Source organism: Schistocerca piceifrons, chromosome 3 (assembly GCF_021461385.2).
Source record: "Schistocerca piceifrons isolate TAMUIC-IGC-003096 chromosome 3, iqSchPice1.1, whole genome shotgun sequence".
NCBI classification, from domain to species: domain Eukaryota; kingdom Metazoa; phylum Arthropoda; class Insecta; order Orthoptera; family Acrididae; genus Schistocerca; species Schistocerca piceifrons.
The window spans coordinates 517686152-517830330 of NC_060140.1; the positions used below are offsets into that span (position 1 = coordinate 517686152).

Consider the following 144179-nt stretch of genomic DNA (forward strand, 5'->3'; position numbering starts at 1 on the left):
CACGCAACGCGCAACGGACGCTGGCGGATGAGTACATTCTTACGCTATGGGGAACAGTCGCCTAAGCTCCCATGGGACCTATGATCAGAGCTGGTTTTAGGTCCGAGTGACATAAGCCGCTGCTTTGATCACCAAGTTGAGAGGGCTACGAGAAATACCACAACTGTAATATTTCTACACAGGACGTATCACTATCAGTAGCGGCCGCTTGTAAAATGCAGGATTTGTATACTGTGCATATCGCAATTACCAGCGAAAATTGACACGGGTGAAAAGCGGGGAGAGGCGGGAGAGGGGGGCCGAGGGGAGAGGGGGGGTTCAAATGGTTCAAATGGCTCTGAGCACTATGCGACTTAACTTCTGAGGTCATCAGTCGCCTAGAACTTAGAACTAATTAAACCTACCTAACCTAAGGACATCACACACATCCATGCCTGAGGCAGGATTCGAACCTCCGACCGTAGCGGTCACGCGGTTCCAGACTGAAGCGCCTAGAACCGCACGGCCACACCGGCAGGCCGGAGGGGGGGAGGGGGGGGGGAGCAAATGATAAGTCACTTGTGTGGAATAATGTTCTCGAACCGACCCTGCCTATGAGAGTAGCTCAAGGCACCATGAGAGCTGTGGGCTGTGTGGACTTCATTGCAGACCACCTGCATCCCATCACGCTTCATGTCTCCCTCGAGGGCATGGCATGTTCCAGCAGGATAATTGTCGGTGACACACGACCACACTTTCGCTAGTGTCTCGAGGACTTTGATGATGAACTAACGTTGATGTCTTCGCCATCAGATTCGTCAATCTGAACCTGATGGAACTCAATGGGACGCTGTCTGGCGCCAAATCCATGCAACAAACTACAAGTTCGTAATTTAATGGGATTTCGTGACCTGTGCAGAGACGTCTGAGACCACATAATTCCGAAAACTTAGTATTATCTTCATCGTTAGTTATTGGACGTCGACTGATGGAGCCCCCTTCTACACTTCTCTATTCACCAGAGTTTTCAGCTAGACGCTGCTCCTGTATGTTTAATAATTTCATGTAGCTTCATTTCATTAATTACAGCGGAGAATTCTTTTGCCTGCTTAGATGTCCTTCCCAACTCAATTTCATTTTCATTACTGTCATAATCGGGTGTTCATACAATATTGTTTCCAGATCCATTTGTTTGTTTTCATGTCTATCGCAATATTTTGTAACATGCACCTTAGCATTTCTTGTTGAGCAGTCCACAGTTTTGCAATGGTTTTCGAATTAAGAGTCATTATCTGAACGCAGTTCACAATTTACACAGTCCAATCACATTAATGTGACCACCGCCTATGTTCGTCGACAACGTACAATAACCACTCTCAGATGGCAAGTGGCAGCATTAGCAGCGGAAGGTATATGAAGCGAGTCGCGAGGATGCGGACATCAATGCAGTCGTTGCCGTAAAGCTGAACGGAGCGATTTATCTGACGTCCAAAAGGGCATGTTTATTGGCTTTCGAGCCAAGGGTGGAAGCATTTCTGAAAAACTGTTCGCATGCATCCGTGGTTAAAGAATACTGCGCATGGCTAAATGACGCTATCAAAAAACGGCGCCGAGGCAACTGTGGTGAAGCACGGGCCAGAGATGACAGTCGCGAATGACGGCTACGGATAGGTGTACAGGCGAATAGACGTGCAACTGCTGAACAACTGACCGCCCGGATAAACCAAGGGGCTACCAGCAGTGTCTTCTGAACGATCACTCAGCAAATGTTGCTGCGCCGGCCGAAGTGGCCGAGCAGTTCTAGGCGCTACAGTCTGGAACCGCGCGACCGCTACGGTCGCAGGTTCGAATCCTGCCTCGGGCATGGATGTGTGTTATGTCCTTAGATTAGTTAGGTTTAAATAGTTCTAAGTTCTAGGCGACTGAAGAACACAACAGTTAAGTCCCATAGTGCTCAGAGCCATTTTTTGAAATGTTGCTGCATATGGACCTCCACATCAGGCGCCTAGTTCATGTACCCATGCTGACTGATGTCCATCGGCGTCGAAGGCTGGCATTTGTACGTCAATACCGCAACTGGACGTCCACTGAGCGGCGACAGGTGGCTTTTTCAGATGAGTCATGTTTTGTGCTCCAGAGGACCCATGACTATTGGCGTGTACGGTTTGAAACGGCTGAAACCAAACAAGCTGCAACAATAGTCGGTAGGGTCCCAGTCCGGAGGAGGAAGCATTATGGTCTGGCGAATGTTTCGTGGCATTCTCTGGATAGTCTCGTTCTGAAAGGCAAAATAGAGCAGCACAAGCATTCATCTATCCTTGCGGGCCATGTTCAAGCGAAAGATGGTTCATGAGACTTTTGAGAGGTCATGGTAGTAACAGAGGGCCTGTTCGCTTATTACGGTATCAGGTGAATAGTTAGCGTAGAGCAAACACAGACATTATACAGACAGTAGTACTTACATGCAGACAAACGTCTGCTGTTTCATAATCAGTCTCCACAGCTGTTATTTCATCCGCGATTGAAACCGTCTATTGTGACCGGATGATGATCCATGAATCCAAAAACTGATTTGGGAACACATAAATTGTTGCAAAGAATGAAGAACGTGCTACAAAAGCCTATGCATTGCACCCATAGGTATCACGAGACAAGATTACATTAATTACAGTGCACATAAAGCCATTTAAACAATCATTATTTCACCACTTCCAACGTGAAGCCAACGGGAAGAAGCCCTAATAACTGTAACAATGGAAAGTTCCTCGTGCCATGCACTTCAGAGTGGTTTTCCGAGTATGGATGTAGATGTAGAATGGAGGAAAGAGATATTTTTTGTAAGTTAAATTTGAATCTGGATTTATAGCCTCAAATTATGCTCTCTTGTTTTGTTTTTCAGTGATGTACCTTTATTTTCCTGAAACGTCACTCGTTGTCATTAGTTACTTTCAGTAACAAAGTGCATGCATTTCCTGCAATTCACATGAGTCATTTTCTTTTCTTCACATTTCTCTCTCCTTCCCTCCAAGTAAATCGATTGATAGTTAAACGTCAGCTGAAGTGATATTATCCCCTAATATATGTGAAACAGCGCAGCACTCGTGAATTATTTCTCTGCCGTAAGGCAGAAACGAGAAATATGTCATCAAACATTGACGTTAGTTCTGTAATTGAACGCGCTGGTTTGCCCCCATCCCGTGTAAATCGCTAGGCTCATTGGCATGGGCTCCGTTGCCTCTCATTTGAGCTGCATTCGTGGTGTTTAAATAGCAACTAAGAAGAAATCTGGTCCCCTGGCAGACTTCCTGCAGTGACTCACAGCTAACAGCTACCGAGAGTCGCTGCAGACTGTGTCCGTGTTTCAGTTTTGTCTGCTATAATTTCGGATAGCATACGCCAGGTCACTTCCTTATTACTGTAATTTTTTCCCCTTTATGCCATGACCGAATGGTAAGAGCTGACTGTCTGCGATCCGCCCTATCGCATAGTAAGCAGAGAGTAGGATGTAGAGTGTTTTTCAGTTCCGGCCTTTATCTTACGATTACGAAAAATAACCCTAAAACATTGTTCTGAATCGGGGATTGGAACTGAATTTAATTTACTTGTAGAACAATACTAACAATATTTGCAGCCACACTTCCTCAAGTGAGCACGGGTGTGTAATGTGCAACAGGAAACGTTCTGTGTAGTGAAATGTGTGACAGATTTTCTGTTGCAAACATGTATATGTGCAGCCCATTAAATTTCGGGCATGCAGCCGAACAAATAAAATTTCTTCCATTGCCTCCCCTTTTAGGACGTTGACGTTCGCCGTAAAGTTGACGACACATTAGGACATCCCGTATATCGTAAACCTACATATACAAAGCTACATCTACATGCCAGTAGCTGCCACAACCCTTTACAGACTATAGGTGTCCGTAAGACCTTAGTGCATAGGGCACACTGTATATCGGATAAAGATAATTTGCAAGATGAGCTCACATACCTCAGCAGCATTTTTAAAGCGAACGGATTTTCTCCACAACAAATTTGTAGAGCATTCAATGTAAAACTTAGACTGCAGGTGTGTGATGTGTAAGAAGATAGTAATTCTTTCAGATCAAGTGCATTTTTGCCCTATGTGAGTGATCTTCCCTTGAAGATAGGCCGCATTCTCGAAAACAACTGTGTTAAGGTGATCTTCCGGCCTCCCTCGAAGATTGCAGCTTTCTCGGCTCTGTAAAGAACGATTTATTGCTTCGTAAGGCGGGTGTGTATCAGATTCCTTGCGGAAATTGTGAGAAGTCATACATAGGTCAAACAACACGCACCTATCATGAGTGGAACATCGAATATACACACACTTATCACAGCCAGACAAGTCAGCTGTGGCCGAACACGTTATTGATACAGGGAATTCCATGAACTACAGTGATGTGAAGATTCTAATACCCTGCTCTTCCTTTTGGGATTCTGTCTTCAAGGAAGCTATAGAAAGGAGTTTAGCTAATAATTTAATAAATACAGATAATTGTTTTAATTTGGACAAAGCATGGAATCCGGCTCTTGGGACAATTAAACTGCAGAGAAGTCGTCATGGTGTCATCGCCGTCCGGACCCCCTCAAAAACATATGTTTTTCATATTAGGTGCAATGTGCTGCCAAACTCTCCCACGTACTCCATATCAGCGACCTCAGTTGTTGTTAGACATAGTGAGAGCTGTTAGACATAGTGAGAGAGCAGAATGGGGCGCTCCGCGGAACTCACGGACTTCGAACGTGGTCAGATGATTGGGTGTCACTTGTGTCATACGTCTATACGCGAGATTTCCACACACCTAAACATCCCTGGTTCCACTGTATCTGAAGTGGAAACATGAAGCGACACATACAGCACGAAAGCATGGAGGCCGACCTCGCCTGTTGACTTGGATTCAAATGGCTCTGAGCACTATGGGACTCAACTTCTGAGGTCATTAGTCCCCTAGAACTTAGAACTAGTTAAACCTAACTAACCTAAGGACATCACACACATCCATGCCCGAGGCAGGATTCGAACCTGCGACCGTAGCGGTCTTGCGGTTCCAGACTGCAGCGCCTAGAACGGGACCGCCGACAGTTGAAGAGGGTCGTAATAGGCAGACATCTATCCAGACCATCACACAGGAATTCCAAACAGCATCAGGATCCACTGCAAGTATTATGAAAGTTAGGCGGGAGGTGAGAAAAGTTGGATATCATGGTCGAGCGGCTGCTCATAAGCCACACATCACACCGGTAAATGCCAAACGGCGCATCGCTTGGTGTAAGGAACTAAACATTGGACGATTGAACAATGGATAAACGTTGTGTGGAGTGATGAATTACGGTATACAATGTGGCGAACCGATGGCAGGGTGTGGGTATGGCGAATGCCCGGTGAACCTCATCTGCCAGCGTGTGTAGTGCCAACAGTAAAATTCGGTAGTCGTGTTTTTCATAGAGGGACTTGCACCCCTTGTTGTTTTGCGTGTCACTGTCACAGCACAGGCCCACATTGATCTTTTAAGTACCTTCTTGTTTCCCACCGTTGAAGAGAAATTCGGAGATCGCGACTGCATCTTTTAACACGATCGAGCACCTGTTCATAATGCATGGCCTGTGGCGGTGTGGTTACACGAAAATAGCATCCCTGTAATGGACTGGCCTGCATGGAGTCCTGACCTGAATCCTACAGAACATCTCTGGAATGATTTGGAACGCCTACTTCGTTCCAGGCCTCACCGACCGACATCTATACCTCTCCTCAGTGAAGCACTCCGTGAAGAATGGGCTGCCATTCCCCAAAAAACCTTCAAGCACCTGACCGAACGTTTGCCTGCGATGGAAGCTGTCATCAAGGCAAAGGGTATTACCGATGGAGGGCGCCACGACATTGTAAGTCATTTTCAGCCAGTTGTCCGAATACATTTGATCACACAGTGTACATCGATAAGTGAATTGAATGCCTGTACGACTTCGCCACAGGCGTAGCGTGTGTAAGCATCTCTTTGAGCCGACCAGCGTCTGTAACTCGCTGCACCTACTGCCGCAGCGGAGAATATAACGCCTTGCTTGCCACCTTGACGTCAACCTTGCAATCTATTCTGTGGATGACCATACGACACACTACCGAACTATCAATGCAAGAAATTTAATGAATTATTCATTATGCCGCGAAAAGTTGAAAATTCACAAGTGAGACATATCTGGTACAAACGAAATAAATACGCAGTTGCAGAACACAAATTTGCGTTTATCTACGGAGTATAATCTTGAACAATGTATCTCAGTCAAAAACATGAATGCTCAGTGTGCGTGCGCGTAACTGTTAGTGTATGTGGCAGTAAAAGCGAATGACTTGCTCGACATGTACAGCTGTCTATCAGTCATAGGTTCACCACTGAAGGAATTCCATTTTCATTTTTTTCCCTCTCTTTTTCCACCCTCCACCCCGGACGATAGCTCGAACTGCTTAAGAGACCGGACCTGTAGAAGAGTTCGGTTATTTTCAGAGAAAGGCAAGCAGATAGTGAGGCAGAGAGTGGTCCGAATTTGGAGCAATGGAATGTCATTCTTTTGGGCATTTATCATTATCTGCCACAAAATATGGATGAGACTGATCGAAATCCGACCAGTATTGTAGAACCTAATTCTTATCAGCCAAATGCTAGGCGTAGTGTCAGCACTGCTGGTAGCATACCAATTCATAATATTTGGGAGGAGACTTCCATTTTCAGAAAACCAGCCGTAAATCCAAGAATGAATAATAATTATCCACTTGCTTAATAGTTTCTGTATCTCAGTGGTTAAGTGCCAGGCTACATGCAATGGAAACGTTTTTTGTTTCCGTACGTGTCTGCAACTGATAGAATGAATACGGAACAAATTAACACTCTCTATCCGCAACTAACATGCGGATTGGTTCTCCCACTGAAGCTACAATAATGTAGTGGCATTAACGTGCGCTATCCGACCACAAGTAACCAGACAAATAATAGTAGTTATTATACACGATGCGTCGACCCTTCACATTTATGATGGCTCCAACTTCTCTCAGGACACTTTCAGTGAGGTTTCTGAACGTCTGTTGAGAAATGACAGCCTATTCTACCTCAAGAGCCGAAGCCAGAGAAGGTAGTGATGTTGGACGCTGGGTCTAACTCATCCTAATGATGTTCCATTGCGTTCAGGTCGGGATTCTGGGCAGGATAGTCTGTTTCAGGAATGTTACTGGAGCCAAACACTGGCTCACACATGCTGCTTTATGATAGAGAGCACTGTCATAATTATACAACAATCATCATCTACGAACTGTTCTTCTACTGTACAGCATACATAATGCTGCAAAATGTGTTCACATTCTTCCGCATTTAGCATTTTCATATGCGCAATAAAGGGACCACACCCTAAATACAAAAAAACACCCTCATGCCGTAACCACACCTCCACCGTACTTCACTCTTGGCACTACACATGATGGCGGAATTCCTTCTCCATGCATTCACCAAACCCAAACCACTCGTTTCTAGTGATACACTGCCCAGTTGCGTCGCTCTTTACACCACCTCCAGCGTCATTTAGCATTGACTACAGAAATGCGTGCTTTTGAGGAGCTGGTCAACCACTGTATCCCATTGATTTTAACTCCCTACGCACAGCCATTGTGCTATCTGAACTTCTAGTAGCACTCTGCAACTCGCGAAAGATTCCTTCCGTTGATTTCATTCGTTGTTTTGCAACCGTCCTCCGCTATGTTCGACGATCTTGGTCCGTCAGGCATGAGGACTGCCAGGACTTGGTTTAGCTGCGATTATTTCCTCGCTTTTCCACTTCACAATCACACCAGCAACAGTCGATTTGGGTAGCTTTAGAAGGGTTGAAATGTCCCTGATGTACTCAGTCCAGTCACATTAATGTGACCACCTGTCAAAAACCTGAATAACCAAGTTTTGACCGCGCACCGCTACAGTCGCAGGTTCGAAACCTGCCTCAGGTCCTTAGTTTAGTTAGGTTTAAGTAGTTCTAAGTTCTAGGGGACTGATGACCTTAGATGTTAAGTCCCGTAGTGCTCAGAGCCATCTGAACCAAGTTTTGCAGCGCGGATGTGCAGGAAGACAGTGAGGTTCTGACAGGTACCGACTGCCGTATGGAGCCATGCTGACTCCAATGCCTTGGCCAGCTACGCTAGGTTTTATGGTTGAGGATCCATGACGCGAACAGCCCGATCGACGTGGTCACACGGATTCACAACTGGGCTTAAATCCGGGGCGTTTGGTGACCGGAGGAGTACGATACACTCATCCTGGTGCTCTTCAAACCACGCACGTACACTTCAAGCTGTGTGTCACATTGCATTGTCCTGCAGTTGATCCCATCATGGCAAGGAAAAACGACTGCTTGTAGGGGTGGATATGGCCACCGAGGATAGGTGCATACATCTGTTGACCCAACGTGCCTGCCTGAATGAAGAGATCACCCACGAAAAGCCACGAAAACATTCGCCAGACTGTAACGCTCCTTCCTGCAGCCTGGATCCTACCGACTATTGTTGTAGGGCCATACACACCAATGTAACATGGAACATGATTTATCTAAAAGGGCCATCTTTCGCCACTCAGTGGACTTCCAGTTGTGGTACTGGCATGGGTGCTCGAACCAGGCGCTTGCTGCAGTGGTCCATCGCAGCAACATTCGCTGAACGGTCGTTGAGGAGACTGTTGGTAGCTCCTCGGTGCATCTGGCTGGTCTGCTGCACAACAGTTGCACGTCTATTCGTCTGTACATATCTCCGCAGCTGTCGTTCACCCCTGTTACATATTGCCCGTGATGCAACACAGTTGCCTCGGAGTCAGTTTTGGGTAGCACCATTCTGCCACGTTTCGTATACTTTAACCACGACTTCACACGAACAGTTTACAAACATAGACGTAGCTTTCATTCTTGGCCCGAAAGCCAATGATAATTTCCTTTTGGACGTCTGATAAATAGCTCCGTTTGCCCACGGCGACAATGCCTGCATTGTTTCCCGCGTCCCGCCGACACGCTTTATATGCCTTCTACTGCTAGTGCCACCTGCCATCTGTGAGCGGCTATTGCTCGTTGATGTCGAACATTGGCAGTGATCACATTAATGTGACTGGACCGTGTTTGAGGGCCAATCAAATGAAAATCGAATATCCGACACAACGGAACCATGGGATGGTTCCAACTAAAAGTAATCACCAGAGGCGTTAAGACATTTATCCCACTCGGAGACGAGACGATCAATTCCTGTTTCGTAGAACGAGTTTGGGCATTGACGGATCCACAGCCGTACTCAGTATTGCACTGTCTCATTCGACTGAAACTGATCTCCACGCACGTCTTTCTTTAGGTCGCCAAAGATGTAAAAATCATATGGTGAAGTGGGCAGCGTTTCCCAACAACATTGCCGAAGTGTAGCCTTCGTCCGATGGGCAGAGTGGGGAGAGGGAGGGGGGGGGGGGGCGTTATAGTGCAACAAGATGATGCTGCCCGACAGCATTCCTGGGAGTACTGACTTCAAGGCGCATCGCAGTTTCCGCATTTTCATAGCGCTACGCATTTATGGTGCTTCCTCGCTCGATGAACTCGACGAGCAGAAGAAGCGCAAGAGTGAGTGTGGTTCTGGATCCGTTAGTAGCCGATTGCGTTCCACAAAGCAGGAATTGATCATCTCGTCTCCCAATGTGATTAACGTCTTAACGCATTTTGAATTACTTTTGAATGTAACCATTCCATAGTCCCGTTGTGTCGGGTGTTCATTTTCATTTGACTGCCCCATTTGACTGACATCCAATGACTAGTCCACGTTCGAAGTGGCTGGGCTCTCCTGACCGACCCAATCTGCTGTTACTGCTTCTCTAATAACAATGCAATACTCCCCGCCTTTCTTTATACTGGCTTTCCGTGACATTAATGGTCAGTTCCGCATTACACAGGGGAGTCCGGATGCTTTTGATCAGATAGTGTGTACAGTTTTGCAGGAACAGATATTTGCCACAAATTTCAATGTCTGTTGTCAGCGTTAAGTGTTTTACTAGCCCTTGATTTATAATTGTCTGTAGGGAGTTTTGTGTGATGGTGAGAGTAAGTTTAACTAGTAGCGGAGCACTGTATCTCGTTATTGCTCAGTGTCTATTTTATTATGAGCTCGTCGGACAAAATGTAAAGGGCGATCAAAGAGTTTTCGTTTCAGGGCGTTGCTGCAGTGTGTACGCAGCGTACCGTAACTCCGATACGGTTAAGCAGCTATTTGAAGGCACGGCATTTATGTGTCATTCGTGACTTTCCGACCTGCGTTCGGTAAATGAGGAAACATAAACTATGGCGACGTTATTACCAAGTGCGTCCAAACAGGACCAACGTGCTGTTACTCTTTCCTTGGCTGCTGAAGGACAAACATCGGTAGACATCCATCAGAGAATGAAGAATGTGTGTGGGGCAGCATGTCTGTCACAAACGATCGTTGTGGAATGGTGCGACATGGGTCGCTGCTGCTTCATGATAACGCACGTTCCCATATGGCAGCAAATGTCGTAACACAGAAGTTACACCATCTCAAATGGGACACAGTCGAGACCTACAGCCCCTTCTTTCCACACTCTTTCAATCCCTTAAGAAAGGCCTTGAAGGGTTTATCACGCCTTTAGCGTCTTAAGAAAGGCCTTGAAGGGTCGCGATTCCTGTCGGAACAGGATGTTCAGCACGTAGTTAAGGACTTCTTCACGCAGACGGACACTGTGTTTTACCAAAAGGCTGTCTTCAACCTGTTGCGTCGGTGGATGATTGCCACAATGCTCATGGCTATTTTGCCTGGTTGGATACCGATTCTGGCCTTCGAACCGAAACTTTTTGATTGCTCCTTATAAATGATGAAGCGATTGAGTGCACCGACGACTCAACGGGGCGTTTATCCCGCAATGTGTGGACTGCGTAGTTGATGTCGGAGAAGGTCGTTGATGTTTCGAGGCTGTTTTCCGTGGCTTCATTCATTCAGATTCCTGTGAATATGAATCGGGAATACTATTTCAGTATTCCCAGTAACCAATTGTTGCCCTTTCATTGATATCATCATCATCTACTTTCACATCTATACTCTGCAAACCACTGTGAAGTGGTTGTACCAGTTATAATGGTTTTTCCCGTTTCACTCACCTACGGAGCGCGGGAAGAATGATTGTTTAAATTCCTGCTGCAATTAACCTTGTCCTCACGAGCGATATGTAGGATGTGGTAGCATATTCCTATAGTCATCATTTACAGACGGCTCTTGAAACTTTGTAACTACGATTTCTCGGGATAGTTTACGTCCGTGTTCAAGTGTTTGCCAGTTCAGTTCTTTCAGCACATCTCTAACACTCTCCTATGGATCAATGTGACCATTTGCGCTACTCTTCTGTGTATGCCTTCAATATCCCCTGTCAGTCCTATTTGGCACGGGTCCCACAAGCTTTATCAGTATTCTTGGATGGGTCGCAAGAGGTTTTTTTTTTTTTTTTGCTGTACAGGATCTAATCATCAATGAGTGGCTTCGACGTGATACGAATTACCTAAAGAAACTCGTGGACTCTTATTCCTTGCCGAACTGAGTTCGTTCTCAAAGCTACAGACGGTGTTACACAGCACTGTGTGATGTCTCTTGGGAGTGTCTAACTTTCGTCCGGTTTGCCTACATTCGAACTGTCACGAGCCTTCAAATGTAAGCTACCGATAGAAATACACCAGTTGAAGCGCGTCTTATAATATGTCATATCACAAAATATACATCTAATATCAGATCCTAATTGTAATTCGCTGACAGGATGCATTAGGCGAAATAAATAACCTCTGTATTTCATTCGTTGTTTTTGAGAAATCAACGATATATTATGAACATGCTGCAAATTCTGCCTCTTGCTACTACCAGACTGATTCTATTTCATTATGTTATACTTTCCTGGTAGATTTATCAGCAAATAGTGCGCACATTGTTTGAAGGCAAAACGTCCGACTGCTTATCGCCTCGTGTCGTTTAAGTATTTTATTCACCGCAAGTCGTATCTGCAGATCTATTCTTACCAAGTGCGAATTAATATTCATTACCACTTCTACGAGGAAGTCAGTATAGTATTTTCACGGCCACGACCTTCGAATAAGAATGACGCTCAATAGCCACCAGGACCTCCTACATGAAAAGGTCATGATGTGCAATAGCTTTAGCATTTAAATGACGGTGATTCAGTACGGTAGAAAATTTGGTCTTATCTCGATTTGTGTACTGTTACTAGCGACATCGTGCCATCGCATTCGTAGCGTGCCTTTCATGAGGCAAACCTTTATTCATGCATTGCATATTTTTATCAAAATTAATAATTTCTCTCACTTTTGTCTGGCAGAAATAAAAGACTTCAATTTTAAATCATGACCAGTAACACAGACAATAAAATGTAAAAAAGTTAGTATTTGAAAATGTCGAAAAGAAAAACGCCATATTATTAATACACCACTGGCCATTAAAATTGCTGCACCACGAAGATGAGGTGCTACAGACGACAAATTTAATCCACAGGAAGAAGATGCTGTGATATGCAAATGATTAGTTTTTCAGAGCATTCACACAAGGTTGGCGCCGGTGGCGACACCTACAACATGCTGACATGAGGAAAGTTTCCAACCGATTTCTCATACACAAACAGCAGTTGACCGGCGTTGCCTGGTGAAACGTTGTTGTGATGCCTCGTGTAAGGAGGAGAAATACGTACCATCACGTTTCCGACTTTGATAAAGGTCGGATTGTAGCCTATCGCGATTGCGGTTTGTCGTATCGCGACATTGCTGCTCGCGTTGGTCGAGATCCAATGACTGTTAGCAGAATATGGAATCGGTGGGATCAGGAGGGTAATACGGAACGCCGTGCTGGATCGAAACGGCCTCGTGTCACTAGCAGTCGAGATGATAGGCATCTTATCCGCATGGCTGTAACGGATCGTGCAGCCACGTCTCGATCCCTGAGTCAACAGATGGGGACGTTTGCAAGACAACAACCATCTGCACGAACAGCTCGACGATGTTTGCAGCAGCATGGATTATTAGCTCGGAGACCATGGCTGGGGTTACCCTTGACGCTGCATCATAGACAGGAGCGCCTGTGATGGTATACACAACGACGAATCTGGGTGCATGAATGGAAAACGTCAATTTTTCGGATGAATCCAGGTTCAGTTTACAGCATCATGATGGTCACATCCGTGTTTGGCGACATGGCGGTGCACGCACATTGGAAGCGTGTATTCGTCATCGCCATACTAGCGTGTCACCCGACATGATGGTATGGGGTGCCATTTGTTACACGTCTCGGACACCTCTTGTTCGCATTGACGGCACTTTGAACAGTGGACGTTACGTTCAGATGTGTTACGATTCGTGGCTCTACCCTTCATTCTATCCCTGCGAAACCCTACATTTCAGCAGGATAATGCACGACCGCATGATGCAGGTCCTGTATGGGCCTTTCTGGATACAGAAAATGTTCGACTGCTGCCCTGGCCAGCACTTTCTCCAGATCTCTCACCAACTGAAAACGTTTGGTCAATGGTGGCCGAGCAACTGGCTCGTCGCAATACGCCAGTCACTACTCTTGATGAACTGTGGTATCGTGTTGAAGCTTCATGGACAGCTGAACCTTTACACGCCATCAATGGCCAGGCGTATCAAGGCCGTCATTATGGCCAGAGGTGGTTGTTCTGGGTACTGATTTCTCAGGATCTATGCCCCCAAATTTCGTGAAAATGTAATCACATGTCAGTTCTAATACATTTGTCCAATGAATACCAGTTTATCATCTGCATTTTTTCTTGGCGTAGCAATTTTAATGGCCAGTAGTGTAGTACTTGAAAAAAAATGTAATTGCTGGCAAATTACGACATCAGTGTTACAGGCATATGAAACGGTGACAATAGTAACAATATTTTAAAAATAATTTGCATTTACGAACGAAACAAAGTCGAACAGTTTCTCTGACCCTTCAGATTTTTTTCCAGTAGGGGATAATTATCCCAGCATCCCCGTTTTATAGCGCGGGTAGTGAGACAAGGAACATGAATCCATATCAGTATGGCAGCCCTCACTTAATTGAAATCCATGTAGGCTTTTGTCTTTCGTGTGCTTCGCCTATAACGACGCTACGGAGTTAAGCCATACGTATTTTATAATAGACATCGCAAGTCAAAGAAGACCGCAACGCAGCTCTGCCATGTGAAAGTCTACAGGTCATATAAAGGCAGCGCGGCAGGTTCGTGCTCGGTCAATGCGCTCAAGAAGCTGTGAGACAGTAACCGGTCTCGTACGCGCCGACGGCTGACAATAGCGGGGGCTACTTTGCAACGCGGTAGGGGAGAGAACGGCCACATCCGCAGCTACCCTGCACGCAGCCGGGCTTTAGGGTGTGGCTGCATCCGGTTCCCCCAGCTCCCGGCAGCGCAGGCCTGTTCCGGAAACTTATGCAGCTCTCCAGGGCACAACGGTAAACAGTCCCACAACGGCGACTGGGGGGAATCGGATACGTTAAAAACCTACTCCTACCATCAAGTAGAAATACATTATCTTCAGCAGGACAAGATATATGGTCGAATGAAACTTTCTCACTAATTCAAGTATGGTACTATACTACTGCCTGGCAGATTAAAACTATGAAGACAGTAGGGAGTCGTGCCTGTAGAGCTCAGTCGGTGCGTAAGTTGAAACATTATTGAATTAACTGGGGCAGAGTTGATCAATACAGAGGTGCTGGAGAGAAGCGGGAGGAAAGTCCACAGGACTCCTTTCGGTGTCCGTTGCTTTTCTTAAAGTACGAGAACGAGCTGAAAAGTAGTGCTTCCGAATTTTTATGTGAAACTCTTAAAGATTTGTACATAAAACCGATGTTATTAACATTCTACAACTTTAACCTTCATGTGTCATATTTATTTCTCAACATATCACCTGGCGGCAAACACATTTGTTCTAACGAGAGACCAGTTCGCTGATACAGTCACAATATAGTATTTGACTTTGCTGATAGAGCCACTGTCTCACCTCTGCTTTGACCACTTCAGCACAATCTAAGTGAATTTCTCGAAGGTGTTAAAAAACACCTTCGAGAAATTTACTTAGATTGCACTGAAGTGGTCAAAGCAGAGGTGAGGCAGTGGCTCCATCAGCAAAGTCAAACTTTTGAAAACAGATGAAAATTGGATTGGGCCGTTTCAGGACTGTATGGAGGAGACAGCAAAGGACCTGGAAGAGCAGCTGAACGGAATGGACAGTGTCTTGAAAGGAGGATATAAACTGAACATCAACAAAAGCAAAATGAGAATAATGGAATGTAGTCGAATTAAATCTGGTGATGCCGTGGGAATTAGATTAGGAAATGAGACACTTAAAGTAGTAAGGGAGTTTTGCTATTTGGGGAGCAAAATAACTGATGATGGTCGAAGTAAAGAAGATATAAAATGTAGACTGGCAATGGCAAGGAAAGCGTTTCTGAAGAAGAGAAATTTGTTAACATCCAGTATAGATTTAAGTGTCAGGAAGTCGTTTCTAAAAGTATTTGTATGGAGTGTAGCCATGTATGGAAGTGAAACATGAACGATAAATAGTTTAGACAAGAAGAGAATAGAAGCTTTTGAAATGTGGTGCTACGGAAGAATGCTGAAGATTAGATGGGTAGATCACATAACTAATGAGGAGGTATTGGATAGAATTAGAGAGAAGAGAAATTTGTGGCACAGCTTCAATAGAAGAAGGGATAGTTTGGTAGGGCATATTCTGAGGCATCAAGGGATCACCAATTTAGTATGGGAGGGCAGCGTGGAGGGTAAAAATCGTAGAGGGAGACCAATAGATGAATACACTAAACAGATTCAGAAGGATGTAGGTTGCAGTAGGTACTGGGAGATGAAGAATCTTGCACAGGATAGAGTAGCATGGAGAGCTGCATCAAATCAGTCTCTGGACTGAAGACCACAACAACATGGAGGATGAACGATGAGAGTGAACCCAAGTGTCGCATTGTTGCAGATGTCGCAGCGCTCGTGTGTCTTCTGGCATTGTCATGCTGAAAGAGAGGGTTCTCCATGTTGGATGAACTCTTCGAATTTGGAACTCGATTACAGTAAGCTGTTTTTCACGCACCGACGTAGTTACGTTACACACCACCCTGTTACAGTCTACAGTTCGGAGCCCTCTAGCGACAGAGGGCTGCAGATATGTAGACTGGAAAATAACGATGTACAAGGTTAATTATGTTTCTTTTATTTAAAAAGTTTTAAGAGTTTTCACATAAAAATTTCGAAGGCATTATTTTTCAGCACGCCTTCATCCATCAGTGAGCTAGCACTAAACATGACAGGCGATTCAAAATATTTTTTTTTTTGCTATTTGAAGACGACGTGAGTGTGAATGTGAAGAACGTGAAATGTAATGTAAATGAGTTAGCAAACAGCGCAGTGGATAACGTTAGGTTATGGCTTACAGGAAACTGGAAGCAAATCAGTCCAAATGGTTCAAATGGCCCTAAGCACTATGGAACTTAACATCTGAGGTCATCAGTCCCCTAGACGTAGAACTACTTAAACCTAACTAACCTAAAGACATCACACACATCCATGACCGCGGCAGGATTCGAACCTGCGATGGTAGCAGCAGCGCGGTTCCGGACTGAAGCGCCTAGAACCGCTCGGTCACAACGGCCGGCAGCAAATCTGTCTTCAATCTCAAGTTGTATGAGTACCACAATGATTTGCTAAACGTGACTCTATTGCAGATACTATGTCCTTGGTTTCTTCTAGCGTTGGAACTGACTGTCCAAATCAGTTATAAGAGGGAAAATAGTTGCCAGAGATGAAAGAAGGAACAAGGGACAGAACAGAAATCCTAGAACCGACTGGGGACCAAAATTTGATCTCTGAATTTTTACTCTGGCACTTAACCACTCTGGCACTTACGCACTTCGCTACAGAGTCACACAAGAAACAGAGTGACGCTTCATTGCAACAAAAGACGGTGGAGACAGTTTCTGACATGGAACAGCTGTAGAAGCGAAATACTGTTGAGATGTTGTTCAAAAATGGCTCTGAGCACTATACGACTTAACTTCTGAGGTCATCAGTCGCCTAGAACTTAGAACTAAATAAACCTAACTAACCTAAGGACATCACACGTATCCATGCCCGAGGCAGGATTCGAACCTGCGACCGTAGCGGTCGCTCGGCTCCAGACTGCAGCACCTAGAACCGCCCGGCCACTCCGACCGGCTTGAGATGCGGTGATCACATAATCAATGGCATAGAAAATTTAAACCAGTAAACCCCCACCCTCGACTCCTTAAAGAATCGAGTTCCCACAAAACGTCGTATATCCCGAATTATATACATTTTCATCAGTCATTTTTAAGAACGATTTGTTGTAAGCCGCTGAGGTGTTTAGGCGAACATTTTTATAGAATTTTTTTTGTAATTCAAGATTCTGTGTGTGATATGATATGCTCTTTAAAAAAGTATTAAATGATAGATATAATAATGAGAAGAAGTATCGCAACAAATCATTCTTAAAGTTGGTGCGTCACCCAAAACCACAATCTTCATACAGTAAACATACTTCTAAATATACTGTGACAATGAGAAATATGGAGAAAACTACAAACAAGAGACAAACGAAAGTGATAAACCATTTTACATTGTTTGTTAATAATTATTTTATATAACGCTCATTCACTAAGCTTCTGAGATTCCACAAGGTACTGAGAATTATTTACGCAGACCACACCAACGCTCATCATTGAAGTTTCCTGAACAGATTTATATATTATTTTAATCACACTGGAAAAGAGTAGAAACGATACTACGAAGTTGAATCGTCCAAGAATTGACTGATACTCTCTCTCTCTCAAATTCATGAACAAAATCCCACTACTAAACACAGCCGAACACGTACGCTTACCGAAAACATTTCCACGTGTTCGCCGCTGGTCGGCTGCCGCTCTATGTTTGTAGGTGGACAATGATGCATTTCCAACCTACGCTCACTTGGAAAATTTTGCTCGATTCCACTTCTGCTACCTTGCTCACCCCTTATAACCGGGTTGACTTTCTCCAACTCGTATATTCAAAGCCAGAAAAAGCAATTAATTCGAAAATATGATGTATCCGCAGTTAACACGCTTCACTCGTACCTGTTTTGGAAAGAACCCGTTCGAGACAAAAAAAAAGGAACGCTAACTGAGAAAACTTGCTGCAGTTGGCGCGTACAGTGCCCGAAGCAGTATTTGTGAGCACGTGCGGGAATTTCGACAGTTTGGTTTCTTTTGAGAAGAGCCAGAAGAGAGGCGAGCATCGGTTTCGTGAGCGCCTGCACGAGGACGGAGCCCTCAGCCTCGCCTCGCGCGCGAGGCCGGTGGCGCGGCGACGCCGTCCTCTCACCAAAATTCTTCGCCCTCGCCAGCTTTCCAACCCCCTAACTGCTTACCACTAATCTCCGCCACTGAGGTGCAGCGACTTATCGCGTATTCAGTGGGTTCGAGTCTCCAGCTTATTTCTCCAGACAAATATGGAACTTCCCGCTTCTGGAATTTGAGAGGTACTCGTATTTCCGCTCTCCAGTGATTATCGATATTTTTCTTTTGGTCCTCTGCTGCGTACCTTTTTCTTCTTTGCATTTTCGTCCAATTTTACAGAACGAAAGTACAGGGTGCGGCGGAGAAACGGGCCGATTCGGATTTAGCGAAACAGGCCGAGGATTATATTGTAAAACATTTTCAAATACAGCAACGAAAGCTTGGTGTATTGCCATTTCATGCATTGTTCATGTTTCAAGAATGATGTGTTGTAGGCAACCACCGTAGTTACGTTGTCACTGAGATAACCTGCGTTGTAAATCGTTCATTATATGTTCAAGCATATGTATAGGAATATTTCTGATTCCTGCACCAACTATGTATTCCAGTTCCGCAATTGTGTGTAGTTGTCTAGCACACACCCTGTATTTCAGGGACCCACAAAGGAAATAATCACAGCTCGGTTAAGTCGAGAGATCCGGGTGTCCATAAAATGTCGCTTTTCCTTGAAATTATGTGGTTACCAAACAGACACTCTGCACACTGCTGCCACTGAAATTTGAACACAAAGAGACGTAGCACCATATTGGTGAAATCGATACTCATTTGCAGGAAATTGTTAAAGTTCACATGCGAGGAATGTGTCAACCACGGCAGCAGACTGCTGAGATGCGACCGTGGTTGCTCGTTCGTTTTAAACCTCAAAAAAGGAAGGGCCGGCCGGCCGGGGTGGCCGAGCGGTTCTAGGCGCTACAGTCTGGCTCTGAGAACTATGGGACTTAACATCTGAGGTCATCAGTCCCCTAGAACTTAGAACTACTTAAACCTAACTAACCTAAGGACATCACACACATCCATGCCCGAGGCAGGATTCGAACCTGCGACCGTAGCGGTCGCGTGGTTCCAGACTGAAGCGCCTAGAACCGCTCGGCCACACCGGCCAGCGGCCAATAACACCATTCCACCTATAGAGACTCTTTAAAACAGCCCGTCTTTCTGCCATACCCTGTATTTGCAACACTCTTTCTTAGTGAAACCAAATTGATATGCTAAAAAGTATTCCCCGCTCTGTACAGGGTGTTTCAATAAAAGCATATAAAACTGAAGATAGAAATAGGGGCTGCAACACATAGCAGTTTGACAGGGATAATGTTGTCTGTCAGGTCAACGGGATACACGTATAGACATGCTTAACAAGAATAAAGTGTCCCGAGTTGTTGTTCGTTGACAGTAAATTTGTACAATAGATTAGCTGGCTAAAAGTCTTGAGAAAGTGTGAGACATTGAACGGTCGTTGGCTTCTGTAGTCTAAGCGATGCATTTGCCTCCTGAAAGTCCTGATAGAAATGGGTTCTTGGCGCCCCACATTCAAATCAGTGTTGATCTGGTTCACAGTAGACCGCAGATGGACCCTATGCGACCCACCTTGAATTTTTGTGTAAACTCCGATATAATGTAGGTTGATTCTTATAAAGAAGAAGACACCAACCAGCCACTATTAATAAATGGTTCAAATGGCTCTGAGCAATATGGGACGTAACATATGAGATCATAGGTCCCCTAGAACTTAGAACTACTTAAACCTAACTAACGTAAGGACATCACATACGTCCATGCCCGAGGCAGGATTCGAACCTGCGACCCTAGCAGTCGCGTGGTTCCGGACTGAAGCACCTAGAACCGCTCGGCCACCGCGGCCGGCCACTATTAATACTTCTATTTTTTTAAGTAAATAGCGCCGTAACCGGTTTCGAACCGGCAAGTTCATCATCAGACGCTTTACATAATCGTCATTTTTCGATTCTGTCTTCTGTACACAGCCACTGCCTCACTATGACAGTTTTACGCAAAATAGCAATCTCCGATATGCTGTGACTTCATCTTGTACCGATTATCATGTTCCCAAGTTCAAAATTCCAGGAACTACCACACCCATCGTATTCTCCCAACTTGGATCTTTAAATTCTGTAGGCCATCCTCGAACCACTTTTTTGGAATCTGTCGCACCAACACAGGGCAACTGCTCGTAGTTCCTAGAAGTCTGTGAAATGACGTCCGTACAGAAGTGTTTTCATAGGCCCAGACAGGTGGTAATCATAAGTTGGCAAGTTAAGAGAATACGGTAGATGTGATAGTACCTGGAACCCCATTTCAGCAATGGCAGCCGTGGTTTTCTGACTCATATGGGAACGAGCGTTGCCGTGTTGCAAGAACCGTTCTTCGTGACGGTGCACGAACTCCACACACTGCCACCGATCGTCTATGAATATCTGCATTGTTTACACCCTCCTTCCACAGAAACCTCGACATCCAGCGCTGTCCTCGACCACACTCCACGTTGTCCGCTCACGCAACGACAGCAGTTGAGAAATTGGGCTGTACTATGCAGGCCTTTCTAGAGGTTGTCCTGCCACCTACGGTTACATCGAAGTACTAACGGTCTTGCCATGTGATGAGGCGTAGCATGGAGCAACATGGATGATGGGAAAAAATAAAATGTAAACGCCACAGGCCTGTGTCCTTGGCACGGTGTACGTTTCGACAGCCGTTCGCCGGCATGACTGCATAAGCGGTCACGACATCGATCTGCTGTGGCAAGTAATGTGATTCATCTGACCAGGCGACAAGTTTCCGGAGATCTACGGAACAATCTCGACGCATCCGTACCCACGGCAATAGTAACTGAGCATGTCGTAGGTCAACATGGGAGCATGTACGGGTCGTACATTGCGGAGACCCATGTCCAACAATGTGCGCTGAACGGTGTGCCCGGAACACATGTGCCTGCACGACCACTGTGCTCTGTGATCATACATGGTGACAATTATTGAACTATATGAAAGTTCTGAACGATTTGCGTAAGGACTTCGAACTGCACGGTGGACTGCGGAGCATGATGGAGTTAGTATGGTTTGCTTTAGCGACGAAGCCCACTTTCATTTGGATGGGTTCGTCAATAAACAAAATTGGCGTCAATAAAAAAAAATTGACGTATTTGGGTGACTGAGAATCCGTATTTCGCAATCGAGAAGTCTCTTCACCCTCAACAGGTGTCTGCGTGGTGTGTAATGTCCAGTGACGAAATAATCAGTGCGATAATCCTTGATGGCAAAGTGACTACCGAACGGTCCGTGAAGATTTTGGAAGATGATTTCATCCCCATTATCCAAAGTATGATTTCGACAAGATGTGGTACATGAAAGACAGAGCTCGACCCCAGCGAAGCAGGAGGGTCTTTCATGTCCTGGAGGAGCACTCTGGGGACCGCATTCTGGCTCTGGGGTACCCAGAGGCTACTGGCATGGGCCTCGATTAGCCGCCATATTCTCCGGATCTGAACACATGTGACTCCTTTTTGTGGGGCTATATTAAAGACGAGGTGTACAGCAATAACCCCAAAACCATTTCTGAGCTGAAAATAGCCATTCAGGAGGATATCGACGGCATCGATGTTCCGACACTTCAGCGGGTCATGCAGTATTTCGCTATTCGTCGGCGCCACATCACCGCCAAAGATGACAGACATACCGAATATGTCATAACCTAAAGCTGAATATCTGCAGTGACGTTTACATGTTGAATAAAGTGTGTGCACGCCGTGCTTTGTACCTAATTGACTTTTTTCATATAGTTAAATAATTGTCACCATGTATCTGTCACAGACCGCCACTTATCCTGCTTTACAGAGGGGACAAGCCTCCAACCTCCATATTTGTTTATTGGGGGCAGAGGTCCAGTTGTCACATTCTGGTGGTTTCACCGTCCCTCAACCACTTTCCATAGTTGCCCACGACAGTAACACGCGAACACCCGACAAGCTTCACCTTTCCGAGTGTTCCCAGGCGGCGGGCCATAACAATCTGCCCTTCGTGAAAGTCGCATATTTTGCAGTGAACACACAGTGCGTAGTGGGGCGATAACTCTGTTGTAGAAATAATTCCAAAGCCAAGATCGCTTAAATACTAAAGGTGTCATCATCGGATCTGAATGTAGGTTAACATTTATAAACCATTTGGATATAACGATACATGAGGCAGACCAGCTGATATAAAATCATTGTCACAAAAAATAAAAATGCTCTCATGGTCATTCTTTTCCATAAAATATGTAAAACCGAAGTCACAAGATAAAACTATTTGGTACATGACCGCTGCTCGACTAACAACGGTCGGCATCAGTGTAATGCAGATCCGATGATGGCACCTTTAGTGCGTTGGAACCGGTTATCCAGTAAACATATTTAAGCGATCTTGGCTTTTTAATTATTTCTACAAAGTCGCATATGTCAGAGTAATTCCCCATTGCGGCCCGCATCGTCGATAGAATGATTCCCCATTCGTCTCTGATCCGCTTGCATACTTTCCTTGATGAATCACGTGCCTGCAACGCCACGAGGCGCCAAACAATCTCGTAGTGGGCGGTGGTCATAATGTTTTGGCTCATCAGTGTATGTAGATGTAGATTTCGGACATCTGCAGGGAAACGGGTAGTATCATGATCATCTTGGGACGAACATGCAACGGTAAGGGAAAGTACGGGTGCCATTCATACGTCAGGTCAGATTAGACTGTCTTTTACAAGCCAGGATATTCGCTGAGGATTGTACTTGGTGTGTGTCTATTTGCAGTGTTCGAGTTACAGCAGTTCACCCATACCTGTTCTATCGTTCCAAATGCCATCACGGATGAACATGACCACGGCCGTGAAGAGCGTGAAGCCTAGCCCATGAGACTGATCCGTCTCTTTTAGCAGAAACTATTGATACAATTCGACCCGCTTTGCAAAAACCATATCACTCAATGCAAGAACGGGTGTAGTGGGTGTAACAGCTCCGTGTTAAGGGCTTGCCACACGCTACTTCCTACAAAGTTCACTGCGCGTTCTATACTACGATTCGACATGCTCCCCACGTTCACCCCAAAGACGTGGTTATTGCTGTCCCTTGACGAACTGGTCCTTCTGTAGCGATACAGCAGAAAGGGCGTTGATGTGTATCGCCGTACAGTTCAGGTGGATGTCTTCCAGGTCTGCGAAACTGTACCGGTACTATGTATTTGAAATACAAAGCCCATGTGCTTCTGCAAATTCCGCCGGACGCTGACTCTTTTTTTTCCGACAAGGTCCATGATCACATTCTGATAGCGATGTCTATCGCATCATGCATATAATCATTGCGCAATTAAAATCCGAAACGTATAAGTGCTCCTCCAACAGCTTTGGAAATGTTATGTGACAATGTCAGCCAAATTTACGTGATCATGGATTTAATCGCTATATGCTTCACAGAAAACTGAGAACATTTACAAAACCAACAAGAATATAACAAAATTAAAGAAACATACAAAAGACTCATAAGAGAGAGTACAATGAATATAATATTACAGTGAAAGATTCTAAACTACTGCGCAGAATAAAAGGAGTGCGACATAAGGAACCATTACACTTAGGCTTTGAATGTCTGAGGGTTTCTTACTCAGATTTCTCAGTTGTGGAGCAAATATGTTGAAAATGGAAACTGCAGACTTGTGCCCACCCCTCTCTATAACGTTGAAAGAAGTGTCACTCTAAAGAAAATCGTATTTTCCTATAGCGCTCGCTGAGTGAATGCTGCAGTTCACTTTGAGTGCGTCCATATTACTAATCGAAAACCCCATGAGTCAGTGCACTTACTGGGAAAGCAGCGATAGAATTCCGAGACTCATGAACTGACATTGCAGCTCGTTGTGACTGCGACTTTCTGAGCTAAGAATATTCTTTGTGAATACAGTGAATTTCCACAAGATGTAATCAGTAAGATAGACTTAAGTATGGGTAGAGCATCTAAAAGAATATGGGAAACAACGGGTAGTGCAAGGGGGAAGACAGAAAGCAAGAGGGTTAAGAATTATGGAAGGGTTGTCGGAAATGTGGAACAGTGGAAAGAGAAGAAAAACTAGAGAAGCAAAGACACACCGATCAGTGTGCCAAAGACAAACGACAGAGAAGGGTCGAGAGCCACCAGTGGTGCACACAAGAGAAGAGGATTATGAAAATCGCGGAAGAAAAGCTAGCAAGAAGGAGAGATAGGATGAAGAGATTCTGGAAGAAGAAGAAAATACAATCTTTGACGGGCGTACCAGTTGTCCTACAGAAAAAATTGAGTATATTGGAAGTATTTAAAGCAAACAACCTTCCACGTTTCAGCGTCAGATACATTGGAGATCGTTCTTACAGTAAAGTAGTCAGCGTTCTAGAACGGCTTTCGCTTAAATAAAAATTTGAGTTTCTATATTTCATACATTTACTGAACGAATGTAGATTTGAAATGCTGTTATAACCTACTCTTTGAGAGCCATAACTTATGTTAAAGCTTTAACACAATAAGTCAAGAATTACAGTTAGAAACTGTGTCTTGCAGCGCGACTCACGGCGTGCAGATTATCCACACTATTTTCATCCACTATTTGAGAAAAAGAGCACTTAGCGACTTCCAACAGCTTTACATGTAATTTCAGATCTTTACGAATTTTTTAATCGCTGAAACCACACACAAAATGATGAAAGGAAAAATGTTTATCGCTTACTACAAAAAAAAATGGCTCTGAGCACTATGGGACTTAACTACTGTGGTCATCAGTTCCCTTAGAACTACTTAAACCTAGCTAACCCAAGGACATCACAGACATCCATGCCCGAGGCAGGATTCGAACCTGCGACCATAGCGGTCGCGCGGTCCCAGACTGTAGCGCCTAGAACCGCTCGGCCACTACGGCCGGCTATCGCTTACTACATTTTCTCTGTTCACGTAATAGAACTGCAGCGAGAGGCATGATGTTTGAATTTATTACTTCTTCATTGCTAACTATATTAACTTTATTCTTCACACATTTTGCAGACACTATCCACATATAACACTGAATGTCGAGCATTTGCTGTAAAAAGTGAAATTTGAAACAAAAGAGCGTTTAAAATTTAATTTATGATTTCTTTTTCACCATTGTCTTAGTTCACACTTATTGATCTACTGGATTCAGTACATAAAAGTTCATTGACGCGCGCTCTCTGTACATTAACAAAACTTAAAATATGTGGCCTGTAGATTTCTTTATAAATAACATTGCGTCTCACAATTCCACATGTCGGCTATCTTACTGTGATGTTGTTTCTACGGTGAACCAACAGCTTATTGTCACAACAAGTTAATGGTAATACAATACTTGTAGTACAGTTGATTTAATAGTCAATCTATACCCAGTAACATCAAATCCTCGTCTAACGTAACCAGCCATGTATAGGAATTTAAAGTTTGCTTAGATGTGACCAGCTGAAAACCATTATCTTCAGCTAATTAATTTAGTAGCTGCGCTCTTTAGCATAACAGGTACATATCAACAGTTCTGACATACAAAATGGATGAAGTATGTATTTTTCAAATTGCAAGAGACATTTAGCCGACTTTCTGTCGTTCCAGGGAACACCATGAGAAGGGAGTCTTTTTCGTCCCCCATTAAATTTATTTACAACATTTACGTTATTTACAAAATTGACCCTCTTCAAGGAGTACCACCTTAACGTTGGTGGGGAGGTTTTGTGTGTATCAGTGATCCATTGAGCTATGCTGGCGGGAGCTGTGCTCGCAGTAGGGTCACCCATGCTAGTCTGGTCAGTTGGTGAGATTCCAGACAAAGAGTAGTCCACCCAGGGGGCTTCTGTCTTGGGACATTCTTCCATTACTTCCACTTACTTGTGTCAGGCTTCTTCTGTTTTCTTTCCTATCGGCCTCTCTTGACCAACTCTTACTGTGTGTGAAATCTTAAATGTGTGAAATCTTATGGGACTTAACCGCTAAGCTCATCAGTCCCTAAGCTTACACACTAATTAACCTAAATTACTTCAAGGACTCGAACCTCCGCCGGGATCAGCCGCACAGTCCATGACTGTAGCGCCCTAGATCGCTCGGCTAATCCCGCTTGTGTGCACCGCTGGTGGCTCTCTACCCTTCTCTGTCCCGCGCGGCAACTCTTACTCTTTCGACCACAATGGTATTAGGTTTCGAGGCCTGAGGGTGTCTTTCATTTCTCTTTTCTATTCTCCAACAATCAAAGGTTGGCAAAGGACCCTGGAGGCTGCTAAGGCTGCCGACACTTGTTTGCAGAAACAAAACTCTGGGAAATGTCCACTGAAAACTGAGAAATCAATCAGAACTAAGGATTTCAGTGCAGCTCTGCCAACAAACCCTACTCCCTCACCCTAGGAGGTGTGAGTCGTGAGACCCCTAGACAATTTATGACACACAGTGGATACAGGCTACAAAGCCAATGGGAGAGGATGAAAGACGAACTTATTTCCTCTTTATATAACCGGAACATATCAGCTAAGGGAGATAACCCCGAAAGAAAATCCTGGTCCTAGAAGGGGGTTGAGCAGATGGCTGGTAACCAACTCTCAGGAAACACAGACTACTCCCAGTACCCAAACGAGCCTCGGAAACAGGGTGGTCTCAAAGGTAAATGACAAGGCTATGAAAAAGGACAAACGAAAATGGATAAATGGACACATCAAAGTAGCAACCTGGAATGTGAGAGGATTCCAAACAGAGGTAGAATTAGTAAATATACCAAGCGACATGAATATCGATGCTGTAGCACACAGAAACTAAAAAGAATTTAAGAGGAAATAAATATGTAGGGGAGTACATTATATTCTATGGTGGTGTTGAACAACATAAAAGAGCAAGTAAATGTGTAACACTACTCCTGCATAAAAAAATGGGAAAAAGACATTCAAGAGTGTACATATGTAAATGAAAGAATACTTATAAAAATGGTTCAAATGGCTCTGAGCACTATGGGACTTAACTGCTGAGGTCATCAGTCCCCTAGAGCTAAGAACTATTTAAACCTAACTAACCTAAGGACATCACACACATCCATGCCCGAGGCAGGATTCGAACCTGCGACCGTAGCGGTCGCGCAGCTCCAGACTGTAGCGCCTAGAACCGTTCGGCCACTCCGGCCGGCAGAATACTTACAGTCAGGCTGAAACTGATAAGGGTTAACGCCACCTTTATAAGTGTATATGTACCTGAAGAAGGGAAAAAAAGATGAGTCTGAAAGCTTCTATGAAGAACTACAGAAGACTGAGTAGATACAGTGCTACTGATCAGATTATTATGATGGGTGATTTCAATGCCAGAATAGGGAATACCCGGGCAACAAACGTCATAGGTCCGTTTGGAGAACCGATATGTAATCAAAATCGAAAATTTCTAAGAGATTTTGCCACCTACAACAATTTAAAAATCACAAATTCACTTTTTGAGAAAAAGGATATACACAAATATACTTGGGCCAGCAGAGGTCATAGATCAATAACTGACTACATCTTAGTAAATGATAAGCTAGCGGGCCAAGTAAGGGATACAAGAGTTTACAGAGGACAAGATATAGGATCAGATCATTTCTTACTAATCTCCAGAACAGATCTTTTTACAAAATGGAAGAAAATAACTAAATAAGTAACAAATCGACAAGATCAAAGCGTTTTTCTTGAAGAGGACAGTATCAGACAAGTGTACCAAAGGAGATCAAATGAAGAACTAGCAAACTTACAAAATAAAGACAATAAAGAAGAAGAATGGCAAACTCTGAAGAATACTGTATGCAGAGTAGCAGCAAAAGCTCTTGGTAAATAGAGAAGAATACGGTCAAGAAAAAGCCTAAAAATTTGGAATGAGGATATAATGAAAGCTGTCAAAGAAAAACAGGATGCATATATAAAACACTTAAGTTACCCCACTATTGAGAACAAACAACACTATAAGGAGAAAAGAAATAACGCTAAATGCGTAGTAAAGAAAGCACATCAAGAACACTGGGATAGGTTTATTTCTAATATCGAACATGATATCCACGGAAGACAACAAATGGCATATAAGTTTTCAAAAACCTTAAACACAACAGAAAGAGGAAAGATACAAGTAAATAGTATTGAAGAAGAACAGTGGATAAATCATTACAGCAAACTGTGGTATGATCATGCAGCACAAGAAACTGAAATCGAACAACTAGATGAGAAAGGATTAGATGAAATACAGTCTGACGAATTAACATCTGCACTAACATTACTCAAGAACAGAAAAGTAACAGGAAAAGATGGCATTAATGCTGAATTATTAAAATGTGGAGGAATGATGCTACACCAACGACTGCTACATCTCTTCAACGAATGTTGGAAAAAGAAGAGTATTCCCAAAGACTGGAAAACAGCTAGAGTTATATCAATTTTTAAAAAAGCAGATAAAAGCCTATGCAGTAATTACAGAGGAATAAGTTTACTGACTCAGCATACAAGGTGCATGCTAAGATTTTAAATACAAGACCTAAATACATAGCAGAAGCAGTTCTGCATGAGGAACAAATGGGTTTTAGGGAAGGACGCTCCATAATAGATGCAGTTTTTATTCTGCAGCAAATAATAGAAAAACAGAGAGAGTATAATAAAGAAACACACATTGCTTTTATTGAGTTTAAAAAAGCGTTTGACAGTGTCAATAGACAGAAACTTTGAGAAACAATGACGAAACGCGGATAGCCAAAGCATCTAGTAAATGCGATAAAAAGTTTATATCAAGACACAAATGTCACTCTAGATCTCAATGGTGAAACAAGTAATGAGGTACCAACTAGCAAAGGGGTACGACAAGGCTGTTGTATCTCCCCAACTTTGTTCAACATCTGCATTAATGAAATAATACATATATGGAAATCAGAATTTGAGAAAGGCATCTAAATAGGAACATTCTTTTAAATAATTTACTATATGTTGAGGATGCAGTGATCCTAGCAGATCCTTCAGAAAGGAATCTACTTGCTAAAACAAACAAGTGCAAAATTTGACATGGAAATTTCAAAAGAAAAAACTAAGACAATGGCCTTCATGGGGAAAGAACCAATCAGAACCAAAATAGTGATAGATCAGAAGATTTTAGAGCAAGTAAACCATTTCAGTTACCTCGGATGTGAAATGACATATGGCTACAGCAGAGACATCGAAATTAAGCTTAGAAAATTCAGTTGGGTATGTGGAACAATCAACAGGAACCTAAAAAACAAAACCAGGAAAGACACTCAAATTAAATTTTACAAAGCTGTTGCAGTTCCCACACTGCTCTATGGAAGTGAGACATGGGTGATCACCAAGAAGCAAAAAAACCGGATTCAGGCACAAGAAATGAAATTCCTTAGAGGTGTTAAAGGTTGCACAAGAGAAGACAGGCTAAGAAATCAAGATATTAGTGAAGAACTGCAAATATTTAGTCTCAGTGACAAAATTCGAGATTACAGAAGAAAATGGAATGAACGTCTACAAAGAATGGAGAGTGAGATACTTCCCTTAAAGGGAAGAAATTATAAATGCAATGGAAGAAGAGACAGAGGAAGACCGCGACAGAGATGGGTACCGTAACAGACAATCCCTGCCTAATACCTGAAGAGAAGATGAAGACAAAATTGACAATTAGTACGACGTACATCAAAGTCTTTGCAATATATACATAATTTCCAGTGATTGCGACATTCTCTCTATCGCTGTAATTTCTGCGCGTAGGCCACTCAAGTTAGAAACGATTTTATGTTACCGTCAATTTTGAGTGATTTTAAAGCCTTAGCAATAATCTCGTCAGTTTTAATTGCTGACTTCTTTCTTCTTTTCCCATGGATATTTAAAATTAATCGATCAAACTCTGCGTCTTCTCGAAAACTTTTTACTAATGAATAATCGTTTGGATGAAATTTTGATATTAATGTATTTATAGACAAACGGGGTTGTCCTGTTCGACGATTTACAAGCGACGAAAAATTGTCTTTGCAACACTGGAGGTCCATGATAGACATTGTTGTCCTCACAAACTCGAATTCCTGTGTAATCTCCGACATGCATCTTGCACAAGTTATTATCGTACCACGTTCAAGGTGGTTAACTCGTGACATGCTGCAACTTTTAGCACACAAATGTTTGTAATAGTCTGCTCAGATATCACATACACGTTTGCGTCATATTCTGCATTTAGCCGTAATATTCGGGCTTCGTACACAGCGCACTTTCCAGTGGGACATACAGCTCTTCCCGTGATGCTAGGTGACCCAGTTTATCATAAATTACACCAAGATTTACTAAAATTCGTCACCGAGAAATTTAACTGAAGAGGACTTAATGCTGAAGACCTCGGTAAGGAAGACAGGAAGAAATTGACCCTCATAAATATAGCCGTACATTTTTACGTAGCAACATCAGAATAACTGAATCGAAGCGGAATTAGCTCCAACTTGTAAGCACAAGTCTGTACTAAGCTCACTGATCTCTTCGCATGTTACGTTCTTTCTCCAAGTGTCCTTCTACCGGCAAGGTCAGATCTGCAACTCTCGAAGACATGTCAAGCACAAGCATTTGTTCCAAATTTTCTTGCTTATCATACTTTCATACTAACAGTGGAGCATCTAAATTGTTGAATCTTTCGTGGTCACTTGTTGACGTATTGGCGTTTGATTTTGTCTTGAGATCTTCGGCTGACATTTGTTTAATGATTTTTGTGACGTTTCGCCACCACGATTGGCTGTCATTTTAAAAGGTTCCCCCTCCACTGCTGATGGTGGCCTCGAGTCGAGCCCGCGGCCGGACATTGTACGAGAGTCATTCCAAAAGACATCCAGAACATTTTTTTCTTCAAAAATCCAACTTATGTTCTACGTCTTTGCTATCCATGAACAAACACTTTTCCGTTTATATCCAAATTTAATTCAGCCTATTTCCCTAAGTCGTACTGTAGGAGCACCCAATCAAGACGGCTGAATAACACGACGTTCGTCTGAAGCAACGTACTGTTATAGAGCTCATGTGTTGTGAGAACGAGACAGTGACGAACATTCACAAGAGATTGAAGAAAGCGTATGTGGATGATGCTGTTGATCGCAGTACAGTTAGTTGTTGGGCAAGAAAATTATCTGGTGAAAGTGGCCACGTCAATACTCGGGGCTCTCAGCACAGCGGCAGACCGAGAACTGCACAGGCTCCTCACAACGTGCAGCTTATTTACAACCTGATTTAGGCTGACAAACGCATAAAAAAGTTAAAGCCGTCTGGCATGAATGCTTGGGAGACTCAGAAGGAGGATAACGATTTTCGAGATTTCCCATATTCTGGTCACCCGTCGCTGCAAAAGACATAAGTTTGATAGCACTGTTAGAAATGGAACAGATTCGTCTGCCAGCTGATGCAATAGTTCTGCCGTAATTTCCTCTGGTCAAGGTGCTTTTTTTTCTTCTTTAACTTTATTATTCCGAACCTCACTTTTTCTTGGGCAAATGGAATCACAATTCTAGTATTCACATGTTGCTCTAATAATTCAGAGCGAAGACATTGATGGTGCTCTGCGTCATCCACAGTCGAATCGTCCTACAGCAGTATTCTCACAACGAACCCCTTCAGTGCGAGGTCGCAAGTTCAATCTTTAGTAAGGCTCATTTGAAAGTGTTGTGTTAACAATTATGACAGGAACAATACTAGCGGCTAATGACTCACAATATGCATCAGGGGGACGACAGAAAATGAGCGTCCGAGAGGTGTTGACATCAACTGTCTATGAGATGTATGTATTGCACTTCACGATATAGACATTGTCGACATTCAAGAAATTTTCGAAACAAAGGATTAATTTGTACCATGAACACCGAATGAAAAATGGCACGGCACAGTAATCGCAAAGGTTCGCACCATCGAGATTGAGGGCAAACTCCTTGGCAGTTACAAACCGTGCAGGACGTTCAGTTAGGTATCCACTCTTAAAGAATGCATAAATAATCATACTGGGTGATAAGAACTGGGTGAATGTGATGGCTTGCAAACAAATACTAATCAGCCTGTCATGGGGCTTATCGTGAAACCGGCTGTCCTTTAATGCGTAGCTGCAGACAGCATGATAATATGTTTTATAGGCACGGATTAAAACAAACATACAGATGCTGAATTTGTCCAGCGGTTCCAGGTGGTATGAGCTGCAAAGTCACATACTTTTCAGGAGGGATAGTTTGCTCTTAAGCAGTATGATTTTATACGCAGATCAGGAATCAAGCAAACTCAAGTTATTTTGACCAGCTGTCGGCCAAAAGCAGTGCTCATACCATAGTTGTATTTCTCTTGCGTCTGTTTTCCCACTCTTGCTTACTGTGTCGCAAATATTCCCTACTGCCCTCGCAAGATGACGCACACGAGAAAGAATCGTAGGGGGCGGAGCAGTTCCATTTCTCGCACCACAGTAAATAACCTTCTAGTCAACTTACCGTCCAGATTAAGTCAGCATATTTGTACGAATGCGTTAAGGCAGTGTCACTTGATCTACATACAACTCTCTCGGTACATCTAATTACCACTGTTCCTTTCGTATGCACTTCCACTTCAAACCTGAATAGTGCGCGTTGAAAACAAAGTCTTTACTGAACGGCGGCATACCTTTGTTTAAATCAGCTACAAATTTTCGGGGCCGATTACACAATTTGAAATTGCGTTATCTTACGTCTTCCAATTCTGTAGCATTGTTTGAAGTTATGCAAGCATCCACTGCTTCCACTGAAATCACTGTAATCTATTTCGTGCGACATTTGATGAATATAATGTATTAGGTCCCTGTTATATGCACATCCTGTAAATTATATCGAGCACCCTTGAAACGCGCGAACACCAGGTTTTCTAACAAGTGCGCCTTGTCTTCCCTTGAATATTCGTAGTTTTTCTTGTTGACTACACGGACATATTGTTGCGGACTTATTCGAAATCTGTTCATAATTCCTTCTTTTTTATTAAGCTGCAGATGATCTTCCATGTACTTAATGATATTTAGTACCCGCTCCTTAGACAACTATTGTTCTTTATTATGTTCCACTGGAGACGGGTTTTGTGGCTCCTTGTCCTACGAGGAGGCTGAAATCCGTAGCACGTCCACTTGTTAGGCACCTACCGTGATCACTGTACTCCTCATGTACTTGCACATTGTCCGCACGGTGGAGCGTATACAACTGCACACATTCCACTGACTCATCTTGCAGAAACGCTAATATTTCATCTGCCACCTCTTTCTCGCTCTGCGAAATTCCTTGGGTTCCTTTCAACTTCGGTAACTATTATTGTAGATATAATGCAATGGTTGCTTTGTTTATTGCTGCCATCGCTCTGCTTCGTTTCAACGCCACTAAGATTGTAGCACTGTACTGAGCTACTCGTCAACTAAACAGTTCACCGATGTTCTGCAGCCTAATGCTGTGCTCACTTTTGGGTATCTCCAGTCCCGGCCCCCGTTGCCATTAGCAGCCAATATTGTGTTTACATGGTAGATAATACACTGATCAGCCAGATCATAATGACCACCTCCCTAATAGCCTGTATGTCGTTCTTTGGCACAGATAACAGCGGCGACGCGTCGTGGCAGCATGGAACAATGAGTCCTTGGTAGGTCGCTGGAGGGAATTGGCACCATACGCAAGTCACCTAATTCCCGTTAATTCCGGGGAGCAGGAGGGGGGGTGGGGGCGACGAGCTCTGACACCACGTTCAGTCACATCCCAGAGTGTTCGATCGGGATCAGATCTGGCGAGTTGGGGGACCAGCACATCAATTGGAATTCGCCACTGTGTCCTCGAACCAATCCATCACAATCCTGGAATTGTGACACAGTGCATTATCTTGTTGAAAAACGCCACTGCCGTCGGGAAACATGATCGTCATGAAGGGGTGTACGTGATCTGCAACCAATGTACGATACTCCTTGGCCGTCATGGTGCCCCGCACGAGCGCCACGGGACCCATGAATGCCCACGTGAATGTTCCCCAGAGCATAAGGGAGCCGCCGCCCCAGCCTGCCTCCTTCCAACACTGCTGGTGTCTAGGAGCTGTTCCTGTGGAAGATGACGGATTCACGCCATCCCATCGGCATGAAGATGAACGTATCGGAATTCATCACACCACGCAACGCTCTGCCACTGCGCCAACGTCCAGAGCCGATGGTCGCGTTCCCATTTCAGTCGTAGTTGACGATGCCGAGGTGTTAACATTGGCACATGCACGGGTCGCCAGCTGCGAGGGCACATCGTTTGGGGTGTTCGGTGCACTGTGCGTTCAGAAACACTTTTACTCTGCCCAGCATTAAAGTCTATGTTAGTTCCGCCACAGTTCGCCGCCTGTCCCGTTTTACCAGTCTGCCCATTCTGCGGCGTCCGTCATTTGTAATGAGGGGCGGCCGCCCAACCCCACGACGTCTGAACATGGTTTCACCTTGGTTTGTTGAAGACACTCACCACAGCATTCCTCAAACGCCTGACAAGTAGTGCAGTTTCGGAAATGCTCATGTCGATCCTCCGAACCGTCACGATCTGCCCTAAGTCAAACTCAGATATATGGCGGGCCTCCCCTATTCTACATTAAATCTCTGTAGCAGGAAAATACAGCCAACTTGCCAATGGCCGCCATTTTGGGCCCACTGCGCTGCTGGTGATACATCGACTTTTGCAGCATATTTAGCCCTGCATATTAAAGAAGTGCACTCAACCGTCTAATGCACCGCTAAAACTGATCAGTGGCTTCACACGGAACATGTCGGACATTTAGCAACAAAAAAAACCTCAACAAATATAAGATAAATTAGTCGAAAAGCATTTGCTGTGGCGAACATGAAACACAGTTTTTTCCTTTCTATCTTTTATTAACAGCGAAAGCAGATGTCGCAGTTCTTGTTGCGGTATCGAGTTTGAACACCTTTTTTCGTAATTAGCGTTAAACTTATCCTATCCAATAGTCAGCAGGACAAAAGGGAATCAATATTAGTTCGCAAGTGCAAGGAAAAATCCATCGCTAATTCAAAGCTCTATATCGACTTACTTAAGTCCGGAACCGCGCTGCTGCTACGGTCGCAGGTTTGAATCCTGCCTCGGGCATGGATGTATGTGATGTCCTTAGGTTAGTTAGGTGTAGTTCTAAGTGTAGGGGACAGATGACCTCAGATGTTAAGTCCCATAGTGCTTAGAGCCATTTTGTTGCTACTCGGTACTATGAAAATCGCCCAATGTATCTTTTGTTACACGAAATAAAGCATTGGATTCAAATATATATGCGCGGTACCTTACTAAATACAACTGATTACGCATGCTTTATATTTTTGTCAGATCTACCCCATAAAAATTTTTTCTGAAGATTATTCTGTCACATTGAGAGAATGATTACGAAAGTACAAGAGAATACAATATTTTTAAAATGTATTCGAATAAAACTAGGCCTGCGATCAAAAATAGGCTGTAGGAAATAGTAACAACTGTATTACTATTAATACAATTAGCGGCCATCTTGCAACAGTAACAAAAGTCTCTTGGTGACGTTTATAGTGAATGAAAGGTCTTAGGTTCGGTTCGTTTTTTGTACACTATATTTCGTGGAACAAAGTACAATTTATTGTTGTGAGTGTCGTACATATAAGATTAAACCATACTGTACAGTCAATCAGATCGAACTTTTAACCAGTCATGATAACTTTGTAAGGTACCACTCACTATTTTTCGTTATGTGTTAGCAGTGGCAGTTTTATCTCGAAGATTTCTATTTTGCAGTTAAATTACCATTAAACCATCCTATTAATTCTTCTCATTTTTTTCTGTTCGAATGGATTGGAAACTACGTAACAGAAACGTAAAAAGGAGACAAACACAAAAGCCAGAAATGAATAACATTTACTCATCGTTAAGTCGAGTTTCTGCGACCTTTCTCATTGCGATCAATATTCTCCTCCTTGTTGCAGCTCTCCCTTCGGAAGGAATTTTGTTCAGTTTTCCTCCTTTTTCGCCTCTAAACGAACAGCCGAAAGCACAGCACTGATGCATTATTCTATTTAAAACTTCGAAGATAAACAACAGTTCACGCTTGGGCCCACGATGACTGCTAATGTCACGTGATGCGGTTTCAGCCAATCCTGAACTGCGGACGGCGGCAAACGCAGGGGAAAAGGATGGCCATACTTTCCTTTATACAGAGCTTTAATTTACGGACAGCACGCTGAGTGATGCTACAAATACCACTCGTGTGTCTGACCAGCAGTCATTACTCGCCAGGTGATGCTGCTATCAAATTGGTTCAAATGGCTCTAAGCACTATGGGACTTAACATCTGAGGTCATCAGTCCCCTAGACTTAGAACTAATAAAACCTAACTAACCTTGAAACGTCACAGCTGAACAGAACTGAATGTACTCAGACATTTCACTCTTTACTTATTCTGGTCAACACTAAACTGACACACAATATTTTTAGCGCAACGCAATCTGACTTTCAATAATCTCTACAAAAGAATGGCCCTGTCTAACAATAATCTGTACCTTTCATGAATCACTTACCTCACAAAAATCTTCGTTACTCGAACTACTGCAATACAGCGAGCGCAAATACTGCCAGCTAAATAAAAGATTCTAACTACTGAAGGCACTAACTACTGATAGGCATACTTAGCAAATGAAAGATTTTGATAGAGAACAAACAATGTATTTACCCAGTCTTACAAATTTACTGTCTCTGATGAACACAAGTCCAGACCATCCGCTCTCAAAACTCCGCCATCTCTCTCCCCACATCCACCACTGCTGGCGGCTCACCTCTAACTGCGCCACGCTATGCGCTGTACACATCCAACTGCCCGACACTGCAATAACAAATATTCCAACAATGCCAACGAGCCACAGACTGTACACAGCACAGCCAGTGATTTTCATACAGAGCGCTACGTGACGTTACCAACATAAAAACCTAAACAGCCAACTTACAACCTAAGGACATCACACACATCCAAGCCCGAGGCAGGATTCAAACCTGCGACCGTAGCAGCAGCGCGGTTCCGGACTGAAGCGCCTAGAAGCGCTCGGCCACAGCGGCCGGCGATGCTGCTATCGCCTGGACGGGTTAACACCGATAGGACGACGGTGGTCATAACGTTCTGGCTGATCAGTGAGTGTGGGGCGTTGATACTGTATACATTATCGGCCTTTTGCGACCTCGTACCCAAAAGGTTTCCTTGTGAGACACTTTGATCTTCTTGGTCGGTTTACAAATAGTCTTTACACCGCGTTTGCAGAATATACGGCCGATTCTGTCCGTCACTATGGAGATGCATGGGTGATAGGCCGCACCCCATATTTTTCTCCGACGTGTGATTTCTGCGACTGTTAGGTTTCGTGACACATCTGACGCAACAGACAGAGCACCTGTTGCTCTGCAGAATGCGAAAATGTGACATCAGAAGAAGAAATGTCGGCCTACCACCAGCCGCCAGTGCGACTCCAGTCCGCCACCAGCAGTAGAGGGTGGATCTCTGTCCATGACAGCTACTAGTGCTAGCGAAGCTTAAAAAAATCGTTAATTAAACGTCAGTGAAGTGTCTATTCCTTTTTTTGTTTTTTCAAAACGTTATACTTCATATTTTTCTTTAAGGAACACTGTTTTGAAAGCGGAACACAATGCCACGTCGATGAAGACAGGTAAGCGTTGCATCAAGATTTTCTTATTTGCTACACTTCTGCTTGAGGAACGGAGGATAATCTTATTTTTGTCGAGAGGACTTAGTACAGTTTCCATGGAACATGACGTACGAGGAACATGACGTATCAGGAAAAGATTCCAAGGCGAAATTAAGCGAGAAATTGTTGGTCTACGATCGTACGTACAGAAAGGGAGAATGTCGATCTCTGAGAAAAGAAGCAGCATAAGAAGAAGAAGGAAAACAGTGCGTAAATATTAGACAACAAAAATCAGTACTCAGATCTTCAGCAACATATTGCTCCTTTCACTTCTTCTAATGATTTGGTAATGTGGAAAATGAGGAATAGCACCAGAGTTCTGAGTCTGTGTTAAATTGTAGCTATCGCTGTAATTTACTAAGTAAATTAACTGGAAGTTTGGAGGAAGGCAAGGGTGACGGAAGAAGGACACCGCCACCACGACTAAGAGCTTCGACCACCACACGTGATCCTGGGACACCTATGTGTCATCTCCTGAGGATCCTATTTATTTCTGTCAAGTATAACACAAAGCCGATGATCGTTTATCTATTGTAGGCCTAAAATATATATAATGTGCATTTTATTTGTTTTGTTTAGATTGAGCACCCGAAAATTACGTTGTTAGTGAAAATGCATTTTTAATGATCGATTTTTTCGGTTTTTTTTCGTTTTGACAGTATGTCATTTGTAAAGTAGTCATGAAGAAAAAGTGTGCAATTTTAAATACTTTTCGTGGGTATTGGTTATGTACTTTACTGTACTTACATTTTCCTGTTGCGTATCTCTGGTGGATATCTCTTTCTACTGCTCTTCTCACTTCTACTTCACACGTTTTTTCCACGAAACGTGATTTCGGCAGACACCTTCTACATGCTCATTAAGAGGTGCTACGTTACTGTCGCTGCTCACTTGTTCATCGTTTGGCTTATTTTTAGTGTGGCGCTAATATTTCATGTTTCGTGAGAACTACAGTGGTGCCTTTGCTGGGGCAAAACTTAAATGAGGTGATATATATACAATATATATATATATATATATATATATATATATATATATGTGTGTGTGTGTGTGTGTGTGTGTGTGTGTGTGTGTCCGTTCAATGAGAGAGAGAGAGAGAGAGAGAGGTGGCTGAGGTATTCAGAGTATCTCGTTTTGGAATTTCTGCATCTTTGGCTTATGTAGACAGTTTTGCACCAACTACAGGTTAACTAGAGATTTCAGCTTTAGAGAATCTAACAGTGGAAGTGTTCTTAGTGTTTAGATTTTTTATACTTTGTTGTTTGTACGGGATGATATTTGTATATCTTTTTCTCTTCAGGGTGTTACCCACACTGTGGAATATTTGTTGCTGTATATCAGTATGTGCCAAGTTGTGCTCTTTGCAAGGTGTTCCTGGGTCCCTGTGTTTGTCAAGTGTCTGTGTTCCTGGTTCTTTGTTGAAGCTGGTGGCTTTTTTATTTTGCTGTTCAGTTTGTTATTTGTGTGTTGTACCTATTCTCTCTGGCTATACAGGGAGTTCTGTTGAGCCTGTGTAGCAAGTTTCTGAAAGTTGAGAGTTTGTGTGCCTGGAGATCGTCGAGCATTGTGGATGGAGTTTTAAAAAAAATGCAGGAGTCACTCGTGAGTTTCAATGTTCTACCAGCAGTCCAATGACTGTGCGTAGGGAGTTAGAAAGAATGGAGTGCAGTGGTCGAGCAGCTGCTCATAAGCCATATATTTCTGTACTCGGTGCTTGAGGTGGTGTAAAGAGCGAAGTCATTGAACAGTGGATGACTGGAAATGACTGATTCGGAGTGATGAATCACACTATACTTCGCGGCAAACCGATGGAAGTGTTGGATTTCGTAAATGCATCGAGAACGTTTCCTGGCACTATGTGTAGTGCCAACACTGAGGTACGGAGGGCGTGATGTTACGCTATACGTTTGTTTCTTTTGGTTAGTGTGTAGTCGCCTTATTGCGCTTAAGAAAACGCTAAATGCGAAAGGATGTGTACACATCTTACAGTACTGTGTACTGTGTGCAGTAGAGGAACATTTCGGAGACGATGATAATTTGTGTCGGCGTGACAATACAGCCTGCCGTTGGGCTGCATCAGAGCTTCTTTAACGTGACTCGAAGCTAAAAGGATATGATGACAACAATGACTTGACGTCGTCAGGTTTACTAGTTTTAGGCAGTAACCACACCGATACCAATGGCCGTCATACATACTAATCATATATCTCCAATTGCAGACCCTGCCGCGAGCGTTAAAAGCTCACTGCACATGTAACACGAAACAACAACCCACAGCAATAAACCTGTCATTTTCTCTTAACTTTTTGATGAATACAAACTACCCCCAGTGCAATACGTTAGGGAAGATAAGGACATGAGTCTGCTTATTAGGAAGTCCAAATGGCTCTTGACCACACTAGAAACTACGTAAAATAGTCAACTCCGCAAGCGCAGCACATTTGCACGAATGAGGTTATGTGGCATGACATATTTTCTTGCATAATATGTAGAATATGTAGAAAAGAGTACGTTTTCTTTCATTTTAATCAGATGCCTTCAGTAATTGTGAGCTAACATGCTACAGCACTCCGTAAAAATCGAGCTAACATTATGTCATTTCTCTTCGAATGCGACACGCTCTCTCCGGGTAGCTAGACGACAGTGCCGACTGCTGAAATGATAGAAGCCGCCCTGTGGGAAAAGGAGGGACGCAGCTGTTTTCGACTGCGGACACTCTAATGTGGCGTCAGCCCTGCCTACACTAAGAGTACTACGTTGCTCACAACACTAGCTCAGTATTTTCCTTTGAAAGTGAGTGAAAAGTATTGTGTAAGCAACGGGATGAACTCTGGAGATGACCAGTTGGTCTAAGAAAGAGAAAGTGAGAGTTAAAGAGTTAGGTATACCTACTCCAAATTTAAATATAATAAGACGAGGGCGTGGATCAGGCTCACCAACTTGGCTCATACTGTGTGAGAAGAACCAGACAGGTGCCCTTTCAAGTTCGTACAATATTTCACCTAAGTGGGCTGTAGGAACAGATAAAACGGTCTCTAAAGATTTACGGGTATGGTATGAGGGGTTTTTGAGCAATACCTGATGTATCTGTGCAATGGTGCAGTGGTCAAGTTCACTGGTTGACAATTCGTCGGCCACGGTTCGATTCTCAGTGCTATCATCTTTCTTTTTTTTCTTCATTTTATTATATTCCTTGCAATATAAAACTATTAATTATAAAATTTAAATATATTTAAACAGTTCTATTTATGTACGCAAAATTCATATATTCAATTCAGTTACGGTTACTGTCAATAGGCTCTTTGGGGTGGTAAAATAAGCAAGTATACGTCGAAATTTCGCATGAAAGTGAACGAAAAGAGTTGGCTCTGCCGATATGATGTTCACAACGCCCTTTTTTGCTTTTCGTGTTTGTTAGTCAGCAACAGTGATAGCTGGGGCACAGGAGAGTGAAAGATCTAGAACATATTAATGCATTAATTGAAAAGATAGCGGAAATCATAAATATATAAGCAACATAGTTGATCTTAGTGCATTAGGTGAGGCTAATATCGCAATAGTACTAAGTCGCGCCTATCGTAACGACATACTGAAACACAAGCTGCTTATTTTTTGTAATACTATAGTCCATTGACAAAATTTTGCACGAGCCGGCACTGATTTTAATAACCTAAAGTGTATGGCCAGAGAGGGGTAGCTGCCTTACCCATCCCTTCTTTTCCCTTAGACAGATGCTTCAATTCAATGTCACTTTGAGGAAAGGCAGAACGTTTGACACAAATAAATTAGTAGCACGTGTATACCGAGTCATCTGTCGTGAAATTTCAAGATTATTCTGTCACTGTTCTCTTTGCAAATGAAATGTCATATGCGCTCGCTTCTGAATCTTCCAATAACGTCACGCTTTTTTTCAAGTTTTTCGTTCCCTTCTCATACCAGCAAGGTGGGCCATTGTAGAATTTATTTCTTCCCAGCCAAATATCCCATTAGGCTGGGAATGAGGCAAAGGGAACTCTGGAAAAGTGCCTAACGGAATTCCAACTCGGAATATTTGAGAGAGAATTTTAAGTCCCAGCATTCGCCAGATAGCCAAGAAAAACTTACTGGAGACCGTAGGCGGACATGGGGTATTGTAACAATTTTCATTTATTTCTCGGACAATGCTGCCCAGTGTCCCAGTTGTACCTTCAATTCTCGACGTGTTTTTCCCGTGTGTCTGTCAGTGTCAACCACTAATAAGAATGTGAATACGGAGAGTATTTTCATGTATTTGAACGTAATTTGCCCGCCAGCAAAATAACGTGTGCAAATATTATTCAGTCCTGTTTATTTTATACATAAGAATGACTATTAATCGTGTTTTGCAAATGATTTCTATTAAAGATTTTACCCAGTCATGTTTCATCTAATTGCATCAGACATCCATAAAGGTCTAAAAAGAAATAAAAGATATAATTGTTTGATTACGAATAAATCGGTCCTCACTCGTACAAGTTTGATCGTACCAGTCAGTTACTTTCATTTATTTATTTACTTAATCTGATATCATTAGGGCTATCAACACATCTCTTACATCTAACCAGGGTTTCACACATACAGGACCTTTGTTACATCATAATTATGTTAGAAATAACAATTTTAATGTAACATACAGTATTAAATTGTTTTGAATGTCTATAAAGGCGAAGTGGGTAAATAATACTATGAACTAATTAAGTTAACACTCACAGCATAGGCGCAGCCAGAATTTGATTTCTGGGGGAAGTGGGAGGGTTTCAACAAGTGACATCGTGTGTACTTATGTAAATAAAATTCAGCTAATAAATTAACACGTTCCTCATTAGGCAGAATCAGTCAGTAAAATTCTCTTGTCGATGATATGTCCATAAAGATGTGTTTTTGTATGGCAATAAGCGTTGTTTCGAGGTGTCACTGAACATTCGCGTTTTTCCAACTAGCAGTGTTGTTTCAAACAGTAACCAATTAGTGAGTACAGAAACACCACAATGACCGTCGTGAAGAGAGGAGAAGTACATGGAAAAGAAATTCCGTGTTTCTCAGTGCTGACAACACATGCACGGTTTCCAGTTTGTAAGCCCATCGATCGTCTGCTATGGTAGAAGTAAGGAAATAAGTTTAGTGTTTTATGTCTCGATGATAGCTAAAGTCATTAGTGAAGGAACTTTGCTCTGACTTTTTATTATCGTAGGGGAATTTCTGGGGGGAAGGCGGCGTTCTTCTCGACGAACACTATTGAGAAAATTTGGTGAACCGGCATTTGTAGCTGACTGCAGAACGATTCTACTGCAGCCAACTGATATTTCGCGTTAGGGCCACGAAGATAAGATAAATTAGGGCTCATACGGAGGCATACAGATAATCGTTCTTCCATCAACCGTTTTGCGAATGGAACATGAAAGGGAAGGACTAGTGGTGGGACAGGGTACCCTCCGCCACGCACCGTACGGTAGCTTGCGGAGTAGATGTGCAGATAACAGATGTAGAAGGAAGCAGCCAAGGCCTTTTCAAGGAACCATCCCGACATTCGCCTAGCATGAATTGGGAAACCACAAAAAACACAAATCTGGGTGGCCGGCTCTGGGGTTAACAAGGAAGGCTCTTCTGAATGCGGGTCTAGTGTGTCAGTGCTGTGGTAGGAGTGACGAAAATTATAAGATTTCCTGAACTCGCAGAATAGGTACGGTTATGATCAAATGTGATACTTATTAAGGGTAATTAATATTAAATTAAGGGTATTGTAACAATGTTAGATCGCTAAGGCAATGGCCGGTTACTGACGAAGGTTACCGACAATACAAATGTTATACGAAATAGTGTGCGGCTGCTAGTAGGAGAAGAAAATTACAAGTCTTCCATTGAAAAATTAGTGGAATTCTGGAAACTACTATAATCACTCAAGTCGGCCTATGAAATTAATAATCTGAGTTTTCCTCGATTTCCGAGTGGAACTTTAGTCGTGATGAAAAGAAAACAGAGGAAATTTCGGACTTTTTCAGGTTTCTTTCAGATTCTTCCGAAATTAAGCGTTTAATCCGAAAAGTCAAGGCTACCAAACATGTAGAGCATTAAATCCTGCGCCGCATCATGTGTAGCGAGTTTACATGAGCTTTTCGTTACATATTGTGTTCTAGATTTACTTTGAGAGAAAGTATTTAATTGCGTTTCACTATGAGTTCGTGTGTAAATCACTGTGGTAGTCCTTTAAAGAAAATAAATAAAATAATTTATTTAAACAATAAATTCTGGTTACTTTTCCATTTTTTCACGAAAGATAACATACTTCAAAGCAAATTGGTACTCGATACATGGACAGAAGTTTTAGCCTTGAAAGAATATACTCCGAATGTTTCAGGAATTAGGTGATAGAGAGCCAAACAACATTAGAAAACTTCTTAAGAAACACCGTATTCTCTGCAATAGATACAAGGCAAAGAATAACCCGAAGACCGGCAAATGCTGATCGAAACGCGGGTGGTAATCAGAAAGGCAATGTGCGAAGTGTTCAGTGACTTCGGAAGCAAAACAGTATCACTGAAGCTCTACCGAAACCCCAAGAAATTTTAGTCGTACGTGGAGGATGTGCAGACACTTGCTGACGAAACAGAAACTGATGTATAAAATAGCAAAACTAGAGCCGAAATGTTAAATTCCTGGCCGAGCGGTTCTAAGCGCCTCAGTCTGGAATCGCGCTGCTGCTACGGTCGCGGGTTCGAATCCCGCCTCGGGCGTGAATGTGTGTGATGTCCTTAGGTTAGTTAGGTTTAGGTAGTTCTAAGTCTAGGGGACTGATGACCTCAGATGTTAAGTCCCATAGTGCTTAGAGCCATTTGAAGCATTTTTTTGTTGAATTCCGTCTTGAAACGTTCTTTATAATGGACGATCAAGAAATAGTGTTGTCATTCAGTAGCCGTACTGATACAAAAATCAGTCACGTTGTATGTAATCAGTACTAGCGGTGTTGAAATACAACTCAAATCTGTAGAGCATAGTAAAGCTCCTCGACCTCATGGGGTTCAAATGGTTCAAATGGCTCTGAGCACTATGGGACTTAACATCTGAGGTCATCAGTCCCCTAGAATTTAGAACTAATTAAACCTAACTAACCTAAGGACATCACACACATCCATGCCCGAGGCTGGATTCGAACCTGTAGGATCAGGTAGCGCGGTTCCACACTGAAGCGCCTAGAACCGCATGGCCACTGTGGCCGGCACCCGATGGGGTCCTTGTTAGTTTCTACCCAGACTTTGCTACTGAATTAGCCCCTTTTATGCATAATTTACCTAAGCAAGGAATTGTTCCTAGTGATTGGAAAAAAGCACAAGGCAGACCTATCCATAAAAAAGAAAGTAAAATGGATCCACAAAACTCACCCCCCTCCCCTTACACCGCTATCCTCGATCTGCAGCAGAATGGTGGAGCATAAGTTAATGAATGGGCTCAAACATAATGACAACCCTGGAACAGAATAAACTTCTCCATGGAAGTCAACATGTATTCTGGAAGCATCGCTCATGCGAAACCCAACTTGTGCCGTTCACAGCGACAGAGGCAACTCCATGGATTCAGTGTTTCTAGACCCGAACGGCGTATGATTCGGTGGCAAATAAACGCCTGTGACAGAAAGTATGTTCGTTCGGAATATCTAGCCAGATTTGTGATTGAATCGAGGATTTCTTAACACGCAGAACGCAGCACGTTATGCTCGATGTAACGCCTTTCTCAGATGTAGAAGTAATATCCGGATTGCCTCACGGGAGTATAATAACGACGTCACTGTTCATGCTGTAGAGTAAGATAGACAAGACTGGTGCCAATTTCAGAATTTTCTCAAACGACGCGACTATCTGCGAGGAAATTCTATCCGAAAACAGTTGTAGTTGCATTCAGTTAGGCTTTGACAAAATATCTGCGTGTTGGAGGGACTGGCAACTAACTCTAAAAGAAGACAAATTTTAAGTCGTGCGCTTCACGGAATGTAAAAGTATAGTAGCCTCTGACTGCATGATAAATACACTACTGGCCCTTAAAATTGCACACCAAGAAGAAATGCAGATGATAAACGGGTACAACTGACATATGATTACGTTTTCACGCAATTTGGGTGCATAGATCCTGAGAAATCAGTACCCAGAACAACCACCTCTGGCCGCAATAACGGCATTGATACGCCTGGGCATTGAGTCAAACAGAGCTTGGATGGTGTGTACAGGTACAGCTGCCCATGCAACTTCAACACGAGACCACAGTTCATCAAGAGTAGTGACTGGCGTATTGTGACGAGCCAGTTGCTCGGCCATCATTGACCAGACGTTTTCAATTGGTAAGAGATCTGGAGAATGTACTGGCCAGGGCAGCCGTCGAACATTTTCTGTATCCAGAAAGGCCCGTACAGGACCTGCAACATGCGGTCGTGCATTATCCTGCTGAAATATAGGGTTTCGCAGGGATCGAATGAAGGGTAGAGCCACGGGTTGTAACACATCTGAATGTAACGTCCACTGTTCAAAGTGCCTTCAATGCGAACAAGAGGTGACCGAGACGTGTAACCAATGGCACCCCATACCATCATGCCGGGTGATACGCCAGTATGGCGATGACGAATACACGCTTCCAACGTGCGTTCACCGCGATGTCATGAAACACGGATGCGACCATCATGATGATGTAACCAGAACCTGGATTCATCCGAAAAAAGGCGTTTTGCCATTCGTGCACCCAGATTCGTCGTTGAGTACACCATCGCAGACGCTCCCGTCTGTGATGCAGCGTCAAGGGTAACCGCAGCCAATGGTCCGGTCCGAGCTGATAGTCCATGCTGCTGCAAACGTCGTCGAACTCTTCGTGCAGATGGTTAATGTCTTGCAAACGTCCCCTCTGTTGACTCAGGGGTCGAGACGTGGCTGCACGGTCCGTTACAGCCATGCGGATAAGATGCCTGTCATCTCGACTGCTATTGATACGAGGCCGTTGGGATCCAGCACGGCGTTCCGTATTACCCTCCTGAACACACCGATTCCATATTCTACTAACAGTCATTGGATCTCGACCAACGCAATCGCGATAGTCAATCCGACCTTTATCAAAGTCGGACACGTGATGGTACGCATTTCTCCTCCTTACACGAGGCATCACAACAACGTTTCACCAGGCAACGCCGGTCAACTGCTGTTTGTGTATGAGAAATCCATTGGAAACTTTCTTCATGTCAGCAAGTTGTAGGTGTTGGCACCGGCGCCATCCTTGTGTGAATGCTCTGAAAAGCTAATCATTTGCATATCACAGCATCTTCTTCCTGTCGGTTAAATTTCGCGTCTGTAGCACGTCATCTTCGTGGTGTAGCAATTTTAATGGCCAGTAGTGTAGTTCACAGCTGAAATCAGTCTTGTCATACAAATACTTGGGAATAACTGTGTGTAGAGATATGAAGTGGAACGATCGCCTGGTAGCAGTTGTGGGTAAGACAAACAACAGGCTTCTGTTCGTTGGTACGGTGCTTGGAAACTGTAGCTTGTCTGCAAAAGGAATTGCTGACAAGAAGCGTGTGCGGCCCATACTTCAATACTGTTCAAATGTGTGGGGCCCATACCACGCCGCCCTGACGGGGGACGTAGAGCGTGTACACAGAAGGGCAGCGCAAATGGCCACAGATTTGTCTGACTGGTGAGAGGGCGCCACGGATAAGCTGAAAAATCTGAACTGGCAACACTTGTAGAAAGACGCCACATTTCTCTCGAAAACCTGCTTTAAAAGTTCCAGACGCCAGGTCCAATGGCAAAAACGACATATATTCTTCAGCCACCTATGCAACGGTCCCATCAAGATCACGAAGATAAAATTACGGAAATAAGAGCTCTCACGGAGGCGATAAGCAGTTGTTCTTCCCAAGATCCATTCGCGAATGGAATAGTATACGGCACAATAAAAAGTACCTGCTGCCATGCATCTTGCACTGATTCGCAGAGCAGAGATATAGATGTACATGTGTGAACTAAGAAATGCCCAATTAAGTCAACCGTTGCACTTCATGAACACTGGGACAAGTAGATGCGAGTCAATATACAGGGTTATTTGAACCTATAAACTCTGGGAGATTGCACGGGAACCAAAACAAACATTTTTCTGTAATGTCATTATTACCTACGGGCATTTTTTTAATCCTGTAATCGCTCTCAACATTCGTGCAATAGCACATAACATGGGGACGAATCAGATGAATGTAAGAAACGTCCTTCATGAGCAGTTGTAAATCCATTTCACTTACAGCGTATGCACAGCCTAGAACCAGATGATTGTTCATTTAGGGCACAGTTTTCACAGTGGTACCTCCAACAGTATCAAAATGTATTCTCCACTTCCATCTTCTGTGCTTTTTACAGATGAAGCAACGTTCGGGCGTGAAGGGGTCTTCGACATCCACAATTGGCACGATTTGGGTGAGGTTACTCGCGCTCGTCAATTGCTGTTCTAAGTGAATGAGTGGGCAGATGTCGTTGGCGACCCTTTTACTGGGCAACATCGGCAAACTGGGCTATTAAATGAGGGGCGCTTTACTATGTCCCTGCCAGAGGATTGCCAGAGTGGATGACGTGCCACTCGCTACAAGACAGCGCATGTTGTTCAGCATAACGGGGCGCCGGCCCATTTCAATTGTTTTATGCGTCGTTTCTTGAACCGACAGTTCCCAGAAAAGTGGATTGGTAGCGGTGAGCCTGTACAGTAGCCTAATCGATTCCCTAATTCGACTGCTCTGGCGGTCTAAGGCGCTACAGTCATGGACTGTGCGGCTGGTCCCGGCGGAGGTTCGAGTCCTCCCCTCGGGCATTGGTGCGTGTGTTTGTCCTTAGGATAATTTAGGTTAAGTAGTGTGTAAGCTTAGAGACTGATGACCTTAGCAGTTAAGTCCCATAAGATTTCACACACATTTGAACATTTTTTTTTTTTTTTACTGCTCTGGCCTTCTTTGCATGATGAGTGATGTGCAATACTGTTTTTAAAACCCCTGTTCAATCAGAAGATGATCTGGCTGATCTGCAGCAGTAGGAATTAAGGACACTCCCACAGTCTTTGACCACGTTGACAAACCACGACACACTGGTGTAATTTGTGTTTTCAAGTCGATGCATTCTTGAACCATTGTAGTAATTGTGTTGTGTTACTTTTTGTTCTCACATTACAAAATGTGTTTTCATTTGTCCATGCAACCTCCCAGATTTTGTTAGATTAATTATTTTCATCCAGAGAAAACTCCCTCTAACGGCTTAAAAAAATCCTCACTGGTAAATAGGACATTAGAGAAAAATATTTCTTTAGGTGTACCGTACAATCTCCCACAGTCTGTCGGTTTAAATAATTTTCATCCTGTATAAGTTTTTATACCAATTCGATACTGTCGTAGAAATTCCAGGGCATATCTTCAGCATAGTTCAACTCTTATTGTTGGTTGTCGTCGAAATAGACTGCCGCTGCTACGGCATGTCTCATTTCTCTTTAACCCTTTAACCCCTAATTCTGACCACAAGTTGCCAATAGAAGTCGGAGGTTTTCTGCTGCTTGCAACTACTGCCAACCTACGGTATCTAACAATAAGTGGACCAGTTTACAAGCAAACTGAAAGTGGAAAATTAAGTGGCTAGACTACTGGTTTCTGAAACTTATTTGAAACATAAAGAAAAAAAAGGTTGCGTTTTATGATGCAATGAACATCATGCCAGAAGATACATTAATCGTACCTTTTGTTGTGAAGGAGTCCTGTATTTTGAGTAACATAATTCTGAACGTTCGAAATGAACAGCTCAACAAACAATGAGCGCGCTTTATATGAACAAAGGAGTTCGGAGTCCAAACAGAAGGCTGTATGATGACCCAACATATACAGGACGGTCAGAAACAGTCTAAAATGCTTGTAAGGATGTTGTAGGGAAGGTTGTGCTGAGGAATGATTGTTATGAAAAAAATTCAATACATTGCGCCATTTCCAAGTTGGTTAGTGTTGAAGGTAGCCGATCAGGACGTTGCGCGCGCGTGGCTCGCCATATACAGTTACTGTCAATTGTTCTCACAGCGTAGATGATAGCGTCATAGAGTAGATCAGGGGCTACCAACAAAATTTTCTCGAGGGCCCCTCATCGAGCATGACTGGTACCTTGTCATATCACAGTATCAAGTACCTAAAAAAGCCAAATTAAGAGTCTTTTTATACGTTTTCTATTTTTGGTACTTAGAAAAAACATTGAAATATCCATTATTGAAAAAATATTGAGCGGCCAAAACAAAAAATCTGTTATCATACGAAATATATTTAATGTATTTTTCATTCTAATAGCATCTTGCGAACCCCTCTGGATTAGCTCGCGGACCCCTGGGGGTCCGCGGACCGCCTGTTTGGGAACCATTGGCGTAGATAATAGCGCACTAGACTGATCGAGTTCGATTCTTACTACAGTTTCATGTGCATTTTTTTGTATCACTCTCCTTCTCGGTTTTAGGAACCAAACGAAGCACACGTTTGGGGACGCCGTCTCTGATTGGTCAGTTAAATTTTCGCGCGCAACGGCCTGATTGGCTAGCTTCAGTGCTAATTAACTCGGGAACGGCGCAAGGTATTGAATTTTTTTCTTAACAGTTATTTCTGAGCACAACCTTTCCTGCAACATTCTTACTAGCTTTTCAGACCGCTTCTGACCACTCTGTACTTCGAGTAACTATCATTATATTAGGAAAATCACGACAAATACTGAGGTGTAAAAGCGGTCTTTTTTCCGCGTACTGTCCGCGAATAGAACTGACAGGGAGCAGCCGGCCGAGTGGCCGTGCGGTTCTAGGCGCTACAGTCTGGAACCGAGCGACTGCTACGGTCGCAGGTTCGAATCCTGCCTCGGGCATGGATGTGTGTGACGTCCTTAGGTTAGTTAGGTTTAATTAGTTCTAAGTTCTAGGCGACTGATGACCTCAGAAGTTAAGTCGCATAGTGCTCAGAGCCATTTGAACCATTTGACAGGGAGCAGGTGATACCGATACTAAAGTACACTGCCTCACCTACCGAGTTATATAGCCGGCCGTTGTGGCCGAGTGGTCCTAGGCGCTTCAGTCTGGAACCGCGCTGCTGCTACGGTCGCAGATTCGAATCCTGCCTCGGGCATGGATGTGCATGATGTCCTTAGGTTAGTTAGGTTTAAGTAATTCTAAGTGTAGGGGACTGATGACCTCAGACGTTAAGTCCCATAGTGCTTAGAGCCATTTGAACCTAACGTGTTATAGCTTGCGGAGTACAAATATACAATGTAATTGTAGAAAAGTAAATGAAAAAAAAACTGAGCACACTACTCATTCCGCTCTTCTGCGTAGTATTGCTTAAAATAAACATTAAAAAATCACCACGATAATAACAACAATTTCGGCCTTTTCCAGGTAGTGCGACACCGACAATAGTTATAAGTTGCTACGTTGTAAATGAATGTCTTCTCCCTGCGCCCAGAGTTGGCAGCTGTGGCAATTAGGGAAGCCCTCACAAAGGGGCGGCGCTAACTGGACTTCCCAGGATGCCAGTCAAGCCACATTCCTTTGAGGCTCAGTCCACACATCGGTGCCAATATTGTCGCCAACGCTGACTCACCGCTGCGACCTTCCCTTCGCATACTACGCCGCGCTGGCAATAGCCGCCGTTTGGAAATTTGTTAATTTTACAGTAAAGATTACATTGCAGTCGGTTTTCAGATCACTTCTCACTTTTTGTAGCTTGGTCAACATTACCGGGAGTTGGGGGGGGGGGGGGGGAGGGATAAACTCCCAAGCCCCGCCACCCTCCCCCTGGCTACGTCCATGACTGGCAATGGCAATCATTATTATTGCTTCAGTAGATATATCATAGACTGTCTTCTGAAGCTGGAGATGTTATTCAGTTCTCTAATGTTACGATGGAGGTTATACCAGAGTCGGGTTCCTACTACTGAGAGGGACTTTTTGAGAAAGTGGCTGAACAATGGTGTGGGACAGAAAGGATTTTGCTCTGATGGGAATGGATGTTTCTGCCATGTTGTTCTGACGAAAGCTTTAAGGTCAGGAGAGATATGAGGGGCAGTGTATGTTCATAATACAGTAGAGAAGACAGAGGATATGCAAATCTCTGCGCTTGTCTGCACACAGCCAGGATAGCTCGGATTATGATATTGAAATATGATCAAAGAGTCGAACAAGTTTCAGGCGCCGTGGGCTTTCCTGAGAAAGACCTTGCAGAATAACATCGATGTAATCAACAATTTGGAGTATAAGTGTTTGTACAAGTTTCTTTTTCAGCTCAATAGGGAAGAGCTTCTTATATTTTTCTAGAGTATGGAGAGATGCTGATGCCTTCTTGCACATTGCAGTTACGTGTTCAGTCCAGTCTCCCAGACTCGTTTCTGAATTGATATTTGTCTCATTTAGGATTAAAGATGATAGGGACTCCCAATATTTCGGTTTAATTAGCCTAGAATGACCAACCGGTACAGCTTGAGTTTTGGGTGTGTTGAGCTTTAACCCTATATTCTGTGCCCATTTTGATAGTCCCACACTGTTCTGTATTAAGATTCTCGACAGCTGTCTTCAGGTTTATTGGTTTTGCACTTAGATACAACTAGAGGTCATCAGCATACATGTGGTATTTGCAGTAGGCCAAAACTGATGACACTTCACTGACACACAATATAGTACCTGCCTCCATGGTGCCAGACATAGTGCATTGCTGGCGAAACGTCAGGTATGAGCGAAACCAATGCACTGCACTTGGCGAGAAATTTGGGCTGCTAAGTTTGGCAAGTAAAATGCTGAAGTCGACAGTGTCAGAGTCTTTGCTGCAGTAATTTTCCTGATAATGCCGTTGTAATAGGGGATGACTTCAACTTGCCATCAAAAGTGGTGCTATAGACAGGGAATCGTGTGGCACTGTTCTGGAGGTCTTGTCCGAAAATTATCTTGAGGAGGTAGTTAGAGAACCAACTCGTGAGGGTAACGTCTTAGACCTCCCGGCAAGAAACAGACCTGAACTTATCGAATCAGTTAGCGTAGAGGAAGGTATCAGTGATTATAAGGCTGTGACAGCATCTTTGACGATGGGTCCTACAAGGAATGTTAAGAAAGGTAGGAAGATATATCTCCTCAGCAAGGGTGATAGGATACAAATTTCAGAATATCTCAGTAGTCAGCATCAAATCCTCGGTGATGAGGACGAAGAAGTGGAGAACAAATGGAAAAAATTCAAAGGCATCGTTCAATATTACCTAGACAAGTATGATCCGGGTAAAGTTTTAAGGGATGGGAAAGCCACGCGGGATAGCCGTGCGGTCTTGGCCATCTTGCCACGGTTCGCGCGGCTGCCCCCGTCGGTGGTTCGAGTCCTCCCTTGGGCATGGGATGTCTTTAGCGTAAGTTAGTTTATGTTAAATTAAGTAGTGTGTAAGCCTACGGACCTATGACCTCAGCAGTTTGGTCCCATAGAACTTATCACAAATTTCCAAATTTAAGGGATGGGAAAGATCCACCATGGTTTAATAGCCGTGTTAGAAAAGCGCTACGAGCACTTCATCTCAGATTCAAAAGAAGTAAAAACCTAGCTGACGAACAAAAGTTGAACGAAGCGAAAATGAGCGTAAGGGCAGCAATGAGAGAAGCGTTCCATGATTTTGAAAGTAACATGTTGCCAACCGACCTGAGTAAAAACCCTGAAACACCCCCTTAGAAAAATTTATGAATGATTGTGCTGATAAACCTCTTACGTTATTTGATTCTCAAACAGATGAGCAAAACTGAACGTACTCAGACATTTCTCTCTTTACTTATTCTGATCATCACTAAACTGACACACAATATTTTTAGCGCAACGCAATCTGACTTTCAATAATCTCTACAAAAGAATGGCCCTGACTAACAATAACCTTTACCTTTCATGAATCACCTCACAAAAATCTTCGTACTCGAACTACTGCAATACAGCGAGCGCCAATACTGCCAGCTAAATAGAAGATTCTAACTACAGAAGGCACTAACTACTGATGGGCATATTTAGCAAATGAAAGATTTTGATAGAGAACAAACAATGTATTTACCTTAATAGTGTACAAAAGTCATTATATATATATATATATATATATATATATATATATATATATATATATATATATATATATATATCAGTTCATGACATCTAGTCTTACAAATTTACTGTCTCTGATGGACACACGTCCAGATCATCCGCTCTCAAAACTCCGCCATCTCTCTCCCCACATCCACCACTGCTGTCCGCTCACCTCCAACTGCGCAACGCTATGCGCTGTTCACATCCGACTGCCCAACACTACAATAGCGAATATTGCAACAATGCCAACCAGCCACAGACTGCACACAGCATAGTCGGTGATTTTCATACAGAGCGCTACGTGGCGTTACCAACATAAAAACCTAAACAGCCTACTTACAATCCTAAGAGATTTTGGTCGTACGTAAAATCAGTAAGTGGGTCAAAATAATCTAATCATTCTCTCAGCGACCACACCGGCATCGAAACGGAAGATAACAGAGAGAACACCGAGGTATTGAATTCCTGAATTCGGTCTTTCGAAGTTGTTTCACCGCAGAAGATCGTAACCCTGTCCCTCCTTTCAATCGTCGTACGAACATCGAAATGGCAGATACTGAGATAACCGACCGTGGTGCTAAAACGCAGCTACAATCGCTTAGTAGCGGAAAGACGTCACGACCAGATGAGATACTTATAACTTTCTATAAAGATTATGTGAAAGAACTTGCTCCCCTTCTAGCAGTAATTTATCGTAGATAGCTTGTGCAACGAAAGGTACCGAACGACTGGAAAAAGCGCAGGTCATTCCCGCTTTTAAGTAAGGTCGTAAGATACATCCACACTATTATAGACCTATACCGTTGGCGTCAATCTGTTGTAGAATTATTGAACATGTTTTATGCTAAAGAATTATGACTTTTTGGAAAATGAACATCTCCGCTATAAAAATTAACATGGATTCCGCAGGGATCCTGCGAAACTCAGCTCGTTCTGTTCCTACATGAGATCCACATCGCAGTGAACAACGGCGTTCAGTAAGGCATTTGACACGGTCTCGCATTGCCGTTTAATGAAAAAAATACGAGCTTATGGAGTATCGGAACAGACCTGCGATTGGATTCAAGACTTTCTTGCAGATGGAACTCGTCGCTCTTAACGGAACTAAATCGACAGTTGTAAAGGTAATATTTGGAGTACAAAAGGGAAGAGTGATAAGACCGTTGCTATTTACAATATATATAAATGATGTAGTAGAAGCGTCGGATGCTCTTTAAGGCTATTCGCAGATGATGCAGTTGTCTATACCAAAGTAGCAATGCCAGAAACAGTAAGAATTTCCAGAACGATCTGCAGAGAATTGATGAATGGTGCAGGCTCTGGCAGTTGACCCTGAACACAAATAAATGTAACATATTGCGCATACACAGGAAAAGAAATCATCTACTGTACAGTTACACTATTGATGACAAACAGCTGGAGACAGCGTCTGCCGTAAAATACCTGGGTGTAACTGACCAGAGCGACCTTAAGTGGAATGACCATATGAAGCAGATAGTGGTAAAAGCAGAAACCAGACTCAGATTGCCGACCGGAATGGCCGAGCGGTTCTAGGCGCTCCAGTCTGGAACCGCGCTACCGCTACGGTCGCTGATTCGAATCCTGCCTCGGGTATGGATGTGTGTGATGTCCTTAGGTTACTTAGGTTTAAGTAGTTCTAAGTTCTAGTGGACTGATGACCTCAGAAGTTACGTCCCATAGTGCTCAGAGTCATTTGAACCAGACTCAGATTCATGGGAAGAATCTTAAGAAAATGTAACTCATCCACGAAAGAAGTGGCTTATAAGGCGCTTGTTCGTCCGATTCTTGAGTATAGTTCGTATGTCAGGGGTCCCTATCAGGTAGAACTGATAGAGGAGACAGAGAAGATCCAACGAAGAGCGGCGCGTTTCGTCACGGGATTGTTTAGCTGGCGAGAGAGCATTATGGAGATGCTAAACAAACTCCACTTGCAGACGTTACAACAGAAGCGTTGTGCATCACGGAGAGATTTACTATTGAAATCTCGGGATAGCACTTTTCAGGAGGAGTCGGACAATATATTACTCCACCCCCCCTCCCCCCTCCCACATATATCTCGTGTATTGACCACAAGGAAAAATTCGAGAAATTAGAGGCAATACACAGGCTTACCGACATTAATTTTTCTCACGCACTATTCGCGAGTCGAACAGGGTTGGAGGGATCAGATAGTGGTAACGAAGGTACCCTCCGCCACATGCTTGCGGAGCATGATGTAGATGTAGACACATATTTGAGGATAGGTTGCACGAACAACAACCTCCTTTGTAGAGTGATCATCAAGCGTATCTGATCAGCATCTACTGGACACGATGGTATCACAGTCCAAATGATGAAACCTGTTACTGACCCACTACTGTTCTTTGAACAGATATCTTCAACTGCACCTTAATCAAAATGTTTTCCCTGACATTGCTCAAGTGTGTGGGATCCGTACCAAATAAGACAACAGGGGATATTGAACGTATACAGAAAAGGGCAGCGGAAGTGTTCAGAGGTTTGCTCAATCTGTGTGTGTGTATTATACAGATGCTGAAGAAACTGAACTGGCAGGGTCTTGAAGGTAGACGTAAACAATCCCGGGAAGCCTACTTACAAAGTAAGATGCTTCAGATAGAATTTTTCTGGCCTACAGTCGTTTACCCCCATGAAGTAATCAATAAGTCTCTGTTTCGTTCGCAGTTCAATTATGGTTGTATGTAATGTGACGTACCGAAGCCTTTCTTCGTCTGGGACAATAGGATCAGCTGCGGCTTTTGCTTTGCCTATACCAATACCGTGCAGGTTGTTCCATAGGACACTTGGTTTCCGCTATCGGTTAATGAATGGGCTTGCCTGAGTTTAACATTTCTCACAGCCTGACTAAATCTATTCCGTTATTGTTTCCATGTTAAATTAATCTTTTCATATTCGTATAATTGTTATTCGGGATCCCTACCTCTCGCATACGGTACTCCATTCCTCACCTTGCTCAGACTTTATCGCTATCACCCCCATTCCCCACAGAAGTGAACCACTTTTGTACTTTTGTATAACTCCATATTTACCTACACAATGTATTCGTAAGTAAGTGTTTTCTTGTTTGCACGTTTTCTCCAGTAACTCTGCTTTTCATAGTTCATTTGCTTAGGTATCTTTTAATACAATTTGCAGAAAAACTTTTCCAATGAGGAGGGAATACAAACACCTGACCGTAACACTTTGCAGAGATATGAATTGGAATGATCACATAGGCTCAGTTGTGGTTGAAGCAGATGGTAGGCTTCGCATAACTGGTAATAAGCCGAGGAAATATAACCAGTCTACAAAGGAAATTGTTACAAGTCACTAGTGCAACATATCCTAGAATACTGCTAAAGTGTATAGGACCTGTACCACATAAGATCAACAGCGGCTATTGAAAGCAGCGCAAGTGTTCAGAGGTTTGTTCGATCTTTGGATGAGTGTCACAGAGATGCTGAAGAAACTGAACTGGCAGACTCTCGAAGGCAGACGTAAACAATCACGGCATTGTTACTTACAATGTTTCAAGAACCGACTTTAAATGATGACTCCCTACGTATCGTTTCCGGAGGGATCGTGAGGACAAGATTAAATTAATTATAGCATGCACAGAGGCATTTAAACGATCATTCTTCCCGCGATCCATAGGTAAATGAAATGAAAAAAAAAAAATCCGTAAGTGGTACAGTGGAACGTGCTCTTTCCCATGCCATTCATAGCCGTTTACAGAGTACTGACGTAGATGAAGTTACAAGCGCAGAAAGAACTAGACCTTCGAGTAGTGTCTGGTAACTGTTCCTCTCTACATTCGGAAGTAACATAATCCATATTATTAAACTAAAGCCCTGCATTACTATAGCACCGACAAACGAATCGATCTCTCTTTTGCTTCAAATATCTTAAAACACCGGACTGGAGAAATGCGATTTATGACGAAAAATTGAAAAAAATACTTGGGAATGGAAATGGAGACTTCGATTCTATGACAAGTGACTGTCCACAAATAAGTATAATTACAAATTTATGCTTACACCCTTCATCGTTGATTCCCGATAACATAAGACTGATACCTATGCAGGAACACATAAGCTGTAAAAAGATGAACTGTGCATTTCGCGAATGATTTCTTTGATTAGCCTGAGGATTTTAGATAGGTTCTCAATTGACTCGTAGAATACACACTGAAAAGATGATCGTCCTTCTTGTGGCAAACTATTCTTGACATTCTGTGCACACAAATCTCACGAAAGGCCTGTCGTCAATCAAACACAATCAGGGAATTAGAAAAAATTCTAGTGTCTTTAACTTCTTTTATATTACTACACTGGCGGCTTGCTCACCTGTTTGCGAGGGACATATTTACAAACATAATATTTTCGAAAACAGTAAATGACTTTTTGTCCTTAATATTATGATGAAATTAAACGTTGTCCCATTACTTTTTTGAATACAAATGTGTACAGGTTAGAGTGTTTTGTTATTTTAAGAGACGATGCTGTGAAGGCATACTGCCTTCTGTTGCGTACAACACGGCAAAAACCAGACACTTGCATTCTTTTGTGTGTCCGCTTGCAGATGCCTTTGTGTTCTACACTTGTAATTTGTAAGGAATTTGCCTTTTCTCTGACAACTTGATTGGAAATACTGGATACCTCATTACTTAAAAACAAAATCCTGTAAGCGAAGAATTATGCGCGATGTATACCGTCACCATCTTGGCTGATGACGAAATAGTCGGCTAGTCGACGGGTAGACACATCACATACGTCCCACGGCACGCTGCCATGTTGCCAGGTCTGCAGCAGGAAGCCTAAGCAGCATTCCATATATCTAGCTATATCGTTATCTTCTGCAATAACACAACAATAACAAAAACTGCAACACTGAAACTACGTAAAACTTGTTGGTGATTGTTCCGGTGGTTACACTGCATTCGTTTATGTACGACAATGCCAATCTTCGTAGAAGTTGAATTCATTGTAACCGATGGCAATGTCTAGCAAAACATTGAGGCACGATTGAGTTAAGAAAAAGTTGCCACACAATTTGGATACGTCTTGTAATCTTAAAACTGAATCTGTTCAATGGAACAATCATCAAACAATGCTGCTTCGGAATATGTCGACAATACGTAGCCTCAGGCTTATCAAAGCCAAATCTCTGTCTCTTAATCTTCGAACATTCAACATCAGTATCTGGCAAAAATTCTGACACGGCAGAAGTACGAATCAGGCTGAGTACGCTACTAGGGTAGAGAACACATAGCAGATTGTCATTCGCCTAGAGACAACTTGCGGAGCGTCGTGTAGCCTGTGTTTTACGTCTTTTAAGAGCGAGAAAGGCCCTTACCACGTCTGACAGGAGTAGAGAACTGGAAGTGCTTGGAAATACACATCCAGGTTTGTAACAGATTACGTTCATCAATACTATAGAGAAATACGTCATATGCTGTCATCGCAAATTGGAGAAGTGTGGATATTCCTGCCACCGACAACTAGTGACGAAATTTATTCCCGATAAGCTCCGCACCGGCACTTCTGTCCCTGCCGCGTCTTTCATACTGCGAACTTTGCGAGACGAGAAGTCTGGTTACAGAATGAACAGAGCAATAAGACGGTTTTCATTTAACCCCATTCAGGAATGCAAGACAGACAGAACCAAGGGTTTTGGCAATAACGTAACCTCAGTTACATTTAAGAGGCTGCATTCCGATGAATAGAAGTCCATCAGTTGCACAAATTCCTAGGCTACAAAATGTACCTTTGCTTCCCTCCGAGATTTTACTCAGCTACTTAGAATGTAGTGGATACTCTGAATTGTGAGCTTTCTGTCATACATCGTTCTCGTAATTGCTCTCTCTATCTTACAAGAAATGTCGTAGTGAACTTATTTAATCTTTATGTTTCCGTATGGCTAGACGGTTTGTCGATTTTGTTATTGGGCAATCGAAAACTACTATCAATCACACTGTATTTACCCAGTTCCTGGGGGTCATAAATCAGCTTCTTAGGCAGTTTTTGTGCAGTATCATTATAACAAACGACGTCTTAAATAAAGATCGCTTAATGGATGGGGGTATAGTGGATCGATAAGGACTTCTAATGCAGTGCCAATATACCGACGTTACCAACTGCAGTCGATTCCAGCGACATAAACCATTAACGTATTTACTATTTCTCGTGCTTTCCTCGGTTTGTACCTTATGTGAATACATCTGGCTACTGCTCCTCGAACTGCGTACGATAAAATCGCAGCATCTTACCTACAGCATACTGGGATATTCATTCAAACGTAACGTTATCAAAGAACGTTCACGCAACAACAAAGAAAATCAGTCAGTGAAAATGCGTTACTACACAGGATACCTAGGCCATAGAGAACGCGAAAGTTCCGGAAGAGCAGTTCAACACTGAAAGGATCAATTAATCAAATAAATGAAAAACGCATGTAGTAGATTAACATTTTAGCTGTGTGTCTTGCGCCTTATCTTGTTCCAACATTGAAAGGATCGGTGGGAACGTATGTAGTAAACTAATATTTTAGCAGTATGACTTACGCCATTGTCTTGTTCTCGGTGTTGAGTAGTCCGCGTTTTTTTTTTCCAAATATTCAAAGTGCGCACAAAACTAGTTTACTATCCCATCTCGTGACCACTGCTGCTCCACTTGTTCACATGTGCTCCGCAGCCCCTTCTGTTTCTAGCTATATTGAATAATGACACGCCGAAACTTCCCATTACGGGAAACGGACTATAGAAATGTGATGGCTATCATACAGGTTATTCTAAAGGGAATAATGAATTCTGCAGATAATCCAGTTTCAGAAAATAAATGAAAAACTAAAGCAGTTTTAGGGACTACAAGAGACAGGTATTGTATAAGCCTATGGTGGCGTACGTGCAAAGTTTAAAAACGTGTAACGTAGTTGCAACAGTTGAATGAGAGCACGGTAACGTCCTTAGTTGAATATCTCGCTACCCCTCAACTATTCGTGCCACAATGGATCATATGTTTTCGTGAACAAACGACGCAGTAATTATCTGACTTGTTCGTCCACGAAAAAAAAAAAAAAAAAACAAGGTAGCACTCACCTCATTTCAACTCGAACTTCGAAGAATTGCCTTGTCGAGTTTTCAAAGAGCAAAAACTATAAATGGATCCTCTAGAAACAGACTGCGCGCAATTCATCCCGTTATATTAACACCAAGACACATTGATACATAAAATAACACAAGACTACTCATTTCCAAGTAACGTTAATATTTTGTAACGGTGCATTATGTGTATCACATCGCAAATGTAGCGAAATTAAAGACGTAAGCGCAGACGTATTACGTAAGCGCAAGGCCGAATTTTATAGGCCACGACTCGCTTATATCTCGGACTAGCGCAATTGAGTCGAGGACTCGCACAATTTCAATATTACTTACTTTGTTGCACACCTACCGCGGTGGACCGTGTTCTAGGAGGTGGGAGACAAAGGAGCATAAAAATTAGATTTTCTGACATAAAAAGGGTAGTGAGCAAACACAGAAAGTGGTTTTCTTTTGATTTCGGTATCTCGGCGATATATCAGTACTCGTCCAAGAAACGCAAATTTGAGGACATTCTCAAACGCGCTGCTCTCGAGGCAGCTGGAACTCTTCTGAGGAGCCTGCACGAGAGCCGAGTTGCCCCATCGGAGGGAGAGACGTCCGGATCACGGAGGGGGAAGTGGAGGGGGGCAAATTCCAAGCACCAAATTTCTCATCAGATCTTACTGAAAGAACGGTTTATTGGCAGATGGATATTAGTGGGTTTAAAATGAGGATATTGGGTTAATTTGTGCGTAAATGAAGGCTAAATTTCGAAAATTTTCGAAATAAGTGTTTGCGGAACGAGTAGTAGCGGCGTGCGGCCGCCCGGGAAGGGTGGGGAGTGGTGGGGACAGCAGGAAACCCCCTCCAGCGCGCTGGCCGCCAGCGGAGGAATCCCGCTGGTTATTCTGGCCTGGTCGCTCACCAGGTTCGGAAGTGTCAGTGAGCTGTACCACGACTTCCCGAGATCACGGTCAGCTGTTCGCAGTAAGCCGACTCGAGCGCACAGTTGTGGGGCGCTCCTTGGCAGCTGACCCGCACTCGAAAACTGTCTAATCTGCGTCTACGGGACGCATCTGTCTCCTTAATTTTATAGATCCCAAACCGGCGAACCCCTTGGATATTGCTCCTTTTATTCCTCGTTCGTTGAAGTGCACTCGGAATTTGGAAAAGTGCGTGTGATAGCAGTCCATTATGGATTTATTGTGTTCGGAGAATGAACGTGAGTGTAGAGCCTACGCCGACCAAGTGATTCTTAAGGACGATCGCGTACTAGAAGGGCTATTACGGACGGAAGAGCGATATACGCCGTCTACTTCTTATTTCAGAACTGTGCAGAAGGAAATTACGACGGAAATGCGAGACATCGTCGCCGATTGGATGCTCGAGGTGAGTGAGCTAGTCATCCAAGGTACTTGTCTAACGTACTGTCGTCTTGTATGTTCTCACTGTAGGCAACAGTTTGATCATTTACTAATCTGCAATACATACGTGCTAAAGTGAACAGTAGTGCATGGGCGAGTTTTATTATAACAATGTAATATCATTATCGTTCATACAAACTGCTGATATCATTATCGTTCATACTAATGGCGCAGGCGAAACTTACATAGTTGCCGATGTACATGATGACGTAAGTGTGAGAACATTCGTAGGTGAGATTATTTCGAATTGAGGACTGAAATTTGTAATAAACTGCACTTAATCCCATGCTCATAAATACTTGTACCTCCTTGATAATCTTGCCTTCGCTAGCTGAAACTACGTCCAAGAGTACGTCGTCTCTGGTAGATTCCGCCCGAATCGGTCATATGATTTCGAAGCCAACAGGGAAGCCACTTTTGGCATATTTCCAGATTGCATGTAGGATTGATAGTCATGTTCTTTGCTGGACAGCGAGTGTCGTTATTCTTAAAAAAAAAAAAAATTGTCCATGACGAAGATGTCTTATTTTCTTGGAATCATTTCCACATCACGAAACTAATCTCTCACGTCTAATTGTGACAGACTACTGTATGAGTGAGAAACCAAGATTTTCACGCCTCACTAGTGTACGTATGGTTGCTACACTTGACATTTAAATTTATTCATGTTACATGGATGTTGTTTGAGATCTGCGACTGTATTACAAGGTTATGTGGAATAGTTTATACTTCTGCAGTCACTAATAAAATATTAGTAAAAGGTGACTGCAGCAGTAGAAATTATTCCATATAAACTTGTCATTGTCGCAATAAGGTACGATGGCGGTGATTTGGCATTTCCGGTTGCCAGCTGTTCCGTGGTTACATATGTAGTAATAACATCCAAGTATACTTTCGGCATGTAAATGAGACTTTTACTACTTTCGGGTGCTTTCAACCTGAGCGTTAAGTGCACGTAGTCTTCCTTCAAAGTGATAAGCGGTAGGTCGACTTCGCGATTTCTCGGTGGTGCAAATGAGACTCTAACTACTTTCGGGTGCTTTCAACCTGAGTGTTACGTGCACGTAGTCTTCCTTCTAAGTGATAAGCGGTTGGTCGACTTCGCGATTTCTCGGTGGTACATTGATATTACAAATTCGCACTTAATTTTGAAGAACCCTTTCGTAAGTAGTATGTCGCTAACGAGAATTTTACGTAAGAACACGCAGGAAACCGCCTTCGTTCTGTTGACACCTTATAGTCGTTTTCTTAAATTAAACACATTACTTGCTTAGCCACAAATGTAACTGTTGTCAAATGAGTGTCGGTTGTTAATAATTGACGTCTTTGTATTAAAAGTTTGTTCATTTCAATATAGACGACAGGTGGAATGTTGTGTTGCCTACGAAGGCGACTTGGAAGTTTGTGGTCTTTCAAGCGTAGCGTTAATCGAACGCCTTCGTGTATAAAGTATCGAACGACGTGAAGTGTTGAAAATGCATAGACGTAAGATTCTCACACAAGCTTTCATGTGTTCCTGTATACATCCTCCAGACGTGCAAGTTGTGTAATAAATAATGTATTTCTGGTGACTTTTCTGATCATCAGGGTAACAGTGGGGCGTAGAAATAGCGACTTTTGTTGACGAGCAACACGGCTATTTTTTCGATTCTTTGTTTAGAACTTCGCTGCGTCGTGGCACCGATTCTTGAAAAATGCTCCGGAGAAAGAGGCCTGTTACAGGTTAACAGGTTCTTGGCCAATGGTTGTCAACGATCTTGGTGACATTTGAGGTATGTGTGGTGTACCGATGTTGCTGCAAAACACTGGGATAAATATGTAAACGCTAAGGATTCGCTTCGTCACCGTTCAAAGGCGTTACATGCTCTCTCGCAGGCAGTGAATAATATTCGGTGCCTAAACGGTATTCGAATCTACCGCGATGTGTACGGGATTCCTGCCTTGGTGGTATAAGTAAGCATGGAACCTTAATTTACTGCAGACACGACTGGTGTCTCGCGACAAGGATCACGGTTACACCTGTTTTTCTCTGTTGGGGGCGAGGTGCCGAGTGCAGCTGCACCGGCCGGCGGCGGGCTATGACTGGGCTGCTGGACGCACGTCCGTCTGAGAGGCCGAGTATGCGTGTGCGTGTGTGTGTGCATATGTGAGAGCCGGGCGGCTCCGGATTAGCCCCCACGCACGCACATCTGTCCCCGCGCCATGAATGGGAGACGCTGTTGTGTGTCGACCGGAAGTTTTATCTCGCGACACACCAAATCTTCGGTCGGTTCGATTCCCAGTCGTGTTTACAGGTGATACCGAATGAAAGAACGGATTGTGGGCACCGGGAAAAGGTCTGGGCTGCCGCCGACGAGGACCGTGGGGAGTGGGACTTCTTAACTGAGGAGTTGCCGCCGTCTGGCACCTATCCGCCCTTGACTCCCGAGTGAATCTCTTTAGTAAAGAAGCAGGTCCGTAGGTGTCTTCTGTTGCTGAGCTCATACCGATTTCATTTCGCTCAACTAATGCGACTCCATATTCAGTACTATTGAAACAGAGAATAAAGCGACTGCCATTATGTACCCCCTGAAGACTGTGGAAACCTCAGCTGTGCTGGATGTCATATGGCAAGTGCAGGACAGGCTTAGGGAACAAAGTGTCTCTCTGAGACGTTAGGAATATGGTTAAAGGAGTCTTGTGACTGTATACATCTCCAGCCAGACATCTGCAAGCCCCAGTCGCGTAGTGAATGCCAGAAGATATCTGACCATAGTCATCCGCAGGAGAAAAAAGTGAGTCTCCCACTCAATCTGGAAACTAGAGTACACAGTTTTTATCCATTGCAAATTTCTCATGCATTCCTAGAAGTGAATGGATAACCGTCTTATTATTTGGAATATAATAATTTTATGTCGCCCTATAAAATTTAGTTCTTGTGCCATGGCACACGTGGAAAACGATCACCTCATTTATACCAAAATTAGCAACGTTAGAATCTTGTCTCTCCCAACCCGCCCGACTCCGGATAAATTTCTGCTGGCGCCTTGTACGAGTATCTCACCCACGTTTCGTAGAGCCTTCACTACACTGAAAAATAACTGTACAATTTTTATTTCCAGATCTGTCGCTGGTGTTCTATTTCTCGTCCATATGTTTTGAGTTCTCTTCGTATGATTCATGTTGGTTCCGAAGCTCGCTGTAGAAATGCGCATAAGAACAGTTGCTTCATTTTTTCATTGTCGTTTCCTGTTGCTGCAATATGCAGGTTTGATCTTGCACGAAATCATCACATACGAAACTGAATCGTACACAGATGAGCGGTGAAGTTATACTAGTCTAAAAACACTTGGAATACGTTACTTCTACGATGCCCCCATTGCATTATTGTCGTTCCAATTCTAATTTCAGCCCATTCCTGTTTGCCAATAACAGGAATCCACTCGACTTTACGAATTATTTTGACACACATCTACCTGTGCTGCGTGAAACTAGAGTATTAATTAAGACTTCGGTTTTATATTTATTTTACGTATATTTTTTCCTATTAAACAAAAACAGGCGCCAGATTTTGTTCATGTGCTAATTCCATCAGTTTGTTAGAACACATGAGACGCAATTACTATGAAAATAACACTGGTGAAGTTCTTTGTTTCTACTATACCTGTGTTATCTGACTATAATATTATGAAGATATGAAATTCTTATTGTGCTATGTGTACTACAAGCGAGCTATGAGATGTTATAATTGTGGTGTCTTTTGCAGAAATTGGTATCTGTTGTAGCTTAAGCCATTTCTATAACAGTAGACCAAGAAATTTTCAGAGGAAGGAATAAACAAAATTGATGTTCATTTGATATACTGTAAGAAACATGTCAATATGCACGATGACTAATGGAGGCGAAATGTTGCTTATTTCGTTTTTTGGCAGATACCTGGTTTCTCTTTACATTCACGCAAGAGCGATGAGGTGATTAATCACAGTTCATTATTACAATATTCCACCTAATTGAGAACGGTCAGAGTAAGATTTTTAGCTTCGAAAAATTGATCTCCCAGCAAACGACGGAACTCTAAAAAATAATTATCAAGCTAATCAAAGTATTACAGGAATTTCGGATTCGAAAAGGCCGTTTTGTGCTTAGGATGGAATGTTATCGCTAATAAACGTCAGCCGTCCTTTGTCCTGCATACTCGCTGATCCCGCTCGTTCTTCACTGCTTAGTTTCGGGTGCACACGATTATTCGTCACCATTTTTATTGTCTAGTTTTCAGGAGACATACGTTTAAGTGCTTTATATTTCAGCGATTAGTTATCAACCCTTCGCTGCTAGATTTCTTCGTGGTCCATATGTAGTCGTCAGTATTTCTGTCAGTTGCAACTAAATGTATAGATGTAGTCTTGGTTCTGCCACTATTCTTACAGTTCCGATACTGGAGGAGAGCTCATATATTAAGGGAGAGATTACTTTACTTTTAACTACTGGAAAGAAAATCATTCACCATTTCTCTCTACTACAACTTCTATTACATCTCTTCAACTATAGGTCACTTTAAAAAAATTCGTAAAAGATGAATTTGTCTCATAGGCGCTTAGGTATCGCAGCGTGGGTTATGAAAGGAAAGTCACCTCGTTGCTATGCGAAATGAGCAAACATTTTGACTGTACTATAAGTACCGCAAATTACTCTCACAGTAAAAAGGCCCTATTATTAATGCCCGTAAAACGCTTTGGTTCGTCTGAATCTTTCTGCAAACCAGCATGATGTGACTTGCCTAACATAACAGGGATTTTCAGCATTGTAGTGTCAAGAGTTAATCTTCTATGCCTTCTGGCTCGGACTGATTTGATCTTGCTAGCTAAGGCCGTTATTAAAGATCTTGGGCATACTTCGACTTCCCTAAAATGTATGAAAGTACCGCTGTATACCATCAAAAGATTTTGTAAAAGATATTTGAAAGTGTTAGTAATGTATTTGGATACTGGTGTCCTCTACCTTAGACATACACAAAAGTACTCATTTAATAGCATTATAATCCTGTTCTAGTCACCACGTCAAATGATATCTTTCTGGAGGAGAGTACTTTGTTTAATAACTATATTACAAGCTATTCGAAAGCTGAAATTTTATCGCGATCTTTGAAAACAGCAGAATGTGAAACATTTCTTTACGAAGAAGGGTGTTTTCGTAAGTTGCCCGACGACAAACAATGGTGCAGCAGATCCGCTCATCATTTTAAAACAGATGAACTTGATCCGCGCCTTCTCTGTTGACACGTGCCTGGCGCCAACAATGTGTCCGGTGATGGGGGAAATACGAGTGTTGATCACGAGGCGACAGCGTGTCTGCAGAGGAGCCACACACTACGGGAACTGGCGGGGGAAGAGTTGCGAACAACTGTCCTCTTTTCTTCCTTTTTCGCCACTGCATTTCGCTCTGAATATTGGTTCCGCAATGAGCTGAATTTCGAATGTCGCGCTTCTTCACGATGTATGGACGTATTTCTCAGGCACCTACTTTGTCAGGAGGTTACGGAGGTCCCGTCGCGTCGTGCAGAGACGGGTGCAGCTGCACTCCATCCTTGATTAGGTGTTGAATTAGCCAAACATTCGATCTTCTTGCCACACAGTATCCTAGAGGTCCTGATCTTATCAGTTTAATTTAAAGAAAAATTAATAAAAAGACTGAGCTGATTTCACTTCCCACGCCGAGATGCACTATTTTCTTCGTTAGCTTATTGATACATGTTTCATGGTCTTAAGAGTTTTCAGTTTCACTAAAGCTGTGATATCATGAGAAGCTTGTGGTTAGTTGTCTTGCCGACTAAGGTGGCGCAGTGTATAATAAATACTCTGGGATGGTATTTAGGAGGGGCGAGCTTGATTCTGGTTCAAGTTTTGTGTGGTTTACCAAACAATGTCTGACAAAAACAGGGATGATTCCTTCACATAAGGATCATCTGCTTCCGAGATGCATTCTTAGCCACCTCGAGCTTCCGATCTTGTCTCTAATTATGTCGACGGGACGTCAAACCATAAACTTACTTCAAGATCGACGCAGCTCTTCCGCGGGTCCCGAACGTCATTATCTCAAATGATCCCTTGAAAGAAAGGCGCGACTAGATTATTCTGCTGGCATTTTTATTGCCGATTGTAATTTGATCATGCTCAGAATGGGCGTTAAACCCTTAATTGTACTAAACGTTCTGAGAGAAAATCCAACTTATACTATTAGCATAGTAAAAAACACACGCACGCACAACCACACACGAGACAGATTGAGAGAAACACTGATTACATCTTTCCCTCCATTTCACTGTTCACTTTCTTTGCTCTGCGCATCATATCAAGGCATCAGGAGAAACCTTTCAAAAAAATGGTTCAAATGGCTCTGAGCACTATGGGACTTAACTGCTGTGGTCATCAGTCCCCTAGAACTTAGAACTGCTTAAACCTAACCTAAAGACATCACACACATCCATGCCCGAGGCAGGATTCGAACCTGCCATCGTAGCGGTCGCGCGGTTCCAGACTGTAGCGCCTAGAACCGCACGGCTACTCCGGCCGGTGAGAAACCTTTCATTCTTTCCCATTTTGGACACCTTAAGAAGCTAATGTTTGAACAAAGACGTATTCCTTTGTTTTATGGGACACATCAATAGCTCAGGCAGAATCCGTGTTTACGAAGTACTATTTAATTTCAAGCACGCGACTTTATTGTTGTTTGTTGTTGTGGTCTTCAGTCCTGAGACTGGTTTGATGCAGCTCTCCATGCTACTCTATCCTGTGCAAGCTTCTTCATCTCCCAGTACCTACTGCAGCCTACATCCTTCTGAATCTGCTTAGTGTATTCATCTCTTGGTCTCCATCTACGATTTTTACCCTCCATGCTGCCCTCCAATACTAAATTGGTGATCCCTCGATGTCTCAGAACATGTCCTACCAACCGATCCCTTCTTCTAGTCAAGTTGTGCCACAAACTCCTCTTCTCCCCAATTCGATTCAATACCTCCTCATTAGTTATGTGATCTACCCATCTAATCTTCAGCATTCTTCTGTAGCAACACGTTTCGAAAGCTTCTATTCTCTTCTTGTCTAAACTATTTATCGTCCACGTTTCAGTTCCATACATGGCTACACTCCATACATATACTTTCAGAAACGACTTCCTGACACTTAAATCTATACTCGATGTTAACAAGTTTTTCTTCTTCAGAAACGCTTTCCTTGCCATTGCCAGTCTACATTTTATATCCTCTCTACTTCGACCATCATCAGTTATTTTGCTCCCCAAATAGCAAAACTCCTTTACTACTTTAAGTGTCTCATTTCCTAATCTAATTCCCTCAGCATCACCCGACTTAATTCGACTACATTCCATTATCCTCGTTTTGCTTTTGTTGATGTTCATCTTATATCCCCCTTTCAAGACGCTATCCATTCCGTTCAACTGCTCTTCCAAGTCCTTTGCTGTCTCTGACAGAATTACAATGTCATCGGCGAACCAATCAGCTTTATTTTAGTGCACCGGCCTGCCTTTCTTTAGTAATTCGTTTTGGCCCGGCCGTCTTGGGTGACCTTGCGTGTGGCAGAGCATATTGCTCCCAACTCTGCTACTTTCGCACATTCAGCAAGGGACTATGCTACTCTCCATTTTTCCTCTCTTAACCGCGCCCTTTTCTTACCCAAATTCTTCGTTGAGAAGCCATTAGTAGCTCTCCTTATTTTCGGTCATTTTTTGTAATATTTGTCGTGTCTTTTGGTAACCGTGGCGCTTACTAATGAAAATGATTTACCTTTCTTATGACTTTTCCAGTTTCGTAACTCATGCTTTTAGTTGGTTCTTCGCACTTACTGATAATGCTATATACAGCAGGATCTCTTAATTGTTTACAATGGCTTCGTACTTCCTTCCAGTCGGAACTTTAATCACAGATGATTCATTTTTTTACATAGCCTTCACATCTTCTACGTCCTCTTTTGTTAACAAATGAAACTGAGGTGGCAGCAACTATATATCTGTCAAGTGAGCGCCTAATCGATAGAAAAATACAAGACGAAAAAGTGTAAAAGGTATTTATTATCGCAAAAGTAAACAGATCAGTTTTCGTAGCACAGATGAGAGGTGAAATATGACATACTGGTGGTTGCATCTGTTCGATTCGAACACCTATCCACTTTCCGTAATGTACACGGAAGATGTTTCACCTCTGCTGGTAGAAGCGCGTTCGCGGCCGATTGCATGCAGTGCCTGGCAATGCCGCCTATAGGCCACCCCTACCATCTGCCGTGCAACGGTGGCTGCAGCCACGCTAGGCGGCGCTGCATAGGCATCGGCGGCTTACATAGCAACAGCTGATTCTGCGGCGTGTCACCTGCATGTTATTTATGCCGGAATACATTTCAATAAGCAGGCCACTTGAATACGGCCTGAAAGAAACATTCCGCGATGCGAGGAAACACGCAGCTCTCGGCTGTCGTGTTTTGCCTATCAGATGTGGCCGTCGCTTCGCCGGGATCTGGTTGGCGACAGTGCAGTACGTCACTGCGGTCTCTCTCGTCTGTCACTTCCGCCGTCCCGCGCCACGAATCCCAGTTTGCCGCTGATGAGGCGGGCGTAACGAGCTCGGCGGGTTACCCGACCTTTATGTGCAGCTCCGTTCGGGCGCCTATAGTGACGTACCGTCTGGACTGCTTCATATACATGCGCTCTCCCGGGTATTGGGTTATTTGAAAGGACAAACTCCGCCGGCAGGGTATAAAAAACAATCTCTGGAGCACAAACAACGGGCGTATTTCCATATTCACGTCGTAAAGCCGTTTAACTGGCCTTTCAGGCTCTACGAGGAACGAAGTTATTATTTATTTTTCCCTCTGGGACCACTGACTTTCACGCTTTGTCTAGACCGGTCGGAATGTATATAAAATTCAACCCGAATTCGTATTTAAAGCAGAGGCGACTATTGTTCCTCTCACTACGTCGAAGAGCACCTAAACACTCTTTGGCGGCGTTCTGTGCAGTGGAGAGCACAAATCGCCGCCGCTTGATTGGCTACTTTAATCCGATTCGAAACGACGCGGAACATTCCATCACAGGATAAAGAATTTAGTTTTACAAAGACTTGTCTATCTTTTAACTACTGTCTGCTTTTTTGTCAGACTGTTGTTGTGATCTTCAGTCCGAAGACTGCTTCGATGCAGCTCCCCACGCTAATGTATCCCGTGCAAGCCTCTTCATCTCTGAATAACAGCTGCAGCCTACAACCATTTGTTGTATTCAAAGCTTGGTTTCTCTCTACATTTTTACCATCTCCCTTCCCCACGCTTCATTACCAAATCGACGACCCTTATTGCCTCAGGATGTTTCGTGTCAATTGATCCCTTCTTTTAATCAAATCTTGGATATAAATTTCTTTTCTTCCCCGATTCGGGTCAGTACCTCCTCATTTGTTGCTCGATCTACCCATTTCCAACACAGAGTATATAAATTAAATTAAATTATTGCACAGACGTTCAAGAGCATAACACGCGCAAAAATTACGCGTTGTGTTTAATAAGTCACTGCGCTTTTCGAGTACTACGCAGTATATATTGCAGACCTATGTAATTTCATCCAATAGGAAATAAATATTCAACACGTGCCGGGAATGAAAGCTCAGCAACCCGTGCAGCGCTTCACACGATGACGCTACGAAAGGAAATCTGTAAGCATACTGCTATCATATATATGAACGGACACCGAATAGTTGCCAAATGATAAGCTGAGACTAGAAACGCCTATGGTGCCTAAATACATAAACCGATTTTTTTACGTTCTTTGTTGCTGGCGCCGTCATTTTGTGTCCCTCATGCTGACAAAACGTTCTCGAGCGAAAGCTTCTTACTGCCGTTGTTGGCGCAATAAATGATAGCTGTGGACTGCAAATTTGGCATCGTTGTACGTTTGGAATCTTGTTTAAAAATTATGAGTGAACATTGGTCACAACAGGTCGCAGTGACAAGAAGACAGAAAACCGCACTTTCTTAAAAAAAATTTACAATAATATAGCGTAGGTAAAGCACAGGCAGCTTTATGAATGCTCTCTTTCTAAACTGTATTGTAATGCACGATATTTGCCACCCCAGTAGCAACATGCTTATGGAGACTTTCACCGCGCTGCACTAACGCGTGTCAGGATATCAGTCTTGTGAAAGAAGCTTCTGATCGATAAACTGCCAACGCTTTGCTTGACCAGGCACGGCACTATCAATATAGGTATCATAGTCTCACCATACCCCGTCCATAGTTCCTTTTTTTTCAGTTTGCATTGCTTACAGCTGCCCATACTTCATATTTAGTTCGTACAAGCGTGGCACATTATTGTGCTAATTACAGTCCTCATTTGATTCCTTTAATGTAAGTTGCTATTGCACCTTTGCTCGGAATTCCCAGCATGAAATGACGAGGTAGACTAACGCATTAACGTGTCAACATTGTTCCACACACTAATCTAGAAAGCTAAACTTCGACGTCTGCAGATTCTGGACCACATTGCACAGTGTTGCGAAGAAGAATTTAAGACAGATTTCCAAAATCGTTTTGTCCATCAGTGTGCTAGTCACGAAAAATCAGCGCACTGTTGATGACAAAAATGATGTCTAGATTGGTACTTCAAATCAACAATTGGCGTATGGTTTCGTCTTTCATTTGTATTAATACATTAATCTGACGCATCAGCAAGAAAGCCTGCTGCACCTTTTCCGTCTTGAGGCGAATTGTGTAATTAGGTGAAATAACGCTGATGCTAGTTCCTGTTGCATTTGTGGGACTAATGACTAATATTTCTTACTCAGTACGGTAACATTTAAAACCCTCCTAGTAGCATCCGAGATAACGAAGATGGTCAATTTTACATACTTATAGCTAAGAGGTATGGCGTTCTTAGTTGTGCTACGTCGTGGACATTGTAACAGATGAGAGGCACCTGTTTATGGCCTCTAGGCATTTGCTCGGTAGCGACGCGTCTTATGTTTACATCGGCGTCTCAATAAAGTGGACATGGAATCTCGTCTGACTACATTCAGGGGAAAAGTGCAATTCCCGTCACATCTCCTTTTACTAGGCGTTCTTACTTTGCTTCTTCGCGACATTTGATGTGCTGCACCATCATGTCCGAAATATCAGAACATAGATTATTCTGTGATGTTACGCTATTTCCGTTCTGCAGCCAGCGCAGAAATTATGTTAACAAAAGTGAAAGTTCTCATTACACTTACAAACCGCGTGGATGCAATATTATACGTAGTGACGTGCTCTTCTAACGTCTATCTCAAGCCAAAGGTCAACAAACGGCGGTGCGTAGGAAACACTCTAAAATTTCGAATTTCTCTCACTTGTCCATCATGATGTTACCCGACATGGATGTGGGAGAACTTATTTGTCATGACTCGTTAGGAAATATTAACTGTTTGAATTTAAGTGTAGGTATCGTTCGTGGTTTATGTTGTCGTTGATCGAACGGGATACTGGTAAATATTTGGCGGTCTTGACCCGTTCCATTGATGACGTAATGACACATTTTCGCCCATTCGTGAACATAATGTTCCATTTAGCTACGTTAAAGGATAACTCCGAGGTGTTTCACCAAGAGCAGTCTGTCTTTCGGTCACGCCACATGTTGCTAGTTTTGTTCATGATTCAACTACCGTTTTCACCTTAGAGCCTCAGAAAGCTACCGACCAATTTTACGTTATTTTTATACTGTACATAGAGATATTTCGTTCAGTAATGACGGGTGCCAGTTTCACTACGTACAATTCGCCACTGAAAACAGTATACCGACTATCGTTTGTTAAGAAGTCTTCATACCAATATCGTATCGTTACTGCTGAGCAGCCGGTGCTCAGCTCTTTGTTCACTTAAAAACAAGAGCTAGTGTAGATGGTATGATTCGTTGACGACATTGGTATGTAAGTGTACAGATATTATTCTTGTATTCGCTGTCGCCATTGGCCCATCCATGTCGTTTGCCAGCAACCTTCTTCATTTCGGCATAACTGCGTTTCCTACATCAACGATCTGCCTGACGTATCTAGGCGTGTCTTGTGATTCTTTCTTTGTGCCATGTCTTCAACTACAGTTTTCAGCAACATCTCACATATATACTCATCCATTATGTCTCTTGAATTCATTATGATTTATTTATTTGCACGTCTCCGTCCCTTACTCCATCAAATTGTATGATCTTTAACTTTCTTCCGGAGTACGATATTTCAAATGTACTAATAGTGGACGCCCCCAGGTTCGCTTGACTTGTTATCAGATGAGTACAGGGGATCATTCCCGGGCGTAAAATGCAGCCGCGGCGATGTGCCCATCACCCACCTAGTGCATCTACCTGCCAAGCCTGTGACGTAGGCCCTGACCAGGCTATTGGCCCGACTGCGGGTAGACAGTTACTGCTCTTCACGTCTTTCATGCGACGCCCTGTGACAACAGAAAGCGCAGATTTGTTTCCCGTCACGAACAAAATTATTTTATAATCGGAATTTTACGTGTGCATTCGATAGAGCCCTTCCAGATTAATCTATTCCGATATTCGTTTTACTCATATGTATTAACAGAGACAGTAAAACAGGCGGAATTAACCGGCAATCGAAAAGCGACAGAAGCGCTGGATGGTTGGCGGCAGTCGTCACCACGGGGCAATTCTGTTGCTGTTGGGGGTGGGTTATTCTTCGTGTTTGACCGTCCCTAGTGATACATATCGATAAAACGAATGTCGGACTAGATCAGGTTGAGACCGCCCTATCGAATGGGCACACAGAATACCACTTTAAAAATGATTTTGTTTGTAACGGGAAACAAACCGACGCTGTCAGTCGACAGTAGCGTCGCATGAAAGACGACACAATGCAAAAACGTAATTGCAAATACATGATGAAACACCAGAGAACATACGACTCTTAGAAGAGACACTCTATATATATAAACCTCACTTTATACAGTCCTTGCTATTACGTTTTTCTTACATCCTTGTCTGTTGTACTTCGACATTGCTAAATTATTCTTCAAGAGTTAAGCATATAATTGTGTATATAGGACCTACCCTGCAGTACAAATTGGAAATTTGTGGTAAAGTCTTATGGGACCAAACAGCTGAGGTCATCGGTCCCTAAGCTTACACATTACTTAATGTAACTTACACTAAGGACAACACACACACTCATGCCTGAGGGAGGACTCGAACCTCCGACGGGGGGAGTCGTGCGAACCGTGGCAAGGCGCCCACGACCGCTCGGCTACCCCGCGCGGCCTGTAGTACATACTCATAGGGATACTACATATTAAAGTTACCGAAGGACTCGCATTCAGGAGGGCAACGGTTCAAATTTTCGTCCGGGCACCCAGTTTCGAAACTTCTGTGGTTTCCCTAAATCGGTTAAGTCAAAATTCCGGGATGATGCCTTTGCAAAGGTCATGGCCACGTTTCTAGCTCCTCTTCCTTTCTCTTAGTGTCGATGGAGACGTCAGGCTTACTTACCGGCATCTATACGCGTCTTCCCCCCTCTCCTATCCTGCACATCTCATGTGATAAGTTCGCAAAGCTGCTTCCGGTAACTATTTATCAGACGCGTTATACCTGATGCGGCTCGATTTTAACATGTAGCACCTGAAGAGTCTGGCCCTAAGTACAGTATGTGCCAAGAAGGCAATGTTTCGTATTGAGAGATCGTTTTGTGTCGTATAGAGAGTTAGGTGCGCTACAGAGACGTGTCCGTCGCGTTGCAGGTGTGCGTGGAGCAGACGCAACAGGAGGAGGTGTTCCTGCTGGCGACCAACTACCTGGACCGCTTCCTCAGCGTGTGCAGCGTGCCCAAGACATGCCTGCAGCTGCTCGGCACCGCCTGCCTTCTGCTCGCCTCCAAGCTGCGCCAGTCGCAGAACACGCTGCTCAGCGCAGACATGCTCGTCCAGTACACCGACAACAGCATCACGCACGACCAGCTGCTGGTGAGTACTGCCTCCCTGCCTGCTGCGCGCGCCACTCTCTCGGGTCTATTGTTGTTCGCGGGGACACTTCTGAATAGGGCTCTCTCCAGCACTTGTGCGACCGAGACCACTTTGTAACAGAAAAGCCGATGAATTGGCCTCTCGACGCACGCCCGCCGTTTCTGAATTGGGGGGAGAAGTAAGGCGTGGGCTCCAGCGGAATCCAGCGATCGGTCATGTGCCAGCCAGTCCCCGGTCCCGCTTTATAAACACTCTCCAGCTGAACCCTAGACTGATTCCAGAACTTACTTACGTAGTTATCGCCTGTAGACAGATATCGCACCAGTGCCGAATGTCGGCTCCTCGCCATAGAGCAGTACCGTCATCTGATACGAAATCTTCTTAGTTATTAGGCTGCGTCCGATTCCTCTTCAAACTTCTATAACACTCGACATTTCGACCCCTCTGTTGGAATCTTCTTCAGTATTTTCTGCTGTCCCTAACTGGCTGTTCAGCGTGGAGCTGTTGCGAGATCAAGGAAATGAAAAAAGTATTATTCTCAGTCTTCCTCGAATGGCCTTTGCTACAAATGTTCTTCTCTTTGACTTTAAGAATAATTTTGTTTCAGCGTGAAAGGGAAAGCTATCTGAATATTCCACCATCTCTGCAAAACCTCTGTAGTTAGGGTGTGCAGGTTACATACGGCGCATTATACGTCGTGGAGATATCCTTCAAAAAGTAATACGTGACAAAGCGGCCGTTTCCGTGACGTTCTCTCGCGTGTCAAACAAATCTGGAGACATTCGTGCCGCTCTTATTTCTATACGTTCAGTATCCCCTTCTAGATCTACTTGATACGAACTCCACACACTTGGGCAGTATTTTAAGATGGGAAGCACAAGTGGTTTGTGGCCTCTTTTGTAGACTGACTGCTGTCTTCCAGTATCCTGTCAATCAGCCTAAGTTTGCTATCTGCCTTATCCGTGACTAGGCCTATGAAGTCATTGCATATTACATCCGTACAGATTGTTAGACCCAGCTAATTGTATGAGTTCATTGATCACAGTTCTGACTCATTAATAGTGTAGTGACGGAATACTATGTTTTTCTGCCTTTGTCTTGAACATTTAAAGCAAATTACCTTACTTTGCACCACTTTGAAACCTCTTAAAGAACCGACTGAATGTTTGAGCAGCTACTTTCACACTGGTCTTCATTACGTAAGGGGGCGCAGAAAAAGTTTCCGTTCGGTCATACAGTGTAGAATCGCTATCCGAGTGGGGCATAATCGCCGTGAGCATTGAAGCAATCATTCCACTGACACACCAGGTCGAAGGTAACCGTTTGGTAAAGCACCGTGCCCTTATGCGTGAAGAATTCCATAACTGCCTGCTGCATGTCCTAGTTCGACAGGAGTCGTCGACACTCCAAGGACCTTTTTTAAGGTCGACACTCCAAGGACCTTTTTTAAGGGACCGAAGGCGTGATAATAGCATGGGTCATCGGTCCCATCGCATTATGGAAGGAAGTCGGCCGCGCCCTTTCAGAGGAACCATCCTGGCACTTGCCTGAAGCGATTTAGGGAAATCACGGAAAACCTAAATCAGGGTGGCGAGTAGCGGGTTGGGACCGTCGTCCTTCCGCAATACGAGTCCAGTATGCTAACCACTGCGCCACCTCGCTCGGTCGTAATTTTGTAGATAAACTTTGGTGTGGTGGTGTCAAATGGTTTCCAGGAGTCAAGAAATACTGAACCCACTTGGCTGCCTCGGTCCCAGGTTTCGGGATGTCATACGGAAAAGAAACAAGTTGAGTTTAGCACCATCGATGTTTTCGGAATCGATACGAAAGGACGTCGTCTCTGTTGGAGACGCCTTCTTCGGAGCTGAGTTACTTGTGGGGAGCCTTCCTAGACGGGCGGTGACGCCTATCTACGACCGGCGACCCAGCCGACCGGGCTGCGATTGCAGCGAATGAATGGCTGCGATAGAGCCCCGTGGCGCCGGGACAGATAGCCGCTTCCTTCCTCCAGCCGTTCTCGGGCACCGTCGCCGCCGCCGTGCGTGCCCCCCACCTTGAATCGCACCGCATTCCACGAGCTAAGAAACCGGCGGCAACTTTTCCATTGAGAAGTTTCCTCCCGAGACGGTGCAGGAGGCTATTTAGAAGGCCAGCGGAAGACGTAAGTGAGGGTCAGCGGCCAGTGGAAGACTGCTGCCTTCCGGAAGTCGGCCGAGTGTAGCGGCCAGGCCGGAAGCAGCGCCGCTGCTGCTACACGGGGACAATGGCGGCGAACAAAGGAGCAGCTGACACCCGGCTGCGTTCTGCGCATAATGCGTGCTTCCGCTGCCCGCCGCGAGCCTGCGCGTCGCCCGCCGCGCTTTCACACGCCGGCTGCGTAGCTACGCACTGCGCACCGCCGCCCTTCTGTTTACCTGCGCACTCTCCCTGTCTACCTTCGCTCTCTCGCCGTCCAGTTTCATTACACTCCTCCTTGCTGTAAATGTAGTCCACGCGAATTGCGGTGACTGTCGACCAGGAAATAACTGGTTCGATTTCGGAATCGATAAAGTGACAAGGATCGAGGGGGTGGGGGTGTCCGTCTTGCTTGGATAGGTCGCTGGGTTCAGCAGTTGCCCGCGAAAGGGAAAGGTCCCTGGTTTGATTCAGTTTTGATCAGCCAGGAAGTTTCAGGAACACTACCTATTCCCAGAATTTTAGAACTTTCTGTATTTGAAGATGAGTGTCCCGTGGCGTTGCTCTTTACGTCATATCGAGCATCCATTAATTTGAGTCTCTCTGCCTCCCCCCTCCCCCACAATGCGACACAATGTACTTAACCACTGATGTAAACAAACTATTACATTACATTGAAACATTTTTATTTTTTCATTTTCTTCTGGGTGGGCACACAGCCTCGATAGGTTTAGAAAAAGGCATTATCCCACCGGGCTGTACTTGGCCCGGCTGAAAAGTAACGCCTCCGAAATTTTTCTGTGCAAACTCGTAAAGCTTTTTAAATAAAGCAAAAAGTTCTTAACATTCTACATCTTTATTCTTCGCGTCCGCATATTTGTACACACCTGCCGTTCGAGGGTTCCGAATTGCAGCGTGTAACTTAAGTTTCTGGGTGCGGTGGGGAAACAGCGTGCTGTAATCGAGTTTCGAATTCGAAGAGCTCGTCCTCTCATGGAGCACCCTTTTCAACAGTATGACAGTGCCAGACCACACACGAGCGCTGCAATAACGAGACGAGTACAATATACCCACATTTGTTGCAAGAGATGCACTTGAGAGAATGGGCTATGCCCGGAACTAGTAGTGTGAAATAAAGTATTTTAAATTACAGCTCGGTAGAATAGTGTCTTGCTTCAAATTCTGTTTTGTTGCTGGTATTATAAAAATTCTAGGCGTCTGTGACACGTTAAATGTGGGGGTAATTATATTTCAGGGAGGGGGTTGCTTGGAAACTGTGATTCCTCATCCAGAACTGAACACCGAATCGGCGACTGGCAAGAAACTCGTGTTGTGAGTGCTGTCTGTACAGTCTGGCACCTGGACGGCGAAAGTGACGTTACGAGGGTCTTCCCTTCATACACAAACTCGAAATGTGGCAACAGAATTAAGGAACTAGCAGTGATAATAGATTTTATAAATGACGGATGAAAAATTCGTTGTCAATGTTATTGGCAAATAAATTGAGTTGCCAGAGTATTAGAGAGAGAGAGAGAGAGAGAGAGAGAGAGAGACGGCAACTCATAGCGCTTTTTCAGTCTCGTTGTCTTTCTAAGTGTAAGCGCTAAGTAGCACACAAAACTATTTTTCTTGTTTCAAGCCGGGTAGTGCAGTTATTAACGGACTGTACTCGCATTCGGGAGGACAACGTTCAAACCTGCATCCGGCCGTCCTGATTTAGGCTTTCCGTGATTTTTTTAAATCGCTTCAGGCAAGTGCCCGGGTGGTTCCTTTGAAAGGACACAGCCGCTTTCCTTCCCTAATCCGAGCTTGCGCTCCGTCTCTAATGACCAGGACTTTAAACACTGATCTCCTGCTCCTTTCTCGTATCATAGGTCTCACTTTTGAAAGCAATTTTAATTAAAAAACGATTAAATCAGTACCGATCTGATTAGAATATGATGTGTATGGTCCAACGTTGTGACAGGTAGTGTTGGTGGGCTGTCGTCACTTTGCTCTGTCCTCTGCAGCGAAAAAGTCTCTCTCTCTTACAAAAAATCACTTAAAAAATCTGAAATTCACTTCTCTATATTACCCCTAAGCATGTGAAAAATCTCTTCTTAAAAACTTTCCCGCGCGGGACACTGCTTCAAACTTATCACGTCATACCTGGACACAACTCAATGAAATTTTTTTTGTTGTTGATTGCCTAGGCACTGATCTCCAATTCATTATAACTAGAAAAAAATAGTTTTGTGACTGCAATAACGGGGGGAGACGATGTCGACGCACACTTGACAAGGTTCAGCTTGTACTTAACCAGAAAGCCAACAGAGCGATGAGCTGGTGATCGAGAAAGAACTGAAATTGCCTGGTTGCTGGGCGTTGTCACTCGCCACGCTGAAACGTCAAACACGTGATCGAAGAATAACCGGCTGCGCGATTTTTTATTTTGGTTCCTCTAGCGACGTGCGACGGTAAAGTAGCCCACGTATTTGGAAATGCAGACACGTGCCTGCGACCAGACAATAAAACTAATTGCGTCATTTTTTTGAGGCAGTAATAATAGCTTTATTGGTGCCGCTCCGAATAGGTATAAAACACAACCGGATTTTCAGCATAGGGCGAAATTGCTTCCCAGCGGACACGCTGTTTATCGATACAAAGTTATTCCATGACTCCCATATGCGGCGTCATTACACGGCCGTATATCTTGGAGCGCGGGGTGCTCCTTCCGACGTTCCATATGCATACAATGAGGGCGATGCATAATCTCGGAGGTCAGCCGGTGTCCACCGGCGCAGCCTCGCCTCCGTCCGCGGTGACGGCCTAGCATTGTGGCGCTGCTGCCCTGCTCGCTTTTTTTACCTATTTATTTATTTATTTACTTACTTACGTACATGGTCGCCCTCGTCGCGAGGGTCACTCGATAACACCGGCGGATTTTCTTTCACGCAGTGGCCGGCCGGCGGCCTCGCCAGTGGCTGTCTTCTTTGTGTCTAAGCGTCGGGGGCGCGGCGTTAATTCTTACTTCCTCCATAAAAGCAGTTGACCTCCCGCCTCCGAACTTGAGTGGTCCGCGGGAAGCGCAGACGCGGCCGCGCCGAGCTCGGCCGGAATTTCGTCACCGTCATCGTAGACGGTTGCGGCGGTCGCGTTGTGAGCGAACTGGCGTCCCTGTCTATTAATAGGCGGCGGTGAGTCAGTGGCGTGGTGAGCCTAGTCCAGTGCGTCTCGCCGCGTCGCGTCCCCACGACTGCACGCGTCGAGCCGCTGTTCGGTCAACAGCGCATTTCGCGCTGACGGCCTATCTGGAGGGATGAAAGTAGTGGGTGCTTTGTTCGACGAGGCCACACACATCCATACTGACAAGTAAGCGTGTTAACATTTTGCACATGCGTGCACTAGTCGCCTTCGCCCCCGCACAGTTCAAGCATATCGATTTTTGAATGCATTTCCACGTGGTGGGTGTTTGGATAGGGTCCACAAGTGTATAACCCATTTTGTGGGACAACCAGGGCGAACTGGTACATTTTTTCCCTTGAACTTTATCCGTAGGCCGGTTTTGGAAACATCATATTACCATTATCAATGCTGTTTGATGCGGCAGAAGACTCCATACCACTTATAAAAGCCAGTACGTCACAGTCGTATCACGATTGGATCATGACGATGAAATTTAGAAATTTGTGGTAAGTTCCCATGGGACCAAACTGCTGAGGTCATCGGTCCCTAGGCTTTCACACTACTTAATCTTAAACTAACTTACGCTAAGGACAACACACACACCCATGCCCGAGGGAGGACTCGAACCTCCGACAGGAGGAGCCGCGCGAACCGTGGCTAGGCGCCCTAGATTGCGCTGCTACCCCGCGCGGCGTAATATAGAACGGTGCCCGTCATATGTGGTATGAACCATACGGTGTTGACGGTGGAAATATGTTTCCGGAACCAGTCTACCGAAGAATATTTGTACCTGTTCTGTGGATCTTCGTATAGAGCCAAATATCGCAAGGGCTACTGACGCTGAGAGAGATCTACGAGTAATTTGGGCCCCCTACAACCCACGCCCTGCCGATAACACCCAATTTTTGTTTAATTATCGTCGCTGTTTACCCTGTTTCGTTTATTAAGATTAGCATGACTCTATATATATATATATATATATATATATATATATATATATATATATATATATATATATATATATATATATACGAAACACGCAACAACGCCCAGTTCACGTTCGATTTCTTGCAACACTAACGCGATCCATTTTTTATTGGTCCATGACCCAACGATGAAAAGCGTAACAAACTAAGCAACAGAAACAAAATACGGCACCGATATGCTCGAATAAAATTCTGGAGGAAATAGTGACTTACATGTAACTACGAAAACAAACGTAGGCTCGTTCTCGCATGCGCAGATTTATAGTAACGCTTAAGGGTACACGATCGAAAGCCTCAAGCCGCTCCTTTGAGCAAGTGGCTCAGTACTAATTTTACAAATTTACAAATCCAGTGGTTCGTACTTCGCTCGGCACTCAGTCCAAGAATTTTTTCCGTCGCTTATCACTTACTTCACTTCTTGCAAGGATTAGTTAATGTGGGAAACGTCAGGCTGCACCGCGATTCGCAGTCAGTCTCCCTCTAACTGGCTGGGTAAGCCAGTTCGGGGGAGAGCAGGAGGACGTCACTGTCGGGTTGATGACATCTCTCTGTACCTTTTGACTTAATACATATACCTCCACGTACACACTCCGCAAGCCACCGTATTGTATATGGCGCAGGATACGTGTACCATTATTAGCCATTTCTTTTCCTATTCCACTCGCAGACGATGCGAGGGGAAAACGACCATCTATGTGCTTCCTTACGAACACCAGTTTCTCTTCTCTTGTCTTCGCGGTCCTTACGCGAAATATACGTTCGTGATAATAGAACTGTCCTGCAGTCAGCTGCAAATGGCTGTTTTTCATATTTTCTCAATAGTATTTAGTGAAAAGAGTGTTCTCTTGCCCGCATGTGCTCGATGTCTAGCAACTAACACATCATAATCCCAGTTTGTAAAGCACACGGCGAGTTGGTCGGCAGAGAAACATGCGTTTCCCTCACTTCCATCAGGTCGACTTCGCTTACACAGAACGACGAAATAAATGTATGCGCTGTACTGCCTACTTTCTACTGCTTCGAACGGTGGGGGCCTCGTCGGAGAGCCCAGTAGGGAGTGCCAAAAGTCGATGGAACAGCGACGGGACTTGTGTAGCAGGCGAGAGAAGGCGCGAAGAAGCAGCCCCTCTGTGTCGTAAACGCCTCGTGTTTTCAAGATCGCTGGAGTGGATCCAGTTGGCCGGGAAGATAAGAGGAGCAGATGGGAGAGCTAGGCATTTCCGCTTTGAGGCAGAGCGAGATAGCGCATTATCGGGAAGACGCTGCGCTGGCGAACACCCCTGCTCGTTGAGTCTCATTACGGCATGCGCCAGTTAATGGAGTGGAGCCCCAGGCACCCGCGGCCGGCCTGTCCCACTGTGGCCGGCTGTCCCTCCGGCCAGCGACAGCGACGGCATCCCCGCGTGCAGATCCCCAGCGCCCTGTGGTTCTCACAGCGCCAGCTGCCCGGCTGCCCCTCGAGCCACAATGGGCTCCCTTTCCCACCGACTCGTTAATGACGCTCGTATCAGCCGACTCTGAATAGCGGCAGCTGGAGGGATTGCGTCGCTCCCGCGTTACCTACGAGGGCGACGTGAAAATTGCTCTTCCTGCGGCGGAGACGACTCTGACATTCATATTTTGTTATTTTTGTGTTGGGACATGTTGCGCAATCTCGTTAATCGAATGCTAAACTGCTCTGCCGAATGGCTTCGTTAGTAGGGCTTTTTGAAGTTCACATCGATAAGCTGTTATATCGTGTAGTCATAACTTCTTTAAGAAAATTTATGGTTCAGCCACATTAAAATTATTATTGATAAAATGCGCACAGTGTGCAAATACAGGTACCAATACGAATATAAAGCCGAGTTACATTACTTCAACATTTCCGTGGGCCTTTGGCCCACTTCAACGCGGGGTAGGCCTTGTTAATACGGATTTGGCGATGTTAGTGTCAGAGGTTGGCCGGATGCCCTTCCTGCCACCACCCCGTACCCCCCGGGGACGCAATTGGTTTACCCCAGCTGTCTGCGTCTAGTGTAAGCCATGAAAGAGTGCGAACGTTTTCAAATGTCTGCGAGTCGTGTAACTGAGGCGGGACGTAGGTACCTGCTCGGTATTCACCTAGTGGGATGCGGAAAACCGCCTAAAAACCACATCCGGGCTGGTCGGCACACCGGCCCTCGTCGGTGCGCCGGGCGGATTCGATTCGAGGCCAGCGGCGCCTACCCGAGTCCAAGAAGCAGCGCATTAGCGCTCTCTACTAACCTGGCGGGTCTAGTCCAAGTTTTATTACTGACACTATTCATTGTCTGCAGTTTTTTGACAATCTTTTCCCGTGTTCATTACACAGTGCACAAAAAAAATGGTTCAAATGGCTCTGAGCACTATGGGACAACTTCTGAGGTCATCAGTCCCCTAGAACTTAGAACTACTTAAACCTAACTAACCTAAGGACATCACACACGTCCATGCCCGAGGCAGGATTCGAACCTGCGACCGTAGCGGTCACGCGGTTCCAAACTGAAGCGCGTAGCACCGCACGGCCAAACCGGCCGGCCACAGTGCACACACCAGTCTTCATTCGACTAGTGGAGTCCCTTGTTTCGGCAGAACTTATGGTGGAATCCATATCGCACATCGTATTACCACGTGTCGGAGTTTACAGTTTGCCTGTTTCCACTCTTCTGTAATTATGGCGTCGGTTGAGCGGAAGTCGTTCCAAATATTTGGTCTGTGTTTTCGTAGACCTTGGTGTTGGGTGGAAGCATCTCTTCTATGGAGAAGGTTTCTTTCATTCCTAATTTGAAAATATGTTCACATTAAAAATGACACTTTTCGGAATAGCAGGATTTCATCTTCAGACACACGTAATCACAAGAATCACAATAAGTCGGCACATTCGTATTCTTGTAACGATATATGTCCGAAGACATAAACTTGCTCTTTCGATATGCATCAGTTTTAATGTGAGTAGGTTAAAGTGGTTAACAATTTAAATGTAGCTCAGCCAAAATATCCTCTTAACATTCTAGAAATTACAGCCGCGACTTCGCTTCCATCCAGGTATGGATAAAATAAGTTCCTTTGCTGTGCACCACTTATCACCAACGGAAATTCATCCAAATTAGATATATGTTTGCAACCAGACTTACTTTTTCAACTGTTCACGAAACGGGGAGACTCTTGTGAAACTTGTTCGTGCTTCTCTTGGTACTGACATACGTGAAAGACATCTCAAAACATCAACCTCGGACGAAACGTCGAGGAAGTACGCAGTATAATATCTGGCGTTTAGTGATTAAAATCATATGAAACGCCCGATTTCGTAGCCATATCGTAAGAGGGAGTGCAATACATATTGTGAAGAACTAACACGAGAAATGGAACGCTGACCAAATGCAAACACCGTACACTTAAAGCTGGTGGCCCTGCACCGAAAAATTATGAAGCCGCATTCATCAGCCGGAAGGGTTATGCGCCGCGTTTTCTTGGATGTATCACATTTATCCTTTTGATTAGCTCGCAGAAGATAAATCAATAGGCAGTAAATGCATTGCAAGTCATTCTCATCAACTAAACGAAAAAAATATATATATATTGAAGAGGTGTACGCAGCGAAAGAAAAAAAAAATCAACTTTCATCACCGCAATGTCTCCGACCGCAAAGAAAGTTTGGTAGGGGTGAACTAGCAATTTGCAGTACAAGTTGATAGAAAACGCATCCTGTTCGGTAGAAAAATGTCCGGCGATTGTTTTGAGTCTAATGAAGAGATTGCGACCGCAGGAGATGGTAATACTGCAGGTCTTACAAAACCGTCAAGAACAGAATCTACTTACTGGATAGAAATTGAAAAAAAAAATGCATTTACCTAAAGGGGATTAATTTCAATATTGTCTCGTCCGACTTCTTAGCGTATCGAGCTTCATATGAATAACGGACAGTGCACGTGGACCCGTGCCCGCTCTTTACGGGACGCACGCTGTGATCCGTTGTGTCCATTTACGCTATGACCAGGTTTCACGTCAGGCTAAGGTTCTACCGGCGAAAGTATGTGCTCAGTTGCTAAGAGTTCTGAAATAACATTCCGTACGTCATCCCGTTAGCATAGTGCGTCATCGGATGCCGCAACTGTCCTACCCGATGGATCGGTGAATGTTCATCGAGTTATTGCCCGAGTTACTCATTGTCGACGGCGCCACGTTATTCGAGGAAAATCACATTCCCATCCCAATCCAGAATGTAAGCTCTTCCAGCTTGTTTACTAAGGAAACTATTCTTACACGGCAATATAAACGCAGCGTATAAAAGCCACTAGTTCACCGTTTCCGATACTTCTGGCATGCGGGAAAACTCACTGTCATGTCCATACAATGCTCCCTGTTCGCTGCTTGAAGAGTTGGCAGTACCGTGAAAAATGTTAATCGCCAAAGATTGTTTGAGAAAGGCAATATGCATATTTTCGCTTTCAGGAAGTTCTTTCCAATTCCTGGCATTTTCTGTGACACGTGCCGTTTTTGTGAACACCTGTGTCCCTCTGCGTGTTGTTACGTTTGACGTTTCGACAGATAAATGGTATGAATTATGGAACATACATTAAACAGTAGTTTCATCATCTGACACTCTGACTTGATCGCATAATAAAAGCACAAAGGCCTGCCGTGTGTGATGATCACAAAAGTCATCCAAAATTTCTACTTCGCAGCGTCGTGCGCCACCAAAAATATTCAGTACCGCCTATATAGATGAACTATTACAACAGTACTCTGAGGCGATGAAGGCAGTGTCGGCTGTCATTAAGCAAGAGTATGCAAATTCCTTGGCAGCATATGCCAGACTCGACCAAAACACAGTGGTGAAGTTAGATTTCGAGAATTAGCCTTTAACATATGAGAATATGCTAGTCTTTAGTGTATTAGAATATTAAGCACCCCGTCCCTTTTGAGGCAAATGTGCAGTGCACGCTAGTCTACATGACAAGACATTTTTTGAAATTTATTCCGATTCAGTTACGATGTGTTGGTTACCCAATGAAACCTCACTCATTAGATTATTATTATCGATATTGGAAGTTAATAGAGTTAATAGCTTACTGCTTAACTAACCGTAGTAGAAAATGATGACGAGGAACATAGCAGCGATTCATCGACCTTACAGTGTTAGACAGGTAACCAAACCTACATACGCAGAGCATATCTTCATATTTTTGTTTTTGCGACGTATTTATCTTGAAAGAAAATGAAAAAAAGGACGAATACCCTTGTTTCCGATCACGATTTTCGGGAGGCTTCCGTTTGTTGCAAGACAAATACAGAAAGCAGTTATTCCTTCCCAAATATTCCCAACTGGGAACTTCTTTGTCTCACTTCTGGTTCGCTTGAGTTTAGCTGACAACAACCGAGGGTCTGCTCTCAGATAGCCCGGCTTGCACTTTGCCGCAAAGTAGAGTTTGTCATCATACGCTAGCATAAAATATGTTCCTTAATGCTCTACACACAACGACATAAGAAAGACACATCTGGAGTTCTGTAGCAATTTGATAAGAGGGATTTTTAACAACAACAAAAAGCTAACCTTACGAATGAGTGCCTCTAAGCAAAGAAGATATTTTGGAAGAGGATCATCAGATGACTGGCAGCAAACATTGCATACACACACCTTGGGCTCAACGCGCACGAGCGGGTTAACTTCCGCGCGTCCTCGCAGCGAGATCATGACGTCAGAAATCGTTTCAGTGCACACATGGCGGTATCGCAGTGAAAATCGCGTAGCATTAGCCGATTCGAATCAAATCGGTATACATGTACGCAGAAGGAAGCAGGTAGTACTTGCTTATTTCGTTAATGGCTACATTATGAAACGGAGGTTTTGGGCTCAAACAATGGTTAGTTCACAGCTCTGAAAGTGGGGTTCGTGAAACTGTTCATGGGTTTAAGAGAAGGTCAAAGTAATTTCTGTATTTTCGAGTGAACGTACAGTCGTTTTCAAATTTTAAATAGTCACATTCGAGCAAAAACGCCACCTGTAGAACCTAAACACAAAACAGTTTAAGAGTAATGTTTACCTGTATCATTACTCTCCTGATTCGGTTTCGCAGCAAAACTCTCACAAAACTTTACACACACTTGAAAACACGCGGCTCTTAATCCTATAACGATTGTCTTTGCGACATGTGTCCCATATTTCAGGGTATTATTTTCACCCCTTCAATTAACAAATATACGTTCAAAATGGCTGCACCAATGGTAGGCTGACGTTAGCTGTTGCTGTGATTGCGGACCCGTGTGCACTGCCTCATTCACCGACAACGACCGTTGCTTCGCGGCGATATGCGAGATCGCTGCGATGCAGCAAGAGGTTTGTTCGAGATAAAGTTGCAACCGTTGCAACCACGACTTAGGCGTTCTCCCCGTTCCCGTGGTTTGTGACTGGGTGAAAGCTGTTCGACTTGCGGCCAATGAACAGTTGCAAGCCGTTTCGGCTGATCAAAGGAAATTCTCCCGACTGGCTCCAAAGCCTTTAACAAGCCTGCTCCAAAGAAATCAGCGAGCGCATGTGTAGAGCTTTTTGTGTTCAGTCTCGTAGCATTCTCGTTGAAGATAATAAGTTCTAGGTTCCCGCTAGTTTTTTTTTTAAGAAAACTGTATATTTCAAACTTTTGAAAATTGAATACATCCTAGTGTAATTTCATTCTCTTGAGGCATTTTTCCGTAGAAATGTGCTGCATATATAAAGCCGGGAGTATCAAAAGCAAAAGGATCTTGCTGTCCTTTCACGTCACTTTCAAAATGAATAATTTTTTTCTCTTCCATACAAGGATCCGATTACAAGAGCCGATAAGGGATTTTGGGGGGGAGGGGGAAAGGGAGAAAGGCACTTACTATACTTATTGCCATGAATAACACACGCACATTAAGTTGGCTCACTTCAGAGGGGACATGGCGTAGAAATAAGCACGCTATGCTGTTACACATATATTCGCGAAGTTAAGCTGCATATCAGATTCTTAATCGGTAGACTCATTGAGGCCACTCCCTACCAACTAACCCAATGATAATTTTCCTTCAAATTTCCGGCATTTGCAATATTTGGCCATTTATTATCTTGTTTATCAGCATTGGTACTAATTATCTGCAATTTGTGTTACCAAAATCAGTCAGACAAATTGATCAATTTTTCATCATATTTGTATAATTCAAGATATGTAAAAGAAAACAGGATGGAACGTGGGGTCAGGAATAATTAAGAACGTCTTCAGTTAACATTTTGTATCACTAGTTCCCCTAGAAGTGGCGACCACAAGTGGGAGCAGGAACGTTTGAATGAATTTTATTAATCAGAATCGATGTTTTTGGAAAGCCTGCAACTGTTATTCATTCTTATAAACGGTAATGAAACATTGCACCACTTACATATTTTTTCATGCTTCGGCAGACGCACATTGAGAATTTCTCATACGCATGATCAAATATTTACGTTAGTATTTTTGTGCTGTGCAGCCTGTCCTGCACTGTAGCCGTCTTCTCTGTTGTGCAGAAAACGAGACACATGCGCCGGCCGGAGCGGCCGAGCGGTTCTAGGCGCTACAGTCTGGAACCGCGCTACCGCTACGGTCGCAGGTTCGAATCCTGCCTCGGGCATGGATGTGTGTGATGTCCTTAGGTTGGTTAGGTGTAAGTAGTTCCAAGTTCTAGGGGACTGATGACCTCAGCAGTTAAGTCTCATGGTGCTCAGAGCCAATTTTAAGACACATGCAAACATCATTCCAACTGTTTGTGTTCGAGTTTTTTTTCTGCATAATGTAGTAGGCACTGTACAGTACCTTAACCTCAGAAAGACGACACGATACAGTGAGAGAGTGGCACAAAACATATATAAAAAGCGCATAAAATACTTTCATAAATATTTTCACTTGACAGTCAGAATAAATTCTTGAAACCCTTAATGCTAGCCGGCCGGAGTGGCCGTGCGGTTCTAGGCGCTACAGTCTGGAGCCGAGCGACCGCTACGGTCGCAGGTTCGAATCCTGCCTCGGGCATGGATGTGTGTGATGTCCTTAGGTTAGTTAGGTTTAATTAGTTCCAAGTTCTAGGCGACTAATGACCTTAGCATCAACCCTAGTCGCATAGTGCTCAGAGCCATTTGAACCATTTTGAACCTTAATGCTACGCATGAAAAAAATACGTACCAGGAGCATTGTTTCATTATTTATGTCCGAAACATTTGAGCAACGCAAAGAGAGCAGATGTATCAACTAGCGCTACGGGCTGTCAGCAAACGAAACACGCGAAATAAGCGTTTTAGTAAACCCAAAGTGTTCTGACGGTCGAAACTATCACAAAGCTGCGCTTGCGCAGTAGATACAGTTTGAAAACGGTTGCACTCGTTTGTAATAGCTTTACTCGAACGAACCTAACGGCTGGGGAGCACAATTCTCTCGGGGCGAGTTCGCAGGGTCACATCTGTAGTGTGCACGGCTCCATTGTTCGACAAGCACTGCTTGAAACTCGCGAGAAAACGACGCTGCGAGCTTGCGATAATAAATCGCTGGTGTGCACCGATCCTTAGACGCCTACACCGTGCCCGCCTCTGAGGGGCATAACCAGTACAAATTCCTTCTAACGAAAGTTGTTTCGCATAAGGTGATCTATCAACCCTAATTCTCCATACGTTTGATGCAAAGACGTTTTGTAATTGTATATTGGATTTCAACCAGTGATTGATTTGACCTAGGAACAAAACAGTTTGATGTTTGCTTGTAAGGATTCGACTGGGAGCGAGACTGAGTGGCAGCTACGCGTGAAGCGTGCAGTGCGTTTGCTGGCGGACTAGGGGTGCAGTTATAATAAAGGGGAAGACGATCCCCGGCCACGGGCCGCATATGTCGGGAGCGCCAGTGCGGTGTGTGGGTTCCGCTACTGCTGTTGACGACAGCTGGCGGCCATCGGGCGCTGCTCCCCTCGGGCTCTCGCTTCGTCGCCTTTCCGGTCAGTTGGGCCGGCCGCGCAGGCAGCTGTGGGGACGGCCAACCCGCATGGCCCGCATGGGACCGCGGGTCGCTGCTCGGCCACCAGACGCGCACCGCCGCTTTCCGCAGCCGCCCGCACACCGGAAGCACGCGCTGCCCCTCATGCTGGTGCTTCCTCGCTCCGGCTTCCGGTCGCCCCAAGGAGCTCTGCGCTCGCGGCTAATCCGCGTCGCCCAGTCAACGTCAACTCGTCGGCTTCCAGTACAGCCCCTTTTATAAGAGCTCCGGATCACGGGTCCAGAGTTCGATTCCCAGCCGGGTTGGGGATTTTGTCTGCCCGGGGACTGGGTGTATGTGTTGTCTTCATCATTCGTGTCAGTGGCTAGATTGTACTGTGTAAAAATGGAGACTTTGCACTGGCGCTGATGACCGCGCAGTTGAGCGCTCCACAAACCAAACATCATCATCAAGATATCTACATGATGTGAAAAGTGGCAACTGACCCTAAAGAATGAAAAGTGTGAGGTCACCGGCATGAAATGAAATGAGCGTTTGGCGTAATTGGCCGGGGCAGGTCCGGCCGTCTTGGTGCAGGTCTTTAATAAGACGCCACATTGGGCGACCTGCGCACCGGATGGGGATGAAATGATGATGAAGACAACACAACACCCAGTCCCTGAGCGGAGAAAATCCCCGACCCAGCCGGGAATCGAACCCGGGCCCGTAGGACGGCAATCCGTCACGCTGACCACTCAGCTATCAATACCAGAAAGGATTCATTAAATTCCGGTTACACGACAAATCACGCAATTCTAAGGGCTGTCATTTCAACTAAATACCTGGGAATTGCACTTACGAACAAGTAAAATTGGAATGATAACCTTTCATTGCCAGAACACTTAAAAGATACAGCAGGTCTAGTATAGAGACCATTTAGTATCATTTGATTAAACACCTATGGCTGAGTTGCAGGCAGGATCCCCTGTTTAGTTCGATGTCGACGTGCTACTCCAATATAGTTGGAGAGCCTCTGCAAGGCCGTTTAGGTGGAATAGCAAGAGGGTTGAGGCACGAATGGGAACCTGGATTGAGGAGGGAAACGCTACCAGGCAGGATTGATGGAGGACATCCAGAAAGTTCCAAGGAGAGCAGCTCGTTTGGTATTACCTCGAATTTGGAGAGAAGTGTCACGGACATGATACGCGAACTGATGTCACAATCTTTAAAACAAAGGCGTTCTTCGTTGAGGCGAGATCATAATCATGTACACGTGATGACTGGGTGTTGTGTGATGTCCTTAGGTTAGTTAGGTTTAAGTAGTTCTAAGTTCTAGGGGACTGATGACCGTAGATGTTAAGTCCCATAGTGCTCAGAGCCATTTGAACCATAATCATGTACATGTAAATATCGACTACTAGCGGCGGGTAAGTCTACTCCATACGAGCATACGGTGTATCAAACCAACTGAGTGACTCGGCTGAAGAGTTTCCAATAAACAGAACGCAGCACGAAATTCTCAGTGGAGAGAAGTCTTTCGACGTAAAAGTGACTTTGGGCATATCCCAAGGGATACAGGTTTGTTACATTGCACAATATATGTAAATGACATAGTAGACAATATCGGAAGTTCCATGAGGCTTTCAGCGGGTGATGTATATCCAGAAATTGCAGCGCAAGAAAATTGTAGCGAAATGGATCAAGATCTCTAGGGAGCAGCAATTGACCCTCAACATAAATATAACGTATTGCGTATACATCGACAGAAAAATCCATTATTGTATTGTTACACGATTGCAGGACTATCACCGGAAACAGTTACTTCTATAAAATTTGATAGATTTGCACCTGGTGACCAAAATTTGAACTATTTTTTCCAGTGTACATCGGTTCCGCTTTAACGCAGTATCACCGCATACGATAATTACAGCCTACATTGGACCTTCGTGGGTAGCTGCACTTTAATTATAACTATCTGGTACTTCCTTCGGGTGGGATGAATTCGGCTGTCATCTGGTTTTTGTCTGTTGCATAAATTTTATGGCAAGATAGTTCAGTTTGACCGGACAGCACAGTTTACCACGCAAAATTTAGCTAACCCAGATAACGTTTTCTCAGTCCACAATAGGAGCAATGCTATGACGCTTACACAGTTAAGGCCTACTCTAATTCGTGCGGCTCGGCCCCCGGCGGTGCAGTGTTTGCATCGCAGACGGGACCGAATCACTGGCGGTGCCGCCCGCACAGAATGGCCAATTAACATACTAATCCAACACATTCCATTGTGGCCGTGATTTATCGCGCTGCGCCCTCCCTCGGGCCCCACCGCCGCCGCCGCAGCCGTCCCATTCCCGGCGGTGTTACTTATATACCTGTCCGCCGCGCACACCGTGCCTGACAAGTTGTGCTCCAGCCGATTACGTTACGCCCACCGGCCCACTCGAGCTGCAATTGCCGACTAAGCCAGGAGCCTCGAACGTCTCCGCGAGTGACTTCGTGTCGCCCTATGATAGCCGGCAATTTGCCTGAGTTCGCGAGGTAATGAAATCGTAAAACTTGTATATATCAACAGGAACAATAATAGAAAATCACTTAACTACACGGTGACTGGAAGACCAAGAACGAAGAGCTAGGATTAGAAAGGGTGTAAGACAGGAAAGTAGTCTTTCGCCCCTACTGTTCAGTCTATACATCGAAGAAGCAATGACGGGAATAAAGATGTAAAAGTGAACCGATTCAGAAAACTGTTAAAATGAGGAGAAAACTGCGGCACGCGTTTGTCGTTTTCCAAACGCGAAGATGACTCTTTGCACAAATGTAGTACGCACCCTAGTCTCAACGGCAAGTTGCGGAGTTCGCGTAGAAGGATTAGTGGAACCTTCCTCCACCTTTTAGGAATCGAAGAGTTCGCGCCCGTCCAAACCGGTGATCTTACCGCACGCAGTACCTGGTAAATCCCTGGCCCTCTGTTGCCCTTTCCCCGACGCGAAAATGTGAAGGCGCTGGGCTACTGCATGTGAAGAGGTGACGCCTGTTGCTTAAGAATCGGCACATCGCTATCAAGCAACAGTCCGGCATCGCCTTCTCGAGTGCTGCCCGCGGATGACTGGACGCTCCGGGGTTGACGAATTCTGATCTTCTGTCGTGTACGTGTGTAACATTCGGTTGTTTGATCACGTCATTCCTTGCTATACTCAGGCTAGACGCGACCAGACTGGTGCCAGATTTTCATACGCTCTGTTTTCTTCATCGATTTCTTCGTCGCCAGTATCTTTAGTGCCTTTCTACGCTTGTCGTCATCCCATAACTGCAGTACCAAACCGGATACGTCTAGCGTCTTAACAGTACCATAGCGTAACACCAAATCCTTCTCCATCTTCTTCTCCGTTTGGGCCATACGATTGTGGAACAAACTTGGATCTCATCCAAAACCACTGTGCGTTCAAGAGGAGATTAAAGGTCTATTTATGGTCATCGGCGTAGCTCCCCTGTCGGCACATGCCATCTGGGAACCAGTATCTCTGATACATTGTCAAGTGTCCGTGCTCTTCTACTCGTTTCCATTTGTTTCCTTCCATCTCATCTGCTATCCTTCTCATATTATTTCTCGCTCTTCCTCCGAGCAGTCATCCTTTTCTCCACAGCGATTTCATCTGTACTGCTGCCATACATTTCTTTTAGATGTCATTACTCACATTCGACGAGAGCCTAATGGAGAAATTCCTTCAACACAATGTTAATAAGGCCATGTTTCTTAAATTATGTATATATTCATACAGACCAGTTAGGATCACATAAAACTCCAACTTGTCTTCTTTCTTAGTTGTTTCGTATTTTTCTAGTACTCCATCTTCTCCATGTTGTCTTTTCCTTTCTTCTGTCGACGTCGTTACTGATTTCTTATTTCTTCTGCCTTCAAAGCCTTCTAAATTCAGTATTTTTCTTTCTAGCTATTTCCTAATTCTGTACTCCATACTATCGTTGACTTGTTTAGTTACCTGTTCTCATTCATTTACTAGAGGTGTCCAACGAAGAGTAACAGTCGCTTTCCCATCACTGCTGACATTTTCTTTATATTTTGGTAGATCACATTTTCCAATCATCTGTAGTTTGTATTGCATTTATTATTTCTCCAGCAACCCGTCTGTTATGTGTGTATATTATGTTCATATGTTATTATTATTATACAGGTGTAGGGCACTAGAGAACACACCAACGTCTACTTGAAGTGAGATTTTCTCAGGCGCTGCAGTTCATTCAGCTCCTAACGATCCGTTTTCTCCTTTTCATCCGACCAAGTTGATCCTGTCTCGTATTTCTTGACCTCTTGGCTCACTTTGCACTTGTACTTCGTGCTTGAATGTTTGTCTTGGTGTAGCTTACTGTGACATCAGTGTCCTTCAGGTCTTTCCTGACTTCGACGATCCACTTCATGTTTTTAATGCTTTCTATGTACCCCACGATCTGTTTAGTTTGTCGGTTGTCAGGCATTCTCTTGATATGCGCGTCACATTTCAATCGGCATTTTTTCATGTTATGCACTCCACCGCGTGTTCCAAAGAGAATGCTGGGGTTCTGGACAAGCCGTACTGAAAACGGGCCACGCGTTGACCTTGACATGAGCAAAAGAGCTGCTCACTGGCGTGCCGCCATTTTGACTCGCATACCAGTACGATGCTGACGGTGCAACTGAAGGCACAGTGCCGGCCGATGTGGCCGAGCGGTTCTAGGCGCCACAGTGTGGAACCGCGCGACCGCTACGGTCGCAGGTTCGAATCTTGCCTCGGGCTGGATGTGTGTCATGTCCTTAGGTTAGTTAGGTTTAAGTAGTTCTAAGTTCTAGGGCACTGATGACCTCAGAAATTAAGTCCCATAGTGCTCAGAGCCATTTGAACCATTTTTGAGAAGGCACAGTGCGTCGTTTGGTATCCTGTGCTTTAATCAATAGTGTACAGCGATGCTTTCGGGGGACGTATCTAGGAGAAAATACACCACGAAAATATTCCGCAGGTCATAACGCCTTCTTCTCCGGCCTGGACCCTTTGGATGATTGTTGCAGGGTGTTCGCTCTTCGTCCGACCGAACATAAAACTCGATTCATATGAAAAGGCCACCTGTCGCCATTCAATGGACGTCCAGTTGGCGTACAAATTCCAGCTTTCGTTGCCGACGAGCAGCAGTCAGCATGGGTGCACGAACAAGGGTCTGCTGCGGTGACCCATACGCAGCAATGTTCGCCGAGCGGTCGTCGAGGAGACAATGATAGTAGACCTTTGGTTCATCTGGGTAGTCAGTTGCACGTCTATTCGTCCTTACACATCTCCGCAGCCGTCGTTCACCTCTATCTATGGACCGTGGTACACTACAGTTGCCTCGGATTCGGTTTTGGATAGCGCCATTTTGTCGTACACGGTATACATTAACCACAGCAGCACACGAACAGTTTCCAGTCTGAGCCGTTCCGGAAATACTTCCATCTTTGGTCAATGCTCTTCGAACTTCAGGGAACTCGCTCTGTTGCTCCGTTTCCGCATCGCGACGACTACCCCCCCCCCCCCCCTCCCGACACGCTATATATACCCTCCATTGCTAGTGCTGTCACCGGCCATCTTTGATGGTTATTGGACGTTGTCGTCGATTATAGGCGGTGGTCGCATTAATGTGACTGTACCGTATATATTGCTGATAACTGTACAGATTGTAATTTTGATTGACTAAAGATGTTTCATTAGGTATAAGATAGGTCCCGAAAGCCCTAATCTTGTCAAATGTACAGATTAATAACTCAGATGTGTGAGTGGTGGTGGGGGGGGGGGGGGGGGGATATGCATACGTCGCCTAGGAACTAGGAACTGTGGAATCCAGTCGGCCGCACCGTAGGGGTGCCCGCCGGGCAAGCCGAGGTAGGGTGGAGCTGAGGTGTTGCAGGTGGGTCGCGCCGCTTGCCACCCACCCTGTGGCCGCTATCAGCTGCGGCTGGCGGCGGGGAGAGCCCGGTCAGGAATGGACCGACAAAGTTAAGCAGCCCCCCCCCCTCCCCACCCCCAGCAGGCGGCGGCCGCCTGAGAAACTGTAGATTACAGAGCGCCGAGCGTCCGACACGCCGGTCGCATTCCGAAACGTGCCCCCCCCCCCCCCCTCTCCAGCCCCACTCACCTTGCCGCTCCCTCCTACCACGAACCTGTCCCGACGGCATTCCCCGGGCGCCCCGGGCCCGGGTTCGGCGCCCGCGACCTCTGCGGCTGCCACCTGGGAAAGTATTCGGCTGCCACCGCCGCCCCGTGTGTACCTGCAACGTCGACGGAGCCCGCTCGGCCAAATTTCTGCGGACCCTCCGAAACGGATTGATTCGGCTGTTCCGTCACACGGGTAGCCGCAACAGGAGCAATCCGCATGTTAACACAGAATTGTTCTGGTGCTCAGACTGCGTCACGCTCGAGTAGAAAGTCCTAATTGCGAAGGTGCCCTTGTCCGCCTGCGTGGCTAAGTGACAGCGGCACCGTGGCTCAGCGAGTTTGGTCAGGGGACTGGTCACTCTTTGTAAGTTTTCATCGATGGAATCTGAGATGTCACGCGACATCTGCACAGAGATGCTGACGAAAAACGACGAATTCCAATGTCTGCAAGGCCGGCAATACACAGGAGAGCGGTGTCCTATCCCCCCGAACAGCACCCAAGTGACGCCATTGACTGAGGATGACACGATGGTCGGTCGGTCCCGATTGGCCCGTCTGTTGCCAGAACGGCGGAGATAGCTTTTTTGCGTTTGGAAGGTGTCGCTAGGATCTGAGTTATACGAGCGCAAGGCGACGACCGTAAGGTGGAAGACTTGAATGTTCTTCCCGAACCGACCACTTGAAGGAGTGTCGTATCAATTCTGTGTATAAAATACTATGGAGTATACTTCACTTCGAGAAATTCATCTGTTCTGATGGCTTGGCGGGTCAATGGTAGAATGCCGAACGACGCATCAAAAGGTCTCAAGTTCTATCGTGGGTCAGTCATATGGTTTGTATATACCACTCGCCACTACTTTCCCATCTGGAGTTAGCAATAAAAAAGCGTTTTTGCACATGGAACACATGCAGTCAGTTGTGTGAGAGAAAAGTCTTGCAGGAGTTTTTATACTGAATCGAAGCTTGACGTGTTTTTGAAAAGAATTTGTTTTGTGACCTGTTTGAGGCAGTTCAAGGGAAGAAAGGAAATAAGGAAGATTAGGGATGAAAAATCCTATGTATAAGAAGGTCGGTAGATATGCACTCAAATCTCGAATGGGACAAGGATGAAGAAAGAAACAAATTGTCTCCTTATCAAAGGACTCACCCCTGCGTACGCTATAGATTTAGAATAACCACGGAAAACCAAATTGCGCTTGACCGGACCGAGGTTTGAAAGCGAGTCGACTGTTTCAATGAAGCGGGGCGTCTGTAGAAAATTAAAAGAAAGGTTGTCAATTTCTGTTGCACATCTTATAAATGAAATTTACAAGGCATCTTAAGGATGTGGCTCTGAGCACTATGGGACTTAACTTCTGAGGTCATCAGTCCCCTAGAACTTAGAACTACTTAAACCTAACTAACCTAAGGACATCACACACATCCAAGCCCGAGGCAGGATTCGAACCTGCGACCGTAGCGGTTGCGCGATTCCAGACTGTAGCGCCTAGAACCGTTTAAGGATGTCAGATAAGAGTAAGGTTTTAGTAGTTCTGGCCCTGTTTTGTCTGATTCTCTTCCTTGGATTATCGTCGTGACTTAATCTATGTAATTGAGCTTAAATGTTTCTCAAAGGAAAAATTACATTAGACGCACGCCACTGAGCGCATGTGTAAAATGTCAAAATGTTAACTATGAACTACTGAAAATGAACCTACATCCAGAAATGCGATTCTGAGTCTTAAGCAGCTACTGTGGCTGTGGAGATAATTCAATCCTGGAGGACGAACACTAGCAGTAAAATAATTTTGGGACGTTGCAGAAGGCATCATCTCATTAGGTCAGTATAATCTGCGCCAAAGACAGGCCACGTTCCAGGCGATAAAACATACTCATTAGACCCCGAAAGCCAGATAGGACGTGAACAGATTGTGCTATTTGCCTTGTACTTTTTCGCGCGAGGGCCGTAAGTGAGAGATAAGATATGTTTCTTTTTTTTTAGCTCGACATTAGGTTGGACTAAAGATTGACAGCTCAACAAAAGCTAGATATTGCTTTTTCGGCTGTTCTAAAATATTTGTTAGTCGGATACTCTTTCACTGCGCAAAGGTCATAAAACATCAAAGCTCAGCGCCTGACCAGGCTGCTTGCCTGCATAATACATTCGAGAAGACTAGTCCACAGCATTTTACTTTCACTGGGGGTGGGGTGAGGACTGATTAACAGCGACGACAGAGGCAATGTGGAGGCGCCCACTTGCCGGATATTAGTCGAGCGGGCGCAGCGTATTTACAAGGGCACTTTGCTGTGATTACCGGAGGACCCGTAAAAAAAAAAAAAAAAAAAGTCCCGGGCGTCAGCGGTGGCTATGCGGAGCAGGCATTCCGCGGCAGTTATTGACCTTGTGTCCTTGGGTGTATTCAATCAGCTGAGCGGCAGGTAGGCAGGCGAGCGGCCGTCCGCGTGGGTGGCCGCGCGAGACATCTAGCGGCCGGCGGCCGCTCTCACGCCTAGCAGTTCCGCGCATGCGCTGTCGTCACTCGCGCACACACGGGTTTTCCTATTGCATCGACGCTCTGCCAGACTACCTCTTTCCTTTCTATCGCCGCTTTCACCCTGACTATACCCAAATGACTTAAAAAAAATCACTTGCTTGTCCAGTTACTGCGTAGGCTACACGATGATGACACGATCTATCTTTATGTTTTTCGTATTAGCTAAAGCTATGTTATTTTTCTGTGCTTTGCCTTACAAAACATATTTGTCATTTGGTACATTACCAGTTGAGGGAATCCGAAGGCAAAAAACTGACGAAAAAATTTCGGAGTTATTTATGCACCAACAGAACTTTACTCAGTTAAAGCTGTGTGCGTGTGCACTGCTTATCGTCGTCGTCATCATCATCGTCGTCATCACCATCAACTTCTTCTTCTTCTGCACTTCAGGCGTTAGGCATTCTGCCTGTTGTCATACTCATCTTTCATTCGATCTTCCTTGACATCTCCCTTTAAGTTGGTATCTTACGATTTCGGGAGGTAATTTTTGGCTATTCATCCTGTTCATGTATTCATTTCATTTCCTAATGCTCGTGCACATACGAGCTCCTTATGCTCCATCAAAGAATAACACAGTCCGTAGCCAAAACATACCCCTACCATCTAGTCCAAGAATCGAACATCTTAGGTACGTATAGGATCACACGACAACCGCCCCGATTAACGACGATATACTATATATACGTGGTCTGTAAGAGGACTTTCGGCGATGTGCCGGATCGCAATAGCTGAATGCAATGCAGATGCAGGATCTGGATCCCGCAAGGCTGTCCCGACGGTGTGGCTGACGAAACGCGAGCGCGTCACACTGGCCGTGTTCGCGCGCGGCAGATGCCGCCCGTCAGCTGTTACTCGGCGCCGGCGCCGGCGCCGGCCGTGACGTCAGGGAACAATTGCACGTAGGGTGAACGTCCTGGCGGCGTCAATGGGGCGTCGTCGTTGCCGCCGCCGCTGGCCGCTGTTTGCCGCTACCCACCGCCGAGTTATCTGCCTCCCACGCAAGGTTATCTTCGCCGCCGCCGTGGAATTTCGCCAGCCACGGCAGATGCAAGAGTGCGCCTGCCCTCCGTTCTCGGTTCGAACTTCGCGGAAGGGATGGGGAAAAACTGACCGGTAAAAGCAGATACCGGTATTTTAGTTCCGAATAACCGGTATATTTCAGTTTTTGTTTGGTCTCTTAAAATATATGCTTTTTATTTTTTGCTAACAACCGAGTAACAAAACCGAAATATCAATTAGCCACGACAGCCATGCTAAAGTTTTGGTTTTTAATAAATATTATTTAAAAAAAACAGTTAATTTTTATTCGTATAATTTCCATTGATTTGTAATATAGTGTTACTATAGAAATTGGGGAACGTGATCAGTGCTGTTTTAATAACAATGCTGACAGAAACGAGCAACAAACAGATGGTACAGCATTGCTGAGACAATGTACCTACTGCCGTGGCGTTGGGTGTGCGCGTACTTGCAGTGTACGAGACTTACCCCATATGATAATTTAACGGCGTCATCGTCGGACATCAACTGTATTACAAAATGACACCATCCCTAGTCTGGAAGTATTTTACAAAGTGCAGCATCGCTGAAGTAAATTGCTCCATTTCCTTTAAAAGATTAAGAACGAGAGGAGCCTCAACAAACTTTCGACTAAGGAGGAAACTTATAATTCAACAAGTCATTCATAATTTACAATAAAAACTGAAATTAGTTGATCTGTTGCCTGTGTCTACGTAATATGCCTGCTTGTAACCCTTCAAAACGGAAATGTTAAACAATATAGCACTGTAACCTCAGTTTTCACCCTTTAGCACTCACTATTCCTAATACCCAAATAGTGGTACGATCCTCGATTGCAGATTTTTAAAAAATTAGTATCAGTGGGAGATAGCGAACGGTCGACGGACTAAGTTTCCTTTTTATTTTTCCATTTAACTTAGTATTTTAATTCTATGTGTCTTGAAACTGAAAGAGTCAAAAATTTTTCAATATTTATCGATTTCTACGTTTATTCAAGGAAATAATAGGAATAAAAAATCGATAATCGATTACTTCAGAAACTGACTGTTTCGAAGGGTTTTTAACACCCAGGCTAAGCTAGCGCTGAGAAAAGCGATATAATGAAAAGCCGGTCCTTTGAGCGTTAACGACATCTGTACGTCGCGGCAGCAGGCCGAGAAAGTGAGATACTATGACGTCATTTTCGTTGACCGTACTCAAGCTCTACTCCTGGCAAGGGATTGCATCTTCACGTATGCGGCATTCATACCGTTGGAAATCGTGATTTTTGATGATCACAAGGATAAACCGTCCTCGACATCCAAAACCACCAGATATCAATATTATCGAGTCATTTCGGTCGGCGTGAAAGAAAGGTAATAGAACGCCCATTACATTCATCTAGCGAGTTGCAATATAGGCCTAGTCGCAGCAAAATTGAGACAGTGACAGTGATCCTGAAAAGCATTTATGTCTTTATTCCAATTACGCAACATATAACGGTCCTATACAACAGATAATAATAATAATAATAATAATAATAACAATAGTAATAGTAATTTCGTGCGGCTCGATGGCTGGGTGTAAATTTTTCAGTTGAACGCAACTTCTGCCACTTTGGTGTCCCAAATCTACTCCAGTTATCTAAGCAGATAGGGCATGCAACTGTACGTGTAACCCGAACCACGTATCGTTCCTGCCCACTCCTTACATCTTGAGGAGGTGAAGGCTACATTAACCGTAGCAATACCGACTCATTTTCCATAAAGCCCATTACCAAGGATGGGTGGGGGTAGGGGGGGGGGGGACTTTATGCTCACCCTAAAATTCATTAACTGTTGTCGACTTACAACATACTTTTTAAAAGAAGTACTTATGTGTAAGTAGGGTTCAGAACCCGATAATATAATTTAGAAGACCATTAGCAATATCTACGCATTTTCAGTAACTTCTACTACTAAGCTGGGAGTGCTATATGGTCACCACAATAAAAATTTAAAAATGAAAATTGGGTAATTCTTGCCTTCTACTTACAGCACAGTTTTTAAAGAGACACTGATGTGCAAGTAAGGTCCTGAATCTGAAAATACTGAATATCGATTTATTTATGGAAAGTGACATCAGTATTGAGACTTAAATTTTTTGGGTTAAGTTTAACTGAAATAAAGCATTTATAGATTCTGATATAAGTGTTCAGTAAAAACAACACACATTTTTTCAAAATTTTAAAATATTAAATAACTGACTAAATTACAATGTTTTCAAAAGGTGGACATAAACTACCCCCCCCCCCCCCCCCCCATGTTATTGTGAAGGTTAAAAGGCTGAAAATTGCCGTGGTCGGACCGAGATTCGACACTGTAATCTTTCGGTTTCCATGCGTGCACTTTTGCAGCAGTTACTGGAATTATTTTCTTGTCAGTTTGTAGGTACATTTCTGCACTTGTGGTAATCCTCGCGTGACAGTGCTGCATAAGTCAAAACAACGTGTCGCAGTCCGCTGAAAAGAGATGGACTGCGCCATGTTGCTTTGGATCAGAATGTCAAAGTTATTGACAGATAGTTGTTTACAGGAGAGATACCATAGTAAAGACCAAGTAGGAGATTCAGCTTGCGGCCGATAGCGTAAGAGTTGTGATTTGTTTGCATTGATATTGTGACATATTTATTTTACGCGACGGAAGTCCTAGACCAACTGTGAATGTGCACAGAAAATACGTACGTGATAAGTCTAGTATGGCCTCCTAAGCAAGCCCAAAAATGCACGCTAAAGAGCAGCAAGTGTATGTATATACGAGGGTCGTTCCGTAAGTGCCGTCATTGTTTTTCGCCACGGAAACTTTCTTGCCAAAAAGAAATACACCAAGACATTATGAACGACACACTTTGCGCTATTTTTCTACGTTGTTGACACGGACATTGAGGCATTTGTCGTAGCGTTCAATCAGTTTGAAGAAACCACTCTGGTAAAACCCAGTGCCCTGCGACGCAAGAAACTGTCGCACAACCTGCTGCAATGTTTTTTCATTCGTAGATTGGAGGGATGCCCACTTCGACCTTCAGCCCCCATACTCTGCCTTCCTTCTCTGAACATGCAACACCAGCAACCAACCATTTGACGAAACATGATCTCTTCACCATACACGGCCTGTAGGTTTTACTGGACGACGGACTATCTAGTCATGTCCATTCACATCGGATAGCAGCACGAACTTCCATTGGCGACCACCTTGTCAGTGCACGTGGACCTGCCATCGTGATGTGTACCCGAGTAACCTCGGGCACGTCAGTCTGCTGCTACATTCTCTTCTTCGGAGCTCTGCGCAGCCATCAATCGTCTTCTGCTGAGGCACCGACCGTTCGTGAACCAGCAAAGGGTGTGGATTCGTATGACGTTTGTTTGTGTCACCTGTGTAGCGCTCTCAAAAACGACGACGAAACCTTCGCAGTGTCCCCAGAACAGAAACGCCAACCGCAGTAGCCATATTTTGCGAGCAGACAAACGTGAATCGGCCAGGTCGCCCCCTTTCCATGGTCGACTGTCAATCACTTTTTTTGAGTATAGAGGCGTTATGTCGCTTTGGTACAGTGACCCAGGGGTTTCACTGCGTACCAGGACTGCAGACGCGAACGTACAAACAAACCAATGATCGCATAACCTTATTTTCTCCAACTGATACTTCACGACTACTCTTCGCATCAACGAACTGGGACTGGTGCATTGCAGAGACTGCTGTAAAGTTCAGCTGACAGCGGTCAGGCTTTTTGTTTTCTGCCTAGACCATATAGCATTTGGCCGGAGCTGAGAGCGCGCGGTGTACAGGTGCGTGTGGTTGTGTGTGCGCAGGACTTCGAGTGGCTGGTGCTGACGAAGCTGAAGTGGGAGCTGTCTGCGGTGACGGCGCACGACTTCCTGCCGCACCTGCTGGAGAGGCTGCCGCTCGTCGCCTGCGACCTGCACGCCGTGCGCCGACACGCCCACACCTACATCGCGCTCTGCGCTCGCGGTGAGTACGCCACGCCTCCCTCTGCTCATGCCCACAGTAGTAAGGTTAGCGCCATTCGCTGGTAATTTTCATGCGCGACTGATGTCGGTGTTGCGGTACACCTTTTCAGGCCCCTCTGTGACTGGGTGATCACGCTGATACCGAGGACGTACTGTAGAGGTTAGCTAAACTGAAGCTTCTTATCGCCTTTGTTGTGTACAGTGGCAGTACATCGACTCCCGTGTATTGTCACGCTCATATAGGCGATAAGAAGGCTTAGCGGATGCCGATGATGTTTTGAGCCATCTACACAAAATATATATGATCTTCCAGAGGCATAGAGAGGCCTGAAGATGTACTACAACACCGAAAAAACCATGGTGTCATATTTACTACGTGTAACATCCACGAATATTCACCAGAAGGTACGGAGACTAGGAATCACCAGACAGGCTGAAACGAGGTGCTGCCAAAATTTTCTGTAATATCCCCATAAAACTCAGAAACTTCATGTTGCATCTTAATTTCCACCGTCATCTTCAAAGTAGTCTCGTCGCGCTTATAGACAATGCTTACAGCGATTTTCCCATTGTTTCCCATTACTGGAAGTCTGTCGGCTGAATATTCAAAACAATTTGTGATTCCGCCCTTTCGACTCCAGTTTCAGTTTCTGGAACAGGAAGAAATCGCAGGTAAACAGATCAGACGAGTAGGGTGGGCGAGCGAACAGTTGTCGACCCCAGAAAGGGTTACCAACGAGGCATTTTCGCACTCCTTACCTCAGTAAGTACGGTGATAATAGCAGCAGTTCTAGCCAGTTTTCACGAGGTTTCTCCTGGGAGCAAGGGGAATACCAGATTGTTCCATATAATCCCCTCTGTTAAGTTCCTAAGTAGAAACATGAATCCACCCAAATTAGTCACGCACTTCCCAAATAAATAGAGTCAAATTCAGAACAAAATATAAACGAACGTAGGCTGCAAAGAGTCAGCGAGCTCGCAACCAGCCCACCCATTCCCCTAGTGATGTAAAAGTTCTTTATTGCCTGGCAGAGAGAACCCCACCCAGTCCTCCCATCGAGGCAGTACCTGGAATTGAAACCGAGTGCTCCACCCGGTAGTCTGACCCGCTAACCTCACAGCTACAGATGTGGACACATTAAGAGATCGCTACTTGTCGTATTATTTTATCCACTTCTCCCCAAATAACTAATGTTTGAAAATGCCCTGATGGTGACCATTTGGCCCAAGAACACTTTAATGCTGTCACACATTCGGAAAAATTTAATCCCCAATAGTTATCCTGAAAGGGTCGATTTCACTATGTGTATTCAAAGAAAGGGAAGGACAGAAAACGCTGTCAGGTCTGCCCTACCCGTGGTCGAAATCGTAGCAAGGGCGACGACGTGGCCAGAGCCCCGACCGCCACCATCATCGAGAACGCTGAATGGGACCCAGTGTGTCCCGTCGTGGAGAGAGACGGGCCGACAGCAGGACGAAGCGTTGGCGCAGCTGGCTTATGAATGAGGTGGCCGTGCCGGGATATTTATAGCCAGCGAGCAGCTATAGAGGGGACGGACGGAAGTCTGGATTTGATAGCCGGTATCGGCCGCGATAAGCGCTGCCGGCGCGGGGTGCGGGCGTGGCCGGACCTAGGTCGAGCTCACTCCACATGGGGCCCTGGCGCAGGCCGCTGGGATCGCGGCGTGTCGGGGTCTACGGGATAGACAAAAGTGGGGCAGGGTGCAGGGTGGCGCAGAGGTTGTAGTATTCGGAAGGGAACATGCTCAGATGCCCACCTGTCCGTCCAGATTCACATTTTCCGCGATTTATCCAAATACGAGGGTCGTCCAGAAAGTAATGCACCAGACAACAACAATGATACGACTGCGAAATTTCAGGTATACATTATTTGATCTTTCCGGAACGCGCGCAAATTTTCCATTTCCTCCGACAGATAGCGTAGCTGCAGCAGTCTTTCAAAATGGCGTCTGTAAGTGATGTACGTTACAAGCAGCTTGTCGTCATTGAATTACTCATTGCGGAAAAAGAAACTGTTGGGAACATTCAGTACGTGTGCACTTTATGGAGCATCTTCAGTTGACAGAAATGCGGTTAGCCGCTAGGAAAAGAGGGTGAGGCCATTACGAGAAGGCGGTTCGACAGAGCTCCAAGACCGAGCGAGGTGGCGCAGTGGTTAGACACTGGACTCGCATTCGGGAGGACGACGGTTCAATCCCGCGTCCGGCCATCCTGATTTAGGTTTTCCGTGATTTCCCTAAATCGCTCCAGGCAAATGCCGGGATGGTTCCATTGAAAGGGCACGGCCGGCTTCCTTCCCCGTCCTTTCCTAATCCAATGAGACCGATGACCTCGCTGTCTTGGTCTCCTTCCCCAAACAACCCAACCCCCAACCCAGAGCTCCAAGATTTCCGCGTTGTGGAGGCCATCCACGGCTGTCACACCTGATAGGATGCAGCTTGCTCGTGTGCTCATTCGTGATACTAAGAGGCAGCATCTTTAATTCTGAAGCATATGTGAACACATTAACCAAACTCAAGAAGAGCTTCCAGCGACTTCGGCGCCATAACGACCCAGGCCTGCCTCACACGTTTGAGGATTTCGGAACACATCATCCTACAACCCTGATCTAGCTCCCTCATATTTCCTCTTGTTTGGGTCATTAAAGGAGGTCATTCGTGGAAGACATTCTGAGAATAACAGAGAGGTAATTCGCACGGTGAAGAAATGGCTTTGTGACCAGAACAAGGAGTGATACTAATATCGATAGGGCATACACGCTCGTGGTCTAGTGGCTAGCGTTGCTGCCTCCGGATCACGGAGTCCCGGGTTCGATTCCCGGTCGGGAATCCTCTGCCCGAGGACTGGGTGTTTGTGTTGTCCTCATCATTTCATCACCATTCATGACGTGGCTAAATTGGATTGTGTAAAAATTGGGACTTTGTATGGGCGCTGATGACTGCGCCGAAGTTGAGCGCCCCACAAACCAAACATCATCATCTCACGCCCTGTGTCTCGCTTGAGGAACGTGGAAAAATTAGATGTGTGGCAGAAACATAATTCTTTGTTGTGTGTACTTTTCATTGTGTTCAGTAAATAATTGCTGAAGAAAAATGTGGTGCATCACTTTCTGGGCGCCCCGCGTAGCTTTAGGCAATCCAGTTCAACGGGAATTACTGGCCATTTCTCAAATTCTGCTTTACTCAATTTGTCGCGAATGTGAATGTGTATACACAGCCAAAGAAAATACTTGGACACAAAGATCGCGAATTAAGGGCGAAGAAAAACGAAAGCGCCATTCTACAATCTGTCCTTCCAGCCGTGTTACTCCTTACTTAATCGGAATTAACCGAAATTTTGTAGAAACAAGACCTAAATTCACAATCCAAGCAAGTTTCAAAGACGGTTGTACGTTTAGAAGAGAAAATGTGGCAACTAGAACTGCATTTCCACTAGCACCGCATTTTCAGCATCGATACTAGAGTGTCTACATGACCAGGCAGAAGCGGTATTGGGAATACGATTGACGAAACCCGGTTTTGGGAGCTCCATGTAAGCGTAGTGACAGTTATAATAACCATCAACATTTACAAAAAACTGTTTTTTTTAACATAGAAATTAACGTATTACTTTGAAATAACGAAACAATACTTCTTCGCTATTGGCAAAAAACGGAAATGATTTTTAATTTGTAAATACAGAAATAATGAAATTTTTCTAGAGATATATTGAGAACGAAATTAATTCCGTCCTACCTTTTTTGTGGGAGACACGATGCTGCGTTAAACACAGTAGTAAATCCATCTCACCACCCGATACACACGTCTTGCATACAATCCACAAACAAATATTAATCCCGCACTCCAGGAACACATGTAGCTTGGTGGCTGATGCGAGTATCAGCATTAACGAAATTTCTGACTTCGGCCCGACCGTCACTTGTTTCAGATCGCTACCAACCTTAACCCAGCATACAACGCAGTGTAAATGGCATTGTTGACGTCATTCTATTTTGTCTTCGAAGTTCGATGTGCTGGGTTTTGTTTCGCGTGTCTTTAACTCCACGTTGGCAGCGAGAGACAGTTGTCGATGTCGCTCGAATAATTCGATTTGTATCGATTCAGCTAGTGCCCATCGGATATATAGATATATACACAGCAATAAGAGACGAAAACCAATGGGCACAAGTAAATGTACCGACAAACAGTATTTCAAAAACAACACATGAAGAGTACATGCGGACACGACATAACAGACATGCCTATGTGCAAAGTAACAACAATCTCCAGAGGGTGGACAGCGATACCCACAGTGACAGCGAAAACAGTGACAATGAGGAGGAACATAAGGAAGAAACCGAGATGTGGCAGTAAATAAGCATAAGGTGCTGGCGATCTAGTCAAGAAATCACCAAATGCTGTGCACGGACGGGCACCTGAAGTTAACACATAGGATTGGCAATAAATAGGTTAACCAATACTATTTCTCTACAAATAACCGTTTGTGTGTGTGTGTGTGTGTGTGTGTGTGTGTGTGTGTGTGTGTGTGTGTGTGTGTGTGTGTGACTGGCGGTCAACGACTGGAAGAAACCATTCCGAGGTATTCACCGTCAGTCACATTCAGTGAAGGTACTAACAAATCTCTCCTCTATCCTATCATCTGTTTATGTTCAAAAATGTTCAAATGTGTGTGAAATCTTATGGGACTTAACTGCTAAGGTTATCAGTACCTAAGCTTACACACTACTTAACCTAAATTATCCTAAGGACACACACACACACACCCATGCCCGAGGGAGGACTCGAACCTCCGCCGGGACCAGCCGCACAGTCCATGACTGCAGCGCCCTAGACCGCTCGGCTAATCCCGACGGGCATCTTTTCATATTCTTCTTAAAAAAATATATTTATATTTCAACCTTAAATTATTGTTATTTTGAAAAGTGTCATTCTTTGTAAATGTTATAGATAAAAGAAAAGAAAACTGTAAAAAGATGAAACACGAAAATTGTAAGATGTACGGCCTGTTTTAAAACATCAGGTAACAGGTCTATAATTTGCCAATAAATATGCTACTGCCCATCAGCCACTGCGAAGAGTAAAGGGGTTAGCCACAGTCCGTAGAGAGATCGGTGATTGTTTCCAGCAGTTATACGGAGGAGTTATTAGAAATTACTTACACGCAAGAGTTTTTGTGTTGACCGTTTTAAGTAAAATATATTGCGACCTATAGCGGAAAAACATCCTTAAGTGAGGATATGAAATGCAAATCATTGGAACATTCACTCTATTCATAAGAGTTGACTCTTCACGCATCTTCGAACCAAATTATATTTGTTGGTGGAAAAAATTTGGAATCCAGTAGGAGAGTTTGGTAGTCGCATTACAGAAATTTGGCAGACCTTCCAGGAGTGGACTTCGAGAGCGAGGTGGTGCAGTGCTAAACAGTGGACTCGTATTCCAGAGGACGTCGGTTCAAATGCCTGCCCTTCCATGCAGATTTGTTCTTTGCGATTTCTCTAAATTTCTTAAGATAAATGCTGAGATTGTTCCTTTGTAAATATACGATCAGTTTCCTGCGCCTATTCCTGTCTCGTGCTGCGTCCTTAGTGACATCGTCATCTTCGGGACATTGAACTCCATTTACAAAGAGGCAAAGAGAACAACTTTCCACCCATAACTGACAATCTCGAATGCCAGGGCGAGAAATTTTCACTTCGCCCTGGTAGAATGCTGAGCTGAGACGCAGCGCTACGTAGGAATAGTGCTACCAAGCGCAGATCTGGACAGAATTTTGCTACTAGCCGGTTTATCTGCTTCTGTATGTGAGTTGTCTGCCTACCATGCACAGCAAACCGGATCTTTAAAAAAGCAGACGGCCAGGCTCTTCAAGGTCTCGGCAAAGGTCATTGCATTCCCTCGGTAGGTGATACAGGCACTTTGGCGAGGAGGGAGATAAATGTGTGTGTGTGTCTGTGTGTGTATCTGTGTATATATGTGTGTATAGAGGAGGAATGGGCGAAAGAGAGGCGAGGGCTCCATTCAGTTCGCCGACCTCGGGCGCTGCGTCACCCGCTGGCCTTGGCAGATTCGCCAAAATTGCGCGCCACGAACAGCGCTACTGGCCGTGCTGGCGGTGTGCGACTTCACTGTCGTCGCTTCCAGTACACGTACTTACCTCCAGAGCGCTGTAGGGCCTGGGTTCGAAATGTTCGCGGCCCGATGCCTTCAACAAAGAGCTCGACTGACTCACCTGACACTTTTTTCCCCAAATGCCCAGTGCTCGGTCTGTAATCACTTCGATTCCAATTCGACTTTCGCGTTGTATCGTAACTTTTCTATTTTATAAAAGAATTGTTGGACATAAAAGCGCACTAAGGATCAAGCTTGTTGTGTCTCCTAAACAGGAAGTGTCAAGCACGATAACCTTTCTTTCGTCTTACACAGCGTGTCCCAGTTCCGTGTGTATGAAAAATAAAATTCGTGAGTTATGTGCATAAAGTCACTGTCTTTATTCAGAATAGTCTCCCCCCGAATCAATACACAGCTGAAATAGTTTTAAAAACGTTTTTGAAACAGTCACTTTAGTCCTTTTTTTTAATTGCATTTAGTGCTGCGGCACAGGTTCCCTGAATGCCCTTGAATCCACCTTAACGGAGTCCTTTCATTGTTAATTTCAATTTGGGGAACAGCCAGACGTCGGCTGGGGCCACATTCTTCGAATACGGCAGGTGATCCAAGTCTGCTATCCGTTTGTTGTCCAGACACTCGCGCACGTTCTTTACTTTGTTGGTTGGCTAGAGCGTTGTCGTGGAGGAGTGATCTGGACCCTACCTCTGTGTATTCGGGTCGAATTCGACGAATTCACTGACTGTAGTACGAAACTTGATGTTACCTCATTGCTCCACCTCCATTTTCCGACGAGTGTCAGACACGTTCGAAACCAGGACGCCTGCTGCCTCGATGATAACTAATGCGTTGACCTACACAGCTGTTGTTGAAACTTCAAGGCTCGTAATACCGCAGCTCGACACAAGATAGCACCGCAGTTGGGAATTTCAGGCTAGACATCCTAACGGAACTGAGACATTCTGTGTATTCTGGATGAATGAGGTTCAACTCATGCCGTCCTAATTCCGATTTTTCGTGGTTTCTCTAAATCCACCGTGTTCTATCCTTGAATACACCACAGGTACAAAATACTGGTCCGACCGATTCTGAAATGCTCAACAGTCTGGGTCCCTTGTCAGATCGAATTCATAGAAAAGAGAGAGAGAATATTCAACGAAGAGCGGCTTGCTTCGTCACGAGATCATTCAGACGGTGCTAGAACATTAGGGAGGTGATCAACAGACTCGAGTTGCGGACGCTACAAGGGAGGCGTTCTGAGTCACGGTTACGTTTACTGTTTCCAGGAAGCGTCGGACAACATACTGGTTCTTCCCAGAAACGCCCCGGGAAATGATCACGAGAAAATCAGAAAAAGTAGATCTCATGTGGAGGTTTACGGACAATTATTCTTCTCAAGCGTTATTCGCGACTGTAACAGGGAAAAGGGGGGGGGGGGATTTAGTGGTTCCAGAACGACCCTCCAACACATCTTAAACCTCAAGAGAAGACAGGACGTCAAATTTCGTCTTCCTCTTTGTTTACTCCTTCCCATACCTTTTGAACTGTACTTCTCCGGCCTCAGTCGGCCACCTCTGGCTGAATTTTGAAAAGTTACCCTGTTTAACTTATTCAATGTGTCAAATAGAAAGTAACGTGTGACAGTGCATTTAGTGGCCAAAAATCTCATTAGCGGCCGTTTCCTAGTGACAACATATATTGTAGACGAAAGTACTCTCAGCACCCACTCCAGGTACCTTCCCTTACTTCACACTTCCTTGCCTTGACTTAAAACCAATGATGCCAGATGGGCCACTACAGACAAGCTGTGGCGCCGAGGCTGCGGAATTGGCCACGGTGCTCAGAGAAGCTTTTCATCCTACTCCCGACTGTTTGAAGAGAGCGTAAGATACTAAATTTGAAGAGAAAAATTCCGTTTGAGCCGGAAACGTCATGTTGGGACAGTTACTTTTAATAGAGCCACATCCGATGGCTCTCCCCATCCTTTTCCAAATCTGCCTCTCGCTCAGAAACTCGTTTTTACTAGCGTGAAATCCGTGATGGCAGTGGGAAAGGTGGTACTAATTGCACACAGAGTACTGTGATTTGCGGGTAGCGGGGATTTGCCTGCGGCAGACAGATATGGCGGGCGCGCGGCAAGGTGAGGACGGGCCGCGGTGCTCGGCGCGGCCTTGGGCCGCTCGCGGGGCCGTGGGAACCCGCGTCGTGTCGCGGCGCCGCTCGACTGTGACGCCGCCGCCGCCGCCGGCTCAGTCGCCACGCCCGCCGCCCGCTCCGCCCACCTGCATCCGGCTGGCCTCCCCTCCCCTGCCCCCGGCCGCCGTCAGCGCCGCGCCGCGGCCCGCGTTCGTATTAAGTAGCGGGCCACGGGGTGACTCGTATAAACACGGGTCGCCAGCCCATCTTGCGTTGTCGCTCGAAGCGAGGGACCGTGTTCGCTGCGTTCGCGCCGCCTTCTGTCACGAAACAAACGATACGCAGGCGTCGTGTAGCTGGCGTATCTGTGTGACCAGCTCGCACGCTTTGAACTCGTATCTGCCAGTCTGCTCACGCCATTCTGTTCCGTATGTCGAAACTTGTGAAAATCATGCCAGGAAATCTTTACCGAGATTGGTTCTTTAATTCAAATTGGAAGAATAAGAGGATATTCTTCCTTCGAAAAGTACGATACTTCCTGTGTATCAAAATTAGCGGAGGGATTTTTCACACCGAGCCACTAGCTTAGTTCAGCGGCGAATGATATTTGGTAAACGAGAGAGTAGCAACTAGGTTATTACGCATTCGTATTCGGACACGATTCAGCCGGTGGTTAACAATTTTCTTTTGTAAAGTGTGCACTGCAGTATTGTACGTAAAGCGAAAGACAGTGAAACAACAAATCTTGCAGCAACGCTTATCTTGAAAGAGGTGGGAAAAGAGATCAAAGATAAAAAAGGTTACCCGGAATTATCAAAGAGATTCGAAAGGTAGCTACGATGTGTTCCCTGGAGAACTAAAGACCGAAAACTTTTCCACATGGACATTTCCCGAAAGTTGATTCAATTGTCTGTTATAGATTGAGTGCCGGTGGTGTGAAAATCTAAGTCTATACCTCCATACAGTCAGATTCTGACCCTGGCGGGTCTATTTAGACTAGGCAAGACACCTATTGTTCAAAATACTGTTTGACCTCCTCCTCGTCTGTTTTTCCAGCTGGTCATTCCGTTTGCCTTGCAGTACTTCAGCTGAATGCTCATAATCTACGGCACTGTATAGGGGATACTTCATATTATACTAGCACTACTGCTCAACGAAAGCAAGAACAAATTTTACTGACCTCTCTAGCGAGCCAAGTTGCCGAGTCACAAGGAACAGTATAATAGCGGTTGAACTCGAACTGGTGACAGACACTGTTCACTTCCTCGCCGTTAGCGGGGTTGGACCGGTGGGTGGTACTCGATCTGTCAGTTTTTCATTTTACTGTACGTTTTACTATACTAACCAGATGACTGACCTAGTGTGAAACAGCGCTTTTGCATACGGTACTACATGACACTCCAGATGCTTTACAGTCAACTATTACTAGTTATTCCTTCTCCTTTGCCATAAGCATATGAGCCACCTTAGCTGTTATAAAAGATCAAAAAGAGTTAAAAGCGGCAAAACACAATGCAAACAATAGTATGCAAAGCGGCGTATACTTCGGCAATATGTTTCTAACTATTTTGTTTACCGAGACATTGCAATCCCACTCAGATTCATGTGTGGGGTTCCTCGTAGTTGAAAATTGAGAAATATATAAAAGTACGAGCCGAAAAGTAGACTTAAGTTTTTTGCCTCTGTTTATAGTTCCTGAAGGTAATTCGGAACAGAATGGTTCCCCCTTTAAGTCTCCCCTGTATAACTCAGCAGTTGCAGAAGTGCCACAAGGACACAATTTGACAATTAACTTAACAGTTATACGGGTATACTGCTTCAAGCTTTAGCGTTTGTATTCGAATTGATATGAATAAAGCGACACAGTGGCATGTTATACAAATGATTTTATTTGAGCAGCAACGCTTTGAGAAACAATAATATGCAAATGCAATCGTTCTCCGGTTCATGTACGACCGCAATATTTTCAAAATCCGTTGCATTAAAGACTTACTTGATGTAACTAGCATCGACGCCTTCATTTGACAGAGTCCTTTTGAATGAATTTTCTGACTCGTATTTTTGTACAACAGCGTTTAGAAAATAATATATCGGTTTGAAGGAACTTCCGGTCCGTGAATATCAAAATTGTCCAGATTTGCGGTTTTGCGTGATTTTTCTTGTGCCCCCAAAATGTCAGGGGAGGAGGGTTCCTACAGAGAGACAACCGCGCTGCAACCAATGAAGTGTTTGCCGACAAAGGGTACCCAGACACTTCAGCCCAAGGACAAACGCTGCTGGTAATGTTATGATTTCGAGTCTAAGGCGCGGGAGGCCTGGTTTGGGTTGGCGGGTGACATCGCGCACGTACACTGCAGCCTGTAATGTCGCGGCTTGCTACGTGTTTGCCCACTGCAGAGCGAGAAAGATCATTGTCTGTTTGAAACAGCAGACTAAATAATTCACTATCCCTATTCACACAAGAGTAGCGACCAAATTTGGAATCCATGACATACCTCGCATTTCTTACGAAAGTAGCTATGAAGTGAAGATCGATACAATTAAATACTTTTAGACATTCTGTTTCTATAGGCTGAGCAATATGAATACCATACGTAAGATTATGGGAGCACTTTACTGCTTGTAAATGACCAATTTATTGAATCTCACTCTTCGAAAAGAACCTAACCATTACCCAATTTTTTAATATCATTAAGGTTTGATAAGACTAATCGGTCTAAATGATTGAAATCAAAATAAGTTACATGACGAATCTTACACATCTGAAGCAAATATTTCTTTTATTGTACAGTCATTTTATCAACCCTTCCAACAAGATATTTCTTGACATAATATTACAGAATAATGCTGCATGAGCACGATTTAAAATTTTATTTATTATCATAGACCAATGCTATACATTTGTAAGTCTGTCATTGTCTTTTTGAGTGACTGCACAATTTGTGCTATTATTGTTAAATTATTTTCAACACAACAACTTGACAGGATTGTCACTTATAACTGCTTGGTCTTTGTTCAAAGTCCTCTGTTACAGTTTGACTTATTTTGCAATGCTTTTTATCTGTTGCAGATTACAAGTTTTGCCGTTACTTGCCAAGTATGATAGCTGCATCAAGTATAGCAGCAGCACTGAACGGTTTAGGATGGACTACAAAAAGTGGATTCTCACTAAGTCAACTTCTGGACAGTCTTCAGGCTATCACCTCAACTGAAAGGGTAGGTGTTCCTTCACCAGAAATTTTTTATACAATTGTAACGTGACAGGTACGAGTAATAATGAGTAACTGGAGATCACGTGTTATATATAAATGACCTCTGTATCGCAAAGTAGTCTGTAAAATAAACTGAATCCCTGACAGTTGTATTTTCCATTCCCAGGATTACTTGCAAGTATGCTTGGACCAAATAGAAGGGATGCTCAGCGCAGTCGCTCCCGTAAGTGACGCAGCCGGGGCCTGCGGTGTGACTACGAGTGGCTCAAACCCTGCCACTTCCAACAGGCCTAGTGCTGACCATGCCGCAGCATCTTCATCGTCACCATCGGCCGACAAGATGCACGAAGCTGGCAAGGCCGGGACGCCTACAGATGTATGGGACATCCATTTCTGATTAAAAGCTAACACAATGCAACATGGTCAGGTGCAGTCAGGTCAACATTCCCTTCAAGCTTCAGAAGACTCTACGGACACTGAGTAAATAAGTGTTACTTATATGTTAAAAGAAAAGAAAGAAACAGCAGCATTATTTTGTATTTGGCCATGATGTATGTGGTTAGCATATCATTAGTTCATGGGCAGAAATGTAAAGGAACAGATCAAAATTTCACATGAATTTGTGTGTTATCTGAAGAACATCAGTTTTATTAGTAGTAACAGCCATTTTATTTTTCTTTGTAGTGCATGAAGTGACAACACGGCTGCATGGAAACACAGAACGTTATAATACCATGTGATATGTTACATTGCCTGTGATTTATTTCAATATGAATTGAAAACAAAGAACCGCCAGCACTGGAATACATTACCTCTGGAAGAAAGATGACTTGGGGGCTATTTGAAAATTTGTGATTGGCATCCAGTCTTTTCTTCCTGAAATAAGCAATTTCACTGGACATGTAAGGTGTTTTTAAAGAGAGCTCTCACAGAAAATGTAGTTTCTATTTATTTAACTGTACTGAAATTAGAAGCACAGGTAATTTTGTGCTTCTTACACTTGCATCATTTAATAAGACACTGGCATGAGGTATTGTAAAGATTAGCCTCGTATTCCCAGCTAGTGCTAAATTATAGCCGTCATTGCCATATATATACAACAGTCTTCATTTCCATGTATGTACAACAGTCTTCATTTCCAAATATGTACAATGGCCTTCATTGCCAAATATGTACAATTATTATTCAAGGAAACAGTAATGCAAGAAAGTGATTTTGACAGCTTTAAATTGTAGTGAACCTTTATGTCTGTCTTTCTGACAGCAGTCTTTTGAACTTGAGAATGCTGATGGAAATAATAAGTGCTTCATAGACAAAATGAAATTGCTTATTTCAAACTTCAAATTATGTGTTCTGTGTAAATGTAGGAGTATTCATGGTACTACCAGCATGAATGGGGAAGTGGGTGTCAGCCCGTGTTTCATTACATATTGAACTCTAGCAGCTGAAATTTCCTGTTTTTCTGTCACAATTAAACACATAGAACAGAAGCAGTGTAAAATACTGTTACAAAAATGGAATAGAGTACTATGAGGCAAACATAAATAAAAGATAATCCTAATTGTTGGTAAGGTGCTGTAGCATCTTATAGATATAATGAGGGAAGTCACAAGTCAATTCAGTTCCTTTAATAAAGTGCAGATTATGATTTTAGAACAGTAAATTTCTGTCAATTTTAAACTCAAGCTCACAAATCTTTTTGAATTAACCAATATTTCAACAAAGGTGAGCCCAAAAAATGAGGGGAAGGCAGTTATATACGCTTCTTTAAGTAACAAAGGTTAATTTGTATATTGGTAGAACGCTTAGTCAGTGATGGTTGATTTGTATATATAAACTGATGTACTGATGAATTATGTAAGAATGAGTGTGTGACATTGTTTATTTGTAACTATTCTACTGCATAAATATTATAATAAAAACAGTCTGTTGTTCCTAGAAAAAGAAAGTGGAATATTTTAATTAGTGATGTTTATATTTTATCCTGTTTTAATTCAGACCATGAAATGTATTGTACAGTTTTGAAAATAATGGGATACTGTAAATGTGTGGAAAATAGATTTATGTGGTTAAAAATGGTGCTGTTCATCAATACATGACAATTTAATTAGTGGTATTGTTTTTATAGTTCGTGAGTTTTGTATACTTTAGCAAGGTTCTTCAAGCCGAAGACCTCGATGGACCAGAAAAATAGAATCACCATAAATAAAATGTTATTCGTATAGTACAGAGAAATGAATTGATTTCTGTAATCCAAAAAAGATATTGTGTTTTGTTTAAAAGTAACATAAAATTGTTAGATATTTATAGTTATGCTGGACACTATTTAATGTGGTGTAATGTGTGTTTTAAATGTTAGATAATCAAATGTGATAAAACAATGATTTAAGTTAAATACAAGTCAGTGAAAAAAGACTGTCTATTTTACTTGAAACTGCTGTAAGTAATTGTGAATGTAATGTCTTCCAAATGAATTTCAGTAATATAACTTGTAAAGTACACATAGCAAACATTTGATTTTGGTACTTAAAAGTATTTGGGCACAGATTTCCATAATCATAGCCAATTTAGTCATTACATATTTACTTTTTGTTTATGTGATTCCCGGAATGCTGTATTAATATTATGGCTGTAGGTAATACTGGTAAATTTATGTATATATCTCAGCATTGCAAACATGTAATTGTAACAGAATTTTCACTTTAGGACACAAAGAGAGTAGAGAGCACAAATTATTTGTGTATGATTTTATCTGACTGTCATCAACTAAGAAGACATTAACACACATATCAATAGTCTCTGACGAGAGACAACGATTTGTATACAATTTTATAATTTTATTTTGCTCTCCTTACATGCCTTATTTCACAGCACAGTTATTTTATATCAGTATTGAAATGTGCTTCAGACGGATGCACATGCTAGAAAGTGGATTACACATATAGAAATTCCATAGCACATTAATGTAATTATCCTTTCTGAAGTACAACTTGTTTTCCTTATAACACATTCAGCAGCAAATTATGCAGTGTCATTCAGTACAATACGGGGATGAATGACATGTGATAGACAAATAAATTAAACCTATATATGAATAATTGTTATACAATGTATATAAAATACTGTTAAAATGTGTGACTTTGTAATTATTAACATGTGTGAGTGTTTGTAGACAGCAACTTAGCAAGACAGAATATGTTTAAAAGATATTTCTTTACAGATATAACAGGAATACAGAATCAGCCTCCAAAACCTCAGAATGTACACTTTACAGAACAGCACTACTGTAAAATACAAACATACCTCAAATGTTCTGTTTCATGTCTTTCTTTGAATTTCTGCAATTTTATAGTGAGTTATGTCATTTAAAATTTGTTAATACTTTGTAATATAAATATATATACATATATTTAAACAAGACCAATAAAAAACTATTTCTAAAATAACTGATGTGTTTTTGCTATTCCCCAATACTTTTTCAGATGTGTAGAATAATGCATTAAACAAATAAGAGACACACATCATATCAGTCATTTATCAACCATAGTGAAACATTGCGTAGGACTGATTGTGAAGTATGTCCTTTTTGTCTTGCCTGCAAAACTCTCCAAGTATATCTCCCATTAAACACTACCATATTTCTGTTGACAATATAAGACATAATTAGTTAAACAGCTACACTATTTCACAACAAAAATTTTCTACATCTGAAACAAAGTTGGTCATTAGTTATATTGTCAATCTAGTCATTCTGAACATGTTCTCAAATATTCACTTCTTTAGTAATCTTTGTGGATTTGCTGACATACAGTACTATAGGTGCTATAATTACAGCTAACATTCATCATTGGTCGTCCTCCATCCAAGAAATTCATCTTCACTAACCATAAAAAATAATTCCTATTATTTAATATATTTTCACTTAAACAGATTTATGAGATTTTATTAACTTATAGATTTATTCCCCTATATCAAGGATAATACACAACTTCAGCCCATTACCAATAACTGTGCTCACAATTTATTTATGAAGCTGAAAATTTGCTGAAATCAATATATCAGTCACACAGACCAACAGTATACGATATAATGCAATGAGACTGAACATTTTCCAGTGATTGTATATTAATAGGTTAAGAGCTAGTAAATGAAAGACATCAGTAACTATGTAAGTTACATGATATGTTTGTTCTGCATTCTCAATAAATTTCAGAAGCATACTTATAGTTCAAGAAGAATATAATAGTTCCAATCCCAAAGAAAGCAGGTGTTGACAGATGTGAAAATTACCGAACTATCAGTTTAATAAGGCACAGCTGCAAAATACTAACGCAAATTCTTTATAGACAAATGGAAAAACTGGTAGAAGCCAACCTCGGGGAAGACCAGTTTGGATTCCGTAGAAATATTGGAACACGTGAGGCAATACTGACCTTACGACTTATCTTAGAAGAAAGATTAAGAAAAGGCAAACCTACGTTTCTAGCATTTGTAGACTTAGAGAAAGCTTTTGACAATGTTGACTGGAATACCCTCTTTCAAATTCTAAGGGTGGCTGGGATAAAACACAGAGAGCAAAAGGCTATTTACAATTTGTACAGAAACCAGATGGCGGTTATGAGAGTGGAGGGCCATGAAAGAGAAGCAGTGGTTGGGAAAGGAGTGAGACAGGGTTGTAGCCTCTCCCCGATGTTATTCAATCTGTATATTGAGCAAGCAGTAAAGGAAACAAAAGAAAAATTCGGAGTAGGTATTAAAATCCATGGAGAAGAAATAAAAACTTTGAGGTTCGCCGATGGCATTGTAATTCTGTCAGAGACAGCAAAGGACCTGGAAGAGCAGTTGAACGGAATGGACAGTGTCTTGAAAGGAGGATATAAGATGAACATCAACAAAAGCAAAACGAGGATAATGGAATGTAGTCGAATTAAGTCGGGTGATGCTGAGGGAATTAGATTAGGAAATGAGACACTTAAAGTAGTAAGGGAGTTTTGCTATTTGGGGAGCAAAATAACTGATGATGGTTGAAGTAGAGAGGATATAAAATGTAGACAGGCAATGACAAGGAAAGTGTTTCTGAAGAAGAGAAATTTGTTAACATCGAGTATAGATTTAAGTGTCAGGAAGTTGTTTCTGAAAGTATTTGTATGGTGTGTAGCCATGTATGAAGTGAAACATGGACGATAAATAGTTTGGACAAGAAGAGAATAGAAGCTTTTGAAATGTGGTGCTACAGAAGAATGCTGAAGATTAGATGGGTAGATCACATAACTAATGAGGAGGTATTGAACAGAATTGGGGAGAAGAGGAGTTTGTGGCACAACTTGACAAGAAGAAGGGATCGGTTGATAGGACATGTTCTGAGGCATCAAAGGATCACAAATTTAGCATTGGAGGGCAGCGTGGTGGGTAAAAATAGTAGAGGGAGACCAAGAGATGAATACACTAAGCAGATTGAGAAGGATGTAGGTTGCAGTAAGTACTGGGAGATGAAGACGCTTGCACAGGATAGAGTAGCATGGAGAGCTGCTTGAAATCAGTCTCAGGACTGAAGACCACAACAACAACAACTTATAGCTCTGTGTAAAAGGACGTAAAGCTGGTTTTTATATAATACAAAAATGAATGCTATCCTGTAACTTAATCTGACAGGACAGAGAATGGAGTGGCTGCACAAAAAATCTGATTAAAAACATAGTAACATTTTGCTGTAAAATGTGTTAAATCATCATACTGTGTTCTTTCAAACCATTACTCTGAAATCAGATTCTTCAAGCTCCTTGATCTCTGAATTAGTCAAAATATTAGATATATTTATCAATAAATATACTGCAAGCAACCAAACACATTTACAAACATGTACGACTTCTACAAAATGCTTTTTCGCAGAGCAAATTTTTATTGATCCCATATGAGAAACAGTAAAACTTCACTATGAGATCATAACTTGTGATTCCAATTTGTTAATGGCCACAGCTCTTGTACAAAAATATCTGTGTTTTCCACATGTTGAGATATGTTGTCCACATCACAATAGATCTGACAATTGAGTATTTTTCAGACAAGATGTCATTGTATACCAGGAGAACTTTTGTAACAAAACATACACACTTCAACCATAGAGAATGAGTTCCATCAAGAGTAAAGTAACTCAATACTCAATTTCACAGCTGGTTTGAACAACACAGTACTGTCTAAAGTAAATTTATGTTGAATGTGATATGTCCTTGCATTACTTAACATGAGAACTGAATGATACATCTTGGGCTTTAAGACAAGAAGATGCTTTATTTTTTGCCTAATGACATACTGTAGTTCAAATAATGTTGACTTTAGAAAGTGGGTCGAGCATTAATAGGAGTACTTTATCACATAACATAACAACCAATAGCATTACTCTATAACAACAAAAATAATCAATATGTCGCAATAAAGTGTAATTGGGTAGATAAAAAAATCTACAGGAGAACAAATGCAAAAAAAGTTTTACTTATGCAAGCTTTCAGACCCAATGGCTCCTTCTTCTGGCAGAAGAATGGAAGGGGAAGGAAAAGGACTGGAGAGTTTTAGGAAAATGGGTAGAGTTCAGAAAAATCACCCAGATCATTGGGTCAGGGGAGACTTGGATAGGATAAGAAGAAAGACATGTTGTTGGGGACTGCACAGGATGAGATTTGAAAACCTGAGAGCTTAAAGGTGGAAGATTGGCTAATATGCAGGACAGAAATTACTGCTAAAACATCACACATGAATTAATAAAAATAAAAAGCTAAGTGTTTGTATGTAACAAAGGTGGGAGGGGGATAGCAAAAAATAGACTGGTGAGATAATGAAAGATGAAGAAAATTGAAATGAAGTGAAGAAAAGAGTAGTTACTATGAAGATATGCTAAAGAAATTAATGTAAATAAAGGAAAGGTGGGTGTCGAGACCAAGGACATGTTCTAGCACTAGTTCCCACCTGTGGAGTTCCGAAAAACGTGTGTATGGGGTAAGAATCCAGATGGCACATGTGGTGAAACAAGCACCGAAGTCATGGTCATCATGTTGTAGAGCATGCTCTGCAATAGGAGATTGCATGTTGGCAGGATACACCCTCTGCTTAAGCCCATTCATCATAACTGATTATTTGGTGCTAGTCTTGCCAATGTAAAAGGCCAAACAGTGTTTACAAAACAGCTGATATATGCTGTGTTATTTCACAGGTGGCTCTCCCTTTGATAGTACATGTTTTGCCAGTTACAAGGCTGGTATAGGCAGTGGTAGGAGGGTGCACAGGGCAAATCTTGCAACAGGGGAGGTCACAGGGATAGGAGCCATATAGTAGGGAGATGGGTGCAGAAGGAACATAGGGTCTGACAGCAACTACTTCACCTTTGAGGGGCAGTCATACAAACAGATCAGGGGTGTGACCATGGGAACCAGAATGGAGCCTTCCTATGCCAGTCTTTTCACTGGTCACTTGGAGGGGGCTTTCCTGGTATCCGTAGGCCTTCAGACCCTGGTTTGTTTTAGTTACATTGATGAAATCTTTGCCATATGAACTTATGGTGAGGCTGATCTGTTAAAATTCTTGAAATCTCTAATACCTTCCCCCAATTAAATTTCACATGGTACTATTCCGAATCCCATGACACTTTCCTTGATGTTGATCTCATCCTCACCAAATGCCAGCTACACACTTCTGTCCACATTAAATCTACTAACAAACAACAGTACCTACATTTGACAGCTGCCATCCTCTCCACGTCAAATGTTCCCTCCCACACAGTCTTGGCATTTAAGGCAACCATTCTCTCTTCAGTCTTCACTGAATGTAATTACCCCACCAGCCTAGTTCAAAGATACATTTCCTGAGCTATCACATCCGATCCTGGTACTGCTGATTCCTCCAAAAACAACTTCGGAGCACACCACTATTATCCTGGTCTTGATCAACTGCTTCGACAAGGTCAAGACTTGCTAAAATCGTGCCCTGAAGTGAGATCAACTCTGCCTGACACTTTGCTTACCACTCCTAGAATAGCTTTTTGTCACTCTCCCAATCCCCACATGATATTCTTGTCAAACCCTATGTACCTTCTGGACCCATCTCCCTACCCTATGGCTCCTACCCCTATGACTGTCCGCACTACAAGACTTGCCCTATGCAGCCTGCTACCACCACCTATACCGGCCCTATAACTGGCAAAATATGTACTATCAAAGGGAGAGCCACTTGTGAAACAACATATGTCATTTACCAGCTGTTATGTAAACACTGTTCGCCATTTTACAGCAGCATGACTACCACCAATGAATGGGCATAGGCAGAGGGTGTACACAATATTCTATTGCAGAACATGCTCTACAACATGTCAGTCATGACCTCGGTGCCTGTTTCACCACATGCATCATGTGGATTCTTCCCTCACACACCACTTTCTCAGAACTCCACAGGTGGGAACTAATGCTACAACATGTCCTTGGTTCTCGCCACCCACCTGGCCTTAGTTTATGTTAATTTCTTCTGTCTTAGCATTTCTTCTCAGTAACTTCCTCTTTCTTGAGTCCTGTTCTAGTTTTCTACATATTTCATTTTCTGACATGTCTATTTTGTGCCACCACCCTCCCACCTTGTTAAACACGAGTCTCGGTCTGGCACACAGTTTTAATCTGCCAGGAAGTTTCATATCAGCGCACACTCTGCTGCAGAGTGAAAATCTCATTCTGGAAACTTCTACCCCTTTTCCTAAACCTCTCCAGTCCTTTTGCTTCACCCCTCTTCCTTCCACTCCATCTCTTGTGCCAGAAGAAGGAGTCATTGGCTCAGAACAGACCCTGTAGAGTGATCTTTAAGAAGTTGTCCAAGATTTAGCACTGTTTTTCAATTTAGTGCAGGTACTTTGAGGCTATATTGCCAGTGTTGTTCATAATGGGTGACACAAAGCAAGAACGAGAATTACATTAATAAGTTGTACCTGTAGTTTTCTGGGTATACTCATTTTTCAGCAGTGAGTCAGAAACAGAAAATGTGTCCTCATGTGTTTCCAGTTGCAGCAGGTGAGAACAGTTGGAGACTGTATCATGAGGCAGAGAGGTGTCATACACTGATGACATTCAGAGGTATCATTTGTCTCCTTGCGCAGAACACATCATGCAAATGTCCTCTTAACTTGCCCCTACTTCTGAGTAACAAAGCCTAACATCAACAATGAAAGAGAGCAGGAATCTGTCACTTCACAAGAAGTTGTGTTATACCATTCTGTAAGGAATCAAATAGCTAATGCTACAGCAGAATTATTTTCTTGTCATAAGTATACTTATATCTGTTAGTCAGTTTTGGGCATTGAAATGAGGACATTTGGTACTTTTAACAGTGATGTGGTTGTAAAAAAAAAAGTATTAACTCAAACTTGCAACACCAGGGGGATGATCTGTTACATCAACTTCCTTCTGTCTATAGTAAGTAATAGTATATCTAAAAACATAGATGATGTGACTTACCAAACAAAAGCACTGGCAGGTCGATAGACACACAAACAAACAGACATATGTCTGCTTGTGTCTGTATATGTGTGTGTGTGCGAGTGTATACCCGTCCTTTTTTCCCCCTAAGGTAAGTCTTTCCACTCCCGGGATTGGAATGACTCCTTACCCTTTCCCTTAAAACCCACATCCTTTTGTCTTTCCCTCTTCTTCCCTCTTTCCTGACGAAGCAGCCGTTGGTTGCGAAAGCTAGAATTTTGGTGTATATTTGTGTTTGTTTGTGTATCTATCGACCTGCCAGCGCTTTCGTTTGGTAAGTCACATCATCTTTGTTTTTAGATATATTTTTCCCACATGGAATGTTTCCCTCTATTATATTCATATCGTAAGTAATAGTATGAATGATGTATTGGCTATATTTCACAGTTCTCACTAATATTTTGAGGCTGGCACTACCAGTCTTAATTTTAGAATATAGTGATTGCAAGATCAACTTTTCTTGTACTGAAACTTTTTTTCACGAAAACTGTTCACTAGTAATCATCAATTCCAAGACGTGGTGAGCAGTGGAAAACAGTGTTCAGTACTACTTCCACTTAGTGAGTAGTAATCCACACTCAGCATTCTTTAGTATTTCAAAAGAACTATATTCTTTTACAAGCATCACAGTTCTGAAAGGGATAATTTGAAAATTTTTCACAGTATTACAAAAGAAGAGATTAATTATATATAAAAACAAAGATGAGGTGACTTACCGAACAAAAGCGCCGGCAGGTCGATAGACACACAAACAAACACAAACATACACACAAAATTCAAGCTTTCGCAACAAACTGTTGCCTCATCAGGAAAGAGGGAAGGAGAGGGGAAGACGAAAGGAAGTGGGTTTTAAAGGAGAGGGTAAGGAGTCATTCCAATCCCGGGAGCGGAAAGACTTACCTTAGGGGGAAAGAAGGACAGGTATACACTCGCACACACACACATATCCATCCACACATACAGACACAAGCAGACATATTTAAAGACAAAGAGTTTGGGCAGAGATGTCAGTCGAGGCAGACATCTCTGCCCAAACTCTTTGTCTTTAAATATGTCTGCTTGTGTCTGTATGTGTGGATGGATATGTGTGTGTGTGCGAGTGTATACCTGTCCTTCTTTCCCCCTAAGGTAAGTCTTTCCGCTCCCGGGATTGGAATGACTCCTTACCCTCTCCTTTAAAACCCACTTCCTTTCGTCTTCCCCTCTCCTTCCCTCTTTCCTGATGAGGCAACAGTTTGTTGCGAAAGCTTGAATTTTGTGTGTATGTTTGTGTTTGTTTGTGTGTCTATCGACCTGCCAGCGCTTTTGTTCGGTAAGTCACCTCATCTTTGTTTTTATATATAATTTTTCCCATGTGGAATGTTTCCCTCCATTATATTGATATCATTAAAAAGAAGAGATTATATTTGTAAGTTGATTGAGTCGATTAATATCAGGCTGAAAACTACTCAGAGTGATAGTTGCTGTATGTCAATATGTTACAAGATATAGCAGGATTTTTATTTTAAGGGAACATGGAATTATTGCAGCAGGTACACAGGTGAATGAGAATATGGTCAGTGATATAACGAATTGATCAGGCATGGAAATATCTGATTATCTATTCAAACAGTAACAAAACCGCACAATGTATTCTAAACCAGACCACCGAAATACTACTATTTCACATGTTATTGCATGTAAATAGGTAGAACTGTCATTAACCCAAAGGTTGGTTTGAACACCATAGTGCTCTACTAGGTCTATTTAGAGATGATATGCTGTTGCCTTCCTCTGACCTTTGGACTGACTTATCCAGACGGTTGTAGGGGAATCTACAGTTTAATGTGGATTCCTAGTCAGTTTAAATTTAAAAAAAATGCAGAGAATATTCTCCCATGTATCACTGCACATCACATACATGTGATGTATTGTTTCATACCCACCTTCCAAATTGTGCCCCATTAATGGGACCATGTGTGACCGTACAACTCTGCAACTTTTCCAGACATGTAGGACCACTAAGATTTTCTTTAAATTTCTTCCACAGCACATTCTCAAAAGATAATGAGATTTGTAGCTGAGCATGCTAAACAACATCATCAGCACTCTTACACGAATGATACGCAAATTAATATGGTGAAATTCTATTAAAAATAATAATAAATCAAAAAACCAAGTTGCATTCACACAGAAGAAATGAACAGACAACCTCAATAAGGTGAGCATCAGAAAATCTCTCAATAAAAGTCAGACGAAACACAGCAGAAAAACTGAATAACATCAAGGATAAAATACCAGCACAGACATGGTTAAAGAGAGGACAGTTGACTGTGGCTGGATGGCTACTTAGAAATAAAGGGTGTGAAGCATAAAAATCTCACACCCAACACTTTGGGAAGAATTCTGTACATTAGACAAAATCTTAAAACATGAACTGCACTCGCCTCATTACCAGTTAACATAGAGAACAGGTTTGCGGAAGATTCAGATCAGCCCTCAGGTTATCATAAAAACACTCAGTTAAAATTTGTTGTACTGACAGCTGTGTCCCACATCTGTGACACACTAGTGGTTCCTTGTGATGTAAGAGAAAACCATGCGTCAGTGGGCAATGTCCCACTCTAAGCCATGTAAGGGCTACTTCTTCAGCTCGTTGTGGTTGGAAGGAGGTAAGCCATGGTTTCTCTGAAGGTTTTATGGAATGTAGCTTATTATTCATCACTTCCAGCCACTGAGTCTCCTACTAACACATGGTCTTCTTGGTCACAAATGAGGTAACAGCCTGCAGGGGGACCAAACAGTGGGCAGGAGTTGGAAGTGAGCAAGCCTCCTTGGCAGCCCTATCAGTGAGTAAGTGCCTTGGAAATCAGCAGAAACATTATTGTCCTGCCTTCACGAGAGAAGGAGAGCACCCTGCACTTCTTCCACTATCCAATCTGCTGGGTGCATCTGGCCAACACCACTGTGAGAATCTGAACAAAGGAATTTCTTGCCATGACGCCATCTCATCTACTCCAGTGCCCTCAAGATAGCAAATAATTCCATGTAATATACTGAAAATTGCTCTGGGAGTGCTGCCCTGAGGACAATGTCGGGGAACATTACAGAATAGCTGATAAAAATTCCTCTGCTTGGACTCATCTGTGTAAAACGTAATAAAATCTGGATGGTGATGTAAAAACTCGTTACATTTAATTTTAAAAATATGGTCTGGGGTACAATCAATTCGAGAAGTAAGCTCGGCCTCTTTAGTACCTGGGAGGTCCCATGCTCTGCCTCTGGCTCTGGATCTTAATGCACCCCACCTAGGGCTCACTCTCACATGGGACCCAAAAAACCTAATAGCCTGTAGCCGATGATGGAACAGCCGCTCCAGTGGTGGCTGTGCAATGGAGATGGATACTAGCAATTTTGCAATGGGCAAAGCCTTGTATGCTTGGTGTGCCAGTAGGAGATGATGTCAAATAGACAGCAGAGGCTCACCAGCATCTGAACAGAGGCATGCGATAAGCCTCTGTTGACAGGCCAGTACCCTAGTGGTGAACTGCATCCAGCATTTTGAGGTATGAAGGGCCTGCTGATCCAAAAACTTGACACCTGATTTCAAGCTGGGGTCACATAAAGACCTTATAAAGTTGGAACAGACCTATGTCAGATGCATTTTAGGATGTTTAAAAGCCTTGAGACATCTCAGTTTTAATTCCTTAACATGTAGCAGCCTCATTAGGTTCTCAGCAAAGGTGAGACTGAGATACTTCACATTTTCCTTAAAAGTGAGAACGGTATCCCCCAAATTTTAAAATGAGTAAATTAAAAAGAGAACGGGAATGATTAAAATCAACACAAACAGTTTTCTCGAAAGATAATTTAAAACTTGTGATCTTAGTCCATTACTCCAACTGCTTGACTATTATTTATTTTTATTTTATTTATTTATTTATTGTTCCGTGGGACCAAATTAAGGAGAAGTCTCCATGGTCATGGAACGAGTCAATACATGAAATTATAACATGATATTAGAAACAGATAAAATGAAATATAAAAAAACATATTCAGGTGACAAGTCGTAAGTATAAATGAAGAAAATCGACAATCTAACACTGGAATTTGCTTAATTTTTTAGCTCTTCCAGGAGCTCCTCGACAGAATAGAAGAAGTGAGCCATGAGGAAACTCTTCAGTTTAGACTTAATAGAGTTTGGGCTACTGCTAAGATTTTTGAGTTCTTGTGGTAGCTTATTGAAAATGGATGCAACAGAATACTGCACTCCTTTTTGCACAAGAGTCAAGGAATTGCATTCTACATGCAGATTTGATTTCTGCCTAGTATTAACTGAGTGAAAGCTGCTAACTCTTGGAAATAGGCTAATATTGCTAACAACAAACGACATTAAAGAAAATATATACTGTGAGGGCAATGTCAGAATTCCCAGATTTTTGAATAGGGGTCAACAAGAGGTTCTCGAACTTACACCACATATAGCTCGAACAGCCCATTTTTGAACCAAAAATACCCTTTTTGAATCAGAAGAATTACCCCAAAAAATAATACCATACGACATAAGCGTATGAAAATATGCTAAGTAGACTACTTTTCGTGTTGAAGTGTCACTTATTTCAGATACTGTTCTAATGGTAAATAAAGCAGCATTTAGCTTCTGAACAAGATCCTGGACATGGGCTTTCCACAACAGCTTACTATCTATCCGAATGCCTAGGAACTTGAACTGTTCCGTCTCGCTTATAATATGCCTATTCTGTCTGATCAAAATATCGGTTCTTGTTGAATTGTGAGTTAGAAACTGTAAAAACTGAGTCTTACTGTGATTTAGCATCAAATTATTTTCCACAAGCCATGAACTTATTTCATGAACTACATTATTTGTTACTGTTTCAATATTACACACAAGATCCTTCACTATCAAGCTGGTGTCATCAGCAAACAGAAATATTTTTGAATCACCTGTAATACTAGAAGGCATCTAATTTATATAAATAAGAAACAGCAGTGGCCCCAGCACCGACCCTTGGGGAATGCCCCACTTAACAGTGCCCCATTGGGACTGAACATCACTACCACTCTCAACATTGCTTTCTGTTCTTAAAGTAAGAGGCGAACCAATTGTAAGCTACTCCCCTTACTCCATAATGGTCCAACTTCTGCAGTAATATTTTGTGGTCAACACAGTCAAAAGCCTTCATTAAATCAAAGAAAACACCTAGCATTCGCAACCTTTTATTTAATCCATCCAAAACCTCACAGAGAAAAGAGAATATAGCATTTTCAGTTGTTAAACCATTTCTAAAACCAAACTGAACATTTGACAGCAAATTATGTGAATTTAAATGCTCCAGTAACCTTGTATATACAACCTTCTCGATAACTTTAGCAAACACCGATGGCATAGAAATAGGTCTAAAATTGTCAACATTATCAATGTCTCCCTTTTTATAAAGAGGCTTCACTACCGAGTACTTTAATCGGTCAGGAAACCGACCACTCCTAAAGGAAAAGTTACAGATATGGCTGAGAACTGGGCTAACATACATAGAACAATACTTCAGTATTCTGCTAGATACCCCGTCATATCCATGAGAGTTCTTGGTCTTTAGTGATTTAATTATTAACTCAATCTCCCTCTTGTCAGTATCATGGAGGAGCACTTCAGGTAACAGTCTCGGAACACTTTTTTCTAAGAGCACTATATGATTCCCTGTTGGGACTAGGTTTCTATTTAGTTCACCTGCTATATTCCGAAAGTGATTATTAAATACTGTACATATATGCGACTTATCAGTAACACGGACATTCCCACTACGCACTGATTCTATATCCTCGACCTGTCTCTGCAGACCAGCAACTTCCTTTATGACTGACCATATGGTTTTAATTTTATCCTGAGACTTAGCTATTCTATCTGCATACCACATACTTTTTGCCTTCCTAATAACATTTTTAAGCACCTTACAATACTGTTTGTAATGAGCTGCTGCATTTAGATTTTGACTGTTTCTAACGTTTTGATATAAATGCCACTTTGTTCTACAAGATATTCTTATCCCTCTAGTCAGCCACCCAGGCTGCCTGTTTGTGCTAGTACCCTGTTTTAAACGTTCTAATGGAAAGCAACTTTCAAAGAGCATGAGAAAAGTCTTGAGAAAAGCATTATATTTATCGTCTACTGTATCAGCGCTATAAACATCTTGCCACTCTTGTTCCTTTATAAGGTTTACAAAGGTCTCTACAGCAACTGGATCAGCTTTCCTGAACAGCTGATGACTATATTTAACACGTGTTGCAGCACAAAAATCTTTTAAAGTTAAAATTTGTGCATCATGATCTGAAAGGCCATTCACCTTTTTGCTAACAGAATGCATTAAATGCAATTGCCAAGTACCCATTGCAGCTTGTGAGACTAATGCCATGATAACTATTGGGATTAGTCCAATCCTTCTCTGTTTTCAAAATTGAGATTAAAATAGATTCCTTCCATGAGTTGGGAAACTCTCCTGTTGTCTAAATTTCATTAAAGACTGAAAGAGAACAGCTTTTGATCACAGGTTCAACCATTTCAGCATGCTGTCTGTTATCAGGTCATGACCAGGTGCAGTATCATGAGTTACTGACAGTACAGAATCTGACTCCACAGAGAGAAAGGCTTCTTGGTGGAACAGAAATCAAAACTAACCCTCTCCTGTGTCTCCTGACAAGAAAAGAGAGCTGGATCCTGGCTACAGTCAGCAGTAATGGTCTTATACAATTGGGCCATTGTCTGAGCTATGTCTCTCGGTGATGATAGGAACACCCTTTCTCTCATACAGCTGCTATTCTGCTTGTGAGTGCCAACTTGAGATCCTCCTGATGGCTTCCTGTACTTTAATAGTGGATGTGGACTTATTGATAGAGCTGAGGAACCCTAGCCAAGACCTCTGCTTACTCTCCCAAATTATTCTCCTCACCTTCACCCATGCTATTTGAAAGGTTGTAAGATTCGCATCTGTAGGGCATTGACTGACTCTTCAGATAGCTGCTCTCCTGTCCCTAATGGAAGAATGACACTCACCAATCAACCAAGGGACAGGCGCCTCCTAGGTGTTCACATTGACTTTTGGATAGATGCATCAATGGTGAGGTGGGTCATGGTTGTAATGTGATTCACTCAGTCCTAGACACTGCCACACTACTGAAAAACAGCTAACTGCCTGTAAAACATCCAGTTAGCCTTTCTGAAAAGCTATCTCAGTGGCTCCCCCTCGGGATCTGCTCCATTGGGCAGATGGATCCAGATAGAATTATGGTTGCTATCTTGCTCCACTCCCAAATGAGCAGTGTCTGTAAGGGCAGGCAAGCAGAAGGAGAGAACTGTGGTTGTAGATGAACCAGTAGCAGTGCCAAAATGCATAGATTGACCCATGTTCATCAACATGACATCTGTAGCTTGCATCCGATGCTCAAACATCCAACACCTGTGGTAAGTGGTTTCAGAGCCCCACAATACACTGCATGCATTAAAGTCCCCCAATAGTAGAAAGGGCTGGAGTAGTTCATCAAGAAGATGTGCGAGGACCTTGGTGTCAATGCACTCTTGGGGTAGTAGGTACACAGAGCACATCGTGACAGGAACATGGGCTATTACCTAAACAGTGACCATTTGTAGTGTTGTGGTTAAGGGCACAGATGAAGAGTGGAATGTGTTCTTGGTGAACACTGCTACCCCACTTTTCACACAGTGACAAGTCCTTTTGCCCTGTCAGCAGTAAGGTCATCTTTTCCGTAGAGGTGGTAGCATACAAATGAAGGTGCATCATTCTGTTTCAAATGAGTCTCTTTGAGGCAGAGGTAAAAAGGTCTGCCCTGTATGAAGAGTGCCAGTTCCTCCAGATGAGTCCTGTATCCATTCATATTATATTGGAGTATGGGAGCCATTTCAGCTATATGGTTTTGATTTACCCCTATCCCTGCACTGGGGTGGAGGGGTTACATTGGTCTGGTGACAAGGTATCGAAATCGATTATGTCCTCCTCATCAGTCGTATATGCCAGAATGACCTCTGATGGCACCTGAGACAGCTTTTGACTAAAAGTGATGACACTTTCCCTGCTCCCTTTTCCTTCAAGGATTGTGGGGAAAGTCTGTGCTGAGAGGCAGTCTGCTTTTGGGGTGCCTTCTTGATGCTCACTGCAAAAATTTTGTTGGTCTCTTCCATTGCAACTGTCTGGGTCGCTATGTCATTACTCACTTTTCTTCATCAATTACAGGTGGAAGTACAGATGCTGATTGAGGGTAATGGTGTGCCGAATGTCATCTACATCAAAGCACCCACCTTATGAACTGGTTTCTCCACCATGGAAGCTTACAAAGTGGCAAACACAGGTGATTTTGTCATCTTATACTCTTTCTTGGCTTCTGCATAGGAGATCTGCTTGGTCACTTTTATTTCCTGAATTTTGCACTCCTCAGCAAAAACAAGACAGTCTCAACTCCAGACTGGGTGGCTGAAAGAGCAGATAAAATACATGGCTGGAGATGGGTAGTCAGTACCAGATTTCTGGGCTGCCTTCCCATATTCCCCTTAGGTCACCTCACTTCTGCAACTCTGTTGTACAGCCATATCATAGGCATTCCTAGTATTGTATAGGGTTAGCTGTGTAAGGCCTAACTCAAAGTCAGAGGAATGCTGCCATAATGTGATTCAGGCAGTACTGGAGAACTGCAGGTCACAATGAAGGTGGCACTTCTGAATTTCTCCTTTATTAGTTCATGTCCTTTATTCCACATCCACTATCCATTGTGATGGCAATTCTTGTTTGAGTACTGAGATGTCTGTGTCCATAATATCACCACAAGTGAACACACCTTTGATTGAATTAACAGAGTTACACAACTCAATAATTATGTCACAGTCACCCAAAAAATTCCACCTGCTTTGCCCTTTTAGTTTCCACCAATAACGAAGCATTTCATAACTGCTTAATAGACTGTAAGGTACCAGCAAGCCCTTCTAAACTTTTACAACCATAGAAGGGACATACTTTTTCAAAAGTGCCTACCTTCCTCTTGATCACTACAAACACATTAAGATTTACAACTCCTTGAGTGCTGTTACTGAGTACAGTTTGACTACCAGGTGGACTAGCCTCCCTCATTCCTGTGGATATGTGGGTGTCAGTAATACCAAATGATACAAGTGTCTTGCTGGGAGTTGTAAAATTTAATTTTGAACGTTCCAACTTAGTCCCACAAGCATATAAGGAAAGAGTCCACTTAGACAGAGCCCCCATTGCCTAATTCAACCTTATACAACTGAGGTGAGGCAGATTGCTAGAGATTGCCTGCTAAGACTGTTCTACCTCAATAGCCATGCCTCTCATTGGCAGGCAGCACTGAGGGTTTTTTTAGAGAGGTTTGTACCATCCTCCTGACCCAGACACTTAAGCCAAGATACACGGTCCCTGCAACACTCAACTGTCTACCACCACACCACATGGTGGTCATTGAAGCATGCCCAGGGGTTACGGTGAGAAGAGGACTGATGGTGTTTACCAGTCCACACCTAAGGAGCCCCAGGGTTGCCAAGCCTATATCCAGCAAATTAATGCTGAGTGCCTGAGGGCATTCCCAACTAGAATTGCGCCCACAAGAATCCACATTCCTACAAGTCAAGAAATATATTACTCCTTCCTCCCCCTGAACTTGGACTTGTTCTGTGGTATAACTTGTTGGTTAGTTAGTTAGTTTCATGTACCATGGATAATTGGTCCAATTAATTATAATGACTTGGAAGCTCTCATTTCACATTCACAATACACATTAATTTGTAAATATAAATACAAGTATGACCTAAATCCAAGACCTGAGGTTGGGCTGTTTGGGGGAAGAGACCAAACAGCGAGGTCATCAGTCTCATCGGATTAAGGAAGGATGGGGAAGGAAGTCGGCTGTGCCTTTCAAAGGAACCATCCCGGCATTTGCCTGGAGCGATTTAGGGAAATCACAGAAAACCTGACTCAATATGGTCAGAAGTGAGATTGAACTGTCGTCCTCCCGAATGCGACTGCAGTGTGCTAACCACTGCACCACCTCACTCGGTTGCAAGACCTGCCCTATATATCCTCCTACCATCACCTACTCCAGTCCAGTCAGTAACATCACCTATCCCATCAAAGGCAGGGCTACCTGTGAAACCAGTCATTTGGTTCACAAGATGCAACCATTGTGCTGCAATCTATGTAGGTATGACAACCAACAAGCTGTCTGTCGGCATGAACGGCCACCGACAAACTGTGGCCAAAAACAAAATGGACCACCTTGTTGCTGAACATGCTGCCAAACATGATATCCCTCATCTCAATGACTGCTTCACAGCCTGTGCCATATGGATCCTTCCCACCAACACCATCTTTTCTGAATTGCGCAGGTGGGAACTTTCCCTGCAATACATCCTGCGTTCCCATAACCCTCCTGGCCTGTGTGTGTGTGTGTGTGTGTGTGTGTGTGTGTGTGTGTGTGTGTGTGTGTGTGTGTGTCTACTGCTGACAAAAGCCTTAATGGCTGAAAGCTATAATTGTGTGAATCTTTTTGTTGTGCCTATCGCGACTCAGCATCTCCGCTGTTTGGTGAGTAGCAACTTCCCTCCTCTGCTATTGTTAAATACAAATATGAGTTAGTCATACCTACCACCTTTTACATATTACAGGAATAGAAATTCTTCTGCAGAACAGAAGGAGCTGTCAAGATGAAATTTGTTCAGTTTCGTTTTCAAATTTCACTTTGCTGTCTGATATTTTGTACTACTGGGTAAATGGAGGAAATGTTGGTTACAGTATTGTGCACCCCTTTTTGTGCTACATACAACCTTAATGAGGAGTAATGAATGTCCTTTTTTCTTCTGCTAGAGCAATTATACAGATCATTGCTTCTTTTTAAATGCAGTGGATTATTTATGATGAACTTTGTGGGTGAATAAATATACTGCAAAACAGTAGTCAAAATGCCTAAGTCCTTCAACAGATGTTTACAACATGATAAAAGGTGAGGGCCACATCTTATTCTCATAGCCATTTCTGACCAATGGAAATTTTCTTTCTTAAAGACAAGTTACAACAGAATGTTAATATCTTGGGCCAGAATGCAACATCACATGGGATGCAAGCAGCAGTCTGGAGGGGGTGGGGAAGGGGCAGTGGAAAGGGCAGGGGAAGGGGAAGGGGAAGGAGAAGGAATAGTAGTGTATGGGTGGGAAGAGAGACGAAATCTGTCTGGTGGAGTATGCAAAGACTAGTCTCCAACAGGCACTGTGTCAGGAGGTTGTGGTGCAGGGAGATGGGGAAAGAAGGAACAAAAAATGAGAGGAGCAGGGAAAAATGGGTGAATGCCTTGGCAGAGGGCTGCAAATAAATAGAGTGGGAGATGAGAATTGGGAGTAGATGATAGGACATAGGGAGCAGAAACTGTTGGGTAGAGGGTGTGGGGACAGTATGTTATCATAGATTGAGGGCAGGATAATTATGGGAATGGAGAATGTGTTGTAAGGATAACTCCCATCTGCGCAGTTCAGAAAAGCTGGTGCTGAAGGGAAGGATCCTGATGGCTTGTGTAGTGAAGCAGACATTGAAATCAAGTGTGTTATGTTCAGCTGCATGTTGTGCCACAGGATGGTCTGTTTTGTTCTTGGTCACTGTTTGGTGGTGGCCATTTATGCCGGTGGTCAATTGGTTGGTAGTCATACCAATATAAAAAGCTGTACAATGATTGCAGTAGAGTTGGTAAATGACATGGCTACTTTCATATGTGGCCCGGGCCCTGGTGGGATAGGATAAACCAGTGACACGTCTGGAATAGGGAGTACTGGGTGGGTGAATTGGACAGGTTTTGCACCTGGGACTTCCACAGGAATATGATCCTTGTGGCAAGGGGTTGGGATTGGGAGCGGCATAGGGATGGACTAGGATGTTGTGGAGGTTGAGTGGGTGATGGAACACAAGTTTAGGAGGGGTGGGAAACATCTTGGGCAGGATGTCCCTCATTTGAGGGCATGATGATAGGTAATCAAAGCCCTGGAAAATGATGTGGTTCAGTTGCTCCAGTCCACTGTGGTACTGGGTGATGAAGGGGACAGTCCTTTGTGGCTCGTTTTTGGGGTGGTTGGAGGATTGGAATTGTGAGGGGAAATGGCACAGGAGATCTGTTTGTGGAATAGTGCCTGTCTGTGAAGTTCGTGGTGAGACCCTCAGCACACTGGGCAAGGAAGTTTTTGTCATGCAGACATACCAACATGTCATCTCTAGGTATCCAGGGTATATGGGAGGGATTTTCTTGTATGAAAGGGATGGCAGCTGTCAACCTGAAGGTCTGTTGGTGGTTTGTGGGTTTAATGTGGACAGAGGTGTGGATGGCGCCACCAGAGAGGAGGAAGTAAACATCTAGAAAGGTGGCACACTGGTTTGAGGAGGACCACATGAAGTGGATGGGAGAGTTGTTGAGGTTGTGAAGGAACAAAGATTGGGGGTCTTGGCCCTGGGTCTAGATCATGAAGACCCCATTCCATGAGGTGTTTGTGTGTGGTTTTTGTGTGTGTGTGTTTGTGTGTGTGTGTGTGTGTGTGTGTGTGTGTGTGTGTGTTTTTACTGGTGTGTGTGTCTCTCTCTCTTTACTGATGAGGACTGTGGCTGAAAGCTACATGTGAGTGTCTTTTAATCGTGCCTGTCTGCAACTTGACATGTCTTCTTTACATTAAGTAGCAATCTATCCTTTCCTACACTGTTGAATTTCCTACTTGGAGCTTCTATTGTTTGATTCCATATGATATTATTGATTACTGATTTGTCTCTTCCAAGTTGGGCTTGCTGAGTTTCTCTGAGATTGTAACTGCTTTCTTAACTTTTCTAGCCTCTGATGATGTGTTCGGCATTGAAAGGCAAAATGTTAGACAGAGAAATATGTTTTGGACCACAGCCTAAAAACCACAAAATAAATATCACCAAAAATGTAACTCTCAGTTGAGTAATCCTTTGAACATTCAAACTTTGATTTACTGAGGATATTATAGCTGTGGGATACTATAGTAAAATGTGTCACCTTCTCAGAAATTTTGGAAAGCAATGTCAGTAGTGTCATATCACCTTTCTTATAGAGGCACTTAACAATGGCATATTTTAATCTCTCTAGAAAATACCCCAAGTTAGTGATGGCTTACATATTCCAGAAAAGGCAGTGCTTATTAATGGGAACATTCAACCTTACAGTGTGTGATGGAGGGTACTTTGTGTACCAATGTCACACCCATTTCTGCTGTTCCAGATGGTTTGCAGGAAGACCAATTGCTGGTGCTGGTAAGCTTCTGCATGGGCTTTAAGCTCACTAATTCCATCTCTATTGTCTTTTCAAGAGAGATATATATAGGAGGAAGCAATATATGCTCGTTGACTCTTATAGTCTTTAGTACTCTGTTGAAAACACAATCAAATGCAGATGATATGAGCTTTTATTTTTGAGAAAATACATAATTATCTTAAATTCAGATGGAGAAGTTCATGAGACATCCAAGTATTTGAATTTCATGTAAGTTGCTTTTCCAACATCCTGCTGCTTTGGCTGTTGTCCACACAGGGTGTCACAAAAGGATGGTCAATATCAAGGATATTATAGGAATGATCATTCAAAGAAAAAAAAGCCCTAATAAACATGGGCTCTAAGATGCATATCTTAAGTGCTGTCAGCACTTCTTCACCTTTGGTACTGTGAAACAAATCTCTTCTACTGCAAGCTCTTTGCTTTTCATATTTTGTGAGGTGTTAGTATGGACCAAAACAAGAAAAAATTTCTAGTAAACATGGGCTCTAAAGAGCATACGTTAAGATTGGTTGGTTTGTGGGATTAAAGGGACCAGACTGCAACAGTCATCGGTCCCATACGTTAAGAGCTACCATATTTTACCAACTATAATACACTACCGACTATAAAATGCACATTAATTTTTAAGCATTTTTTTAAATATTATTTTTACCATTCTTATTATTAGATTGCAAAGCCATACAAAAAGCCCTAAGTGTACAAAACTGAACTGACCTTTAAAACTGTCATCTGAAGTTTCTTCTTCTTCCTCTTCATAATCATCATTGTCCTTTTCATATAAAAGATGGTCTTCACTGCCATCAAGAGCATTGCCAGCATTACTTATGTTGCACTTCTTGAAAGAATAACAATAATGTTCTCTCACACTAGACCATGACGGTTTTATCCACTGACACACTTGTTTGATCGTAGGCCATTTTAAAGCTCCATTCAGGGTGAATTCATGTTGTGTAATCCATCATTAATTTGTTCCATTTCTCTCTCACACACACTTTAAATGATTTATTTACCGAAATGTCAAGAGGTTGTAACTGTGTAGTAAGTCCTCCTAGAATAACAGCAAGCTCTGTATTTCCCTGTCTCAATTTCTCTTTCGCAGAATTTTTCTAATAACTACTGAACTGATCTAGAACAACAAGAGAACTCTTCCTCAATAAAGCACATTTCTCCCTCTCCCACATGAGCTGTCTCAGATTGTTTCCTGAGCTGTTATATCTTTGCTTACCATTGCAATACGTTTTCCTATCACACCACTGAGTGGCACTTCAGTCTTCTTTTGTTGGCTCTTTTCTTAGAGAGGGTTGGAGGCAGGCTGTTGACAGATGATGGGGCAGTGGGAGAGGGGAACTACTGATGAATGGTGAGTGTGACATTATGGGACTTAATCGACAGTCACTCATCCAACTGGGCAGCTACTTGTACGGGGCAATGTTGGTGTGGAGTGTTGGGCTATACGCTATTATGCCTGATTGACTATCTGGATTCAGGAGTGGCTGTCTGCTCATGTGAGCATCATCATGATGTTGATTTTCTCTGGTAACTACCCATCCTACCTTATTTTTGGACAAGGTACTTCTGTTTATGGATTTTGGCACATGTGCTCCGGTGCTGGACTTGCTCCCATTAGGCTGGTTTGCCCACTATTCTGACTCCATACTCAAACTACTAAATTTGCCCTCTCTCTGTGTGAGCTCCCCTTATGGATGATATATTTAAGTTTATTTAAACTGTGTTTTCCTTTTTATTGGAATTTGTTCAGCATTTCGATGATCTATGTCATTATTGCTTGGGTGTGAAATTAATTGGGTTGTTACATGCCCTAAGGCATCATGTATATTAGTGATCTTTAAGGTGGCAAGTTCTTGCTTGCCTAGCTTGTACATGAATTGTAAAATTGGGCATGGTCGTGTTAAGCAAACTCCAACAGCCCAATGAATATTGGCTTGTTTTCTGTACTCACAAGGGAAGGTCTTGGCAACATCTAGCACTTCTCTTAAAAGAAGGAATTTATTGTTTACTGTTATATATTCTATTACTACTGTGATCTCATGCTTAGGTATTAGTGCTCAAGTATTTCTTACTACTTTTAAGTTTACTTAAGTGATTTTTTTTTGGGGGAGTCTTGTTAACAGTTGGCTGTTTAATCAAATTAATTGTTATGTTTGGTCATTAGTGTTAAATCATTAACCAGTTACTCACCTTTGTTTTAATTAGGCAGTCATTCTAACACTTAGGCTGCAGTCAGTGTCTGGGGTGGGGTTTACATTTTGTATTCTTGTGTTTGCCCTTGAGAATTTACTTATTTTGACTCTCCATGTTGCATGAATTATATGTCTGTTCATTTGCCCTCAGTTTCCTGAATTGTACATAGCACTGGAACTGTTGGCCCTGGTGTGTTATCCACTACCTGCTGATTCACCAGGTATGGCTAGTCCACATCAGCTCTGTAGCATGGAGTTCCGCCTCCCGTCTTGCGACAGCCACTGAGGCAGTGCAGCCTCCTTGCTAGCTATGGCATCTCTCTGTAAGTTAAATTCTTAGTCCTTATGGAATACAGACTTAAGTTTAAATCAAAGAGTCTGCCTAAACAATCCCAGTCAATACCTGCCTCTGCCAGCTAGGCCTTTTCTTGTAATAGCTGCCTTAATGTTTGCTTGAGTTGAAGATCTTTCAATCATTAATTGTGGATTCCTGTAAATTTTAAAATCATTGTAACCTTTCTGTTCCAAAGTTGTTAGTGCTCAAAGGGTGCTGTAAATCTTTTATCTTGATCCTGGACCTGTAAATTTTACAATGTTGTCAAATGCTGAACTTCTGAAATTTTGAATATTGTTACCTTCCTGTTTAAAAGATGCTAATGTTAAAGAGCTCCTACAGTTTTGTGAAATGCAGAACCTGTATTTGTTTTTAAATATAAGGGGGTTATCCTTTGGTTTCTAAATTGCTTGTGCCAAAAGCACCCTCAAGTTATTTTAATCGTAATCCTGAAATTGTAAAATTTTTGCAAACAAGGGCCACCTTCCTCATTTTAAGTATACTATCTATTGAGTGGTTCTCAAATTGTAATGATAATGATCTTCCTGTAAAAGTAAAGAAGTCATCATTTGCCTGGTTGAAATTTAATGGGTGCCTAAAGGGCCCTTGAGTTGCATTTTTATGAATGTTGATCTTGCTATTTTGAAGAGCCATTATTTGTCCTGGAAAAGAAAAAACACATGTTTATTGTAAGCTTTGTCTTTCTGGTTTGTCAGCCTGAAATAAATTTCAGACTGTTAGTATTGATTTATATGTTATTGTTGTTTTAAATATAGCTTGTTAAATAAAAGATTACCAACTATTGTGAAGCAACAAATGGCTTTCCATAAATTCAGCCTGCACCTTCCTCCTGCTCGTTAAGTTGCTGTTGCATCCTGGGATGTCCACTGAGATCTCAATTCAATGACAGCAGAGCATGGTTGTCCTTCTCCTAGAATCCATTTGCCACTGTTTGTCTCATATATTTGGTCTCGTATTATATTGTAATCATTTCATATCTGGGTTGGCGTGATGGAGAACAAGTCTTGTGATGGTTTGCTTACCTCCAGTGGGAGCAGCTTCAGTATGAGCTCTTGCTTAGGCATCAAGAAGAGAGGGGAGAGGGGGGGGGGGGGGGGATCCCTGAACTTGTGGCTCAGTTACGCACCGTCTGGTTCAGTCTGGTCGACATTACCGTGGGCATCATTGGTGAGGTAGATGTCACAATTTCTACCTATTCTTCTAATTTGAAGGAACCCAGCCTAAAATCTTAGTTTCTTTAGAGACATTAAACACAGCCACAAACAATTATTAAGAATACAGGCTCAACTATGTGACTGGAATAATTGTTTGGCTGATTTGGGGGCTTTCCTAGTACCTATGGTTGAAAGAGGAAGTCCTTGATAATCAGGTGACAGTTTCTGCTCTGACCAATTTAGATCAGGAAACTTGACTTGGTCATCCATTGGAGACGAAAGCTCATGTTGCCTCCACCTTTGCCAAATTGCTCAACCTGATTATGTATCTACTGAAGAATATATCAGAGTTCAGGCAGAATGTGTATTGTGGTTAATTGTCCATTTTGA

General features: G+C 43.4%; 1 protein-coding gene across 1 annotated transcript; it reads left to right on the forward strand.

Annotated features, from left to right (window-relative positions):
• Nucleotides 1-62299: 62299 nt before the first annotated feature.
• On the forward strand, nt 62300-120684 carry LOC124788702 (G1/S-specific cyclin-D2-like). Its single transcript, XM_047255981.1, has 5 exons — nt 62300-62767; nt 76555-76776; nt 105604-105763; nt 117097-117242; nt 117405-120684. Exons 1-5 carry the CDS (start codon nt 62573-62575, stop codon nt 117633-117635), a joined length of 954 nt encoding a protein of 317 aa, XP_047111937.1. The 5' UTR covers nt 62300-62572; the 3' UTR covers nt 117636-120684.
• The last annotated feature ends 23495 nt before the right edge of the window (nt 120685-144179 follow it).

Excerpts from the sequence above, each read along its gene's own strand:
- LOC124788702 (XM_047255981.1), top strand. The coding sequence starts at position 62,573 with ATGGATTTATTGTGTTCGGAGAATGAACGTGAGTGTAGAGCCTACGCC. Across the intron at positions 62,768-76,554 it reads TCGCCGATTGGATGCTCGAG|GTGTGCGTGGAGCAGACGCA; the intron begins GTGAGTGAGCTA and ends GTCGCGTTGCAG. Across the intron at positions 117,243-117,404 it reads CTATCACCTCAACTGAAAGG|GATTACTTGCAAGTATGCTT; the intron begins GTAGGTGTTCCT and ends TTCCATTCCCAG.